Source organism: Schistocerca nitens, chromosome 6 (assembly GCF_023898315.1).
Source record: "Schistocerca nitens isolate TAMUIC-IGC-003100 chromosome 6, iqSchNite1.1, whole genome shotgun sequence".
NCBI classification, from domain to species: Eukaryota; Metazoa; Arthropoda; class Insecta; order Orthoptera; family Acrididae; genus Schistocerca; species Schistocerca nitens.
Window position 1 is genome coordinate 219,602,330 of NC_064619.1, and position 124,025 is coordinate 219,726,354.

General features: G+C 41.3%; 1 protein-coding gene across 3 annotated transcripts; it reads right to left on the minus strand.

Moving 5' to 3' along the window:
* Nucleotides 1-63,311: 63,311 nt before the first annotated feature.
* LOC126263072 (DNA-directed RNA polymerases I, II, and III subunit RPABC1) lies at nucleotides 63,312-120,901 on the minus strand. 3 transcript variants are annotated; one of them, XM_049960058.1, is made up of 8 exons: nucleotides 120,625-120,901; nucleotides 120,440-120,528; nucleotides 100,242-100,303; nucleotides 82,953-83,092; nucleotides 79,742-79,881; nucleotides 72,967-73,045; nucleotides 65,232-65,310; nucleotides 63,312-63,481 (listed from the first exon to the last, which is right to left on the minus strand). In XM_049960058.1, the coding sequence occupies exons 1-8, from the start codon at nucleotides 120,679-120,681 to the stop codon at nucleotides 63,354-63,356; spliced, it is 774 nt and encodes a 257-aa protein (XP_049816015.1). In that variant the 5' UTR covers nucleotides 120,682-120,901; the 3' UTR covers nucleotides 63,312-63,353. The 3 variants fall into 3 exon arrangements, with proteins under 3 accessions (XP_049816015.1, XP_049816017.1, XP_049816016.1); XM_049960060.1 differs by lacking the exon at nucleotides 72,967-73,045 and having other exon boundaries at nucleotides 120,625-120,829; XM_049960059.1 differs by lacking the exon at nucleotides 65,232-65,310 and having other exon boundaries at nucleotides 120,625-120,811.
* Nucleotides 120,902-124,025: the final 3,124 nt, after the last annotated feature.

A 124,025-nucleotide genomic window follows, 5' to 3' on the forward strand; every position in this document is an offset into this window, starting at 1 on the left:
CCCTGCCACCTTCAGAATTTGAAAGAGAGTATTCCAGTCAACATTGTCAAAAGCTTTCTCTAAGTCTACAAATGCTAGAAACGTAGGTTTGCCTTTTCTTAATCTTTCTTCCAAGATAAGTCGTAAGGTCAGTATTGCCTCGCGTGTTCCAACATTTCTACGGAATCCAAACTGATCATCCCCGAGGTCGGCTTCTACCAGTTTTTCCATTCGTCTGTAAAGAATTCGCGTTAGTATTTTGCAGCTGTGACTTATTAAACTGATAGTTCGGTAATTTTCACATCTGTCAACACCTGCTTTCTTTGGGATTGGAATTATTATATTCTTCTTGAAGTCTGAGGGTATTTCGCCTGTCTCATACATCTTGCTCACCAGATGGTAGAGTTTTGTCAGGACTGGCTCTCCCGAGGCCATCAGTAGTTCTAATGGAATGTTGTCTACTCCCGGGGCCTTGTTTCGACTCAGGTCTTTCAGTGCTCTGTCAAACTCTTCACGCAGTATATTATCTCCCATTTCATCTTCATCTACATCCTCTTCCATTTCCATAATATTTTCCTCAAGTACATCTCCCTTGTATAAACCCTCTATATACTCTTTCCACCTTTCTGCCTTCCCTTCTTTGCTTAGAACTGGGTTTCCATCTGAGCTCTTGATATTCATACAAGTGGTTCTCTTCTCTCCAAAGGTCTCTTTAATTTTCCTGTAGGCAGTATCTATCTTACCCCTAGTGAGACAAGCCTCTACATCCTTACATTTGTCCTCTAGCCATCCCTGCTTAGCCATTTTGCACTTCCTGTCGATTTCATTTTTGAGACGTTTGTATTCCTTTTTGCCTGCTTCATTTACTGCATTTTTATATTTTCTCCTTTCATCAATTAAATTCAATATTTCTTCTGTTACCCAAGGATTTCTATTAGCCCTCGTCTTTTTACCTACTTGATTGTCTGCTGCCTTCACCACTTCATCCCTCAGAGCTACCCATTCTTCTTCTACTGTATTTCTTTCCCCCATTCCTGTCAATTGTTCCCTTATGCTCTCCCTGAAACTCTCTACAACCTCTGGTTCTTTCAGTTTATCCAGATCCCATCTTCTTAAATTCCCACCTTTTTGCAGTTTCTTCAGTTTCAATCTGCAGTTCATAACCAATAGATTGTGGTCAGAATCCACATCTGCCCCTGGAAATGTCTTACAATTTAAAACCTGGTTCCTAAATCTCTGTCTTACCATTATATAATCTATCTGAAACCTGTCAGTATCTCCAGGCTTCTTCCATGTATACAGCCTCCTTTCATGATTCTTGAACCAAGTGTTAGCTATGATTAAGTTGTGCTCTGTGCAAAATTCTACAAGGCGGCTTCCTCTTTCATTCCTTCCCCCCAATCCATATTCACCTACTATGTTTCCATCTCTCCCTTTTCCTACTGACGAATTCCAGTCACCCATGACTATTAAATTTTCGTCTCCCTTCACTACCAGAATAATTTCTTTTATCTCGTCATACATTTCATCTATTTCTTCATCATCTGCAGAGCTAGTTGGCATATAAACTTGTACTACTGTAGTAGGCATGGGCTTTGTGTCTATCTTGGCCACAATAATGCGTTCACTATGCTGTTTGTAGTAGCTAACCCAACTATCAGTTTAATAAGTCACAGCTGCAAAATAATAACGCGAATTCTTTACAGACGAATGGAAAAACTGGTAGAAGCCGACCTCGGGGAAGATCAGTTTGGATTCCGGAGAAATGTTGGAACACGTGAGGCAATACTAACCTTACGACTTATCTTAGAAGAAAGATTAAGAAAAGGCAAACGTACGTTTCTAGCATTTGTAGACTTAGAGAAAGCTTTCAACGTTAACTGGAATACTCTCTTTCAAATTCTGAAGGTGGCAGGGGTAAAATACAGGGAGCGAAAGGCTATTTACAATTTGTACAGAAACCAGATGGCAGTTATAAGAGTCGAGGGGCATGAAAGGGAAGCAGTGATTGGGAAAGGAGTGAGACAGGGTTGTAGCCTCTCCCCGATGTTATTCAATATGTATATTGAGCAAGAAGTAAAGGAAACAAAAGAAAAATTCGGAGTAGGTATTAAAATTCATGGAGAAGAAGTAAAAACTTTGAGGTTCGCCGATGACATTGTAATTCTGTCAGAGACAGCAAAGGACTTGGAAGAGCAGTTGAACGGAATGGACAGTGTCTTGAAAGGAGGATATAAGATGAACATCAACAAAAGCAAAACGAGGATAATGGATTGTAGTCAAATTAAATCGGGTGATGCTGAGGGGATTAGATTAGGAAATGAGACACTTAAAGTAGTAAAGGAGTTTTGCTATTTAGGGAGTAAAATAACTGATGAGGGTCGAAGTAGAGAGGATATAAAATGTAGACTGGCAATGGCAAGGAAATCGTTTCTGAAGAAGAGAAATTTGTTAACATCGAGTATAGATTTAAGTGTCAGGAAGTCGTTTCTGAAAGTATTTGTATGGAGTGTAGCCATGTATGGAAGTGAAACATGGACGATAACCAGTTTGGACAAGAAGAGAATAGAAGCTTTCGAAATGTGGTGCTACAGAAGAATGCTGAAAATAAGGTGGGTAGATCACGTAACTAATGAGGAGGTATTGAATAGGATTGGGGAGAAGAGAGGTTTGTGGCACAACTTGACTAGAAGAAGGGATCGGTTGATAGGACATGTTTTGAGGCGTCAAGGGATCACAAATTTAGCATTGGAGGGCAGCGTGGAGGGTAAAAATCGTAGAGGGAGACCAAGAGATCAGTACACTAAGCAGATTCAGAAGGATGTAGGTGGCAGTAGGTACTGGGAGATGAAGAAGCTTGCACAGGATAGAGTAGCATGGAGAGCTGCATCAAACCAGTCTCAGGACTGAAGACCACAACAACAACAAAGTCCATTAATGGCTGCAACTGGCCTCCAAGTAACCGAACATAATCATTTCCAGTCAATGATCGGTTCAGTTGGACCAGAGGACCCCGTCCATCCCATGTAAACACAGCCCGCACCATTATGGAGCCACCACCAGTTTGCACAGTGCCTAGTTGACAGTGGTAGTCCATGACTTCTTGGAGGTCTGCGCAACACTCGAAAGCTGCCATCAGCTCTTACCAACTGAAATCGGGACTCATCTGCCCAGGCCACGGTTTTGCAGTCGTCTGTGGTCCCACCGCATCACGAAACCAGGAGAGGCGCTGCAGGCGATGTCGTGCTATTAGCAAAGGCACTCGAGTCGGTCTTCTGCTGCCATAGCCCATTAACGCCAAATTTCGCCGCACTGCGTTGTCCGTGGTGAGAGGTAATGCCTGAAATTTGGTATTCTCGGCACACTCTTGACACTGTGGGTCACGCAACACTGGATTCCCTAACGACTTCCGAAATGGAACGTCACATGCGTCTAGCTCCAACTACCATTTCGCGTTCGAAGTCTTAATCCCGTCATACGGCTATAATCACGTTGGAGACCTTTTCACATGAATCACCTGTGTACAAGTGACAGCTCCGCTAATGCACTGACCATTTACACCTTGTGTACGCGATACTACGCGCCACCAGTATATGTACATATCGCTATACCATGCCTTTTGTCACGTCAGTGTACATGTAATAGCTAAAAAATGTTTTCCTGGTGGTGTAAAATTGCTGGGGGTGGATTTGTTTATGTGTGGACGACATCATGTGTTATGTTACTTTTACTTGACACTAAGCATTATGTTACATGACATGGTTACTAATACTAACATGTAAAAAAGTGCGAATATGTCAAAATGTTTTGATTTAAATTTCTTTGAAGCTGACAGATAAGCTGCAAACCTAGTTCTCTTCTTTTAGTTACTCATCTCTTCCCAAGACACATTCGCTTTTTTGTGCTGTGATAGGAGCATTTTTCATTGTGGTGTAGTTCATGGGTGAAATTGGAGCCCAGTTACATAGGCACTTAATCGAAAGATTTATATTCCAAATACCGCTTTAATAATTGGCACAATATTACATACTGAAGTCAATGGCAGCTCTTAACCACATATTCGGAATCGGCTCGTCGGCGACATAGCTCTATATTTGTAGTATGACTCTTAATGAAAACGGGATGACCTACGCCTCCTCTTGGGAATGAAAATCTGCTGCTAGAAAGCTCTTTTGCATAATCTGTATGGATTCCAGCATCTGATTACGTCCAGATGCTTTTCCTCTGTTCAGTAATTTTAGCTGATTTTTTATTCCGACTTAAATTTTCTCCGTTATCTGTCACTTTGGCACTCCTGTGATGGGTGAAAGAAGGAACCGCATTACTACTCGTATCTTCCGCAGTGAAACAATTTCGATAGACAGCAAGCGGTATTTCAGCCTTCTCTCTGTCATCTTCCGTTTTAGTGATAATATGACCACTGACCGACAGGAGACACGAAGATCTTTTACCGACATAAGACCAAAATATCTTAGGATTTTTCGTCAGTTTGGTAGGCAGAATTTTACCAATTGATTTTATGCCTCCTGCATTGCTTTCCTTATGCTCTTTTTTGCTTCATTTTTCTTTTATTTATCAACAAAGTCATACTTCTATCCGATCGGTGATGAAGCTGTCTTCGCTTTCCTAGCAATTCTCTAATCTTTTTCTTTTTATTGGCGTCTATCTGTAATCGTCAAGGAGACAGCATGTTAACATGGATTTGGCAATGTTAGTGGTAGATGGTGGCCAGATACCCTCCACCCCTCTCCTAGGATGGTATTTGTATACCTCATCTGTCCGTGTCTAGTATTATCTGACGTGAAAGTGTAAGAAAATTCCAGAAATGTTTACGAATTGCGCAACTGAGGCAGGATTTGAGTACCAGCACGGTATTCGTCTAGTCGGGTGTGAGATACAGCCTAAAAACCACATCCAGACTCGCCAGCGCAGCGGCAGTCGTCGTTAATCCACCGATCGAATTCCATCCGGAGCCGACGCGTCTCCTCGAAACCTGGGGGTGGCGTGCAAACGCGCGCGGCTATCTAGGTGGGTCCATACAGTTCTCTAACATCTGTATTGAACCACAACGGGCCTTTTTGGTCCCTCATAACAATGTACAGCACAAATATTTCTGAAGCGTATTGGATAATAAATGTGAATTTTAATCATTGACATTTCACATATTTTTCGCCAGAGATGAATGTTTACAGATGACCTGAGCAGTCAGCCCAAGTCTGTTTCCTATTACACTTACCAACTAAAAATATTTCCCTATCTTTCTTAAAATCTCCGTTAACAGCTGTAGTCATCGATGCTATGACAACCATGTGGTCAGTGATTCCCTCCATTATGTTAAGAGGATCGAAAAATTCTGATCTGTCATTTAAAACATTGCTCTCAAGAGTTGAGTCTCTAAATGCTCAAGGCAGTTTTCAACCTCACGTAAATCTAAGGAGTCCACGTGGGCAAGAGTTCTCACGAGACCGACTGCCCCCCCTCCCTCCTTTTAGCATAATGAAGCTGCAGCTGGTGTTCAAATGCAGTCTGCGAGCCGTGGGAATGGCTAGTCTTTCGCTCGCTCCGGGGCACATGCCCTGCACGCGATACACAGAATTAATTAACTGCCCCCCCCCCCCCCAAAAAAAAAAAACACACACACACACACAAACAACAACGCGGAGTGAAAACGAAATGCACTTGTGTGACTAGACACTTCACAAAGTCTATGTTAAAAGGACTAATTTGTTTATCTTATAGGCTTGAATCCGGTATAAAACTGCGAAAGTACGAATTTTTCATTTGCCAACGGTTTATCAATAAACACCGAGTTTGCTTATATACTTTTTATTCAATAACACATTGGATTCCGTAAACGTCATAAAGAAGCAGAGTCTTCAAGGACCCAGAACTCGACAAAGCAAACCGTAGAACCTGCCAGGGCAGGAATTATCTTGCCACCTTCCAGTTCAGAGTAGTGTGCATTGTCACCTCGCAGCACAAGTTTGGAAAGTGATCGCAAAAAATTCATTTTTTTAAATTGAATTTATCGGCATTTAGCTTACACCAAACAACCAGCTCATACTTACATAAAATATTCAGGTATTTGTAGAAAATTAGTGTTAGAATATTGTTGTACGCACGCACTTTATAAGCAGAACATCACTGTAAAATCAAATGCTACAGAACACTTTTGTGCAGTCCATTGTCAGTTATTATGTTGGTGTTACAAGGAAACATCACCAACTAGGTCTCATATTTTACGAAGGAAAAAGAACACTTGCAAGGTTTAACTCCCAGCGATCTATCCCACGCGAAAATTCGGGCCATAATTTTGATAGTGCCCCGTTATGATCTGAATGTACAGCTCTTAAACTTTCGCGCACCCTGGTCTGTCACTCGCCTCGACTCACTGAAGCCGCTCAATGTCCGAGGGCGAAATACTGTACAGCGGAGTAACAATCAAAGCCACCCTGTTCGCTTATCGTTACGGACAGCTCGACCCGGAACGTGAATAACTAATAGCATTTCAGGGTAGCGAGAGCCAATAGGATTGCTTGATTTCGGATGAGCCTATGTGCGGTCTGGCAGACGTAACTAAAGCTGAATGTTTACACGTGAAACATTGCGGGAACAAATAGTCAGTAAATGATTCATGGAATAGTGTATTTTGTCACTGCAGTAATTTTTGTGAAAAAGGAGAGGGAAATAAAACTTGGTCCATATTTTCAGTACGTGAGTGCTAGGCTGACTTCTGCTTCTGGAACATTGACGTATTGTAAAGATTCATCGAAAACATTTTTGTAATTTTAACACAATCTGCATTGAATAGTTGTCTTGGCAAATAGTGTTGTTCGCTACAATTAAGCGTATACTCTGTCTTTAAATGATCATTTAGCGAGACACAAAAATGATGTACAACATCGAAGTGCACTGGCGATGTGCACATTTCGATGGTAGGTAAAGAAAACCTCGTAACTCCACTTTCGTAAAATTTTACGGGGGAAGCAAGAACGATTCTTAAAAAGCGTATAAAGTTATATGCATAATGTTGCTACATGTCTGACTATACAGGATGGTCCATTGATAGTGACCGGGCCAAAATATCTCACGAAATAAGCATCAAACGAAAAAACTGCAAAGAACGAAACTCGTCTAGCTTGAAGGGGGAAACCAGATGGCGCTATGTTGGCCCGCTAGATGGCGCTGCCATAGGTCAAACGGATATCAACTGCGTTTTTTTATATAGGATCATCAACACGATATCGACCTATTCCGCAAATGTTAAACGGTCCATTTTAACACGGGTTATCACGAAACAAATACCGTCCGCACTGGCGGAATGTTACGTGATACCACGTACTTACACGTTTGTGACTATTACAGCGCCATCTATCACAAAGCGAAACAAGTGGTCCAACTAAAACATTCATATTTCTTTACGTACTACACGAGTATGTAATAAAAAATGGGGGTTACTATATAAAAAAAACGCAGTTGATATCCGTTTGACCTATGGCAGCGCCATCTAGCGGGCCAATCATACCGCCATCTGGTTTCCCCCTTCAAGCTAGACAAGTTTCGTTCTTTGTAGTTTTTTCGTTTGACGTTGATTTCGTGAGATATTTGGCCCAGTCACGATCAATGGACCACACTGTATACTGGAAGCCTAGTTACTGGGAGATTAGAGAAAACCATGCTCTTTCAAATCTGTTTTTGATAATGATGTTATTGGTTACTGGAATTACGAGGTTTTTATTGCCTACCATCGATATGCAGGTGGCGGTAGTATCGCATACACAAGATATAAAGGGGCAGTACTCGTTTCTGACGTGCTTATGGCCGCACGACGGGAATTAATAGATTTCGAACGCGGAAATGTATTTGGTGCCATACGCATGTGACATTCCACTTCGGAAACCGTTAGAGAAGCCAATATCCCAAGATCCACAGTGTAAAGAGTGTCCCGAGCATGCCAGATTTCAGGCATTACCTCTCACCACGGGCAACGTATTGGCCGACGGCCTTCCCTTAAGGGGCTCCGGAGAGGCTCAAAATCATGAAAAGTTCAATTTTTACTTTTTTGCGTTTTCTGAATCTGCAGACTATTACCTTTTAATAGATATATAATTTATTCAATTCCGAAGACTACAACTATTTTTAAATTTTTTTTTGAAATGTGTTCTACATGGGCGTGACCCACTGTGGCGCTGTTAAACTGCTGTCAAATGGTGTTATTATTAACGTCCGTGTTCATCAGGTACATTTTAGTGATGTGAGATAAAGTATGTGTTGTGGCTAACCTGTGATGGTTCAATATATATCGCTGGTGTGATTGTCGATTGTTTCATGTTTATTTACTCTGTCGTTATCTCGAAAATATTCGTAATTAATTCTGTTTCTTGAGTCTCTGTTTTGTTGAAGTATAATAATGAGTAAAAGTAAAGTCATTAGAAATCTTCTGAAGGCTTTTAAGAAAAGGAGAAATGTTGGAAAGCCAAAGGTATGTGTTATTACTGTAAACAATAAAGACGATGAAAATCCCCAACATAGCTTGTGTCCCAAAGAAGAAGACAGTTGGTGTAAATATAACAAAGGATTGCTAACTGGTGAAGTGTACACTCATAAGCCTAGTCTGCCTCATGCAATAATGGAGGTGATAAAACCTATTTTCAGAGACTTAGCAGCACCTGAACTGTTGAAAAAGTGTATTCACGGAAAAACTCAAAACCCCAATGAAAGTGTAAATAGTGTTATATGGTCGAGAATCCCCAAGACTGTATTTGTTGGAATAGAAACACTTGACTTTGGTGTGTATGATGCTGTTGCGACTTTCAATGATGGCAACATTGTAAGGTGCAAGGTATTTAGAAATATGGGAATGAAGATAGGTTCTAACATGGTACGAAAGATGCTTGCTTTAGACAAGGAACGCCTTCGGGCTGCAGACAGGGCTGTAAAGAGTCTAGAAATACAAGCAAGAGTAAACAGGAGGAGGAACAAGAGGAAGCTGGAGGAGGAGTTTGCAGAGGATGAAGATAATCCATCCTATGGACCTGGAATGCACTAAAAAGTTAATCCAATCTTTGTCACTCGATTCCCAAAACTTTTATTTTCTCATACTAATTACATGTTTTCTAAGGATCTTCCAAACATATTTGTTTCAAACTTTCAGTAAATGTTACACAGTACCTTCTGCATAATTTAACACAGCCTTTTTCCAAAAAACTGTATATTTTTGAATATATAAATAAAAAATTGCAAAAAAATGTTGTGAATTTTCATTACAATTGAAAAAAAAATCTTCTTAATAACTGAACTAAAATTTTGTAAAATCCCTGTGTTAAGTTGTAGCCCATATTCCAATAAATAATCTGAAAAAAGTTCAACTTCCTACCTCAAATACTTTGTGAGGAAAGATGTAATTTATAAGCGTTATTTTAACATTGCAAGTATAGGGCGTTCCGGAGCCCCTTAATGACCGAGAGCAGCGGCGTTTGCGTATAGTTGTCAGTGCTAACAGACAAGCAACACTGCGTGAAATAACCGCAGAAATAAATGGGGCCTTCGACGAACAAATCCGTTAGGAGAGTGCGGCGAAATTTGGCGTTAATGCTCTATGGCAGCAGACGACAAATGCGAGTTTTGCTAATAGCACGATATCGCTTGCAGTGCCTCTCCTTGGCTTGTGACCATATCGGTTGGATCCTAGACGACTAGAAAACCGTGCCCTGATCAGACGAGTCCCAAATTCAGTTGGTAGGAGCTGATGGTAGGGTTCGAGTGTGGCGCAGACCCCACGAAGCCACAGACCAAAGTTGTCAACAAGGCACTGTGCAAGCTGTTGGTGGCTCCATAGTGGTGTGGGCTGTGTTTACATGGAATGGTGTGGGTCCTATGGTCCAACTGAACCGATCATTGACTGGGAATGGTTATGTTCGGCTACTTGGAGACCATTTGCAGCTATTCGTGCATTTCATGTTCCCCTAGCGACGACGCCATGTCCCTGGGCCACGACAGTTCGCAATTGGTGTGAAGAACATCCTGGACAATTCGAGCGAATGATTTGGCCACCTGGACTGTCCAACATGAATTCCATCGAATATTTATGGGACAGAATCGAGAGGTCAGTTCGCTTACAAAATCCTGCACTAGCACCGCTGTTACAAATACGGACGGCTGTGGAGGAAGCATGGCTCAGTATTTCTGCAGGGGACTTTCAACGACTTGTGGAGTCCATGTGACATGGTATTGTTGCACTAAGCTGGGCAAAAGGAGGTCCGCCACGACATTAGGGGGTATCCCATGACTTTTTTTCACATCATTGTGCGTTCTCTATTTTGCTCAAAGTTCGTTATAACTAGCTGTGTGGTGTGGTCTTTGTCCTGATCGCTGAATTTACGAATCTGTTATTGACGGTGCCATTGGCGGATCCAGGATTTTGTTCTGCGAGGGGCTTGGCCCAACTGAGCGTAGGGTTTCTCAAGGTAAACATTATATACAAAAAAACACACATAATTTTATTTTGCTCATTTAACGCACACCGAGTCTCCTCGGATAACGCTTTGCATATTCTTGAATGACTTCGATAGGTTGTAGGCTGCCAGATACATGTCGGTGAATATACATGGCAGCCACACCATTTAACCTGTCATCCGTCATTGTTGTACGAATGTACGACTTTATCAGTTTAAGCGAAGAGAAGCTACGCTCCAAACTACAAGTAGATACTGGTAATGTAGTGAGAATTTGTAAAAGAATTTTTATATTAGGGAAAAATTCATTTGTCTCTTGATGTGCGTCTGCTGCTGTTTGGGGACGATGTTCCCTGTCTCTCCAGAGCTCCTTCCAAAGAGTTATTTCTCCAGATAACGAGAGAGGATGAGGCAAGTCGCTGCTGTAAACACGTGCAGCTGCCACTAAAGAGTTCAGCTTTTATGTTTTTACGATTGCACGTGGTATAAGGGTGAACAAGTCGAGAACTGAAGAGTGCTCTGCTCTCGAAAAGCGAATCCTCAACTGTCCCAATAAAAAAGCGATGAAAAGAAGGAATGCATTCAATCTGAAACAAAACATGGCACGACATTATTCTCTAACTCGAAGGAACAGAAAAGAAAGAAATGCTGCATCAAGCAAAAAGCGTGCGTATGTATTAAAGGTTTATTTTACCTGTAGTATTCCTTAGCATCAGACGTTTCTATATTTGAGCGATGAGCAGAACGTTCGGCGATTCTGGGGTGCCTGCACTGGGATGTCCAAAAGTTCTACAATATGACACGCCTCTTGCAAAATTTCTTCATATTTCGTTTCTCTGTATCGTTACAGTGATCTTATTACACTGTCCACCATCTCATAGCAAAGGTTAAGATCTACTGCAACAGCCTGAAGTTGCCGCAAAAGCCAAACAGTAATTTCAAATACATCGGCGGTTACCGTTAAGGCAAAGTCGTGTCGTTGAATAGAAGCCAGAAGACTTACACTTTCCGATGACGGAGAAGTTCTGTCCATTTCTTCAAGGAACTGTACGATAGAGTCAAAGCGCTCTTTGAATTGAAGGAGTGCATCATGCCTTTCAAGCCAGCGTGTATCACTAAGACTTTGTAACTCTTTTCGCCTCTGGGTGTTTTACAGGGGTAGCTAATTTGATAAGTTCCAACCTTTTTGCTGACTCGCGCACAAAACTGGTAACACGACTTACAACTCCCATCATATTGCGAATACTAGGCAAGCTGCAGGCCCTCATGATAGCTAGGTTTAGTGTATGTGCTGCACGGTGCATACAAGTCGCTAGCGGTTGAAGCTGCTTTATGCGGGATTGTACGCCACTGAACTTTCCAGACATGTTGGCACCTCTATCATAACCTTGACCTCTCAAATTCTTAACTTGTAGGTCGACTTGATTTAATTCTTGAACGATTTGATCGCTTAATGCAGCACCAGTCATGTCAGTTGCAGATAGAAAGCATATGAAGTGTTCGTGCATTCTGCTTTTTTGTAAATTCATTTATCTGATACATACACGGAGTTGTTCTGTACCACTGGCATCCATTGTTTCGTCGCCAAGGACAGCATAATGTTTTGCTTCTTTGGCTTTGTCGAGTACCTTTTTCGTAATGACAGAATGGCAACAATCTATCAGCTGATTCTGTGGTGTTTTGCTCAGATATGTAGCATTTCTTGGCGCTGCCTCTAAATGTTTTTGGAGAGACGAATCACCTGAGTCGATGCGAAATTTTAAAACTATTCGAAATTTCCCTTGGCTGATTTCATCACTCAGTGTGCCATAATCTCGGTGGCCTCTTAACGGTATACCGAGCGAGGTGGCGCAGTGGTTAGCACACTGGACTCGCATTCGGGAGGACGACGGTTCAATCCCGTCTCCGGCCATCCTGATTTAGGTTTTCCGTGATTTCCCTAAATCGTTTCAGGCAAATGCCGGGATGGTTCCTTTGAAAGGGCACGGCCGATTTCATTGCCAATCCTTCCCTAACCCGAGCTTGCGCTCCGTCTCTAATGACATCGTTGTCGACGGGACGTTAATCACTAACAACCACCACCATATCTTAACGGTATGTTTTCTCTACCACATAATATGATCGTCTTTACTACAGAAATCAGTCGCTCTCTGTTTTCTTTAATCATTTTCAGTTTCTCAATTTCGATTAAATTATTTACAGCTTTTTCAGGGTTTTCACATGAACTTTTGAAATGTGTGCTTTTTAAAACTGCCATTTTGTTATAATCTGTAGCAGAATGGTTTCTGAAGATTTCTAGTGCTTTTTTGTATTTGCAAAGTGAACGAGTGACTAAAGATCTTAGCCAAGAGTATTCCTTTAGCCAATCAGAACGGAAGGGCTTAAAATAAAACTCATTAATATGAAGCTTTTCTTTTATTATGGGACAAACTTGAAATCAGCTTGTCCCTGTAAAAGCTACATAAAAACTATCCTACTCGAGCAAAATGTATGATACAGCTGATTTTTCGCGATTTTGGAGTTGGTCCCACAGTAAAAGCTGTTATTATTGATCAGTACTTTAACCCATTAAAAGATTATTTACCGATTTTAGTAAATAACACGGTTAAAAGTATGAAATTCGCGGCAACACCGGGATGTGCGCGAAGAAAGCTAGTTTAAAAAGAATTCAAAATCGAACAAACCCGATGATTGATACTAAATTAAATCATTTGTGCTAAATATTTTTCACGCTGTCCGTTGTAGGGTAGGCAGAGAGGATCGAGTGCTCAGAGTATTTTTGTTGCCAACAGTGAAATAAGGTTTCCTGCTGAAAGAAGTTATTCAAAACCACTATAAACCACTACATTTTTTATCGTGCCCTTATCAAAACCATTATATCGTTATTTTTTAAGCACTGAGTATGTTGGGTAACCAAAAGTATGAGACAATTCAATTTATCCCCTTGTTTAAAGCTAGAACAATATTATGAAATGTGACACGGCGAACTTACCTAACAGAAAATGAAGAGCTCGGGGTTATCAACGTCTTTCTCGACAGAAGGTTCAACACCAGAGGCAGAGGTAGTTCAGAGGCTTTAAATGTCGTTAACAGTTCTATCAGGTCACATGAAATCGAATGAAACCACAAACAGCTGTTAATTGATGGTCTATTAACACAGTCGGTTTCGCTGCGTTAAAGCAACATCTCCACATGTAAGTGGTGTCACATAAATTAGCACATGGACACCCCAACGTTCGTGGTCAGAGAATCCAACTCCATGAATCGGGGAAGTGCTCAATGAATAAAAATCGGCGAAAAATTCGAGCGAATAGTGCAGGGGATGCGGCAGCTCTAGTCAGTAGTCGTAAGGGTAAAACACTAGTGGATTTTCTGACTACGAACGTTGGGAGCATCTCCATGTGCTAATTTCAGTGACACCACTTACACCCGAGTACGCTGCTTTAACGCAGCGAAACCGACCGGGCCAATACACCATCGGGTAACAGCTGTCTGCCGTTTCATTTAGCTTCAGGTCGCCATGTACGAGGGCGGTTCAGAAAGTAACCTCCGATTGGTCACAGTGCGGGTTGTGGGGGGAGTAGCGACGCCATCTATGCGTTCACGCACTCAACAGGTCAGTCGGCATCAAGCTGTGGTCGAGTGAACGTTGTACCTGCGCTAGTTTAGTTTTTGTGGCAGTTTGAAATGTGTGCTGCAATAGAAAACCCCGCCAAATGTGAAGTGCGTGCTGTCATAAGGTTTTTTACAGCCAAAGGATATTCTGCAGCAGCTATTCATCGTGAGCTTTGTGCCGTGTACGGACCAAGAGTTATGAGTGAAGGAGTTGTCCGTGAATGGGTACGTTTATTTAAAAGTGGACGAGAAAACGTTCATGATGAAGAGAGGAGTGGTAGACCATCATTGGTGACTGACGAACTCGTTCAGACAGTTGATGCAAAAGTTCGTGAAAATCGACGTTTCTCAATGTCGGAGTTGTCTACTGGTTTTCCACAGATTTCTAAGACTCTCTTGTACGAGACAGTGACAGCAAGATTGGGTTACCGTAAGTTCTGTGCACGATGGGTGCCCAAAATTCTTACCGACCACCACAAAACTCAAAGAATGGCCTCTGCATTAGACTTTCTGTCATGTTATGAGGACGAAGGAGAACCATTGTTAAACAGAATCGTGACCGGTGACGAAACCTGGATTAAGTGCGTGAACCCTGAGACAAAAGAACAATCAAAGATGTGGGCACATTCAAATTCGCCTACCAAACCAAGAAAAGCCTCGCAAGATTTTTCTGCCAGAAAACTGATGGCAACAGTGTTTTGGGATGCCAAAGGGGTGTTGTTGGTTGAATTCATGGAACGTGGTACGACCATTAATCAAGACGTGTACTGTGAAACAATAAAAAAGTTACGACGGGCTATACAGAACAAACGCCGTGGTATGCTGACTTCCGGTATCGTTTTTTTGCACGATAACGCCCGTCCTCACTCTGCTCGCAGAACAACGGCCCTTCTTGAGTCCTTCAAGTGGGACGTTATCAACCATCCACCTTACAGCCCAGACCTGGCGCCAAGTGATTATCACCTCTTCATGCATTTGAAGAAATGGCTCGGGTCACAGCGGTTTGATGACGACGAAGAGCTCAAAGATGCGGTCACAGGCTGGCTCCAGGCACAAGCGGGTGATTTTTATGCAGAAGGAATTTCAAAGCTTGTGAAGAGATACGATAAGTGCCTCAATCGCTATGGAGACTATGTAGAAAAATAGTGCAAAGATGTAGTTGTAAGATGTATATATTAAAATATTTTTATTTAACTTGGTGTATTTTTTTAAATCAACTGGAGGTTACTTTCTGAACGGCCCTCGTATTTCAACGGCTGTGGCTACCCATGTTAGACAGTTGTAAGTTCCTACCTGCGTCAGCACTTCTGTTGGCAGTTCATTATTGTGGCAACATTGTTTCTCCCTTCCGATTCCTGTTCGAATTGACAAATGCGAATTCATCATTTCGGATTTCATTTTATTTCTCGCTTTAGTTCTAATAATCTTAATCTGGCTAAAAAGTTTTTCCACTTCCGCATTCAAACATGGTAACATTAGTCGCGACAGTGCAAAAGTTGTCAATTCGTGAAATGGGTTGACGTCATTTGCATCCCTGTGTTGAAGCACTTCACACCAGAAGTTAATAGCGTCTGTTTCGGACCATTTGACAATAGCTGAATTTTGTCATCGAAAATCAGTTTTTGTTATTGTGGCAGGATCAATATTACACGATTCAAGGAGATGAATCAATGACTCTTTAACGACATGAAGAGCTTTAGGCACTGAAAGAAGTGAAATTCTCCTCAAAATTTCATTATTTGGAAGTCGTTGCAACAACTGAATTATTAATTGGTACACAAACTGGATGTGTCTCAGACGTAGGACTTGTTCTCTATCTGGGTATAATTAATAATTTCTCAATTCATTAATCTTATTTTCGAACTAATATTCTAGATATGTTTTGGGATCTTTATGGTTTGCAAAGTCTAAATTTAATTTTGTTGGCATAGGATATGTAGGGACAAAAACTATTTTATTAATGATTCTGTTAGCACAACGTGGTTATTTAATGCCTTACACAGATCCTGTGTTGCGTTCAAAATGTGATTAACCAGATGCAGATTTGAAAGAAATGTCTTGGAAAATATTTAAATAGGCCTAATTGGATTCAACAGAAAATAATGAATAAAACATTTCTGCATTGTAACAGTTGTCTTTGATTCGCGTTATTTCACTGTGCTTTCTAAGCTGTAACCGCTGGCCTGTAGTTATTGTTACCGCAGGCTCTATGGACAACCATCGCGTATCACATGCGCGTGGAATTTTAAGGGGTTCTGCTCCTTTGACAGTCTGATAAATATCACTATTCAACTGTTGGCGAGTTGAAAAATGCATAAGCCAATTATATGTCTCCCTAACTAAGAAGTCCACATTTCCTGGAGCGTCTCACTTGCAGCAGAAGTGGCAAGTTGAACTGAATGGCTTACAAATTTTATAACAATCAAATCCAGAATTACATTTTTCAAAATTTGATTGATACCATTGTGAACACCTACAATTACATTCGTATTGTCTGTGCCTATACCCTGCAGCTTGTTTAGATCTAATTTCAATTTTTGAGACGCGTCTTTAATTGCTGTTACACTGGACTGTGCATTATAATGCTAGAGATCGGCTAATTTTTAAAACTTTGAAATGATCGCATTGTTTGCAGCACTGTAATATATTATAGCTATTCCTAAAAATTTGGTCACGCTAATGTCTGTTGATTCATTAATTATATGATATACATGCTGCCATCGATATCTTGCCGCAAATTTTACACAAAACACTGCCTTATTAAATGTTTTATAACTACACTACATTTTGTTCTACGCATTTTAAGTTTTCTGGCTATATTACTGTCTGAATTTACTCTTGCGCAAATTAGTTAAGTGATCTACATCTACATATATACTCCGCTAGCCACCAAGCGGTGTGTGGCGGAGGGCACAATTCGCGCCGAAGTCACATTCCACCCCCACCCCACCTCTGTTCCACTCGCGGATCGCGAAACGGAAAAACGACTGTCTGAACGCCTCAGTACGAGCTCTTATTTCCCTTATCTTTGAATGATGATCATTACGCGATTTGAAAGTTGGTGGTAATAATATATGCTCTACATCCTCGGCGAAGATTGGATTTCGGAATTTAGTGAGAAGACCCTTCTGTCTAGCCCGTCGTCTATCTGCAAGTGTGTCCCACTTCAAACTTTCTATGAGATTTGTAACGCTCTCGCGATGGCTAAGTGTACCAGTCACGAATCTTGCCGCTCTTCTTTGGACCTTCTCAATCTCTTGAATCAGACCCAACTGGTAAGGGTCCCATACAGACGAACAATACTCTAAGACTGGACGAACTAACGTATTGTAAGCTATTTCCTTTGTTGAAGGACTGCATCGCTTCAGGATTCTACCAATAAGCCGCAATCAAGAGTTCGCCAAACCCGTTACTTTTGTAATCTGATCATTCCATTTGAGATCATTTCGAATAGTCTCACCCACATACTTGACTGATGTTACCGCTTCCAAAGACTGATCATTTATTTTGTACTCATACATTAATGGGGATTTTCGCCTTGTTATACGCAGTAGGTTATACTTACTAATGGTGAGAGAGAACTGCCAGTCATTAAACCACGCATTTATTTTCTGCAAATCCTCGATGATTTGTTCACAACTTTCGTGTGATACTACTTTCATGTAGACTACAGCATCATCGGCAAACAGTCTAAGGCCGTTGTCAATACCATCAACCAGATCGTTTATGTAAATCGTAAAAAGCAGAGGACCTATTACGCTGCCCTGGGGCACACCTGAAGTTACTCTTGTTTCTGTTGAAGTTACCGCGTTCAGGACGACAAACTGCTCCCTGTCTGTTAGAAAACTTTCTATCCAACCGCGTACGTTATCGGATAGACCATAAGCGCGCACTTTTTGTAGCAAGCGACAGTGCGGAACTGAGTCGAAGGCCTTTCGAAAGTCGAGAAATATGGCATCAACCTGGGAGCCGGTATCTAGAGCCTGTTGTATATCATGCACAAAGAGGGCCAGCTGTATCTCGCATGATCGCTGTTTCCTAAAACCGTGCTGGTTTCTGCAGATGAGCTTCTCAGAGTCTAGAACGGTCATTATGTCTGAACACAAAATATGTTCCATGATTCTAGAACAAATCGATGTCAGTGAAATTGGCCGGTAATTATGTGCATCCGATTTTCTACCTTTTTTATAGATTGCTATGACCTGGGCCTTCTTCCAGTCCCGTGGAACTTTCCGCAGTTCCAATGATCTCTGATAGATGACGGATAAGAATGGTGCTATATTTGTAGCGTAGTCAACATAAAATCTTACGGGGATTCCTTCTGGGCCAGATGCCTTTCTGGCGTTCAAGAATCTTAACTGTTTTACAATCCCAGATACACTAAACACTATGTCAGCCATCTTTTCGTTTTTTCGACAGTTGAAAGGGGTGCTGCAGTCCTCTATCATAAACGAGTTTTTGAAAGCTAGGTTTAGAATTTCGGCCTTTGTTTATCATCATCAGTTACATTACCCGTACTGACAGCGAGAGAAGATATTGAATTATTTGTAGAGTTCAGAGATTTTACGTACGACCAAAATCTTTTGGGGTTATTTTTAGAATCTGCAGATAAAATATTGCTTTCAAATTCGTGAAAAGAGTCTCTCATTGTCCTTCTGACAGCTGCTTTCATTTCGCATAATTTCTGTTTGTCAGCGGGGCAGTGACTACGTTTAAAGCGACTGTGCGAAATTCTCTGCTTTCTCAGCAACTTCCCAATATGTTTGTTGTACCAAGGTGGATCCTTTCACTCCCCTATACTTTTGTTAGGCACATACTTCTCTAGCTCATGGTGGACAATACCTTTAAATTCCTAAATTCCGACCAAAGATGCTCAATATCTTTGTGTCCCCCGCGGTGAATGCTTGGAGCTGACTATGAAGATATTCGTTAATGACACTTTTATTTGCTTTCCCATACAAGAAAACTCTACGCTTTTGCAACTTCCACTAACATAGAAGCCACAACGGCATTATGGTCGCTAATGCCTTCTTCTAGATTAACTTCCCCATAAAGATCAGGTCTGTTTGTCGCCAAGATATCTAATATGTTCCCATCTCGAGTTGGTTTTCTAACCAATTGCTCAAGGTTGTATGTTGAGAGCGTTTCTACAATAACTTCACACGAATCTTTGCTTTTGCCCCCTGTGATAAATTTTGTAATTTTCCCAGTCAATGGATGGTAGATTGAAGTCTCCACCTATAACTAATGGATAATTTGGATATTTACTTCCTATGTACTCAAGACTTTTCCTGAAACGTTCTGCGACGTTTGTTGCGGATGCTGGTGGTCTATAAAAACACCCTAATACAATGGTCAATCCTTGTCTGATTGACAGCTTTATCCAGACTATTTCACGGTCCGACGCAGTATCGATCTCAACTGCATCTAAACAGCTTTTAACTGCAATGAACACAACACCTCCCATAGCATCAGTCTTATCCTTCCTAAACATTGTCCAACCCGAGTTCAAAATTTCACTGATTTTTTTGTCGGGTTTCAACCAGCTTTCGGTACCTAATACAATATTGGCATTGCTACTGTTGATTGTGTAAATCATGGAATACTTGCAGATAAGCTCAAGTACTGTGGTATCAATGGGACAGTGCTCAAATGGTTTGAATCATACCTAACTGGAAGAGTGCAGAAAGTTGAAATAAACAGTTCACATAATATGCATAAAACTGGTGATTTCTCAAACTGGGGAACAATCAAGAATGGGATGCCTCAAGGTACAGTCTTGGGTCCTCTGCTGTTCTTAATATATATTAATGACTTGCCATTCTATATTCACGAAGATGCAAAGCTGGTACTTTTTGCCGATGATACAAGTATAGCTATCACACCTAATAGACAAGAATTAACTGGTGAAATTGTAAATGATGTTTTTTCAGAAAATCATTAAGTGGTTTTCTGCAAATGGGCTCTCATTAAACTTTGACAAAACACAGTATATACAGTTCCACATAGTAAATGGAATGACACCATTAATAAAAATAGACTTCTATCATATATCGGTAGCTAAGGTAGAGTATTCAAAATTTCTAGGTGTATGCATTGATGAGGGGTTGAGCTGGAAAAAAACACACTGAGGATCTGCTGAAACGTTTGAGTTCAGCTACTTATGCTATTAGGGTCATTGCAAATTTTGGCGATATACATCTGAGTAAATTAGCTTACCACGCCTATTTTCATTCTCTGCTTTTGTATGGTATCATATTCTGTGGTATCTCATCATTGAGTAAAAGAGTATTCATTGCACAAAAGCGTGTAATCAGAATAATTGCTGGAGCTCATCCAAGATCATCCTGCAGACACTTATTTAAAGAGCTAGAGATATTCACTGTAGCCTCACAATATATATACTTATGAAATTTGTTATTAACAATCCGAACGAATTCAAAAGTAATAGCAGTGTACATGGCTACAACACTAGGAGAAAGTACGATCTTCACTACTCAAGGTTAAATCTAACTTTGGCTCAGAAGGGGGTAAATTATGCTGCCACAAAAGTCTTTGGTTACTTACCTAATAGCATCAAAAGCCTGACAGATAGCCATATAGCATTTAAAAGGAAATTAAAAGAATTTCTTGATGGCAACTCCTTCTACTCATTAGATGAATTTTTGGATATAGTAAGTGGGTAATTTCCCCAACCCCCACAAAAAGAAAAAAATATATATTGAGTGTCATGTAATATTTTGTGTAATGTAATATCTTGTATAGACACCTTTTATTAACCTGACACGTTCCACATCATTACGAAGTGTCGTATTCATGATCTATGGAACAAGTACTAATCTAATCTAAACTAATCTAATCTTCGGAGATTTAACTCGGGGATCTTGCTACAGACACCTCGAGAATTTACTAACATGAGATTAAGCTTATTTAAATCCTTTGGAATGACCTGTTTAGGCGAACTAACAACTTTTTCAGTTGGCACATCCACATCAGTGTCACGAACTGGTAATTTTTCGGGCCAATGACGTGATATGATCGGACAATGGGTGGAAACAACTAATGCAAGGGAACCCTCAGTTTGATTCACTTCTGAGTACTCTTTCACCGTTTTGAAGGGTATTTTTGTAGACAATGGTGCTGCCGTTGTGTTTCTTTTTTTTACGTCACTGTGGCTTATTATTGCGGCAGAACACGCTAACAAAATGTTACGGCAAAATTTACAATATGCTCTTGCGTCATCGCCTTGAATTCCTTCTAGCCAGTCTGCAAATTTACTGTCACGTAGCGATTCTGCACGAGATTTCTGGGTATACCATCCCTTTACTTTATATAAATGTTTAGCACTAAAACAACAGCAAGTGATTTAAGAAAGACCACATTACCACCGACACTACAAATATGCACTGTGCATGCAATTGCAGATTTATTAATACTAGAGCGCACAACAAAACGGGTGCATAACAATACCGCCTCAGAACTACACGGAAACGAAGACAAAATACCGTGTATTATAAATGTTTAGGTGATATGAATTTAAGAGCTACTAGACGCTATCAAATTAAATAGTGCTGTTTGCTGTATGTAGAATTACCATAAACCACCCAAATCTTTTTAAAATCCACCATAATTCACACTAGCCAGTAGATGCAAAATCTGCACACTAGACAGGTACTCAAAACCACCAAATTTAGTGGGAAAAATCACTAACTTCGCAATACTGATCCAGAGTCCAGTCCACAGCCACCAAATCCACACCGACCGAAAGATCAACGAACTCAACCCAATAAAAAGTCACAAATCGTGTTTGTATGAATTTCAGTTCAAATGGTTCAAATGGCTCTGGGCACTATGGGACTTAACATCTGAGGTCATCAGTCCCTAGATCTTAGAACTACTTAAACCTAACTAACCTAAGTAGATCACACACATCCATGCCCGAGGCAGGATTCGAACCTGCGACCGTAGCGGTCGCGCGGTTCCTGACTGAAGCACCTACAACCGCACGGTCACACCGGCCGGCCTAAACAATTCTAAAGCCAAGGTTAGTATGTGCACAGAGACTTGTGGTTAAGGTGTTGGAGGAAGTAGGTTCGCGTTCTGTTTTCAGTTTCGAAGATTGACTTATTTTTCAACTTTCGTCAGCAGTTGTTTATATCGCGAGTTTGAAAGTTTCACGAGTTTGTAGGTTAGGGTCACTAAGTAAAGATGGCAGAGTTGGGTGACTGGCGCAAGCGCACTGACGTGTCATCTGCTATGTTTCTTCTTTGTGTTCATACAATGCCTGCATCTGAGTACGCACTTTTACAAAATCCTTGGGTACATTTCATAACCCAGCACACACTAGGCGCAGTGTCAGTGACCTAGGCCAGTAATATTCAATGTAATGTTTAATTGTACTGTGTACATTAAACTTGTTTAAACTGTCACGTGTTGCCAAATATCGAAAGTTTACAATGTGTTGTCCTGCTTGTGATACTGTAGCTCTAAATCTGTGTCTTCAATTGAATACGTGGTGCTAGTGGACTCAAGGGTTCTTCGAACTCCCCACATGCCATTCTGACAAAATTCTTGAAACCTTGCCTATCTTCAGTATAGAGATCCTCCAACACAGAATTATAAGCTCCAGGAGTTTCTCTTTGTAACAAAACTTTCTGGACCACATGCAATATGCAAATTACTTTTTCCCGTTTTTGCATTCATTTCGGATTCTGGTTCTTTCTTATTCATGTAATAAAAGTATGTCATGTGTCTTTTTTTCCCTGTTAACGGAATGTTGGTGGCAAGGGAAGAAGAGAGGTGAGGGGCGTCACTTCTGCCTAACGTGCTTTAAAATCGGTATCGCTTGTTTGTTCATCGACATTATGAACAGAGTACTCTTTCCCACATCGCTGTACAGTGCTTCACGCTCAGGCATAAGCCGACTGCAGTTAAGACAGAGCAAGTAACAGACAACCAGCAGGTGCGAAGCTTAAAAGCTGTACATTCAGGTCGTACCTGAGTACTTTCAGAATTATGGCCCAAATCCGTGAGTGGAATAGATTGCTGGGACTGTTATGTTGCAAATGCGATTTTCTCCTAAAATATGAGGTTGAATTGCTAATGTTTCCTTGTCAGTTGCAGATACCTGTGGCAACAGTGGATCAGTATACCGCACAGAAAAGTCTATATTAGACTTGGCCACTGTTTCTATGTTTCGATACAGTGTATCGATACGTGGAACTGTTTCAGTGTTTCGGAACGGCTGTGGTTCACTGTTTCGAAACAGCGGTGTTTCATTCCGCCCTTGTCTCGATCTCGAGCCAGACAGAGAAACTGTATCGTTGTTTCAAAATAATGCTGTTTCAGTCCACCTGTGCTTGGAACGGACTGATTGTATCGAAACAGTGATGTTTCATTCCGCTCTGTGTCGGACGAGATTCGGGCTCGGCACAGGTACTGAAACACAGCATAACACTTCGTGAAACACTTTCAAGAGTGTCGAAATCTTTTTGACAAGCAATAGCATGAAGCTTAAGATGTCCCAAAATAAAGCTTCGTTTCTAGCTGACTATCCTATTCCGAAATGGCGTAACATCTGCTTTATAAACACTAACTAAACAATAAAACAACGCGTACTATTCACATTCAAAATAATGAATATGTGAAAATCATTCAGTTAAATTACAATTTTTATAACATATTCTTCTCTGTTCATGTACTGTAATCATATTAAGAAACGCAAGTAAGCCTGCAACATTTTGAACAAAGAAGGCATAGAGTGACAGTTATTAGACATATACATAAATTTGATGTAGGTATAATTGCAAGCATCTGTTTGACATATCACTGATAGTGTAATGGTGAACGGGAAGGACTAGGAAGCATGGTGAATGTATAGTAACGGTTCGAAACACCTTGAAAGACAAAATTTTTTTGTTATATTTTGTTATTTATTCGAATTATTTGGCGTTATTTGTGAGTCTATAGTGACTGTGCCTATTATCCTCAATGATTCCCTTTGTGTGCATGGAAAGAAGCAGGATGGGTATATTACCCATACTAATGGAATGTGGGAACCCCAGTAGCATATCCGTTGTTTCTGCAGTTTGCTCCCACCTCCAGTTCCGTTCGTGGTGGTTCTTCTGTCTTCAGCTATGGCTGTCCTCAGCCAATTGAAAAGTATGAAAGTCACACGACACGAAAGCAGTGCATTTGCTGCAGGAAATACGAAACTGCCAAGAGGCCTAAGTGATAGTTTCATACTTTCTGCGACATGATTAGTGCTCTCGCACCTCATTTGTGTTTATATGGACATACTTATACAGTAGACATTCAATGTGATAAAATGTGTAGGTTTATTAGATTACAAAACACAAATTGTTTCACTGTTTCGAAACAGCGTATCGAAACATTACATTGTACTGTTTCATTTGTTTCGAAACAGTTACGTGTTTAAGTTTGCCCATCTCTAGCCTATATGACCTTGTGTTTCTAAAAAGCCACAAGCCAGGCTAACAACAATGACCATAAACAAGCTTCACAAGTTCTACCCTGATGCTCGCGCGGATGACACTCGTCATCCACATGACGTTCCCGCTCAATTTTGTCTGACAAGGCTGGGTTGAGGTGGCGCCATTTTCAGTACCTTTCTGTTAACTCTCCTACTGGTAGCTCGAGTCATTGTTGGCTTTCAGTTACGGAAGATACATTGTTTATGAAACGTTATTATGGCCTGGAGGACACATTGGTCATCCGCACGAGCTCTGCCAAAATCTGAAACAAAGTAAGTCTATATTACTTTGTTGCTTTCCTAGAGTCAATCGATCTTTCATGTGCGTAAATTTAGGCGTACTGAAACTGATTGCAGCTACCTTCCGTGTTACCTAGTATTCTCGTTATTTTTAGATTGTGGAAGAAATGTCAAAGGCAAAAAACCTCGGACAGAGTTTAGTAGAGATCCTAATGTATGGCGGGAATGGTTCAATGGGCTGAGTGGTGAAGATGCTCACAATGATAGCTCTTACAAACTGAGGAATGTGTTCTTGAAAGCAATCATGATTCAGGAACAGAACAAGAAGTGTCAGAAAATGAGTCACAGGAAGAGGTAACTCAAGAGGGTGCATTTTTTTTTAGGGAAAAATGGAATAACTAAATAGAGGAAAAATAAATATCCTACCAATTTTAGAAGCAAATCTTGTAATATTATTAAGTATTTGCCTGGACCAAAAAATCAACTCGTGTAAAATATATAGAAATAGAAATTCTGAATTTGTTCTTGGGTGAAAACATAACAAGCATTGTCGCAACATGCACTAATATATACATCAATGAAGTTAGTGATAACTTCTCTAGGGAAAGGGATGCTAAAGAAACATGCAACAGAGATCAGAGCTTTCATTGGTTTGTCATATCTGTGTGGATCTTTGAGGTGTTCTAGGAAGAGTATATCGAAATTGTGGGATAACTCAAAGGGAAACGGACTTGAATCACGTTATTTATGCATGAGTGATAACCGATTCAGGTCATTGTTGAGATGTCTCAAGTCTGATAATATCTGTGATAGTGGTGTTTGCAGTGAGACTGACAAGTTGGCTGCTATCAGAGATGTTGTTGTTGTTGTTGTGGTCTTCAGTCCTGAGACTGGTTTGATGCAGCTCTCCATGCTACTCTATCCTGTGCAAGCTTCTTCATCTCCCAGTACCTACTGCAACCTACATCCTTCTGAATCTGCTTAGTGTATTGATCTCTTGGTCTCCCTCTACGATTTTTACCCTCCACGCTGCCCTCCAATGCTAAATTTGTGATCCCTTGATGCCTCAAAACATCAGAGATGTACTTTAACTATTCACGAACAATTGGCAAAAATATTTTTCACCTATTGGATATCTTACTGTTGGCGAACAGCTTTTGGCATTTAGAGGAAACTGCCCATTCAGGTAATATATTCCTAGCAAACCTGCAAAGTATGGGTTAAAAGTTGACGTAAAAACAGCTTACACTTTGAATTTAGAACCATACGTCGGTAAGCAACCAGAGAAAACGTATATAATGGCAGTAATTCAGCTGAAGATATTGTTCTTCGAATGGGCCAACCAGTACAAGGTACAAGCAGAAATATTATTGGTGACAATTTGTTCTTCCTAGTCAAGAAACTTCATGCAAAGAAACTGACATACGTCGGACCAGTACGAAAGAAACAAAAGAGAAGTGCCGACAGAATTTCTACAAATAAGAGAAGGGGATTCCAACAGGATCGTACATTGGTCTCATACTGTCCAAAGAAAAATAGAACAGTGTTGGTGTTGTCAAGCACGCATTTCGGTGACGGTATAGATGGTTCAGCAGGAGAACAAAGTAAACCTGAAATGATTACTTTCTATAACATGTCAAAAGTGGGGATAGATCTTTTAGATAAGCTTTGTCAGAAGAATAATGTGTCACATAATAAAAGAAGGTGGGCTATGGTACTCTTTTATAAATTTTGACCATTGCAACCATAAATGATTTACGCATATATAAATACCGCTGCATGGCTTCAAATCAGGTTGTAAAAAGGGTTGATTTTATAGAAAAAAAATCAGTTTGGAACTAATAATGCCTCAAATAGAGCGACGTTACCTTATTGAAAGCTTTCCACGTGAAATTCGGAGGAGGGCTAAATTAGTGTTAGGCACTCAAGAAATCGTGGACCAGACAGAGAAAAATCATCTGGATCACGTGGAAGGTGTTATATATGTGGAAAAGCACGAAATAAAACAACTCTTAGATGGTGTGCTACATGCAACAACTGGACATGCATAGATCTGAAAGACGTATGTGTAAACTGTGCTGTCAAATAATGTGTTCTTTATTTCAATTTTGTTAGCACTTTGTCACTAAATTATTTTCTGTATATGCTTATTAGTTAGGTCGTTGTTTTGAAATAAGCATCTTCATGTTCTTTTGATTAATAGTTGCATTGTTACACAAACCTCAATGCTTACATGGAAAACTGATGTAAATTTGTTATTTTGAAATGTAACATTATTAAATTATTGCAAAAACTGTTCCAAACGTTAGAATATAGTAAATGTATTATACTTAGAAAATCAGTCATAAAGACCGTTCAAAGTATGCAAATAGACCGCTTGTTTTGTGGATGACACCTGTCATTCGTGCGAGTGACCATGTCACAAATTTTCGCGCGACTAATGGAGGGTTAAAAGGATTGTAGAACTTCCATGTAGTCTGGGGCACCCAGAGAAAAGGTGATCTGCATCCTCTTCCTGTCTGTAAGGGAAGAAACGTGTGTCTGCAATGTGCAGCCTGTGACGATGTTTACAGAAACATCCATGGTCAAATTTGAATCTGATTATTAGAGAGGAGATATGCCTAGGCATTGAATTTGTATTAGATTTCGTGGAATAAGGGAGACTGTGTGTCTCGTTTCCTTCCACGCCACTGTCAAACTTTTGTCATGCACTTGTGAAGGACGTATCGGCAATCCCACATGGGATTGCAGTCCAGATGGTACGCTCTATCACAGTGGCTTCTTTGGCTAAGCAGCCGACAGCCTCATTGACAGTGAGCCCACAAAATGATTTCACACAAATGAAATTATTGGAATGACCTTCAGGGGTTGATTCCAACACTTTGATAATCCTATACACAATGGGAGTTGCAGTCAAACAGATGCTTTGTGGGCAACTGTTAACACCATTAAATTATTGATGACAAGACGAAGAAGAAAGGAGTGACAGTGTTCATGGAAAAGGTGATGCAACATGCAAGGGCACAATGTCAGAGTTTAGTGGGTGGTTGCTGTTGTGTAAATTACGACAGGAGGGGGACACGCTGCTGAGCAGAGTGGGACTCGTGTACCCATCCTAAGGAACCAGAAAAGTGCATACAATGAACATTTCTTGATGATATGAATAAATGAGTAATTATGCAGAAATTTCTGTTGCATTATGAACATACAAAGAAACACCAACCAGCTACCAGATGGACACATCAAAGAAATACACAAGTTGCTGGAACTGATAACTGAACAGAACTACTTGCATTTCAATAATGAATACTATGTACAGAAAGATGGGTTACGAATGGGATTCCCAGTATCAGGTGCCCTAGCAAACATTTTCATAAACCATGCAGAAAACTTACTTTTCAAATATGTTATCAAAAATAATTACAACATACTTTATTGGGTCAGATACATGGATTACATCGTTTGTTTAATAGATGGAGGTCAGGCAAAAATTGACCAGTTGCATACAGATAGAAACACAATACACAGAAAGATAAGATTCACAGTAGGAAAAAATAAAAACAGAATAAACAAATAAACTTTTTAGATATAACATTTAAGAAGGAAACAATTAGCATAGCTTTGAAATCTACCGTAAATCTACAACAACTGACAGAATCCTACATTGGACTTCTAATCACCTACACTCACAGAAATAATCAGCACTCAGATATATGCTTCGTAGACTCAACGCAGTACCAGTCAGCACAGAAAATTACCAGGAAGAACTAGACATCATCACACAAATAGCAACAACCAATGGGTACAATAGGGATCTAGTCACCAAATCAAACAAAAAAAATTAAAAAACAAATACAGTCTGTGAACACAGTACATAAACACCCACAAACAACTTTACAACAAAACGCAGCACAAGCAGTGACAGAACAATAACGACACAAAGAATACAGGAAAACAAGAAAGAAGATTCAAGGTGGTACACAATGACACACAAGCACAAACTCACACATAAAATAACAAACATTTTCAAAAGACAAGGGATAAACATAGCACTCAAAACAGACAGTTCAATCCAAAGGCATATTCCAAAAATAACAAAAAGCAGGGATATATCAACTACAGTGCAACACGTGATGGAAGGTATATAGGACAAACCAGCAGAACATTTGACACCCAGTACAAAGAACATATCAGAGCATGGAAATATAGAACGAGCCACTCAACTTTTGCAGAACATTTGAGAGAAAATAACCACAAACCTACCACAAGAGAAAATGATATGAAAATAATTAGAATAAATAGTGAAAGACATCTCCTAACATTACAGGAAAGTTATCATATATAGAACACAATGGCTAAAAAGGAACAACTACTAAATGACCAAGTAAATATGACTAACAACTCACTGTTTACACTGATTGATCATATAATATCTTAGCGTGTCTTTTTTTTAATTTCAAAATGGTACTTAAAAAACACACCTCGTATTTGTTTCCTTAAACAGTCCTTACCTGCTTTAGTGTCATCACAGTCACATGTAACTTGGCATCTAAGACAGTGAATTCAGCTGGGAAGTGAAGTTGAAAGGCATGACCAGAAGAGAGAACTAACTTTGAACAGCATCATTTTGCTGGAATTTGTCAGTATGAACTATGGTGATACTATGCTACTATTAAGTGATGTTGTTTCTTAATTAGTTCATATTTATTAGTGTAGCGTGAACAGCTGATTTTGGCCTCTATGTCCATTATTGCCATTATTAAGTGATCAGTACCAATAAGTAATTTATAGAGAGTCATATGAAATGCACATTACATCAGTAACTGTACATAAAAGGATTAGCTGTCTACACATAATCTGAAATTCATGTATGAGCAAAGTATATTTCTGCATTCATTAACCAACTATGTATAGGTGTTGGCCTGACAATATTCAGATTACATAGCTAGTGTCAACCAGCCTTATGTCGTAGTGGCTAATAAATATCAACTAATAATTTCATACATCGTGTACCAATCACGATGTGGCAACTTGTGGGTGAGAGGCCACAGCAGCAATAGAGATGAAATCAGTCAAGCTGCACACAATTTCGCAGGTTGTTCCTGATGCTGTATGTGACTCTCAGTTGAATGATGGCACTGGTAACAATACATAACTCATTCAAACAACACTTTCAGATAATGTTCATTTCATATGTTAGTGTGAGTGTGTCAAATGGGGGTGAAGTTGGCTGATTTTGGAATTCAAATTTAAACATTTCTGAAACCAATAAAATTAATATAGTGGGTTTTCTTTCTGAGCATGAATATAGATCTGTAGTGATAATTTTTTTTATGTTCATTACCTTTTGCTCTAACAGGTCACACAATTGAAACTTGCATCGGTCACCTTCACCTTGCCTGCGTGTGAAGCTGACCGACTGTCTGTTACACGATAATTGTTTCTAAGACTTTGTCAGTAATTGAAGAATATATCTGACGTAATAATTAAATTTTAATACTGATTTCAGAGTAATATACAAAGGAAGTGTAAGGAAAATAATGTGAGCGCTTTCAGAAGAAACACTCACTCTTCTTTTGCATTAAAAACTGGCTGACCACCTTGTTCTGTGCCATAACAACCAAAAATGTTGTTTATAATGGTTCCTTTGTGAATTTTTCCCATTTAAAATTTCTGTGAGGTACACAGTTCTGAAACATCCAGGCTATATTTCTGCACTTTACCTAACGTATGTTTGTACACATGTCTAATTTTCACACGGACAACTCTTCCAATTTCACCAATATGATGGAACAAACAGTACTGTAGCCTATGTGACAAACTGTAACAATGACTTCATCATTCACCACTAGACTGTTGTAGAAATTGTTTCTGCATCCACTGTGTCACATTGTTTCTACATTGACTCACACATTATTGCTGCCCACTAAGTCACATTCTTGCCGCATTGTGAGTATTTGTTCATCAAAGAACCACTTGAGAAAAGAAGACCAACTTCATCCTGAATCCAACAAAAATTTGCAGAGTTTTATTTACATGTCTATAAATAGGTAAGTGTAATAAACTTTCAATGTTACTCTATCTGTCGTTCTGAAGGGTCAGTGCATGACATACATAAGACCTAGACATGAGTTGTATCATGCTAGTCACTCAGGTAATTTTAAAAAAAAGTCCTTCTAAAAATGATTATTATTCAGATAGAGGTTTGGAACACTGTACATTTAGCCATTGCCATGAACTAAAAACTTTTGAGCAGCAAGTATAACAACTAAAATAGAATAATTTTCATCACCAATCTGCAGTTAATCATAAAGAAATGTTCTTTGAACTTTTCGGCGAACTTCACCCCATCTGACAGTATTTGCAAAGTTCGTGTTTTTGTGGTTTCCTAAGTCACTTAAGGCAATTTCGTTTTAAAATGTTCTGTTGATTTGTTTTCCTTATCCTGCCCTTGATAGCTGACACCTGTCACTTGCCACTACATTGTTGCCACGTGTACTGCTGGTTGCCACTCGGTTACAGGCAACACACAAACACGGTGAGTCACTAAATAATTGCTGTTAATGTATAATGTGGAGCAATGCTGGAAGCAGCTACTGCGGTTATGATGGAAATGGGAGATGCTGTATTGACAGCTCATTTTAAGTGGTGAGTGACTGAATTGCAGCAGACAAGCCATACATTTAAACTCGCATCATAAACTTATCACAACTTCCGAGTGTACAATGTACCTGAGAAAAGAGCGATCAACAATCTGTGGCAGAACTGACATCACACTCGCTTTGTTCGTGGCATTTAAGGCTAACCTCTGTGAGCAAACACAAGACACAAAAATTTCCAGCAGTGAAAGCAAACTATAATTTCTCTGTCATTGCTTAGCTGAAATTATACTTACAATGGCTACACGTGCTGCTGTGTTAGCAACTAATGAGCAGTCCTGGTTAGCATTTGGTTGCTGATTATAGGTGACACAAGCAGATTCCAAATGGAAAAAAGAATGATAGTAAGAAAAATAAGAGCAAATAAAAAAGTCAGTATGATAGTGAATGATGTGTCAAAGTATTAGAAATAAAAAAATACATTTAAATCAGTTAATTGAATACAAATAATAATGGAAGCATCAACTGCCAAGTAATTTTAGTTGGGCTATAATGGTTAACATTGCTGTCTGTAGACCACTGTCTCCTGGGTTCAGTTCCCACCCGGGTTGATTTCCTTGGCTTTAGGTTGGTGTTTGTGTTGCCCTAATCATTTCCCCTCATCTTCATTGACATGCAAGTTGCCGAGGTGGCATCAAATAGAAAGACTTGCATCAATTGGTTGAATAACAGAACACACATTGCACTTAGCTTTTTAGATGTTGCAGAGGTTGGTCTTGGGAAGAAATAACAAGCCAAGAAATGTAGTGATTACAAAACAGTTAATCTGATCTCGCATGTGGCAAAGATCATTGCAAGAATACTCAACAGACGGCAAAAACACAAAATTGAAGAAGTAATGGGAGAAGAGCACTTGGTTATAGGAGAGGAAAAGGAACAGGAACTGCAACTGCAACTGGAACCAGAATCAGACACACCATCGATATGGTGAGAATTTTGTTGGATAGAGTTTTAGCAGTTAACAAAGTAGTTTGTGCTTGTTTTGTAGACTGACAAAAGGCCTTGGACTGAGTCAACTGGACAAAAGTGATGAACATCCTCAAGGAGATAGGCATCAACTGGAGAGATCAGAGACATTCTCAACTTCCGACAAAGAATAAAGGTGTGACTGAACTATGGAGAAACAAACAGTGTCAAAACAGGAAGAGGAGTCACACAAGGATGTTGTCTATTGCCGAGTATCTTCAACTTGTATGGATAGTGGCTGGCGAGAGAAGCTTTGAAAGGATGCGGAAAGTTCAGGATAGGATGACAATTTGTCAGTTTCATTTAGAATGCAGATGACTTGGTGCTGCTCACCAAAAATAAAAGACAAGAACACGTGATGAACTGGTTGGTGGAAATTGGAAGGAAATATGGCATGGAAATCAACATCGAAAAATCAAAAGTGATGCAGATATCATAACAGGAGAAACCTTTGAGCATAACTGTTGACAATTGGGAACTGGAGAATGTGTTGCAGTTGAAGTACTTTGGAAGCTTGCTGACAAGATGCCCACTGCACAAACGAAATTAGAGCAAGAATTGCCATGACCAATGCTACATTCAACAAGAAGAGGACTCTGCTCACCAACAAGTTGAACTTGGAATTAAGAAGAAACTGGTGAAGTGCTGCACCTGGAGCATTGCTCTGAATGGAGCAGAGCTGTGGAGAGAAAAAAAATACCTGGAAAGTTTTAAAATGTGGTGCTGGAGAAGAATAGAGAAGATCAAGTAGACAGATCAGGTAACAAATGCTGGCATACTGAGAAGACTAGGAGAGAAGAAAACTATTCTGAATACAATTCTTGCAAAGAAAGTCCAACTTGATCACACACACATTTAGGTACGAGTATCTCATACATGACGTCATCAAAGGGAACATCAGAGGAACTACAGAATGAGGAGGAGGAATAATAATAATGATAATAATTCAACATCTGAATGACAGGAAAGATGGAAGCAGATATAGAAGACTGGAGGAAGGAGCTGAAGAAAGGGAACAGTGACATCAACATATTTGTAGCAAGAGACTGTCATTTATTTCAATTGAAGTACCAAATAAGTGTCAGTACTGTACATATCCACCATTCACGAGTACTTTTACTATCATGTGCCTATGCATTTACTCCCTAATAGTATTTGTAGCTAATAATAGCAGAGAATTCTGGGTGAACTGTGATATTCGTCACCACAATGCACCAAATAAAAATAATTTCCAGATATACCTTGACCTTGTGCCCCTCTTTGGGGTTCACAACAGCATTTAATATTTTGATGCAAAGATCTTTAACAGGTTGTTTGCAGACATCAGGCAGAAAACTGATAATTTCCAAATACTCAATAACAAACTAAAAGAGTTTTTATTGAAAACTCACTACATAATTTATTGTAATATGAATTTTAATGTTATAGTAGTACTGATTGTGACTTAGCTAGTATATAGGCAGCTAATAGTGTTTTACGTAAAGCTACATTAACACTTAGTTTGAAGCAGGTATTAGATAAAAATAGAAGCAGAGTATAGCAAAAGAAAGACCTTTTCCAAACTAGCTGTTTTTCTGCTGATCTATATGTATGGTGTGACACCTACATTTTCGTCCTCAATTATCTTTTGCTAGTTAAAGATATATGTATCTCATTGCACCTAGATTAATACTGGTGAGCGGATCATGAAACAAAATCTAACCATATTTGGCAGCTTCATTAAATATGAAGCTACTTGTAACGCCGGAAATGCATATCCTCCTATTTCCATCTATTGTACTATAATTTGTTTTCCTTGTTTTTGTTACGTGAATATATGACATTTCTGTGTCTTTACATATTGTAATTGTTTTACTATTTGTATATATATATTTATGCGTTTATGTCGATGTTTAATTGGTTTGTTTCGTAAATATTATTTGTATTTTTACGCTGGGTCTTGCCTAGGGAAAACTGCTATCGAACGATTACATCGATAGGTCGTGTGAAGAATCAAAGTGTGTAGGATCTTTGGTAGTGTTAACTCTGCCGCGTGGAGCGCGGGCAGAGCAGTTGGAGTCTGGCTGGAGTAGCGAGTGGAGCAGGTGTGTTGTGTGACGCTCCCGCGAGTTGCCGCGCTTTCGGGGTTTGGCAGCATGTAATTGCGCTCGACTCGCGATGATAGTTTCTGACATGGTGTCGCGGACGGGAAGCATTAGCTGGCGCACATCAAGAGCCCGTTTCGCATGGTGACCGTGTCGAGAAGAAGGCACGCCAACATCCAGCTTCTGCAACAGCGACGGCCGACAATGAGGGACTGTTGCCACCTCCTCGATCGACGGCTTCAAACCTTCAATCAACCAACAAGGAAGACTGGAAGCACGTAAAGTTTTAGAACTGTATGGCAGACCTCAGCTTTTCAAATTGTTCCATTTGCCTCGCAAAATTACAGCAACTTAGCATGAACCTTTGTTGCTCATTGTCCCAATTGCATTGCCAAGCAGGGTCCCTTCCTTTTCTGAAATGAACCCGAGTGTCGTTGAAATTCAAACGCCAGCATAATTCCATTTCACTGCTTTAATTTCAAAGTTCACTTTAAGTATTCATAGCTGGCTACAATGGCTAGATTACACAGGCAATAATTAAGAGTGCGAGTTTTGTTACCGTATTTTAGCTTACCTGTGACTGCAGCTCAGCTTGGTACGTACTAAATTTTACTATTGTTAATTGTCCAGAATCATTTAACTCAAGTTCAAAGTTAAATCTCTTCTTTCTAAATTGCGTAGATTCAAGTAGCTTTAGAAATGATTGTTGAGGTAGTCCAAGACTAACTGTATTTCGATGTGCTTCAGAAAGAAAGCTCACTATTAACTTCAGTCACCAAATTAACTTTCGATTTTCCGGTTTCATTAATTCTTTTGCTAAATTAAGTCAGAGTGCAGCGAAATTTATTACTTCTGACAAACTTTCAGTTTTCACACTACACGTGTCAACCTTCAGTTGCCACGCTTCTAGTGCTAATTATATGTGTAATAACCTTTCTTTTTCAGTTACTATAGTAATTGTCCTTAGGACTGGCGACCGTGATTTCCCCCAAATCTCAAATATCTAATTACCGCTAGTTGATTGTTAACGTAACAGCCGCACATTTACTTTCTTTATTAACTTTACCCCTATTTCAAAATTAATTTCCACCAGTTTCATTTGCATTTTTCCTTTCATTTAGATGTAGCCCTTTCCTCCCTCTTTACCGACTGGTTAACTTCGGTGACGATTGCTTTTTTCCAAATTTCCATTAGGTACACGCGGTTTAATTTTTCACTGTCATTAAGGTCGATAAGTGAGGGGGAGGTTACATACTGATGTCAACTTTGTTTTTTTAATTGGAAATATGTCCCCCGCCCCCAAAGAATAGCAGATGTGCATGAGACAGATTCAGTGAAATAATTATTTTGTAGGTCTGACCAGATATATGAGTACCTTGAATGAGGTGATTTTTAAGTTGTAAATGATTCAGTGGTGCACTGACCAGAAGTTTATTTAATTGTGCTTTCTCCGTTGAGAGTGGTGTAAACACAGAGGAGAAATGTAAGCTCTGAGCTTAAATATAACTCTGTGTAGAATGGTGTAAGTTTCCAGGTGGCGTGTCACACAAACGGCTGCAACACTATTTAAAAATTTCCATATTCGAAGATTTTTACTGCATAAATTCATGGAAACCTGCAAAAAGTGTGTTGTCATTAAATTTATCTCATACAGGTCTGCTACTTTTGTGCATTTAAATAGTATAGTTCTCTATGAGCAAATCAAAGTTAATGCCTCTATCATGGTGATCAATCAACTTACAGAAACACTTTGGCTTTATTTTATGAGATGCTGATCACTTAGCATACAGGATTTTTACATGATAGCCTGCACCTTAGTCTACTTTTCTATATAATTTCCGTCAATATTGAGGCACTTATCATAACGCACCAGTTTTTGAATAGCCTCCTCACAGAAGTCTGCCACCTGACTTGTTAACCACTGCATCACAACTGTTTTGACTTTGTCATCGTCTTGAAGATGCTGACCGCCCAGGTGTTTCTTCAATTGCAAGAACAGATTGTAGTCACTGGGCGCAAGATCAGGGCTGTACAGAGGATGATCTGGAGTTTCCCATTGTAAAGATGTGATGAGATCTCTGGTCTGATTCGCCACATGTGGACGGGCATTATCTTGCAGCAGAATAATGCCCTTGCTCAACTTCCATGGACTGTTGCGTTGATTCTGGTGTGACGTAGGCCACCCATGTTTCATCACTCATAATGATTTGGCTTAAGAAATAATCACCGTTATTGTGGTACCGCTCAAGGAGAGTCAATGCACTTTCTAAACATTTGGTTTTGTACATCCGTCAACATTTTCGATACCCAACGTGTGCACAATTTTTGGTAATTCAAGTGCTCTGTCACAATGCCACACAAAACACTACGAGAAGCATTAGGAAAGTCATCCTGCAAGGAGGAAATCGTAAAGCATCTGTTTTCTCTCATCTCATTGTCCACTTCCTGCACGAAACTTTCATTAACAACCGAAGGACACCCACTCCGTTGTTCATCATGCACGTTTGTGCGGCCATCTTTAAATGCTCTCATCCACTTTCTTACCGTCCCATCACTCATAATGTTTTCTCTGTAAACTGCACAGATCTCACAATGAATATCAATTGCTTTTAGGCCTTTAGCACTAAGAAATCTTACAACAGCCCGTACTTCACAGTCGGCGGGACGATTATCGGAGGCATCTTCAACACACAGTACACAACGTAAACAAGGAAGAATCAGACTGTAATGGTGTCAGTGCGTAGACAACAGATGTAGGTACCCAGTGTGAACGCCGACCGCAGCACTGCAGCCGTGGTGTGGCAAAGCGGTACTTACTGAAAAAACACGCTTCGTACCTCATTTGCTACAACTGCCTCATTGCCCCATGGGGTATCAGGAAGATGTACTCAGAAACAAAAAATTATTTACAGAGTTATTTATTCAACCTGACTGTATTAGGGAGAACAAGCCCTCTCTTAAAATAATCATTTATTCCACATATTTTGTATTGTGTTCATAACAGCATACATTATGAAAATACTTAACATTTAATATGAGATACAACACAGTGTAAAGCAGTAGTAGAGGCATGTTACAATCAAGTAGATATAAGCCAAGAGCACTGGCAACAACGGACATGACCAAGAGCGGGAGAGGAAGACAACGAGGAATGGGACAGAGTGCAAGTGACAGAGAGAGGAGGAAAGAAAATGGTATGATTGATCTAGAAGAAAAAATATAAGTGGGGGAAGATGGAAGCTTTTGCTTTTCTGTTTAACACAGAATATTGGCCATATTTGTAATTCTTTTATGAAAAAGTATGAGACTGACATACGGATGTGCTTCAGCTTTTTTATTTTATTTTTTTACACTGCATACAGGGCACTCAATTACGCACAGAGTGCTGGGTAACTTGTACCAGAAGCAGACAGCATCAACGGATGAGTTTGTGACCCTTTTTTTTTTTTAAGAAATGGGCATACTAGGGCACTGTGAAAACAAAAGCTTGTTTTTTGGTTACAATCAGACAACATGTATTATTAGATCTCTGATACGAGGTACTGGAGTGCAGTACACTGAAAAGCTGATGATGTCGATATAGGCATATGGTAGCTACATAACTGCCTGTTCGTAACTAACCTAACTGGGTGTATGAAGCATTGACATGGTGAGATGGATGTTGCAGATATGCACACAAGTAATATCTCACTATATTGCATTCAAGTTTAGTTCTAGCCACCTGGAGTTTTCACTACTCGTTGAAGGTTGGATTACAACACTCTGGTGGAGGTTTGGTAGGATGAATCATTGCACAAATGTATGTTTCACATCGTGTGGAAATTAATTTGGAATTTCTGGAGGCCATGGAAGTAAACAGAAGTCTTCCCACATTTTCTGTCCAGGAGCTGTGCAAATCAGAAGTTACATACAATTTATTCACAGTTTTGTGATATGTTATCGGGATGCCCTCAAGAAGAATAAAGTCACTGAAGATAGATCATTATCTACCTGAATGAAGGCAATATTGATATCTTCGGGTCTGCACTTAGATGGAGGCGTCAGCGTAGAAATTATACAGGGTGTTACAAAATGAACATACCGGTTTTAAGGCATTGTAGCATTTATTACATTCAAATTACAATTGTAAATAATACACCAAATGAAAGAGCAACTCAAACAGTTTTGTTTGTATACCTGTGCACAAAGAGTGACTGAAAAACGTGTTTAATGAGTGCAAGTCTTTCAAGCTTAGCCCCAAGAAATATCCTCGCAGAAAGTTCATGGGCCTTTCTCTTTCGGTGAATCAACTGTAACTGATGTTTCTTATCTTTATGCACTACAGCCATGGCCCATGCCTCAATGGGAAGAAGCTTAACAACACATTTTTATTTGGGAGCAAGAAGGTGCGCCACCTCACTGGCATAACTCAGTATGCGACTGGTTAAATGACATTGTATCCGACTGGTGGACTGGGTGCAAGAGACTGGTTGACAGCATTTTTTTATGCATGACCTCCACATTCACACACAATCTGACATGATCATGTGTATGTGCCTCCGATACCAGCTGAACTATCTGACTTTAGAAACAGTGTTATTGCAACAGTTACTCCTGACACATTGATCAAGGTTTCGGAACAACTCACCTATCGACTATGTGTGAATGGCGTTCACACTGAATAATTGCAAGAAAAACTGTTTGTGTTTCTCTTTCATTTGGTGTATTATTTATAATTGTAAGGTGAATGTAATATGAGCTACAAAGCCTTAAAAATTGTACATTCATTCTGAAACACCCTGTATTTACAGGAAGTCATGCCATTAACATACAAGCATAACAATAATGGGTCCAGGACTGAGCCTTGAGGTACTCTTAACATACCATGGTTGCAGTACAACTTTTCATTCCCACAGACAACTATTGCTACTGTCTGTTTCTCTAGTAGCGTATCTAAATACAGTGCTGGGTTGACAGGTCATCTACACATCTGCACTGAACTGACAAGACACAATATGGTTACTCATATCTCTTCATTTTTTGTACCTTCTTACACAGTGTATAATGTCATACCTTATATAGATAAAATATACTCACCAGCGGTGGCAAAGAACTTACCATACGGTAAGTCTCCCCTGACCCGTGGTTCTGGGTGACTTTCCCGAAATCAGTACATTTTCCTAGACCTCTCCAACCGTTTTCCTTCACCCTTCTTCCTTCCCCTTCAACTTTCTGCCTGAAGGAGGAGCCACTGGCTCCGAAAGCTTGCCAGTCACAACAGTCTTTTATGTGTGAGTTCTGCCGCCACTTAGTGAGTAGATTTTTTATCTATCCAATTAATTTTTTATCAGTAATCAATTGTTTTCATTCTTCTATACATAAAAATGGAGTGGGCCCACTAGACATATGCTCATATTGCTCCATGACTATTTTTGTTATTAATTACTGTTATACTGCTGACAGACAAATTTTAAAGTGGAAACAATAATCCTAGATTCAGGAGTTATTAATTACATCTTCAGGGAGGAAAGAGGGATACAATGTGGGAGATTAGAAGGGAGTGGCAAGTCACTAAGACCCCAGGATGGAGGACCACCTTGTACAGACAAGGGAAAGTTTCCTGCTACTCCTTTCTAACCTCAGCCGGCCGGGGTGGCCGAGCGGTTCTAGGCACTACAGTCTGGAACCGCGCGACCGCAGATTCGAATCCTGCTTCGGGCATGGATGTGTGTGATGTCCTTAGGTTAGTTAGGTTTAAGTAGTTCTAAGTTCTAGGGGACTGATGACCACAGCAGTTAAGTCCCATAGTGCTCAGAGCCATTTGAACCATTTTTCTAACCTCCTTCAATGTGTCCTCTTTTCCTCTGTGAGGAAGGAACTAACAATTCCAAAAGTTAGTCTATCGGCAGGAATTTCCACCTTACAAAGATAAGTACTTGCCAACCATTCAATCCCTTTGTATTTTTATAGTTTTCTCAAGCAAATTTACATGTTTATTACATATTTTCCTTTTTAAATTAGTTTGCAATGTTGTTATTAATTACAGTGATAGCCTTCTTTAAGTAATTTTTCTAACATACTTTTCTTTCAATTGACAGGGCTAATGTGGAAGGAAATTCAGACTTAGTGAAACAATACGATATCCAACTGGTTCCGACTGTAGTTTTGATACGAAAACGTAAAGTTGTGGCTACATTATGTGGCCTTTGTGACTATGCACTCAGTGAACTGATTGAGCGCCACATGCCAGAGGATGGTGAATTCTCTGGAAAGAGGTACGAATAAAGAACAGCATGTGACTGTCCTATAAAGACCAATAAAAGTTTTAAGTAAATATGTGGGTTATGACAGCTACAGCTTGGAAAATACTTTTTTATTTTGCACGGATATCTGGTTTGTTTGTGTGTGTGTGTGTGTGTGTGTGTGTGTGTGTGTGTGTGTGTGTGTGTGTGTGTTTGTGTGAGAGAGAGAGAGAGAGAGAGAGAGAAGAGAGAGAGAGAGAGCAGAGAAATCTTTGTATAAGGATATCAATTTTCAAAGAGATGCTTGAAATTAATGAAGCTAGCAATATAGGGACAATTTAATATCATGGCATTTTCTTTGTTTGCTGCAAATCATTCAGGGCGATCCATGAGTATTGACACTGTTCGATTCTCATACCACTGCACAGATGAATGATTTTAATATTAGCGTCAGTGGCAGCGCTCATTAATGAATGTACAGTTACATATGGTGTCAAACAAAATTTGTAATTTGACTGAGAATTTCTTGGTAGGGAGGATGAAGCATGTTATCTTGCACAGTGTTTTTTCAACAAATGTACCAGTAACTGTAGGCACAGCCCACAGAAGTGTGTCGTCGTACATTGATAACTTGGCAGACAATATTAGTAACAGTCTCCAAACATTTGCACAAATATCTGGTCAGATAAGATTTCAAAGTGATGCTAAGACTGGAAAATTACTTAAAATAAATAGAAATGTGAAACTGTGCACTTCACAAAATGCAAAACATAAGGTCCTATGACTACAAGAGCAGTGAGTCACAATCGGCACATCTGCTCATACAAATTCTCAGGTACAACAATTATAGGGGCATGAAATGGAATGATTACATAGGCCCAGTTACACGTAAAGTGGATGGCAGGCTTCATTTCTTCTTTCGGACAATGGGAATATGAAGTATTTTTACAAGGGAGATTGATTACAAAAAAATTGTGCGACCCATTAGGGAATATTGCTGAAATGTGTGGGGGACATACTCAACAGGATTAATACGGGATACTGAATGTACACTATGTGATCAAAAAGTATCTGGACAACTACAAAAAAACATGTTTTTCATATAAGGTGCATTGTGCTGTCAGGTACTCCATATCAGCGACCTCAGTAGTCATTTATCATCGTGAGAGAGCAGAATGGGGCACTCCACCGAACTACTGGACTTTGAATGTGGTCAGATGATTGGGTCTCACTTCTGTCATATGTCTGTACGCGAGATTTCCACACTCCTAAACATCCCTAGGTCCACTGATTCCGATGTGATAGTGAAGTGGAAATGTGAAGGGACACGTACAGCACAAAGGTATACAGGCCGACCTCATCTGTTTGGCCAGCAGAGATCGCCGACAGTTGAAGAGAGTCGTATTAATGCATAATAGGCAGACATCTATCCAGACCATCACACAGGAATTCCAAACTGCATCAGGATCCACTGCAAGTACTATGACAGGCAGGACGTGAGAAAACTTTGATTTCATGGTCGAACAGCTGCTCATAAGCCACACATCACACCAATAAACGCCAAGTGACACCTCGCTTGGTGTAAGGTGCATAAACATTGGACAATTGAACAGCGAAAAAATGTTGTGTGGAGTGACGAATCGCACATGTCATCTGCCAGTGTGTGTAGAGCCAACAGTAAAATTTGGAGGCAGTGGTGGTGTCGTGTTTTTCATGGATGGAGCTCGCACTCCTTGTCGTTTTGCATGGCACTTATCACAGCACAGGCTTACATTGTTGTTTGAAGCACCTTCTTGCTTCCCACTGTTGAAGAGCAACACCATATTGAATTCCAGCATTATTGATGGTGGGTGCCACAAACTTTTAAGTGATTTTCAGCCAGGTGTCTGGATGTTCCCAGAAACATTTAAGTAATCTTTTTTTCCATTTTCATTCTATACATGAAAAATATGTGGTACAATGGGAGGTGCTCTCACACATGACCAGTTCGAAGACATTTTCCATAGAAATGGCATATCATTGCCCCCCCCCCCCCCCCCCACACACACACACACTTTTCCCACGAATGACCCTCTCAACCCCTCCCCTCCTTCCTTCATACATTACCAGCCATTACTTGGCTATTGGTAAAATCTATACGAACTGTCTAAATCAAGTGATTGTGAAATGGATAATTTTCGCTATTAATTATGATACAACTTGCACATAAATTCTGCATCAGGGGCAACACTGGCACCCCAAGTGGCTACTTCTGTTGTCTGTGCCTTGCACCGGCCCTGTCCAGTGGTTTGCAGAGTATGGCTGTAGATGTAGGTAAGACCATAAAATACTGAAGTCTTATGCAGCTGTCTGGTTTTTAATTATCTCCTAATTCATTTAACAAACACAGTGATTATAAAAAATATATTTATTTAAATGAAAGCTTCTGCAGAAGAGCTTTCAAAAACAGCAGATGTGGTTTATACGTGGCTAGTGAATGTCAAGTATTGCCTACCATTCTAGTGAGAGAATGTAAAGGTAGACAGCGAGACAGGATGAGGAAGCCATGAAAGACAAGGGAGCATTGGAATAGTAGAACCACTGTATGATATGAAATTGTCAGTGACAGTGGCAGTAACCAGAACTGCATGCAGGAAGAGATTAATCCTATGTATCCTCCACACAGTGAGGTGGATGAGGGTCATATTAGGTTGGTGATTATCTCTTAACATACTGTCCTTAACATTTTATTTATTTATGCACCGTTTAAGGAACAAAGAGCTGCATGGGGCCAGATTTAACCTCTGATATACTGTGGACATGTCTCGATTTTGGACTGTTCAAGAAACGTTTGCATTTGAATGGCCATGAATTCCATGATGGACAGATATTCCACATCATTACCTTTCACCTTCTGTAAAGGATTTTAAAAGCTTATGAACATACACTTCAGTATACCAGTTTAAAATAATATCCTAACTCCACTGTTTGTTATAGTAATGAACCGAACAGCAGTAAATAAATGCACACTATTATTTTGCTCACTTATTCCTGATGTCACTGCTTTGTCTTGGTTTGAAACTGCGCCAGTCAGTTTTTGACACTTGTTATTATGATTAACAATGATTCTGGAAAAAGAAGGCATTGAAGTAAACTCACTGAAATGAATAAGGATGCAATGACATGAAATATCAGTGAAAAAGGTTAGAACTGTTGGACCTACATGTAATGAATATGTTGCGACAGTTGAAAATTTGTGGCAGACCATTACTTGAACCTAGACTTCCTTATTTTTGTGAGAACTTGCCTTAACCTTAACCATTAGGGAGTTTGACTGCACATTCACATACATCACTCAAACTTTTGCAGTCTTTGATACTTCCACCAATGATTTCCAAACACTACCACCAGAAGTTTTTGAGAGGCATATGTGGTAATAGTATCATTGTGGGAATGGATTTGGTGGACAGAATTGAGTTCTGTGAAATGGACAGAATATTAGAGTCAATGGGGCAAAATCAGTGACAATAGATCAGCAAAAACGTGTGACAACTGCTGAAAATGAAATGTAATTACAACCCCTTAGGACTTTTTTTCATGGTTGAACCAGACTCTCCAAACTCTGAACCCATATTATGTTTTGTAATTAAAGAACTTTAACAGCAGGTGGAGTCTGACAGTGACACTGAAACTATCATGCAGCTCTTAGTGTGCCAGTACAAAACATGAAAGCTAAATGCACAGACTGCACTCCTACATAGTAGTTGTTAGTTACAATTACATCTTTCTGTGACTTCTGTCTCTACTGCAGGGCTACCAATGGAAACTTCAAAGTTTCCTATTTCAGTGAGTTTAAGTCAATTCATATGGCCTTCGCGTCAGTGAATCTCATCTCCAGTTATGCTGTTTCCACATAACCACTGGGAAATGGAAATGAGCGTTTGGCGTCATTTGCTGGAAGGTCCCTTACGGGGCAGGTCCGGCAGCCTTGGTGTAGGTCTTATTACATTCAACACCACACTGTCTGACCTGCGTACTGGATGGGGATGAAATAATGAAGACAACACAACACCCAGCCCCTGAGCAGAGAAAATCCCCGACTCAGCTGGGAATCGAACCCGGGCCTGTAGGACGGCAATCCATCACACTGACCACTCAGCTATCGAGGCGGACACAACCACTGGGAAAAACTCTACTAGCGATTGTCTAAAATCATAGGTGGAAAGATCACTGACAGTGAAAGTTTGCATAAGGCATGAAGCATGTTCGGATACCCTTATGATTAATGTGACTGCTTGTAAAAAGCCAAGAATACCTTCCCATCACAGATTTATAACCTTCACAACATATTCAAAATAGGAGAATGATTAGGATTAATGACTCATTGACAATGAAATTGTTGGAGATGGAACACAAGCTCAGTTTGGAAAGGGAAGAAAGTTGCCCACATGCTTTTCAAAGGAACGTTCCTAGCATCTGCCTTAAGCAATTTAGGGAAACCTCACAATGGCTGCAGCTGGATTACGCAACAGAAATTTACACCCTGTTCCTCCCAGATCTAAGTGCAGTGATTGATTTAATTTTGGCTGGCACATCAAAATCAATCCACTGTTGACAAAACTCCAAATTCTAGTCTGAGCTGCTGGACATGGTGGTCATGTGTGAATGAGCTGTGCTTGCTTGTGTGAATGAATGTGTCTGTTTTTCCTTTCCTGACAAAAGCTGTGGCCCAAAGCTGATCTGCAAGTGTCTTTTAGTTGTGCCCGTCTGTAACTTGTCATCTTTATGGTAAGTAGCAGTCTTTCTCTTCCTAATACAGTTAATAATCCAATCTGGAGTTTCCATTGTTTGATTTAACATTTAATATTGTTACTGCTGACAGATGCATTGCAGAACTTAGTGACACTAAAAGAAGTAGAGGAGTTTTCAATCTGGGCAGCAAAATAACTGAATGTGATAGAAACAGAGAGAATATACACTGACAAGTTAGAACATAATGATCAATAACTTAATAGCATGTTGGTCTACCTCTGGAATACAGTAAAGCAACAATTCTGCACGACATGGATGCAAGTCCTTGGTAGGTTTCCAGAGGTACGTGGCACCAGATGTATATGCACAGTTCACACAATTCCCATAAATTAGAGGAATTTGGCAGCCAAGACACTAACACGAGTTCACTAACATGCTCCTCAAAACACAGCCTGGCCTAGTGACACGGACAGTTATCCGGCTTCAAGAATCAGTCACCATCAGACAAGATATCAAGCATGAAGCGAAGCAGATGCTCATAAAGTTTTAGCACATCTATTTGTGTTCACATTTATAATTGTATGTTAACAGTTTTTTGTTACACTGAAATCAAGTATGCTGGGAACGTGATCACGGGTAAAATTTTAAGCAGAAGATAAAAATTTATTGTTGTAAATGTGACAATGGTGGAATGCACTTCTATTTTGTCCCATTCCCACTGAGTGTAACAGAAGCAATCATATAATTTGAATTTGCTACAGGTCATAAGCGTGATGTTTCTTTAAGGAATTTCTGATCAGGGAGACCAGAGATTGCTTTTCTGTTGCCAGTGTTATATCAGATTTTTTCCGAGTTGAGAGTTGTTAATATCTGTATGATAGCGGGGATGTAGACAGTTACTGCCAATGCTAGAAGAGGATCTCATTTAAAGTCTGTCAGAATATATACCCAGTGCATTAATATTGAAATTAAACAGTATATTTATGTCTTGCTTAAATGCAGTGTCTTCAGTAGATTTACAGCCACAGGTGCAATATAATCCCAGGTAAGACAAAACAATTTAAGGAGGTATCTTGGTCTAAACCCTCTCAATTTTAATAGCACATTGCAATCAGATTCTAACCAAACTTCCTAAAAAGAAGGGGAAAATGTGGGAGTCACATTACTTCATTTAACAGCAGCCCTTCTATTTACATTAAAATCTTCATGGCTGGTTGGATTGAAGTGAAAGGGACTAAACTGCAAGGTCGTCAGTCCCTTCATCCATTGAGTGATTATCAAAGGAAGGAGGCAAAAGGCAAATCTTGGGGGAAAAGAGAGAGAGAGAGAGAGAGAGAGAGAGAGAGAGAGAGAGCCTAGAAAAACGACAGTACAGACATGTCATTAAAAGATCAGTCAAGACAAGACATTAAAACTGAGAAATGAAAAAGAATAAAAAGGTGGGTTGGGTAGAGGCCTGGCTGGCCACTGAGCAAGGGTCATCAAGGGATTCTCAAAGGAGATGAACGGAGGAAGGGGGGAGGTGGGAGGGGGGGCGGCAGAAGAATGTAGCCCCACTGACCCCTCAGGTGATCAACGAAGCCAAAAAGCCCTGCCTTACAGGGATGAATAGGAAACACCTCCGCGCGCAAAACGTAACACCAGGTCAGCCGCTTTGGAGTTTTCTGCTAGTACAAGAGGTAGCGTGTCAAGAAAATTAACAAGCCACCTCAAAGCAGCCATATTAGGGCAGTCTATAAGTAAGAGGGCCACTGTCAGGCAGGCTCCACATCGGCAGTGAGGGGGATACCTTACTTCGGAGAATGTTGCCATGGATCAGCCAAGTGTGACCATGTGGAGTTGACAGAGGACGGTGGATTCCCTGCGAGAAGCTTCCAGAGAAGACTGCCACATGGTCATGGTCTCCTTAATTGGCCTGTTTGTTTGGAGAGATCAGGGCTGCCAATCTGAGTTCCAGACTTCCAGCAATCGATGGTGTATAAATGACTAGAGGTCCAGTTCTGGGACCCTCATTTCCAGAATCAGCATCCTGGGGAACCAGTAAGTTCTTTCAGTTCCAATATCACCAGGGCTTCAAGCGAAAATGACTGGCCATCTATCTTGATGGAAGCCACAGAGAAGATCCTGGATAGCAGTAACCGGTGGGTGAGGAGAGTAGTACTTGTCTATAGCCTGAAGGCTGCTAAGGGAGTCACTACAAATTAGGATACTCTTGCCACTGCAAGAATGAACATGGCTAAGTGCTGGTTTAACGGCCATCAATTCAGCAGACACTGCAACCCTTTGGCAGAGAGTGGAGTTCACTGCACCGTGCTTGTATGTAAAGATAGCCTATTCGTCTGTTGACTGTTGAGCCATTGGTGAATACCAGTTCTGAACCCAGATATGTGTCAAGGATAGCCAAGAAGAGGAGGCGAAAAATTGTGGGGGTTGACAGAATCTTTAAGACCAAATCCAATGTTGGGTCACAAGCCATGGTGGCAGACGCGATGCCTCCCTGACCAGAGGTGACAGTGGAGGAAGTTGCAGTTCTGAACAGAGATACTGGAAATGTGCAGCAATTGTAAACTCAGTTCTGGGTCACTGTTGTGGGAGCTGATGCTCCATTCCTGGGAAAAGGACACAGTACTTGGGATGTTCAGGGAAGCTATGAATGCATATAGCATAATTCAGCAGCTGTTGTTGGCACCTGATAAGTAATAGAGGGACTACAGTCTCAACTAGTAGGCTGTTGACAGGGCTAGTTCAGAAGGCTCCTGTCGCAAGTCTGATCCCACACTGATGAATGGGGTCCAGTATCTGCAACGCTGAGAGTGATGCTGAACCATACCCAAGACTCCCATAATCAAGATGTGACAGAATCAGGGCCTTGTAGAGCCATAAAAAGGCTAGAGCATTCTGTACCCCAGCTAGTGTTACTGAGGCAACAAAGTGTACCAAGTTGTTGTCAGCACTTTCGCTTAAGTTGGTGAAGGTGAGGAGGCCACGTCGGCTGGGAATTGAAGACAACTTCCCAAAAGCGGTGCGCCTCAACTATGAAAAGTAATTGATTGCCTTAAGTAAAGCTTTGTGTATGGGTGGGCAGCAAGACGTCGACAGAAGTGTACGACACAAGTCTTGGCGGCTGAAAACCGAGTCATGGGTGAGAGACCATGACTGTGTCTTTCATATGGTGCCCTGCCGCCGAATCTCAGTAACACCCATACCAGAGGAGCAATAACAAAAGAAAAATTGTTGGCATATAAGGAGGGTGATACTGAAGACCCCACACCCGCCACTAGACCACTGATGGCCAACAGAAAGAGGGGGATGCTCAATACAGAGCCCTGTCCCCATTTTCTTGGGTGTGGGGGGTATTAGGACAAGCACCCACTTGAACTCTATGTACAGTGAAACAAGAAGTTCTTGAAAAAATTTGAAGTGGGCCACAGAGCCTCCACTCATGTAACATAGTATGGATGAGGTGATGCCATATCGTGTTATAAGCCTTCTGTAGGTAGGTCGGAAAAAAAAAAAAAAAAAAAAAAAAAAAAAAAAAAAAAAAAAAAAAAAAAAAAAAAAAAACACCCACACAATGAGGTGCTGATGACGTGTAAAGGCCATTAGGATAGTGGACTCCAGGTGAACCAAATCATCAGCAGTGGAGCAGCCTTTGTGAAAACAGTCCTGAAATGCACACAGAGGGCCCCAAGACTTGAGGAGCCAGCACAGCCACTTGCTCACCATGAATTTGAACAACTTACAGAGAACATTGGTTAGGCTGACTGGGTGATAACTGTCCATCTCTAGGGGGTTCATACCCAGTTTCAGTACCGGTACTACCATGCTTTCTCGCCACTGAGATGGGAACTCACCCTCATTCCAGGTCTGATTAAAGATGGCTAGGATGTGATGCTGACAATCCACTGAGAGATGTTTCAGCATTTGGTTGTGGATGCAGTCTGGCTCTGGGGCTGTATCGGGGCAATGGGCTAGGACACTGGAGAGTTTCGACTCACTGAACAGAGTATTATATGGCTCCCCCTAGTGGGTACTAAATGATAAGGGCATTCACTCTACCCCGTTTTATGAGCCAAAAGGTGGGCTGGAAGTTCTCAGATGCAGATGCGCGAGCTTAATGCTCAGAAAAATGTTTGGCAACAGCATGTAGATCAGTATAAAAGGCACCATCTAAGGAAATACTTGGTACACCTGCAAGAGACTGGAAGCTGTAGAGGCATCTGATCTTTGCCCGTATCTGTGATGGAGAGGTACGTGATCCTATAGTGGAAACATGTCATCTCCAGGATTCTGGCTGTGATCATTTTATAAGGTAGCAGACACTGGCACATAGCCATTTAAAGGCAATGAGGTGCTCCAGCAATGGGTGCCACTTATGGCATTTGAGAGCCCAACTACTATCTCTAATGACCACAGAAATCTCTGGGATCCATCAGTGTACCACCTTCTGATGGGGGATCCTGAGGAAGAGGGAATCGCTTGTTTGGCTACCAAAAGAATGGCTGCCGTTGTATGCCAATGGCTGCATCAATAATGCCTTGTGATGTGGAGCTAAGGATGACACCAGAGGTGAACCCATCCCAGTCGGCATTATAGAGAACCCATATGGGCGTGCGTGCAGGGGTGCAATGCTGAGGAGGGAAAGGAAGATCAGGAAGTGGTCACTAGCACACAGGTCATAAGGGACTCCCCAGTGTATAGATGGTAGAATATCAGGGCTGCAAAAGGAAAGATCAATGGCTGAATAAATTCCTTGTGCCACACTTAAGTGTGTTGGGGCACCAGGGTTCAAGAGAGAAAGATCAAGCTGTGCCAGTTATCAGTGTTCCACCAAACATTGGATTATGGTGCTTAAGTTGCCCAAGACTAGGAAAGTTGGGGGGAGCTGAGAGAGTAATGCAGACGGTACATCATGGAACACATCATTGGGAGGAAGATAAACATTACAGATAGTAAAACCTTGATGTGCCCTTACCCGAACAGCCACAGCCTCCAAATATTTGTCAAGAGACACAAGGTCACTAAATAGAGTCCAGCAGCAGATACATAAAAACTCCACCCAACATATCTCTCATAGTCAGCAAAATTCTTAAAATAACCTCAGTAGCCACAAAGGGCAGGGATCCGTGTTGGAAACCATGTTTCCTGGATAGCAATACAGAACACAGGGTAAATGCTTAAATCTGCTGTAGCTCAGCCAGGTAGAGGAAAAATCCGTTACAATTCCACTAGAGGATCAGACTGTCTGAGTACTGTGGGGGCATGAAGTGACCTCGTGGGTGCGGGGGGTGGGGGGGGGGGGGGCAGAAGGCAGCAGGCATGTTAGACCCAGTGTCATGAGATGTCATGGGATCCACTGACATAGGTTCTGTGGCACATTGCCTGGGGAGATCTGGTGCCTCTGGAATCTCCACTTTGGCCTCAGGAGTACATGCACAGTCTGTATGCATGGGGTCCACCAATCTCCTATGTCTTAGAGGACTTCCTTTTGTCTTTCTCCTCATTAGAAGATATGGACTGGGTAGGGTTCCCTGCATTGGTTTCAGGGATAGAGGAAGAACGAGAAGGCCAACGGCCAGCAGCCTGTGGCTGCTTCAGCCACCGGCTGGCATCTGGCTGTGACCAGCAGGAACAATGGAAGGGATCTCTTCCTAGATAGAGAAACCGGAGGAGGATGAGGCGCCTCCACAGCTGGGGGATGGAGGCAAGTGTCCCCAGCAGGTCCCTGAAGTGGGTGCGGTGGAAGCACCGGAAGGGACCCCAACATCTGGGATGGCAGGCATTAGCATGTGTTTTAATCAGAAGCACAGCAAGGAAAGCACCGTTGACAGAGAAAGCAACGACATTGCGGCTGTAGCGTAAGATTGTGTCATTTGTATGGGATTAAGATGCTCATAATTTTTCTGGCCTCTTGATATATGAGCTTTCCCAGGGTCACATTCCTGCATTTTCTTCTCCCGCTTAAAAATGGAGCAATCTGGTGAGAAAGGAGTGTGGAGCTCAGCACAACTTACTCATATTGGGGGAGGAGCACAAGGAACACTCATGTACAATGGATTTCCACAAACCCTGCAGACAGGGATAGCATCGCAATGGGAAGACATATATCCAAACTTCCCACACCTGTAGCATCCCACGGTACGAGGAACATAGGGTTTCACGTCACACGGTAATGCCATCACCATAACCTTCTCCGACAATATCATCCTCGAAAGATAAGATGAAGGCTCCAGTAGCAACTCTATTTTCCATTGGTCCCCTATGGACAAGGTGGATGAAGTGCACACCTCGTCAGTCTAAGTTGGGCTGCAGCTCATTATCAGATTGCAAAAGGTAACACTGAAAGATAATGCCCTGGACCATATCGAGATTCTTGTGGGGAGTGACAGTCATGGGAATGTCACCCAACTTTTCAAAAGAGAGCAGTGCCTGTGACTGGGCAGGACATGGCATTTTAATCAGGAGAGAACCACTCTTCATCTTAGAGATGGCTACTACAGCTTCCCCATATTTGTCTTCAATATGCTGGTCCAACATTCCTCCCACACTGTGGCCAGGGAAGGGAACACATTGGGATCATATTTCATTGCATCATAGAAGGCCTTTCCATTCGCCAACTGCTGGAGTCATGTGACCACCAGCAGGAGAAAGATTAAGCTGCTTCATGTGCAAATTATCTGCCATGGTGCCACTGATCCTCATGGACACCACCCAGCAATAGCAATGGCTGGGAGCCCGTGTCCGCCATAACGAGCACATACTGCATGAGACACATGAGAAGCATGCAGCGCAGGCACCAACAGTGCAATCCCAGTGTGGTCAGGGGGGCTACCACGATACCACGACCCCCCTCCCACCCCTGCGCAACGGAATGGCTACCGTGCTGGGTTCTGGGCGTACTGCGATAACAGGAAGCGTGTAAGGGTGAAAGAGCACAGAGGTGGAGCATACACCACAGTTGGTGACTTTCTCGGCATGATATGCACTTCTGTAAGATTTGGAAAAGATGGCAGGTCAAACCTAATAATGGGGACCATGTAACCGTTAATGGAAGTTGGAGATAGTGTCAGATGTGAAACTGGAAATTAAGATCATAATCGTGAATGAAGTCCGAGCAGGGTCTGCACCAAAAGGACCATCCAACAGAAAGTCAGAGGAGGTAACAGATAGACAACATGTAGGCTTGCCGCACAGGAAGAGGGAATAGTGCTGCAAAGGCTGGGGACCCACAGTAGTCAAGCACATACTTACTGAAGAGTTGTAAGCCCCCTGGGAGTGACAAAAATCGTCATATTGTCGACAAATTCTTAGACTATTAGGAAATTGTAGGAGAGTGAAATTTTGTATTCCGCATCCTTATGCATATTAAGTTTCTTGTTCAACACACATTTACTCTACGAGATATAAGAATCTGAAGTTTACATTTTTCCGTGCCACAATTTTCAAACCTAACTTTAGTTTCAAAACTATCTGGTAATGTTGGATAATCAAGTGCACTTGGTTTTACAGTGCAAACCACGATTTTTCTAGTGTCTACTGAGCTCAGTTTGGAAAGTTTTATAAAATAGCTTTGTTGCTAAATCAGCAAAAAACCCACATTTTCTTTTTGTAGTACCTTCACTTTGTACTTGATTTATTTCATGATAAAAAGTGGTACATAAATGAAACTTTATATTTGAGAACCTTGTATTGTTAGGTTACTACAAACCAAGTATCATAGTTGTCGTACCTGACCCTGAGATATAAAAACCTAAACTTCAAAATTTTTTCAGGTGCCCATTTTTTTCCGGGCAATTTTGCCTACATTTTTATGGCTGTATATGGATGGGTTTGCCATACTTCTGGTAGTTTTCTTTCCATTGGGACAATTCGGCCTTGGTTTTGATGTCATACCCGTATACCCATGTTTTGTCACCAGTTATAACTTTCTTTAGAAGTTCTGGATCATTATCAACTTCATTCAGCAATTCGTCGGTGATGTCAATGCAACGTTCTTTTGGTTTAAATTCAACAATTTCAGAACAAAGTTTACAGCTACATTTTTCGAGAACAAAATATAGGAAAAAATTGCTTGACATTAGCCAAAGGATATGCCAATATCATCAGCAACCATTCTGATGAAGATTTGACTATTTTCCAGAACTATTCTCTCTATTTCTTCCACAATGTTGTCAGTAATTGATGTGCTAGGCTTTCAGGATGGTCGTCATCTTCAAAGTCTTCTCGGCCCTCTTTGAAACATTAACAGTGAAACTTCTTTATAACGTTCCTCCATATAGTGTTTTCCTCTATATTATGTCTGTTTTTTTAGGTCCCGACTAAAAGCCAATATAAACAATGTTAAATTTTCCTCTTTACTGAGTTTCCTCTATATTACAATTTCCTCCATGTAACACTCATATTTTTGGAACCCTGGTCACTTATTTACCTCTTTATAATGTTTAAGTGACTGGATGTAGACAGATAGTTTTCCATTCTGTGGGTTCACAATTTACTCCGTCTCAAAAAGCCCGTGCTCAGCATGTTTCATATGTCAGTGGCAGAACCCTGTCACATGACATGTGACACACATTCTGCTTGCGATCTTTTTGGTGCCATTTCAGTCAATGCTTTGTATTCATAGCGTGTTGTGTGAGCTGAGCAGCAAACAGTTTGTGTGTCCAGTGAGAGTGTGTCTTCGATATAACTTTTTTTAAGCTTTCATCAGTGGAAATGAGTGAAAAGTGGAAGAACATTTCTCTGGAAGAGAAGTTTACTGTTATTAAAAAAGTGGAGGCGTCTCCTGGTGAGAGTCACATGGAGCTAGCGAAGCAATTTGAACTGGCCCCCTCAACACTACTATGAAAAACAGATCGTGGATAATGGAAGGGTTTGAGAATTGCGGAAATTTGAAACGTATATGTGTGAAACCATCGACTTACGATGAAATGGAGGAACTTTTATTAACTTGGTTTCAGCAAGCATGCACTGCAAACATTCCTATAAAGTGAACTGTTCTGAAGGAGAAGGTGCTTCCAATATCACTGCAGTTAGGAATGGAAAATTTTAAGGCGTCCAATGGATGGACTGATTGTTATAACCTTGAATCACTAATAATTTGCGTGGATCTGCAAAAGTAGAAACACTAGCGGGTTACATACCACTAACTCCGTGTCCGTCATTCGACTAACGTGCCGTGACATGCGGCCGGCGCCGTTCATAGCCAGGTGGCACTCCCGCGCTCGGCCGAGCTGCGGAGCGCCTCTATCGCCGTGTTCGCATACTAAAGTAGCGGCAGTTTTGAATGTCGTGGCACTGTCACAACACTTTTCCCCCCTTGAAAAAAAAAAACACTCACTTCCTTGGAGACACGGACAGTGCGGAGACATCCATGGCCTCTTGGGAGGCCCCGAGAAGATCCCGCGGAGAAACACGAGAGTATGGTGGAAAATGTCCAGGACGGAAGCTTGCGCGTGGAACGTGCCTCCTGGACGAGATGATGGGTGAAAACTCCGGAGCAGCATCCATAGGTGTCGTGGACCTGGGGGTGTGCTCCAGCGAGATGGGTCCCGGAGAAGGCGGCATCGCGACTGGGGCCGGTTCCGGCGTACTCGGAAGCGGTAGCGACGGCAGCGGCAGCAACACGCCCGGAAGATCGGCAGCAGCGACAGGACTGGCTTCTCGGGCTGGTGGACACGAAAGAAGGGGCGGTGGCACCGGCGTGGCCACCACTCGTGGGCGCATCTGGTCGTAATGGCGAACAACCATGCCGTTGTCCGTACGTATTTCACAAAGCCGGCGGCCGCGAAGAGCCTGGACCACCCCTGGAATCCATTTAGGGCGAGATCCATACCCCCGTGCCCACACGTCGGCGCCCACCGGGTATTTTCCCACACGAGGGGGCACAGTACAAGGCCTGACAGGGTGAAGCAGGTGCAGTAGAGTGCGTGGTTGGCGGCCATGCAAGAGTTCAGCAGGGCTGCGATCACCCAGAGGCGTGAAGCGATAAGAACTCAGAAATTGCAACAGAGCGTCATCTGTGGAAAAATCACTAAGGAATTTTTTCATTTGGCTTTTGAAAGTGCGGACAAGGCGCTCGACCTCCACATTCGATTGCGGATGGAAGGGCGGTGCTGTAACATGATGAATCCCTTGTCCAGTACAAAAATCATGGAAGGCCTGTGAAGAGAACTGAGGGCCATTGTCCGTGCTGTAACATGATGAATCCCTTGTCCAGTACAAAAATCATGGAAGGCCTGTGAAGAGAACTGAGGGCCATTGTCCGTGACAATCGTGGATGGAAGACCTTCTAGCGCAAAGATTTTGAACAAAGCCAGTGTCGTCGCCGCAGTGGTGGTGGCGACGGACATCGAACAACAAACGGAAACTTCGAGAAGGCGTCAATCAACAGTAGCCAATAAGTTCCGAGGAAGGGGCCGGCAAAGTCAGTGTGCACCCGTTCCCACGGCTGCGCCGGATCAGGCCACGGAGAGGGCATAGTACGAGGCGCAGCCAGTTGTTGAACACACTGATCACACGCAGCGACCATGTGGGCGATGTCCGAATCAATACCGGGCCAATAAACGTGCCTGCGGGCCAGGGACTTAGTCCGAGAAATCCCCCAATGGCCTTCATGCAATAGTTTGAGAACAGCTTTGCGAAGAGAGGCTGGCACCACGACCCGTGGAGATGTTCCATCCGTGGCCAGAAGAACAACACCCTCACGAACAGACAGACGAAGGCGCAAGGCATGATAGTTGCGAAGGGGATCCGATGCCCGGCCCTTGGTCCTGTCCGGCCAACCCTGTTGAACAAAACCGATCACCTGACGCAGGACCGGGTCCCGTGCAGTAGCCGACGCGACCTGCGAACCTGTAAGTGGAAAACCCTCGACCGCACGACGTTCTTCCTCATCAATGTGGAAACAGAGTAGTTCATCTCAATCGAAAACCGGGTCGGGGCCCATCGGCAAACGCGACAACGCGTCAGCGTTGGCGTGCTGGGCCGTGGGGCGATAGTGAATCTCATAGTGAAAACGAGACAAGTATAAGGCCCAACGTTGCAGGCGGTGAGCTGCCTTATCCGGAAGCGACGCCGAGGGGCTGAACAGAGAGACCAGCGGCTTGTGGTCGCTGATGAGGTGAAACTTAGAACCATACAAAAAAACGCTGAACTTTTTTAGAGCATAAATGATAGCGAGTGCCTCCTTTTCGATTTGAGAGTAACGCCGTTGGGCATCGTTGAGGGTCTTGGAAGCGTAGGCGATGGGTCGTTCCGACCCATCCTCATACCGATGGGCGAGAACAGCCCCTAGGCCATACTGTGACGCGTCAGTCGCCAGAACCAAGTGCTGACCCGGACGGAATGTGGCAAGACAAGGCGCCGACTGCAAATGAGCCTTCAGGCGGACAAAAGCCTGCTCACACTCGTCGGACCAACAGAAAGGAACGTTTTTGCATAACAGCTGATGCAGAGGATGAGCCACTGCCGCCGCGGATGGAATGAATTTGTGATAATAAGCAACCTTGCCGAGGAACGCCTGAAGTTCTTTGACCGTAGACGGCCGGGGTACAGCGGTAATGGCCGCAACGTGCTGTCGTAGAGGACGTATACCCTCACGGGACAGTGGAAACCAAGATACACAATGGAGGGTTGGAAAAACTGTGACTTGTCCAGATTGCACTTCAACCCAGCTGAATGCAGGACCCGAAACAGTGAACGCAAATTGCGAAGGTGCTCCTCAGTGGAGGCCCCCGTGACAACAATGTCATCCAGGTAGTTGATGCAGCCGGGAACGGAAGCCGTGAGCTGTTCCAAAAACCGCTGAAAAATGGCCGGCGCGCTAGCGACGCCAAATGGTAACCGCTGGTACTGATACAACCCACAAGGAGTGTTGATGACGAGAAATTCCTTGGAAGACGCATCCAATGGCAACTGATGGTACGCCTCCGATAAGTCGAGTTTGGAAAAGAACTGGCCCCCAGCGAGCTTGGTAAACAACTCCTCAGGACGGGGAAGAGGATAAGTGTCAATGAGGCTCTGAGCGTTGACAGTGGCTTTAAAATCACCGCACAATCGCAGACTCCCGTTTGGTTTAGAAACCACCACGATGGGCGATGCCCATTCGCTGGAGGTAACAGGAAGGAGAATCCCTGAAGCTGTTAACCTGTCGATTTCAGCCTTGACAGGTACACGCAACGCCATCGGAATAGGGCGAGCCCGGAAAAACTTAGGGCGAGCTGTAGGTTTAAGAGTAATGTGGGCTTCAAAATCCTTGGCCCGACCCAGACCAGCAGAGAACACGGACGAGAATTCAGAACACAATCCATCCAGTTGTTGATACGGAATATCCTCAGATATGAGGTGCACATCATCATCATCATCAATGGAGAACCCGAACAACTGGAAAGCATCATAACCGAACAGGTTTTCCATTCCCGCATGATCCACCACATAAAACGTGAGGGGCCTAACAACAGACTTGTAGGCAGTGGAAGCATCAAACTGGCCAATGATAGGAATTTTCTGTTTATTATAAGTTCGCAGATTTCGCGTAACGGGAGACAAGGGAGGGGAGCCCAACTCCAAATACGTGCGAGAATTAATGAGAGTTACTGCAAAGCCCGTGTCCACTTGCATGCGAATGTCTTTATCCAGAACACGAACAGTAACAAACAACTTATTTGTTTGAGAAAGAACACAGTTAACATCCATGTCCGATGCCTCGTCCTCGTCGACAGGAACTTTAGGGGACTGACACACAGAAGCAATGTGGCCCTTTCTCCTACAGGAATTACACGTGGCCCAACGTTTTGGACACGCGACCCTGTCATGCTGTACGAAACAACGTGGACAAGAAGGAAGGGCGGAACGAACCTGCTTCTGTGGTTGCTGTTTTCGCTGCGAGCGTGGTGGCCCAACGCGACGTCGTTGACGCGAGTGAACCGCCGCCACATCGTCGTTCCCCTGTGAAAGAGGCAAATTGTCCGTGTCGAAAGTGGTCTGTACAGCTCCCACATCACACCACGCGTCTATTTGCGCACCAGCAGCGTGCGACACTTCAAAAGATTGAGCGATGCTGAGAACTTCCGACAACGACGGGTTTGGCAGTTGTAAGGCACGTTGCCAAACTTCTTTATCAGGAGCAAGCCGTAGAATAGCGTCCCGAACCATTGAATCAGCATAAGACTCATGATGAGTGTCTGTGACAAACTGACATTTCCTACTCAGACCGTGTAGTTCCGCCGCCCAAGCCCGGTAAGATTGATGGGGCTGTTTACGACACCGGTAGAACGCGACGCGGGCGGCAACGACGTGGGTGTTTTTTTTGGTAATAGTTAGACAATAAGTCACACATTTCTTGGAAGGAAAGAGAGGCAGGTTCCCGCAGAGGGGCTAACTGAGATAGCAGCTGATAGATCCGTGGGGAAATCCAAGATAGAAATAATGACTTACACATAGGAGCGTCGACAACGCCGAAAGCCAAGAAGTGTTGCCGCAAACGCTTCTCATAATCCTCCCAGTCTTCAGCGGCCTCGTCGTACGGAGGGAACGGAGGCGGAGAAGAGGAAGACAGACGATGAGTAAGCGACGTCGACAACGCCTGAATAGCAGCCGTCAGCTGTGTTTGTTGCTCAATGAGCGCTTGCATAAGCTGTTCCATGTCTGCCCCGACACGAACACCCAAGTCCACAACGCAGGAAAAAAAATATCCAACCTCGTCGCCAAAATGTTATAACCTTTAATCACTAATAATTTGCGTGGATCTGCAAAAGTAGAAACACTAGCGGATTACATACTACTAACTCAGTGTCCGTCATTCGACTGCCGTGCCGTGACATGCGGCCGGCGCCGTTCATAGCCAGGTGGCGCTCCCGCGCTCGGCCGAGCTGCGGAGCGCCTCTATCGCGTGTTCGTGTACTAACGTAGCGGCACTTTTGAATGTCGTGGCACTGTCACAACACTGATAAATTCTGACAGCATCATGGTGTTGTATACAAAGCGGAATGTGGAGAAAGTAAAAGTGTGGACGAACCAACTGTAACTCAGTGGATGCAGACTCTCCCTAATCTGATACATGGCTACAAACTGCATGACATTTATAACACTGACGAAACCGGCATGTTTTTCAATTTAATGCTGGATAAGACATTTACTTTTCATGGGGAAACTGCCATGGTGGTAAGAAGAGCAAGAAACGTCTTACCGTTTTGTTGTGTACAAACACCGATGGCAGTGAAAAACCGAGACCTTTGGTTATCGGGAAGCCAAAAAATCTGAGGTGCTTCAAAAACATTTCCACGTTTCTGTGCAAATATAGAAACAATGCCAAGGCATTGTAATTTTCCTGCCGCCCAATTGCACCAGCTACCTGCAGCCTTTGGACCTGGGAATAATACATGCCCTTACGGTTAAATATAGAACAGCCCTTGCAAAAAAAGGCCTTGAATTTGATGGACCAAAGAAAAGCGGGAAGCCAGCAGAGCTCACAACTGCTGAATATTTTACAGGCAATGAATTTAATTATGTACTCGTGGAGGGAAGTCAGTACTGAAACTATTAAAAACTGCTTCACGAAAGCGGATTCTGTGAGAATGAGATGGCAGCTCCTGAGGGAGATGTTGCAAATGATTTGCAAGAGTTTCAGGAATTAATAGGCAATGATTCTGTCACTTTCGAGGACTTTGTGGCTGTGGATGACAATGTGGCAACCACGGGAGTACAAAGTATTGAGGAGCTGACTGCAGAGAGAAGCTTGGAGAATAATAGTGGTAGTGAAAGTGACAATAATAAGGAAGATGACCCTGTGCCCTCATATACTAAGGCAGCTGAAGCCTTTGAAACATTCAGGAGATATGCGATGGCCCATAGACTTGAGGACAGAACGAGCAATAAATGATTGCCATACAGTCAAGGAGAAATAGAAAACAAACATGCTTGCTTGAATATTTTAAAAATCATACGTATGTGATTTTCAGATTGCATAGGTTCCTAGAGTTTTGTTCAGATTTAAGTTCAATTTCATAATTTAATTATTAAAGTAATTATTTTGTAACAAATTCTTTTTTAATCTGTACTACTTATTGTGTTTTTATGTAATATGTGCAGTATATCATAAACAAAATTTGGCTCATATTCTATAACTGGGTCAACTGAAGAACAGGATACCACCTGTCAGCTTTGGGCAATGATGTCATATCTTAAGAATCTGATATAACTTTTTACAGTACAACCTGATCCATTTACTTTCACCCATCCACCTACCGGGCCCAATGTTTTAATTACAAAAAACTAATCATTTTATTATGAATTTGGCCAGCTATGGACTGCATACAACTTAAGACTTATGGTGTTTCTTTTTCTTCCGTTCTTCCCAGTACTACTTCATTTTCTCGCCAACTGCTCGTCTCTGCTCATCTGTCCACACTCTCTTGGGTCGAGGTTTTGGCGCATCTTCTTCATAGTTTGCGTTTTCTGTAAGTAGCCTAAAGTTATTCCTGTCACGTATTATTTCTTCTGTAACACCTATTTTGTTGGCGTCTTTCTTTACTGCTTCTATCCATCCTACAGTGTTTTTCAGCTTACTAACGTAATTAAAAATTTTCTTTGTAATACGTGTTTCCTCCATTCTTTTTAAATGTCCATAAAATTTTAGCCGTCTCTTCCTCATTGTATCTGTGATCTTTTCTGTATTTTTGTATAGGTCTTCATTTCTCCTTTTAATCCACCTATTTTCCTTGTTTTTCTCAGGACCTAGAATTTTTCTTAATATTTTTCTCTCTCTTTTTTCTAGTTCTGTTAATTCGCCTTTCTTATTCAATGTTAGGCACTCTGATCCATATGTTGCTTGTGTCCTAATAACTGAATTATAATGTTTAATCTTTGCTTGTATGGATATTGATTTCTTATTGTAGTAGTTTTGAGTTAATTTATATGCAAATTCCAACTTTTTTATTCTTTCTTTATTTGTTGTGTTATCCAGTCCATTGGCTTGGATCCACTCCCCCAGGTATTTGAATCTATCAACTCTTTTAATTTTTCCATACCTTGTTTTCATAAACTTTTCTGTATTATGTTTGTGTTCTATATACTCGGTTTTTTCGTAGGATATTTTTGTATTATGTTTGTGTTCTATATACTCGGTTTTTTCGTAGGATATTTTTAGCCCAGTCTTTTCAGCAATCTCGTGTAACATATCAAGCATAACTGTTGCGTCTGTTCGGTTTTCAGTTATCAATGCCATATCATCCGCAAAGGCTAAACATTTTACTTCAAATTTGTTCTTTCCTTGGCCCATGCTTATACCCTTTGTGCCTCTGTTTTTTAATGTGTTTTCCCATGTTTTTACTACTTTATCTAAAACCAAGTTAAAGAGAATTGGGGACAGTCCGTCACCTTGTCGAACTCCTGTTTTGGTTTTTAATGGTTCAGAAATTTCGCTTTGAAACTTAATTCTTGATGTTGTATCTGTGAGCGTTTGTTCAACAAGTCTTCTGGTGTTTTCATCTACCCCTGATTCATAAAGTATGTGGAATAGTGTTTGTCTGTCAACTGAGTCGTAGGCCTTCTTGAAGTCTACGAAAGTAACTACTGTATTTTGATTTTGTATAGCTCTCACTCTCAAAATTGTTTTTAAATTAAGAATCTATTCTGCACATGATCTACCTTTTCTAAATCCTGCTTGATAATCTCCTATATTAGGTCCTGCTTGTTCCTCTATTCTATTTAAAAGTGCTTTAGAAAGTATTTTGTATGTCACTGGTAACAAGGATATGCCCCTGTAGTTGTTGGTGTCTGTTTTAGCTCCTTTTTTATGGAGAGGGTGGATCAATGCTTGTTTCCAGTCACTGGGTATGATTCCTTTTGTCCAAATGTCTTTAATTAGGTATTGTGAAAATTTAAAATGTCATCTATGGCACCATTTGTCAAAGCTGATTAGTGGTATCCCTATCTTCAGTAATGCCCTATAATTATTATTTGGAAGCCTTCCTCTTTACAGTGTTTTCCTCTATACGGTGTTCAGAATTTGTGGTCCCTTGAAAAACATTATATAGAGGTTTCACTGTATAACACTTGTAAACTCTCATCTTACTTATAGTAGAGTCACTGAAAGCCCCAAGTCAACATTTCAGATGTGGTGCAGCACTCTACTCCGTTTTACAAGTAAAATTTAGTGCAAATCCTTTGATCCATTTTTCTCATAAGTTAAAATTTGCTGAGCACTCTAAAATATGTATAACATTTTCGACTGTCAACAAACTAAACATTCAAAACAACTAAAAATGCAAACATATGTGAGAACATGTTTATCAAAAACATAAAAAAAATTAAGGTCAGATGTATAAAGCCCGTGAAATTAAAAAAGTTCTCACTACTCTTTGATCACACCTCATACATTATGTTTTTCTGCCATGTGTCTCATACATGAAGGTGTCCTGAATATTAGCCTATGGAATTAAGACATCCAACCTGGTTAATAATCATCCAGTTTCAGCTACTGTTTCTACAAATAACAAAACATTTAATCATGCAGTACTTTGTTTTTCAGATAATTTATCTGTATCTTTTCATATGAGTATGAATAACAAAGAGCACAAATTCTGTGAAGTTTGGTCCCTAGTTGGTGCAGTCGCTAATAAATACACAGTAATGATAATCATTCATTTAAATTAATTAAATAATTAAAACATGTTAAGTGATCAGAAACAAACCCATGCATGTTAGTACTATCTTCAAATTATTAGCCATATTAAAGAGTATGGTTGCTTCCTGCTGGTACAAACTACATAATTAGATTTTAAACCTGTTGAGAAATAGAAATTCATGTCTTACTTAACGCAAAAAAGTGTGAGTTTACAGAGAGTTGTACATAATTAAAACTCTTACAGAAATGCTATATAAAATAGGCATAATTTATTTACAAAAACCTTATGTTACATTTTCAACTTAAGACAGAATGAATAACAAGAAATTAGCATTCTATCACCAGTTGCAGTTAACACACCAGCCGGTATGAAATGTACCGACCAGCTGTTTCGGAAGGCCTGATAATTTTCACCACCTGAAATAAGATAGAAAAATCAATTTTCACATCAGTTTATCTTTAAGCAAAAGAAAAATCTCAAACTACCGTATGTTGGTCCTTCAGATAGCACACACTAAGATCAACAAAATAAATACAAAAGCAAAACTGATATTTTCATCAAATGTTTATGTTCATTTTTGGGTTATGTTTTGAATAGGAAACTCACTTATTTAGAGCAGTGTATGATGGGAAAACGTGGCCCCAGCACAACAATAGATCCCACTTCCCTACACATCAACACTAATCTATATTATTTTAAAATTATGCACCAAATACTACATTTCAAAGACTTCAGAATTCAGTGTAGCACTATTTGCTATTGATTTTGTCAAAAACAACTGACCAAGGCACAAAATACATCAAAGCAAAGACTATGGAAAGCAATTATCAAGGTAAAGACACAGTAATTTTATTCAGAAGTACTTCATCCACACTCTCTAACAGCACATTACATATCCTGGCAGTCATTTACAGTGCACCCTTACTAAGATGCTTGAGTTCTACAAACAATATGAACAAACTTCAAACCAATACAAAAACTGGCTGCCAAAAGTCCACTAAACATGAACATGTACTATTTCTACATCCTGTGATTTATTATATGAACACATTGGTGACAGCTTACCATGTAACACCAAAGTTTCTCAAAGTTTCAATGAACAGAAAAAATCCACAGTGCTTTACACCATCACGTTCCATTACTACTTCAAAACAGGTTACATAAAATATTACTTGTATATGCTTCCCATTTTCTTTCTTTTCTTCTCTGCCTTTTACTGTAAATTGTCATTAGAATTTGAAGTGCAGTATGCTAAATGTTATACTGCCATTCCAAAGCTGTGGGTCCTATTACACATCCCATAAGCAACAACTTGCTTGTTCACTAATTGGCTTTATGCTGTGGCATCCATGTTATGTTGCTTAAGACGTTCCTAACCTATTTTTGACTCTCACTCCAATATAAAGTTACCCATTGAGGAACATGGGTTCCCACCACCAGTGTTGAACTATGCAATTCTAAAAAAGTAGCTAGAAGAGTGTATCAGCCCTGCTATCTTTGTCAACTGATAAGCAAATGTTCTCTCGTGTTATATTCTCTATCTATTTACAAATCTCTACCACACTAAGATGTTTGATATATTTATTTTTCATTGCTTTTTTTAATTCACACAAGAATACACACAATATTGTAATTAAGGGATACCAATGCAATGTGGAAAAGCAAACCCAATTGTCACCTGGCACACAGGAGACAAAACACTCCAAAATAATGTCATGTAAGAACAAGCACAAAAGGGAAAATCATGAAAATACATGCAGAAAGAGAGAAATCTGGAGCAAATTTGCTATGCCATAAAAATGCAACAGACAACATTTTGAATTATGTAAATACAAATATCAAATAAATGACAGCTGATGCCTTACACGTTATAATCCATGGCGTAGTCATGAAGCCTGAAATTCAACACACTTATGTGCACACACAAGCCATACTGTCATATTTGTTGACTGCATGTGATCGCATGCTCACAAGGTCATACACACTCTACCGCACTGCCTTCTGGAGTACGTTACTTTGCAATCTCTGTGTACAATTCTCAAGCATTTAGGTGTCTATTCCATGTGATTAGTATTTCACACCAAAATCACAGTCTATTATTGAGCTATTCATTAGTTTGCTCACTCAGGCTGAAACAACACTCCACACTTCGTCAGAGCTGTTTACCTGTCCCCGACGAAGACCAAAGTATCGACAAATAGGATCGCCTGTCTGAATCCGAGGAAGTTGGTTCTCCTTCAATTTGCTTAAAAATTAAGAAAAACAGAACTGTAAAAATGAAGGCGAATATTACAATTTTGCCATCATAATGGAAATGTTGTTCCCTAAACAAAAATCAGGCTCTGAACTGTCAGCCTTTCATGAAATTACAAAAAATGGTAGTATATTTGTAGAATAGATGAATGAACTGCCTTACCTAATGAATAAGATCCTAAGATTACGTTTACTTTAATTACAAGGTGCACAGAGAAGTTGTGCTAACAGTTGAAATATACTACCCACTATGCCCAAGATAAAAATGTATGAAGTATGGCAGTGAGGACAGTAAAGATTCTTTGTTTAACAGTGACATTCAGAAAACGTGTAGGAAACTGCTATATTTAATAACAACTTATGTACGTGTAATGAAAGTCAAGTGTGTTGTCTACAATCATGTCCACATTTAAGTTAAGAGAAATCTTTCTGGAAGTGCTCAAAACTCCTAATTACCTGTGATTCCAATCTAAAGAATGGTGTTGACACTGAAACAGGCTTGAAAGTAACAATTTGTTTCTATGCAATAAAGTGCCACACTGATACAAGTTCCTATTAAATTAGACACTGAGCTTATATTTAAAATCTTTCACACAATTCACTCCCATTTACAAGAAAAGCAACAAAACAAATGGGCAGAATTATAGATCAGCATAACAAAAAATTTTTCTGCTATAGAATCCTTGAACATGTTTTATTCTCTAACATAATGGCATTCCTCAGTTAAAAGAAAATATTTTCCACCAAAAACCATCACAAGTTTGGGAAGCAACACCAATATGAAATGCATGAAGATTGAAACTTTCTGGCACATTAAAACTTGTGCCGCACCAAGACTAACTCAGTCCAGCACACAGTTTTAATCTGCCAGGAAGTTTCGTATCAGCGCACACTCTGCTGCAGAGTGAAAATTTCATTCTACACAAAGATTGCTTCACACTAAATTTTGCAAAACATGGCTGAAGAGTAAATTATTGTGATGGCCAAAAGTAGGTAGTTCTTTTGTTTATATACGTCTAAATATACTTTGCAAACCACTTTGAAGTGCATGGCAGAGGGTACCCCACACTGTACCATTTCTTAAGGCTTCTTTCCATTCCATATGTGTACAGATTCGAGGAAGAATGACTGCTTCCACACCCCTGCACGGACTGTATTTGGTCAATTTCATTCTTGCAGTCCCTGCAGCAGCAGTACATTAATGCCGGGTCTTGAACCTAGGAGGTAGGATTTCAAGGACAGTTGGTGTCTCCTATTTTTAAACATCTGCCAGTTCAGGTATTTCAGCATCTCTGTAATGCTCTCCCAGGGGGCACACAAACCTCTGACCAGTATGCACTGCCATTCTTTCCACATGTTTGTGGGTCTTGCACACCTGAGTAATATTTTAGGATGGGTTATATGGGTGTATGCCATTAATATGGGAATATTTTCTGTCAGACTTTTTGTTGTTGTTAATGTCGCCTAGTGACTCTCAGGCAGAATCTCATACAGCTTCTGAGGGTCATTGTTCGTCACATCTTGAGCTCAACATTGCCTTCCCTTTGTGAAAGGTTAATAAACAATTCATTTCATTGAAACATACTATCATGTCGGTAGTAACACCTACTGATGCTGTGTAGCACTTTAGTAGTCTGGGTGGTGGTGCTACATAGAGGGTGATTTATCAACTTTCTACTATTGTCGTGATATTCCTCATGATACATACTGTGTAAATCAATCACGGTTATATGACACTGAAGTAATGAACTACCTGCTAAGAAGTATAACACTGCAATACTCTAATTGTTTAACAGACTTTAAACACTGTATATGCATGTGGTCAGGTAGGGCTTCATTTTCTTAAAACAGTCATTGTATGAAAAAGCACACACACCAAGCAGCAATGTTAAGGACACACAAGAAGCACCTGTCAGAGTTGGCTTGGAATAAGGGTTTTACAAATTACAGGCTGAAGACCTATGTGATACTGCCAGTCTTGCCGAACAGAAGAGGAATAACGAATGTTCCCTGTCAAATGTGATGTTAAATGAGTGACATCTGAAGAACAGGTGGGTGAATTCTGCATTGCTACAGCCACAAATACAATATTAACATGTCATTGCTGCAGCACTGCTCCATGTAGTTGGAAGTTACAGAAGTACCATCAAGTATCATTCTTGTGCTACTGCAAATATCAATGATACAGGTATTAGTATCAGTGGCATTGAGAAACAGGCAAAATCAAACAAGGCTCTACGACCAGAAGAAGCCTGTCAGATTTTATACAGAACTAACAAACATGGCAATGCTTCACAATTGCTAAATATGTATGGGAACTGGAAACATGTCCCAATCCCATTCACCCTATCCATCTCTTCTTCATCCCTCACTCTGACCTTGAGCCTCGTTTATTGTTATTGCAAATGAAACTGAAGTCAATTAAATTGTGTGAGTAAACTGGTTGGGATCACTGGCATGCAAGGTATGAGAGAGACCTCTCCAGCTGCCAGATATGTGAGGATAATATTTCAACAACAGTATTTCACATAGTTTTAATCTGCCAACACAAAGAGTTACAAAGTTTGGAAACTATACATTTTCACAAAACAGTGCATAATTTTCTCTCTCACAATTAGTTTTAACAGAAAACCTGCTCGTTGCCGCTTAAAGAAACACACAGCCTATGTCTCTTAAGTGTTTATTACGTGTCATGTAAAAATTTGAAGTAAATTGTTCAAGAACTTTGAGACTTTTGGAAATGTCTTGTCTTTATACAGTAGTATAGGTTTGCAGCTTGGTTAGTTCCCATTTTAACCATAACACATCACACACCCCTTGAACAAAAATCTGTGCCCAGTAGTTGAACAAAGCACAGGTCATACACATCTACAAGGAAAGCAAAAGTGGTCTACAAAACTGCTTTGACATTCATCTGTTGCAAACCCTACAACAAATGCTGAGTTCAAACATAACGACACATCACTAATAGAGTGCTCACCATGCCAACCGGCATGGCTTCTGAAAATACCGGGTGATCAAAAAGTCAGTATAAATTTGAAAACTTAATAAACCACGGAATAATGTAGATAGAAAGATATAAATTGACACACATGCTTGGAATGACATGGGGTTTTATTAGAACAAAAAACACCCCATATTGCTACACGCGTGAAAGATCTCTTGCGCGCGTCGTATGGTGGTGGTCGTGTGCTCAGCTGCCACTTTCGTCATGCTTGGCTCCCAGGTCCCCAGACCTCAGTCCGTGCGATTATTGGCTTTGGGGTTACCCGAAGTCAAAGTGTATCATGATCGACCGACATCTCTAGGGATGCTGAAAGATAACATCCGACGCCAATGCCTCACCATAACTCCAGACATGCTTTACAGTGCTGTTCACAACATTATTGCTCGACTACAGCTATTGTTGAGGAATGATGGTGGACATATTGAGCACTGCCTGTAAAGACAATCATCTTTGCTTTGTCTTACTTTGTTATGCTAATTATTGGTATTCTGATCAGATGAAGCGCCATCTGTCACATTTTTTGAACTTTTGTATTTTTTTGGTTCTAATAAAACCCCATTTCATTCCAAGCACGTGTGTCAATTTGTACCTCTGTATCTACATTATTCCGTGATTTATTCAGTTTTCAAATTTATACTGACTTTCTGATCACCCGGTACTTATCATTCGAAACCAAACTATCAATTTTTTCATATAACATCCTGAAAGCGACGGATCAAGGAAACTGGGTGGATGCAGTATTTGTTGACTTCCAAAAACATTTGAGTGGGTATCACCCCTTTGATTATTAACGAAAGTATGATTTTATGAGATATAAAATAATTTGTGATGGGACTGAGGATTTCTTGGTACGTACGATGCACCTTGGCTAGTGTGTCATCGACAGGAGTAGAAATAACTTCATGTATGCCCTCGAAAGTGTGTTGCAAATCTTGTTGTTCATACTCTGCACGAATATCCTGTCATATCTTGATAAGATTTCAAAGGGGTGCAAAGATTGTCAACTTGTTTTAAATGTTCAGAAATGTAAAACTCTGCACTTCATGAAATGCAGGAAAGAGTTCTATCCTATGGATCACAACTGGAATGTTAACTTCTACACATACCTGAGTGTAACAGTATGTGAGGACATGAAACAGAATGAGCACACAGGCTCAGTTGCAGGTAAAGCAGATTGCAGACTTTGGTTCACTGATAGGATACTAGGAAAATACAGCCTGTCTACAAATCACTTATGCACCCCATCTTAAAATATTGCTCAAATGTGTGGGGTCCATACCAAATAGGACTAACAGGGGAAACTGAGTATCTACAAAGAAGGGCTGTACAAATAGTCACAAGTTAGCTTGACTCGTGTGAAATGTTGAAGAACCTGAATTGACAGACTCTTGATTGTAGACACAAATTATCCAGTGAAAGCCTACTTACAAAGCTGAACAAAAATGTTAAGTGAAGAATCTACACAGGTTCTGCAGTCCCCAATATATTGATTGTGCACGGAGCAGGAAGAAAAGATTATACTAATTACAGCATGCACAGAGGCATTTACGCAGTTGTTCCTTCAATGCACAATACACAACTGGAGCAGGAAGAAACCCTAATGTTTGGTACCATGCTAAGTATCCTCTGCCATGCATTCACAGTAACTTGCAGAGTATGTACGTAGATGTAGTAAATAAGCCTAGATCATTCTGAAATTATGCAACTGCATCACCGATTAGAATTAAAAAGTTGTATTCGTTCAACTACTTTATTTCAAACAATAGGAGGTCTTACTGTATCTATGTATCATAGTCTTATTCCATACCTATGGTGACATGCACCAGATAAGGAATTCTAATGTGTCTATAACCTGCAGAACATCAATTGTTTCTGATTCATTGTTTAACACAGAATCTAAATTACTAATTTCCACCATTGTTTCGTTGATCAGCACCACAACGCTACACTGATCAACCAAAAGCAAGCTTGCACTTATAATAGCTTAGCAAAATTAAAGAAAAAATTTTATTAATGTGACTATAATTACCAGGGACTGGAAAATGTAGTATCTATTTTTGGCCAAATTCACATCTACATTGACTGTTTAAAAAAAGCATTGGTTGGGAACATTTTGATTAAAATGTTTGGTTCGCAAGAACTTCAACAGTCTTTTCCCACAGTGGCCTTAGTTTTCTTTGTTTGGCTGTATTTAAGCTTTCAACAAAAGATTGTTCTGTTGGAAAGAGTACATTTTCCCACCAGTGAATTGAATGTGTGTCGGAATTAAAGTGTCTCTGGACATTATTTGCCTTGTCCCACCCAATTTGATAATTAAAAAATCCACATACCTGTTTATTGGTTAGCAGTTTCATATAACAGCTGTGCTGTAGGGTCCAGAAATGAAAGTCTGCAACTTATTTAGATGTTTTAGAGATGTTCTCACTTTTAATAATGACAGATCTGGACTATATTATCAGATACGCTTTTCTGACTACAACTTGTATTTCAATAGCAGTCTGACATATTTCTGACATATAATTAAGTTTTTGTACTTGAAAATGGCCTAAGACCATAAACACCTTTGTACAAGTACAGAATAAAAGTTACTACAGTCAGATGGCAGCAGCATCACTCAAAAAAATTTATTTTCCAGTCACTATAGCACAGAGTGCGGACACTATATAGTGACTGTCATGTACGTAAACAAACTAGAATTTTGAGTGCCAGAGAGCGGAGGAGCGGTGCAGGGAAACAAGTCCCACCTCCCTCTCACAGGGCAGCAGCCCACATTCATGTTTTGCGAAAGATCTCAAAATCCATGATGGACCAGGTTTAGTCACATAACTAATTTTAAAATAAGAAAACAATGAGCAAAACACAACACAAAGCATTTGGGAACAGCTACTGTACAATTGCTTGTTGAAGATGGCAGAAGATGCCTCAAAATGCGAAATTACCTAATAGGGAATTGTTTCCAGGTAAAATATTTTATCAGAGATAGTTTGAAACAGCATTATTTTCTGCATATAAATATCGAAAATGTAACCAACTTCAGTTAATGGTATTTTACATCACCTGGCAAAGCCCAATTTAGAAAGATAATCTGTATAATAAGAAACCAACTGCAAAATAAAAAGTGTACTAACGTAATGTGTCAATGTGCTTGATGCTGTGTTGCTGTTGTAATTATTGGTGGTTGAATGGTTTGTAGCACACCACGTAATACAATGCAGTACCGTACTCTGCCGTGGGACCTAGCATTTTATGACAAAGAAACACGCACGCTTGTTTTTTAGCGTAAGTTCAAAAGTTGGTATAATGCGGACACACTAATAAGGCAAATCAGGTGGCATATTTTTTGACCTGTGATTGCTTCAAATACCATCTTGGGCCATGGGAACACTGTCGTCCTTTGTTCACTAAGATCAGAATACTGACAGTGATAAAGATTTATATATAGTTATAACTGTTATATGCTAAAAAAAAGTAATGGTTTAACAAAAGAGAAAATATACACTGCCATGACACCAGAAACAAAAGGAGTATTGACACTCCTAGGTATAGGCGCACAAAAATTTGCAACTCTTTTCTACACTACATACACCTCTCAACAATTTTAAATGTAAGTTATATATCTGGTCTACAGTTTAAGAGAATTCTCCAATACTTGCAGTGTTCAAACTAATATTTAATATTATGACTGCAATTCTGTATAACTAGTCAATGTAAGATAAATAATTTGTACATGTAATGTGAAAATTAATCAATACAGTGACTGCTACTGAATCATGTCATCAATGTAAAGCCACTACACGATGTCAATGGAAAATAAATAATCTGCATTGTGAAGAGCCATTTAGCATTATAAAAGGGGATAATTTAGTTAATTACATAGACTTTTTTCTAGCAGGCACTAAACAGTACTTGTGAAGGAAGCCAATGGACGCCTAAGGCTCCAGAAGATTCAACAGCAAAATGGAAGTTTTATCACAATCTTTCCTGTCGTTTTAAGCTCAAATCACACACAATAATCATCTCTATTTCCAAATGCATGCAGAACTTCCTGTTATACTAATCTATCTGCTTAAAAACTCCTCCAAAGCAGAGCAAATTATTAAGTGGAAAGTACAGGAACACTGAAGTAAATTGTCAAATCCATCTAAAGGTTGCCTTGGATGTCTAATCTTTGTCCAAGTAACCAGGAACATAATTTTTTGATCAAGATTAATCTCCAACACAAACGGAGGGGGAGTCTCTACTAGACATGAACATAAAATACTCTCTCTGTCTGGTTTAAGGGCACTTGTCTACTAGAACTGCAATTCAATTTGTAACATTCACAATACCAAAATGTTGACCTCACATAATGTGGCTTAGCTCTTTTACACACAATTCAGATTAAAAGTCAAATCATGAAAAGCAAAATACATCATCATTTAACAGAAAAATGTGGCACGACAAGCAGCCAATATTAAGAGATTTTTAAAGTAGTATAAATTCTGTAACAAAATACAACTGAAATTAAATGAACCAGTGCTAGTAACTTCGACAGTAAGCCATATTCTCCAGCTGTACCAATTACAAAAACACACGTTTCAAACAATTAACAACAAATATTCGATTTTAGAAATGTATCAATATTACATGATTATGCCATACCTGCCCTCTTTTCAATCCAAAGTAGCGAGCAACAGGGTCACCAGCCTGGATGCGCATCAGTTGGTTTTCTTTCAGTTTACTAAACATTCGCTAAGGTTATAAAAAGCACACTTCAAACCAGGCACTGTCAGTAGCAAACAAACAAGAAAGACGAGAGAGAGAGAGAGAGAGAGAGAGAGAGAGAGAGAATGTACATAGCTTAGAGTCACTTCACCCAACACAAAAAAATGCGTATTAGACTGAACACACAAGTCCACACACCGTTATTCTTTTGTTATTAGAAGTTGCTGCTGCTGACAACACATATTTAACATGAGACTCACTTGAACAAATTATACAATAAATCTGCAGTTCCCATCTGACACTATCTATTACGAGAGAATGGTAATCGAAACATAGTTTGAGACATAACCCTGAGGATTACAAACATGTACCAAAACAAGTGAACACAGTACTGATGCATTATCTAAATATGATTAATGTTAATGTTCCCCTCTTTGGCTGACATCTGCTGTCTAACAAATATTTCATCAAACAAAACACCAAATTCCTGACAACATTTCTGAACCACGTGTGACATAACATGTATGCTGGCAACTGGGTAAAATTACTGGAATCATGGAGTTGCAAGTATTGTCTCGGCTGAGGAGAGCTGACATGGGCTGGTCCAGCAACAAGACCAGGTCCAAGTGGCTGCCAGCTGCAGTGAGCGAGTTAGGGGGCCAGAAGCTGTGTTTCACATGGGTGCGATGGAGAGAGTTGAAGACAGCTGGCTCACGAACCAGCACATGCAGGAATGTGAAGGCACTAACAATGGCTGTCCAGCAATATGACAGATGTTTTATATAGTATGAAATAGTTTGAAATTAAGTAGTATTACATAAATTCGTCATATCGCAAAAACGACCACATCAGAGTAATCACGGCACTGTGGCCCAGGTACAGAGACCTTAATATAATGCATACTATAAAAACTAGAGAAGCTGCCTTTGAGGTTAAGCACTAAATGTTGCATAGCATGCTCTGAAACTGGTCGGATAGGTGGAGGACAGGGACTAGCAAAGGTTGTGTCAGAGGGGATTATAAGAGTAAAGGATATGTTGAAAGGAGAGTTCCCACCTGTGCAACTCAGAGAAGTTAAGTGTGGACAGCATGGACTGCGAAGCAACCTTTGAAGTTCAGCACAAAATGTTCCATGAGATGCTTGGAAACTGGATGATCCACATGTATCTTGCCCAGAGTTCAGCAATGGTCATTCATGCAGACAAACTACTTGTTAATGGTGATCTCTACTTAGAATATTGCACAATGGGTGCACCTTCAGTGGACGGAACCGAAGACGACACACCATGAGAAAATGGTGACAGCAACAATGAGTCCTCCACTACTAGTGATGATGAATAGAATTATTATGTTAGAATAATTTATTTTTGTAATAAAATACAAATGTAAGCCTTGCCTCCCCCCTCCCCCACCCCCTCCTTCCAGCCTCTTAAAAATCAGGGTGCGCAGATTATTCAATGACATGGATTATTTGCTTATGTATGGTACTTTTGAAGATTTATTACTGGCAGTGGCAGTTACATTTTACAAACTAGTTCATGACAAGATACAATGTATTGACATTCATTATATAAATAAAAATTATGAGATAGATTTGTTTTCCAGTACACACCACTGGCATATTGCCAGATTCTAGAAAGCTGAGAACAAAGCCAAAGTATATTCCGCACAGAGAAAGGAAGAAACAGTATGAAACAAATATGACCAAAGGCGATTTGTGGAGTCAGAAATAAAACCATATGTACACTGAAGGCTGTTAAGATATTTACCATGCCACAGTTGATATCACAAGCATTTAGTAAGGCTGAAGTTGACACTTCAAAATGAATTTCACAGAAAACTAGAAGAAATTTTTTTATTATATGCCCAATTGGAAAAGGAACTACTGTCTTATCTACTTCATACAGAAAAGAAATTTTATGGCTTCACCTACATCAAATGGACTACCAGTTAGCCACAAGGAATGGTCTATAAAATCTGTTTAAGAAGTGATGGGCAGGCAGAGCTTAGGTGGATCTATTTTTGCAACATCTTAAGAAATGGACAAGAATCAACTGGTTTTATGATACAATGTGTGGACAACTGTAGTACCATGACATTCTTGAGCGTAATCAGTCACCACTGACAAAAAGATTTATATATATTTGGTGTTTTCTGAAAATGTATAATTAAACTCTCATGGGTGTCCAATACTACGCCTGCACTGATCGCTAGTAATTTGTTTTTATTTTCTGCAAGGTTTGACACTACACTAAAACCACACAAACTCCTTAGCCTTGCGAGTGAGGCACTGATGCCATTTAATAACTTTTATTTACTTGTGACAGACAATGTATTGTTGTCACTACCATTTCAAAAATCCTTTTGCACTTTTCTTTACTTTTCGCTCGTACTAATATACGATCTGAAATGTAGCTACTCGCTATTTCAATAAAAGAGTTGCAATCAATTGCTTGTGCTTGACAAATAGCATCATTTCATAATGACCGTTACAAAAAGGTAAATGGTTTATTAAGAAACTAGATTTCATGCTACCACATGTTAAAAAATCGAATTTTTCAACTGCCACTTTCTTAAAAATTGACTGATCAACATTATGGAACCAAAACATCATCCAAAATGAAAACTAACATTTCCTTTTTCATAAGGAAAATAAAGCTTTTGATGAAAAAATTAATTCATACAACAATGTCGTATCATTTTATATACCTTAAAATGTTTTTACAGTGTGAAAATTGATGAAATGGATTTTCCCCCTATCCCAGAGGGGATGGTTGAGCCATTTGAGCATGGGATGCTCTAATGAGTGTGAGGAAGTCAACTGCAGTTTCTCTCTGTGAGCAAAGCTACTATACTGATATCTGCCGGACTTTCAATGGAGCTAAATGTACTGGACAATTCAAGTGAGCAGAAAAGATAGATGCAGATCTCTGGAGTACCATATACAATGACTGAACAAGGCCATTTGGGAGAGAACTTAACATGATGTAGCTGGCTGGGTTAATATTTATGGACTTCTGAAAGTGTATGGCATTTCCAAAACGGAGTTTCCTTTTTACTTAACAATGTCGACTGTGGGCCCAGTCCGAGTGGTTGCATGATCACATTTATTCCAAATTGCATGCTCTCACACAACAAAGTGGCCAATGGCCTTCACTTAACGACCGAGAGCAGTGGCGTTTGCATAGAATTGTCAGTGCTAACAGACAAGCAACACTTCATGAAGTAACCGCAGAAATCAATTTGGGATGTACGACAAACTTATCCATCAATATAACAACAAAAATAATCAATTATTGACAATATAAAGTAAATAAACAGCCAAAAAAAACTATTCATCAAGTGACAGCAGGGGAACATACACACAAAAGGATTTAACTTACAGAAGCTTTCAGAGCCTGTGGTTTCTTCTTCTGGCGGAAGAGTTGACAGGTAAGGAAGAGGGGTGAAGGAAAAGGACTGGAGAGGTAAGTCTCCCCTGACCCGGGATTCTGGGTGACTTCTAAACTGTACCCCTTTCCCTAAATCTCTCCAGTCCTTTTCCCTAAACCTCTCCAGTCCTTTTCCTTCACCCCTCTTCCTTACCCTTCAACTCTTCTGCCAGAAGGAGCCACTGGCTCTGAAAGCTTCTGAAAGTTAAATCCTTTTGTGTGTGTTCCCCTGCTGCCACTTGGTGAGTAGATTTTTTTATCTACCCATTTACAACGAACTTATCCGTTAGGAGGGTGTGGTGAAATTTTGTCATAATGGGGTTCAAATGGCTCTGAGCACTATGGTCATCAGTCGTCATAATGGGGTATTGCCACAGACGACCGATGCAAGTGTCTTTGCTAACAGCATGATATCGACTCCGGTGCCTCTCCTGGGCTCATGAGCATATCAGTTGGACCCTTGATGACTGGTAAACTGTGGCCTGGTCAGATGAGTCTTGATTCCAATTGATTAAGACCTGAGGGTGGTGTTCAAGTCTGGTGCAGACCCCACAAAGCCACGGATGCAAGGTGTCAACAAGGGACTGTGCAACCAGGTGTTGGCTGTCTTTACGTGGAACAGACTGAGTCCTCTGGTCCAACTGAACCAATCATTGCCTGGAAACGATTGTTTTTGGCAACTGGGAGACCATTTGCATCCATTCGCGGATTTCATGTTCCGAAACAACGATGGCATTTTATGGATGACAATGCATCAAGTCACTGGACCACAACTGTTTGCAACTAGTTGAAGAACATTCTGGACAATTTGAGCAAATGACTTAACCAATCAGACTGCTCAACATGAATATCAGTGGACATTCATGGGACATAATCTAAAGGTCAGTTCATGCACAAAATCCTGCACTGGCTAGACTTTCACCATTATGGATGGCCATAGAGGCAGCATAACTTAACAATTCTGCAGGGGACTTCAGACGACTTGTTGAGTCACCGTTACGTTGGGTTGCTCCACTACGCTGGGTAGAAGGGAGGTCCGACACAATATTAGGAGATAGCAAGTAATTTTTGGCACTTCAATGTACTTCATGGCCAAAGTATTTTATAATCATGTTACCAGAAAAATGAGTTGGAATTAACATTGAAACATGACGGGGCTGACAAGAAAATGTTGTAAACACTGGGAAAACCTTAACTCCAGGAACATAAAAGCGGATTTTCTGAACTCATTACATGCCATATGCAACAGAATTAAATAGCTTTCACAGCTCAGACTTGAATGGTTTTCTCTTTTTGTCCCCTTCTGGGTCCACTATGTTCTAACTCTTTCTATGAGCTACATGATAGGAACAGAAAAATGAAGTAAATATGTCACATTACTGACCAAAATTTGTAGAACATAGCTGTCATTGCCACTAATAAACCATCAAAAGTACCATACATAATTCACACCATCGAATAATCTGCACACCCTAATTTTAAGAGGGGGAAAAAGGCTTTCATTTATGGTTATTTACAAAACAAATTATACTAACTTAATGATTCTCTTCCTCATCACTAGTAGTGGAGGAATCATTGTTGCTTTGGACCTCTTCCTGTAGTCTTTGGTTCCATCCACTGGATTTGTGATACCACATTTTTTGAAGGATTTTTCCATCTGTGGTAACAGAATGAAATCAATGAACATTTCACCCACTCACAAACATAGGAGAAATCCAGCTGCCCACAAACTTGTGATTTTCATAAGCCATCAGTTTTGTGAATTACTGTTTAGGTGCAGCTTTGAATGACCAATTTATGTACATTTCTAGTGGTTGCAGGAGAGATGTTAGGGCTCCCGGGATAAAGATCAAGTCAGTTTTCCCTTTTTCTAACTTGTCTCATGTCCTCAGTTGTATGTCCAAGCAAAGTGTCCAGGACTAATATGTCACATAAATTCAGTAATGCACCAGGGCAATGATGCCTAACACGTGTCACCCAGTCACTCATAAGGTCACTCTACTTCCACTCTTTTGGGTTCACTCTCACCAGTAAGATTATCACTGATATTTTTGGAATAGTTTTCCTTTTAAATACCACATAAGGTGGTAGCTTTCATCTATTGCTAGTTACACACAAGATCCCTGTACACCTTTGTTTCTCATTGCTGCCGGTTCGTATCATGATGCTGGATTCCCCTTTCCTGTTCACAGTGTTGTCGAGCGTCATGTCACAATAGACTCGTTTTTAACAGATGTTACCAATTTGTGATAATATACAGGAATGTTTGCAGCACTAATTTATCACATAGCAATAAAAATTTGCTGCTTTTTCCTCATAATTGTCTGGAAGCCGTTGAGCTATAGTATTTTTCCTCCAGAAGCCTAATCCATTTTGATTGAAAAAGACAGCCAGCCACGGCCAGCTTTGAAACCAGACACAACAAGTTCTTTGGCTACAGCCAGTGCTCTGAGTTGGCCCATTTCAGTAGTTATCACACATCCATATTGTTGTTTCTCGTCTACATAATCACAGAGTTTTTTCGAGGTCGAGATTCTGAACTTTTTTGGGCATGAAATGCACGGTGATTGTTTTTTTTTGTTTTTTTTAAAGACAAATGTCGTTTTTTCACCAGTCATGAATACAACCCTATCAATTTTCTTACTGCTGCACGGTTTCCAATGTTCTGTGCTTTGTCAATAACTTCCAAGTTTTTCTTAAGATGTATGAAAGCAATAACAAGAACTTGTAGCCATAATTTACAAGTTAACTTGTGGTTAATACTTGATTCTATTGTGCTACTGACGAATCACAAATGAGGCTGCAACAACACTATAGTATAACGAGATCTATTGTTGGAGGCGGAGCAGTACAACCATTGTTAAAATTAACCCATGTACTCCAGTTTTTCATCCTTAAATTTGGGAAAATAACTTGTGTGGATTATTCATGTATATATGGTAACTATGATGAAAAAGCACACTGCATGCCAGACATTAGATGAAAATGTAAACTGCAGGCTGGAAATTGTTTTTGTGTTGATTACAAATAAAAGTGACAATCACACAAATTAAAAACTCAAGCATGGTACAATAATGCATGTCCTCCCAACTTTCTGCTAAATAGAAGGAATAATCTTACAGTTCGGTAAAATAAATACAATTTTTTTTTTCACAATAACACAGAGCAGTTACACATGTAATGGCATCTCACTTCCATAAATGAAATATGGGAAGTTTTAATCTTACACCACCATCACAAACTTTTTACAACAGGTAATAGTAATATTTTATAAAGGATACTATCTTGCGAGCAACTCTTGCTTTTCTTCTGGTGTCATTACGACATGCTCAGGTACCAGTTCATGCTCTGTGATGTTGATCAGCAGTTCAGACTCCAAGAAATGCTCCAAAATGTATTTTGGTGCCATGTCGACCAGTGACTGCAAACAAAGTTCACGAATTATAATTCTGAATTATCTTGCACCAAATTAACATCACTCTTCTATAACAAAAACACTAAGTACTACATGTAACAAAACTGAAGAATCAAAACAAAGGGTTCACCACCAGTAACAAATCAAAATTTCATTATTTTGAACATATAATTACAATTTGTAACAACCATTATTTGGTTTTAAGATTAAGAAGCTAAAAGCAAATTTTTTTTTACTTTATACCCAAATGAAGAATTTTCTGTTACTACAGGGGAGAAATTTGAAACCCATTTTGTATTTCATGCACTGCTCCAAAGGAATTTTTTTGAAACAAATACTATTAAAGGAATACCATGTAGACCTAATCTGATTCCAAAATGCTCGATAAGCTATGCTACATGTATTTATCTGTAGAACATAAAAGGTAAGAAAATCTTAAGTGTAGAGCAGTTTGATTTTGGCATGAGCATTCTGTCACAGAACTGATCTCTCTTCATCCTCCTCCTTTTCCTCCATTGTTATTTTGGTCTGAGAGACCATTTGTCTTCTCTTGCTCCTCCATCACTTATTAGAACAACATCTACATTTTCAATACAACAAATTGTGTTGTTACACAGTCTTATTTCAGCTGGGTTTAATTTTTGGTGTTTCCTTCCTGGCAGATTAAAACTGTGTGCCAAGCCAAGACTTGAACTCAGAACCTTTGCCTTTCGTGGGCACGCACTACCAGTAGAGCAGTTGCCCATGAAAGGCAAAGGACCCGAATTCTAGTCTAAGTCTGGCGCACAGTTTTAATCTGCCAGGAAGTTTCATATCTGTGCACATTCCAGAGTAGAGTGAAAATTTCATCCTGAAAACATCCCCCAGGCTGTGGTTAAGCTGAGTTTCCACAATATACTTTCTCCCACAAGTAATAATCTTACAAGTTTTGCAGGAAAACTTCTGTGAAATCTGTAATGTAGGAGACGAGGTACTGGCGGAAGCAAAGCTATGAGGACAAGTCGGGAATCGTGCTTGGGCAGCTCAATCAGTAGAGCAATTGTCCACAAAAGGCAGGAGTCCCGAGTCCAAATCTTGGTCCGGCACACAGTTTTAACCATCCAGGAGTTTCAAAATGCATCTCCTTGTCTAGCACAAAATCTGACTTCAAAATGCTCTTCCCATTTTTCCTCAGAACTGACTACCAAGAGAATTTTATCTACATATAATTTCACAGATACTTTTGCAATGCAATAATTTGGATATGTGCAGCATGGAGATGCGCATTTTCCTTCCACCTATGAACTGATTTTGTCAAATAGTCTAACAAGCCCTCTAAACCAAAGTGCAGCTTGGTTCTACCACTGAGACTCTGACATCATGCTAGGGACCCATCTTATATTTATTAAACTTTATTTTAAATTTGTGGATGTAAGAAGGGCAACAGTAATCGACAAAAGCTTTGATTTATGGAAAGAAAACAGTGTTCAGGCAACACCTGGTACTCAATTTCAGAATGCAGGTTTCTTTGATTTGCATGCCACTTTCCCTTCGATATCACTGAGCACATTGCCATAGCATGGAACAAAGCTAGGGTGGAAAAAAAGACTACTCTTCTGTGCCATACTGACATCTTTAATTGCCTCCTTTGACACCTTTGTCAAGCTAGCTATAAGGCATGCCCCTCACTGCTGTTCATGCATTTTGGTACTCAAATAACATGCTATATAACAAATCAAACCTTTTATTGAAATTGTTGTTCCATCACCCACATACTGACCTAAAAAATACAAGCAAATGAATCTAGTACTTTTTGCAACTAACTCAAGGTACTTCCAGCATCTCTCTTACTTTTGTACAGGCTGGACCAGCCTAGTTACAGTGGTAATGCTGACCACCGTTTCCAAGAAATTGCGTGCACCGTAACTTCCTGCATCCAAACTACTTATTTCTTTCACTGCCTTCCCACTGTTTCCACCCCATTATAACCACAAACCTTCCTTCTCATTATGAATGTACATCATCGCCATCCATGTTCACAACCTTGCTGTGCCCTCGACACCAAATTGATCCTACTTTTCCAATATTTCTGTCCACCCTTATTCTGACCCAAACATTTTCCTCTTTAGATAGCAAATCTACCAATATATCTGCAGAACAGCTATAGATACACAAATAGCACCTTCCTACATCAAACAGTTAATATGCCATCTAGAGGGGTCCTTCCTTCATCTTCAATCCTTGCCTGGTTCAAATTTTGTGCAATTTCCTGAGATATGATAAGTTCGTATGCGCTATCCATAACACATCTACAGAGGTATAAGTTGCCTTCACGAATTATTGTTTGATGTATCCACCATGGAAATTAACAATATTATGAGAAGGAAAGTTGCTACTCACTCACCATATAGCGGGGATGCTGAATCGCAGATAGGCACAACATAAATATTTTCACACTCAAAGCTTTCGGTCAATGTGTGTGTGTGTGTGGGGGGGGGGGGCACACCTATGTGTGTCTATTGTTGACAAAGGCCATTTGCCGAAAGCTTTAAGCGTGAAAATCTTTTTGTTGTGCCGATCTGCGACTCAGTATCTCTGCTATACGGTGAGTAGCAACTTTCCTTCTCATAATATTGTTATATTCCATTCTGGATTTTCCATCATTTGATTCACAATGGAATTTACATTGTCATAATATTACTTTCATCATAGCTCATAGCCCAAGTTCCTTGAGAGTGTATTTTCTTTTCAGTTTTCTGCCTCATTATGCCAACAATTGACTGCTTATTCTCTTTTTTAAGTGTGACTAAGACTATGTGGGTGTCAATTTACTTATCCAAAGGTCACTGATACAATACTCACTTTATTCAACAATTTTCTTTCTGTGATGTAGCATCCCTTTCACCTGTAGCAATGATTTCTTACTGTGAAAAATGCCACATGACAGTCCAGTGTCCAATGTCAAACTGTAGATTGTCGCAAGTTGAAGAAAGGTATACATTTCATTCTTTTTTAATGTCATCCACTGATGAGTCAAGTCCTCTCACACTAACAACTATTCTAAAATAACAACTGCAAAATGCACTGAAATAAATTACCTGTTTTGCAGAAGGTGTCATTCCTTGCTGCACTACAATAATTGCACGGTGAATATTTTCTTCTTGCATTCTCTGACAATAAGTTTTAATTGTCTTAATTCCAATCTTGGGTTCATCAGGGAAAAAGACAAACATCTGATCTGAAAACAAACAGGCATCTATTAGTTCGGACAATTAAATTCTAAAATGATCTGACACAAAGTTTTAATCTGCTAGGACATTTCAATAACTACATAGGTTATTCTCATCTTGAATGAGTCTTTATTATTTCTTGTGCACTAAAATGTAACCAAGAAGGATTATCTCTGTTCAAATCATCTTAGGAAATATTATGTCTTCTTTATTTATGGTGAAATATATTTCCCATATACAGTAATTTTAATTAAACTGAAGTTCTCAATTTATTAATGTGAATCCATTGGTAGTGACATTGTTGCTTGGTAGACTTCCCTTGTGTCTATTTTTCCACCTGTCCACCCCATGTTGCTTGAGATCCTGTTTGTGAGATACTGCATCAGATTATATAGACAGTAAGAGACGAACTCCTTTTGTCTCTATCTGCACAACAATGATCTATTTCTAATACTGTCTTAACTTAAAATTAACAAGTATTCCACCTGTTTTTCCTTCTTGAACCACAGGACTGCCCAATGCTCACATCTTCAGTCATTTCTTTCTATGACCAGTCATGCCTCTGCAGTTTTCTACTTCAATGTACATGAATGTTGCTCTAGTTGATGACATCCACAAACTTTATTACTAGGCCTACAGCACGTGTAAAAAGGATTCAATCATTGTATGTTTTGAGACTGGAATAACTATTTTGACACCCAGGTTCTTTACATTTAATTATTTCTCCGGGCAAATACTAATGCTAACATCAAATATACAAGGAAATTTATAAACAGTATTCTGGCACAAAGGCAGTAGATTAAAAATTAAAAGCAATGAAACATTTATTTACAAAAATAGACACAGCAACTAAAACCAAGGCACACACTACCTCAGATGAATTGCAGCTGCAGGCGTGTTTTAGGTGTGGAACAGCAGTCATGTCAATAAATGACATTAAACCTTTATTCAAATCCACAATTGTTGTATCACTTGTCAATGTTTTCCATCTTGACTGCTTTTTAATTGTTTTTAAAACTATGAACTTTACACATTTTGGCTTAAGCCATCATCAGAAACTTCAGACAACAAGGAAACAAATGAATAATTTTGTGTGTGTGTGTCTCCCAATTCTTAAACTCACTATTTGTTTATCTTACACACTAATCTAACTTTCCTTCTCACTTCATAGTTATTGTCTCTGGACTGACGCTGGCAGAGTGCGTACCAACATACCATCTCTGACTTACTCTCTCCAATGTCCCCTTTTCTATGTGCACTCTTGTCCTCACTATCATGATCTTATCATCATGATGTCTCAATTACATGCACTGCATAACCTTCCCTTAACACCCCCCACCCGCCCCCCCCCCCCCCCCCCTCATCCCTGAGGAAGAAACTGTTAGCTCTAAAAGCTAGCTTTTGTGTCCCTTTACTTTTGTGTGTGTATTTTGGCAGTACTGCATATTATGCCTCCAGTAGGTATGTACTGGATAACAAATCTGTCTCATAATATCAATACACTGTACCCTGTCTTCTTGTCATGAACCAGTATTAACTGTTTAGTGTGGTAACCGGCCCTAAGTGCAAACTGTGGTCATTAAGTGGCACTGATGCAAAATGTTCTTTACATTAAGTTCAAACATAATACCTGATTTTTTTTTTAATATGCCACACAGTCATTCTATATAAACACATCTATAAAAAAATATTTACTGCGATCTTTTATAAGAATGGAACCACTTTCAGATACTACATAAAATGATCAGGACAGAACACGAATCTTCGTCTTCCACTGTTAAAATGTGAAAATCTCTGTCACAACATTTTAAGCATTAACTAGCAACTAGTATTTAGGCACACAACAAATGTGTTGACAAGTTGCTAGACAGAGCAGTGTGAGCTATGTATACGAAGGTACACACATTAAACTACAAAGTCAGTCTTAGAATTTGAAGACAAATGTTAAACAATTATTATTTGCCTTCATAATAAATTAAGATACAGTACAGAAACATCCAAGAGCTAACAAGAAATGGAGAGCCACAGCCTTTCCAGCATGAAAGGCTAGAGCTTACTCATCAATTCATTAAACAGTTCACTGAAATCACTGCTTCAAAAAAGCAGCTGTTGACATACTCAAAGGAGCTATAGAAGTACAGCAATAAAAGTGTGCAATAAAATGACTATAATTAATTAGCGTGTACCGTAGCTAGGAAGAAAGCTCAGATTAAAGATTCCTCATAGCAAGAGTGAAAATTCACTGTTTAACTTCAAAATCACAATTAGTACTTATGAAATAGCGTTTTCTCAGTAATTAAAATAAATGTAACATCTTGTAATCCAATGGGAGGCACACAGCAAGGCACAAGAAGCACTCAGATCTGCAACTCAAATGGTTAAAATGGCTCTGAGCATTATGGGTCTTAACATCTGAGGTCATCAGTTCCCTAGAACGTAGAACTACTTAAACCTAACTAACCCAAGGACATAACACACATCCATGCCCGAGGCAGGATTCGAACCTGCAACCGTAGCGGTTGCGCAGTTCCAGACTGAAGCGCCTAGAACTGCTCGGCCACACCGGCCAGCATCTGCATCGCCAAGGCAAGGTTTTAATTACTACCTCACGAAAATAATTGCTACCTCAAGAAAGTAAATTAATGTCATGACAAAGTTATGTAACAATTGGATGTACGATAGAATGCTACTGCACACATTAAGAAGGTGTGAAACAGCAGACAGGCACATTAAAAGTAGGCTGTTGAATGTTTTTTAGCTATTGAACAAAATTCAATTCATCAGATGAAAACACACACACACACACACACACACACACACACACACACACACACACACACACCACTGCGAGCACTGTGTCCCCACTGGGATGACTAATGATCTGTGCTAAGGTAGATAGTTGTGGAGCAGAAGACATGTAAGTGGGGAGGGATGCACAAAAGGAGTGGGCTAAGCTGCTGTAGTGCTGTCTGTGAGAGTGTGCAGGGACAGGATGATGGGTGGCTATACACAGCATTGGATGGGCGGGAAAGGAAGAGGAAAGAAGTAGAGAAGGGAAAGGACTACGCAGGTGAGTTGGCGGAGGGTGGGATGAGGGAGTAGAGGGTGTATGTGAGGCTGGATTGGTGGTAGCACAGAAGGAAGATGGAAGATAGGTACTAGCAAAGATTGTGTCGGGTGGGGGGTTACAGGAACAAATGATATGTTGAAAGAGTTTCCACCTGTACAACTCAGAAAAGTTTGTGTTGGTGACACAGACTAATATGGCATGGGCCGTGAAGCAGTCTTTGAAGTTATGCACAAAATATTGCATGGAATGTTCAGAAACTGGATGGTCCAAATCCCCAGTTTCCTGCACAGTGGCTGATGAAATGTTGGTAGACTACATGGCTGCTTTCACTGTTGGCCCTTCCTTTAATGGTATAGGAAATGCCTGTGAAAACTTTGGAAGTGAGATGATGCATGGGAGAGGTCTTGCAGCTAGGTCTTTAACAGCAATATGAACCATGGTGCAAGGTGTTGGAAGCAGGGGTGGAATGTGGACTATTTACGGGTGTTGCATAGATTGGGTGGCAATGAAATACCACAGAGGGAGTGATGGGGAAAATGTTTCTCATTTCGTGACACAATGCCAAGAATTTGAAACCCTGGTGGAAAAAGTGATTCACTTGTTCCAACCGTATGCAATACGAAGTAACGAGGGCAGGAACAAGTATTTGTGGGATAATATAGGTAACTCGAGAGACAAAGTGTAAAGTGGACAAGGTATGGAGGGTAATTCTGAGCAGGATATCCAGGTCATGAAGGTGTCATCACTGAATCTGAACAACATGAGAGGTTTGGGATTCAGAGTGGATAGGAAGGTTCCCTCTCATGAATAAACTGGTATAGGATGACAAAATTCACACGACAATGGCTGCACCATGGATCAGTTTGCAAGTGAGAAGGAGTAATTATAGCTAAGTACATAAGTGGTCATGGTGACCAGGAAGGAGGTTGCACGTGTGATAACAGCAATGTCATGGCCACTGGACATTGGGTAGAGGGAGGTGGCATCACAGTGCCAAGTAGTGTGCCAGGTGGTAATATAGGGCAGGAAAAATGGTGGGTCATTAGAGAAAATGGTTACTGGTTTTTGTACAGGACCGAAGGTGTTGACCAACACTGGCCAATATTCTCTCCGTAAGGGCACAGTATCCAGCCATAATGGGGTGTCCCGAGTGTTTGGGTTTATAGAAGGTAAGAGTGCAAGTAGTTTAAGGCAAGGAGGGTGACAGACTCAAAGCACAGACATACAGTAATGGAATCAGTATAAAGGCATGATATTTGTAGGAAAATTAACATTGTGAGTTGGAATAGTTGTGCACATAGTATATGCAATAGTATGAGATCCAGTATACTGACAAGGACAATCAAATGGTATCACATCTGATGTCAGTAGTAAAGTATATAACACGGAATCAACGATTAAGGTGGTAGAGTGTGGAACTCAGTATAATGACAGTCGGTTCTGTGTGGTGTTAAGAGTGTGCAAAAGTGCCTTTGCTACTGAAAGGAAACAGACACCATTAGTGACAATTTGTACTGAGTACATACACCATGACTGTGACAATGCCACACGGAAACAGTTATCATGTGATGAAAAAGTAAAAATTGGTGCGTACAAGGAAATTGACACTAACCATCAAATCACAAAGAAACTGAACTGTTTAAGTACAATGTTTTATAATCTTGTTAGATTGGGAATATTATATGGACAAATTGGAAAATATGAGCAAAGTTGAATATTATCTGAGGCACTGAAACAGTTAATTTTGGCTAAAGCAAAGGCCACACACTGTTATTCTTCTGAACTTGGTGTCAATTAGCTGTTGCCAGTAACTGCCAGGCAGGAATAATAAATTGTGTCAAACAACAAATGTCTTGCATTCAAGAAACGACTGCAGAAACCTGCTCTAACACCTAAACATAAACAGGCTAGACAGTTTGCTGAAAAAAATATGTCATGGACTTGAGAACAGGACAAAGTGATCTTCAGTGATGAGAAGTAGTTTAATCTAGATGATGTGGATGGATGTGAATAAGATTAGCATCATCTGAATACAGGTAAGAAAGAGCAGAAATTCTGGTGGTGGAAATGTTATGATTTGGGCAGCCTTCTGCACTAAAGGTTAATCATGCATGGCTTCGGTGAACACTAAAATGAACTCTAATAGATACAGTGATATGTTAGAGACTGAATGGATTAGAATGTATAAGGACCTAGGGAATGAAAGTTCAAGTTTTCAACAAGATAATGCACCTGCGCATGTATCTGCTACAACAAAAGTGGTTTGAAGATAAAGATATTGACGTTTTCCCTGTTCTGCATGTAGCCTGAACTTGACACCTGTGGAAAACCTTTCAGGAATACTTTAAAGGTGCATTTACCGCATGGAAGGCAATTTTAGGCCATATATGAGATGCAGAGAGTGACACGAGAAGAGGGGCAAGAACTACAGACCCTAACGAAATCAATGCCAAAGAGAATTTTTGAGGTAATTATGAAGAAAAGAGGTTGGACAAAGTACTAACATGCAATAAACACAGCAGGACTGCGAGTGCCTTTATATTAATTTCTATACGGGAAATGAAGAAGCCTTAATTTTATTATGTATGGGATGAAGGAGACTATGTAATTCCATCATGATTATTTATGTCTTATATGTATCTACTACTTGGTTGGTTGGTTTGTGGGTGTTGAAGGGACCAGACTACAAAGGCCATCGGTCCCATTTTCCATGATCATGAAACACCCACAAGGAACAAAAGCAAGCAACGGAGATGACAAGGGATGATACAGAACAAGAAAGAAAGAAAGACCAGAAAAGGTAAATTAAAAACACACAGAGTGTTACAGTGGTTGGCAGACCATGGAAACAAAAAAAGTAAAAGCCAACCACCAAGAGAGAGACTAAAAAGCCCAATCTAAAACTGTAGGCCAAAGGCCAGACTCAACACAAAAGTAAGAGAGAAACATTCAGACTAAGTGATAAAAGCCCCCTGCACGAATAAAACTCAAAACTAAGCCTGCCATGGTAGTGTCATTGGATCAAAGTGCAGGGAGCATATCAGGCAGCGCAAATGTCTGCCTGAGTACAGTTAAAAAGTGGACTGTCCAACAAAATGTGGACCACAGTCAATGCTGAACCACAGCGACAGAGAGGTGGGTCATTGCAGTGCAATAAATAACTGTGTGTCATCCAGGTGTGGCTAATGCGCAGCCAGCAGAGTACAACAGAGTCCTTGCGAGAGGCTCGCAAGGAGGAGCGCCACACACTGGTAGTCTCCGTGACAATGCGAAGTTTGTTGGGTGAAGGCAGGGTGCGCCATTCATCACCCCAGGTACCAAGGACCTTCTGCCGCAAAACTGAATGGAGATCACACTCCTAAAGGCAAATCTCCAAAGCCGGTGCACCGACAGCCTGTTTGGCCAGCATGTCGACACGTTTATTACCCGGGATGCCAACATGACCCGGGGTCCACATAAAAACCATGGAGCGGCCGCAACGGGCAAGAGTATGGATGGACTTGTGTACAGCCATCACCAGATGAGAGCGAGGAAAACACTGGTTGATAGCTCATAAACTGCTCAGGGAGTCACTACAGGTAACGAAGGGTTCACCTGAGCAGAAGTGGATACACTCTAGGGTGCGAGAGATCGCAACCAGCTCGGCAGTGAAAACACTGCACCCAGCCGGCAATGAGCATTGTTCAGAGTGATCCCCAAGAGTAAGAGCATAACCAACTCAACCAGGAACCATCGAACCATCGGTATGGACCACGTCAGAGCTGTGAAACGCGACAAGGATGGAAAGAAAGCAGTGGCGGAGGGCCTCAGGAGGGACTGAGTCCTTTGGGCCCTGTATCAAATCCAGCCGAAAGCATGGGTGGGGCACACACCACGGGGGTATATGTATATGGGCCCAGAAAAGAAGTGGGAGAGGGAAAAACTCAAGCCCAGAGAGAAAAGCACGGACGCAATTGTACACCCTCACTGGGGCCACCGCTCTGGAAGATGGACGACCGAGTTGGGAAACAGGAGACAGTAATTTGGATGCCCGGGCAAGCTACAAACATGTGCAGCATAAGTGGCCAGTAGTCGTTGGCGCCGGATCCTCAATGGAGGGACACAAGCCTCCACAAGTAGGCTGTTTACAGGGCTTGTGCAGAAAGCTCCAGTTGCGAGTCGGATCCCACAGTGAAGTATGGGGTCAAGCAACTGCAACGCAGAAGGCGATGCCGAACTGTAATAGGCTCCTGTAATAGAGACGGTACTGAATCAATGCTTGATACAGTCATAGAAGGGTAGACCGATCGACACCCCAGCTGGTACGACTCAAGCAATGAAGAGCATTAAGATGCCACCAGCACATTTGTTTAAGCTGCCGAATATGAGACAGCTAAGTCAACAGGGCATCAAAAAGCATGCCCAAAAACCGATGCATTTCCACCACGGCTAGAGGTTCACTGTCAAGATAAAGCCATGGCTCATGGTGAACAATGCGACACTGGCAGAAATGCAAGATGCAGGTCTTGGCAGCCGAGAGCTGGAAGCTGTGCATGACGGCCCAAGACTGCGCCCTGTGGATAGCACCCTGTAGCCACCATTCAGCAACCACAATGCCAGTGGAGCTGTACTACAGGCAATAGTCATCAGCATACAAAGAAGCCGATATACTTGTTCCCACAGCTGCACCTATGCCATTGATAGCAACTAAAAAGAGGCAGACACTCAAGCAGAGCCTTGCGGGACCCCATTCTCCTGGACTCGGGAGAAACTATGGGAGGAACCAACTTGCACATGGGAGGAACGAAGCGACAGAAAATTCTGAATAAAAAGTGGGAGCGGGTCCCAAAGACCCCACCCCTGAAGTGTGGTGAGGATGTGATGTCGCCGTATCGTACGCCTTCTGCATGTCAAAAAGACGGCAACTAGATTCTGATGGCAGGCAAATGCTGTTCAGATGGCAGACTCCAGGCAGACCGGATTATCGGTGGCAGAGCGGCCCTTGCGGAACTCACCCTGGGACGGAGCCAGAAGGCCCCGAGACTCAAGTAGCCAACTCAATCTCCAGCTGACCATGTGTTCGAGCAACTTGCACATAATGTTGGTGAGGCTAATGGGGCGGTAGCTGTCCACCTCCAAGGGGTTCTTGCCAGGCTTCAACACTGGGATGATAATGCTTTCCTGCCATTGAGAGGGGACCTCACCCTCAACCCAGATACGGTTGAAAAGGTCGAGGAGGTGTCGCTGGCTGTCCATCGAGAGATGTTTGAGCATCTGATAATCTAGACGTGTTTGAGCATCTGATAGTGGATGCGATCTGGCCTGGGAGCCATATCAGGGCAAGTGTCTAGGGCACTGTGGAATTCCCACTCACTGAATGGAGCATTGTACGATTCGGAGTGGTGCGTATGGAATGAAAGGCTCCGACTAACCAACCTCTCTGTCAAGGAGCAGAAGGCCAATGGGTAATTCGTAGAAGCGGAACTCTGAGCATAATGCTCTGCTAAGAGTCTGCAAACCTGTCTGATTCAGTACAGACTGCTCCAATCAGGGAAAGCCCAGGTATGCTGACGGGTATCTGATACCCACATAGTCGCCTAATCTTGCACCAAACCTATGAGGGAGAGGTACGAGTGCCAATGGTGGAGATATACTGTTCCCAGCACTCCTCCTTCTGTCGGCGAATAAGTCGTCGGGATCGGACACGCAGCTGTTTAAAGGTAATGAGGTGTTCCAATGATGGGTGCCGCTTATGACGCTGGAGGGCCCACATGCGATCTCTAATCACATCAGTGATTTCTGGTGACCACCAAGGCACAGTCTTCTGCCGAGGGGACCCGGAAAAACAGGGAATTGCAGATTCCGCGGCATAAATGATGCCGGTGATGATCGTGTGAACCACCACATCAATGTCGCCATGAGAAAGAGGCTCAAGAGTGGCAATGGAGGTGAACAAGTCCCATTCAGCCTTATTCAAAGCACATCTGGGGAGGCACCCAGGTGAGTGACGCTGGGGCAGTGACAGAAACATTGGAAAATGGTCACTACCGCACAAGTCGTCATGCACACTCCATTGGACAAACGGTAGAAGGCCAGAGCTGCAGAGCAAAAGGTCGATGGCTGAGTACATGCCATGCGCCACACTGAAATGTGTTGGAGGCACCATTATTTAAAAGAAAAAGGTCGAGCTGCGCCAACACTTGCTCAACGACAGTGCCTCGGCCTGTTGTCACAAATCCACCCCACAAAAGGTTATGGGCATTAAAGTTGCCCAGTAACAGATAAGGTGGCGGCAATTGGGCTATCAACGCAGCCAATGCATGCTGTGGGACATCACCATCCCGTGGAAGATAAGAGACGCAGACATTAACAGCCTGAGGCATCCACACCCAAACAGCGACAGCCTATAAAGGTGTTTGAAGAGGAACGCACTCGCTGTAAAGAGAGTTAAGGATGTAGACACGGACTCCACCAGACACCCTCTCATAAGCTGCCTGATTCTTATAATAACCCCAATAACCACGGAGGGCAGAGATTCGCATCACCGGAAACAAAGTTTCCTGGAGAGCAATGCAGAAGAAAGGGTGAAGACTGAGAAGTTGTCGGAGCTCAGCAAGGTGGTGGAACAAACCGCTGCAATTCCACTAGCGTGAAGCGACTGAGGAGGCAGATATCGTCTTAGGATCACCTGCTGCTACCGATTGAGTACCTGTGCAATCAACTTCCATGGTGTCTGAGGGTCCGGCGAAATCTAGGACCTCAGCGGTCGCCAGAATCTCCACCCCATCCTCAGACGCAGAGATTGTAGGTTGTGGTGGGGTGAGCGCCACCACAAGTTTCTTGGTCTTAGAGGTGTTCTTCTTGGACTTTTCTTGCTGCTCCTTGGGTTTTACTGGCTGGGAGGGTTTCACTGATTCAGTCTCTGGGACTAAGGAGGATCGTGAAGCCCTACGACCAGCTGCTTCACCACTGGCAGGCGTCATCCTTCCCACTGGTGGAAACCGGGGAAGGAAGGGACCCAATGGACCCCTTCGAAGCGAGAGGAGCTGCAGAAGTTGGACGCTTCTCTGGCTTAGAAGTGGGTATGGATGTCCCTGATGGGTGGGGTGTTGCTCCCGAAGTAGGTGGCACAGGAGCAACAGGGAGGGTAATATCCCACACAGTCAAGATAGCAGGTGTCGTCTTATGGCTCGGGGAGCCGACTGGAATTCGCTGAACTGATGGGGCTATCATTGTTGGCGTAGTGGTGGCATAAGAGGAAGTCATTCGCACAGGATGGAGTCGTTCATATTTCCTCTTAAGCCTCAGTGTAGGTCAGTCGGTTGGTTGGTTTTATTTCTAAAGGGACCAAACTGTGTGGTCATCGATCCCTTTTTCCATTGAACCAAGTCCATGGGAGAAAACTTAAGACAAACAATACACACCACAGGAATTCTAGATGGATGAAAGAAACACGAAGCTGAACACACTGGGGGCAACAGAAGACAAGAGAAGCACAGACACGCAAAAAACAGAGAAGAGCTTAGTCTCCTAAAATCGAAGGAAGTGTGTCAGAAAGAACAAACTTCCGTCTTACAATGGTCAGATGTGGACAGTCCAACAAAATGTGGACTACTGTTAAACAGGAACTGCAGCGACAACATGATGGAGCCTCACGCCGGAGAAGATACCCACGTGTCAGCCAAGTGCGGCTGATGCGCAGGTGGCAGAGGACCACAGAGTCCCTGCGAGAAGCCTGCAGAGAAGACTTCCACTCATATGTGCTCTCGATGGTGTGGAGTTTATTGAGCATAACTAAGTTGTGCCATTCAGCATCCCAAATCCCAAAAACTTTGTGGCGTAACACCAATCAGAGGTCAGGTTTGGGTAGACCAATCTCCAGAAGCAGCTTAAGAGAGGCCTGTTTGGCCAGCCGGTCAACGAGCTTATTTCCCGGAATTCCGACATGGCCCGGGGTCCATACAGAGACCACTGAATGACCAGACCGTTCAAGTGCATAAACAGACTCCTGGATAGTTGCTACTAGAGGATGGCGTGGGTAGCACTGATCAATGGCCTGTAAACCACTCAACGAATCACTGCAGACCAGGTAGGACACACCAGGGCAGGAACGAATGTGCTGAACGGCACGAGAGATGGTCACCAACTTGGCAGTGAAGACATTGGAGCCATCCGGCAAGGAGCAATGTTTGATATGCGCCGAGTGAGCATAGGCAAAGCCTACGCCACCATCAACCAGCGAGCTGTCGGTGTAGATGACTTCAGAACCCTGGGACGCGTCAAGGATCGATAGGAAGTGATGGAGGAGTGCCTCAGGAGGAACGGAGTCCTTATGGAAATGTGATAGATCCAGCTGTAATTTTGGCCGAGGCATACACCATGGAGGCGAATGTTTATGGACCCGCACGGGACACTGTAAAGGAAAGGACTCTAGTTCTGGCAATAGGGAACGGACACGTACAGCGATCGTTATCCCTGACAGAGGTCGCCGTTCCAGGAGATGAACCACTGTTTGAGAATAAAAGATGGTAATTCAGATCCTGAGGTGAATTATGGGCGTGCGCTGCATAGTTGGCGAGCAGTTGGCAGTGCCTGATGTGCAATGGAGGGACTCCAGCCTCCACTAATACACTGGCCTGATTCGTAAAGCACCTGTTGCTAGATGAATCCTGCAGTGGTGCACAGAATCAAGCAACTTCAATGCGGAGGGCGCTGACGAGCCGTACGTTACACTGTCATAGTCGAGTCGTGACTAAACTAGGACTTTATAGAGCCGCAGCAATGTAGAGCGGTCTGTCCCCAAAGTGGTGTTGCTCAGGCAGAAGAGGGCGTTGAGATGCTGCCAGAACTTCCACTTAAGCTGACGAATGTGGGGGGGAGCCATGTTAGCCAGGCGTTGACCGACAGAAGTGAAACACGCAGGTATTGTCAGCAGAGAAGTGAAACCCATGGGTGAGAGCCCATGACTGTGCAATCCAAATGGTTCCCTGGAGTCGGCGTTCAGCAACACCAATGGTGGAGGAACTGAAGTGAATGCAGAAATTGTCAGCATATAACGAGGGCGACACTGATGGCTTTACAGCTGTTGCTAAGCCATTTATAGAGACTAAAAACAATGGAACACTCAATACAGAGCCCTGGTGGACCCAATTCTCTTCGATAAAGGAGCCCCCGACTTGAACACGGAAGATACGGATAAAAATCGGGAGCGAGCCACAGAGGCCCACACATGTAGCGTGGTAAGGATGTGGTGGCGCCAGGTCGTGTCTTAGGCCCTCCGTAAGTCAAAAAAGACGACAACCGGATGTTGGTGCCTGGAGAAAGCTGTTCGGACGGCAGACCAAATTATCTGTCGTTCAGCAGCCTCGGCAGAAACCACCCGGGGATGGAGCCAGAAGGCCTCGAGACTCCAGGAGCCAACACAACCTCTGACTCACCATTCGTTCGAGTAATTTGCAGAGAATGTCGGTGAGGCCAATGATGCGGTAGCTGTCCAACACTGCACGGTTCTTCCCAGGTTTCAGCACTGGGATGATGATGCTGTCCTGCCACTGGGATGGGAGCACTCCCTCACCCCAGATGCGATTCAAGATAGATAGAATCTGATGCAGTGATGCTGTGGCATGTTTGAGAAATTGGGAGTGAATTCAGTCAGGGCCAGAAGCTGCGTCATGGCAATGGGCAAGGGCACTGAGGAATTCCCACTCAATAAAAGGAGCATTGTATGGCTCAAAGCGGCGCGATGTAAAAGACAAATGCTGTCATTCTGCCTGCTCTTTCAAGGAATGAAAAGCCAGTTGATAGTTTGCAGATGCAGAACTTCGAGCAAAATGCTCGGTGATCTCACCTGAGGCGGTGCACACTGCCCCATTTACTGAAATCCCAGGCACCCCCAGCAGGGTTAGGTAACCATAAAGGCAGGGAATCCGAGTCCACACCTGGGAGGCAGGCGTACGAGAACCAGTGGAGGTCTGGCGGCCACCAAGGTACAGTTTTATGCTGAGGGCACCCAGAAGAAAGAGGAATTGCATGTCCTGCAGCCAATACAACCGATGCAGTGACCTGCTCGACCACTACATTAATAGCGCCATGAGCACGAGTGTCAACGGTGAGAGCAGATGTGAAAGCGAGCCAATCGGCCCTATTAAGGACCCATCGTGGCAGACGTCCAGAAGTGTGACACTTGGGTAGTGACAGGAAGATCGGAAAGTGGCCACTGCCACACAAGTCGTCATGAACCCTCCAGTGGACAGATGGTGAAAGTGCTGGGCTGCAAAGCAATAGGTCAATGGCCGAATAAGTGCCATGTACCACACTAAAGAGTGTGGGGTCTCCTGTATTTAAGAGGCAGAGGTCGAGCTGAGAGGGAAGATTCTCGACATCCCTATCACGGCCAGTAATCACTGACTGTGCCACTCCACAAGGGGTTATGGGTGTTGAAGTCCCCCAAAGGCAGGAATGGTGGTGGAGGGAGGGGGTTGGGAGATCAGAGCAGCCGATTCGTTAAAAGATACTTCACCATCCAGAGAAAGGTAGGTATTGCAGACAGTAATATCCTTATCCTCACAGCAACAGCCTCTAAAGTTGTATGAAGAGGCACTGATTCAGGATATACAGATGTAAGAACATACAGACATATGCCACCTCATGCCTTGCTACAGTATGTCCGGTTTTTATAAAAACCCCCGATAGCCACGAAGGGCAGGGGTCCGCATTGCTGGGAACCATGTTTCTTGGAGGGCAATACAGAGAGCAGGTGTTGAGCTTAAAATCTGTCTTAGTTCAGCCAAGTGGTGGAAAAAACCAGTTCAGCCAAGTGGTGGAAAAAACCAATGCAATTCCACTGGAGGATAATGCTTTCTGTGTTCTGGGAAGGCATGAAGGGACATAGAATGCAGGTTACTCCCTAGGGTCAGCTGCTGCCACCGGTGGAGGGCTAACGGCTAGGAGCATGGCTTCGGAGGCATCAGCGAGAGTGGGGACCTCGGGGGACGCTAGAAGCTCCACCTCGTCCTCAAAGGCAGAACTGGTGGTGGTGGTGTGGTGGTTGTGGTGGTGGTGTGGGAAGCACCGGAACCTCTTTCGGTGGAACAGGTTGTTTCTTTTTCTTGGACCTTTGTTTGTCCTCCCGCTGCTCTTTCGGAGCTTGCTGGGAGGGCTTCCCTAAAGCAGCATCAGGTAAGGACAAAGAGCAGGAAGCCCTTCAAACCGCAGCCTGTGGCTCCTTGAGCCACTGGCTAACTTGCACTTGTTCACTGTGTGGGGCTTTGGAGGGTAGAGCCCCAAGGGCCCCATACATGGGAGAGGGGCCGAAGAAGGGGAAACTCCTTCAGCTCAGATGTGGGGACCGGTGGCTCCGATGGTTGAGAGGGCGTTGCTCCCGAAGATGGAGTCGCGGAAGCAACAGTGATAGGTGGAGCCTCCACCCTTAATAGGGCAGATGTGATCTTGTGGCCCAAAGGGCCAGCCACAAGCAGCATCACTGAGGAATGTGAAATGTGTGCAGTTGCTACAGTTTATGAAGTTTCCATGCGGACTGGGTTTAACCGCTCTAACTTTTTCTTAGCCTCTGTGTAGGTCATTCAGTCCAGGATCTTGTATTCCATTATTTTTCTTTCCTTCTGCAAAACTGGGCACTCCAGTGAGCTGAGGCTTCATGGTGGTGAAAGATTCCCCATCAGATCGCGTGCAAACTCAAAATTGAGGCGAATATGGCTCATGCCTTTCTTTAGCCTAACGTTCCTCCCACGGTGTGGCCAGGGAGGGGAACGAGTTCAGATCATACTCCCTGGTATTAAACTGATGCTTTCCACGCTTTGAGACTTCTGGCTGAGGACCAGCAACAGATGACAGACACTGCTTCATTGTGGGTCATCCGCCCTGATGCCACCCACTCTGACCAGGGGCTCTCCCCACGGGCGCCATCCAGCCACAGCAAAGACCACCAGGCAGGATGGCGTTTGCTGGGAGTCCTGATGCCCCAGGTAGACGGGCATCTACCCCTCAGCACACGCGTGGAGTTAGCAGCTCAGGCATCAGCAGTGCGAGCCCTGTGTAGTCAGGGGGCTACCACCAAGAGGATACATGACGACCCCACCACAACGGGCTGGTCACTGTGCTGGATTTTGAGTGTCTAATATCCATTTGTATCGTGAGTACGAAGATGGAAGCACACAATGGAGGGAAAGTATGCTACCCGGAACACACTGCAGCCGAAGTGGCTGGAAGCTCAGTGCAAGTCCGACTCCATGACGATAGCGAGTTTGCCAGATCTTAGGGTATGATGGATTTACAATGCACCACACAAGGTGTCCTTCCCCAAATAGTATGCACTTAACTCTTTAGGGGAACATCACATTAAGGCCGAAATGTGCGAGATTCCTTTTAGTCACCTCTTACGACAGGCAGGAATACTACAGGCCTATTCTAACTGCCAGACACACAGGAGGGTTATCTACTACTTTTGTAATAAACTTAATACCTGTATGCTTCAGACATTATATAATACTTTTGTAGGAACCCTGCCTTTATACTGATTTCCACCAGGCAGGACTGGAGAACATGGACACCTGGAAAGGGATCACTGTGACAAGGTTTGTAGGCAGACATGTCTGACAGGTGGTGGAAGCGCTCAGTCAGGTACTCCCTATGGTTCGTAACAACAGTGTTGCCCAGTGTCAGCAGGTAGGATTATAAAGTCCGGATGGTTTTTTTAAGTTGTAAATCACATTCTTTCTGGAGATTCGAGATTGGTTCCTATGTTGATGGATCAGTGGGAATGATGGAGAGAGAAGGTTTATGATTAGGAAATTCTGAAGGAGGTTGCAGGAGGAATATACGGGGAGGGAGGGGGAGGGGGGGTGGACAGGGTTGCTGGAGGAATATCCGGGGAGGGAGGGGGGGGGGGAGACAGGAGATTGAGGATGAATCACAGTTAGGTAGATGAATACACTGAGTGAGGTAGGGTTCAGTAATGGTTTTGGGTCAAATCTGGCTGGTAGGATTGATGTCGACTGGGAGGAGGTAAATTCCTGGACAAGCCCAGCTAAATTGAATTTTGGAATGAGGACAAAGGTGAGGTCTTTGAAATGGACTTCTATGCAACTGAGGCTTTTCGAGGATCCGTTCGTAACTTTGTAGTCTGCCTGTTTCAGCTTTTGGATCTGTAATGTGATGGGACAGAGTGTCAGAGTGTGTGGCAGATGTAGTACATCTGCGAGGCATCGTTTGGCAGCTGTTATGGGATTTGGGGAAAGTTTGATGGAGGCCCCAGCAGTTGTTGCAGATGGGAGTGTGAAGTGAATAGACTGGGCAGTTGTTTTAGGTCGCATGAGTGCTTGCTGCTCTAGTTTCTGGATGGTAAGGGTTTCAGTCTCTATATGGGATGTACGAATTCAGGATTGCAGAGCAGGAGTAGACTTGGCCTGAGTTATATTATTTTTCAGCACTGCATTGGTGAGTACTATGGACTGTCAGAACTTGAGAAGGTAAGAGGTCATTGTGGAACAATAGGCTGCAATTGTTCATGGGTCATGCCTTTTTTGGAGGGGAGGGGGGGGGATGAGCTAAGCAAGTGCGCTTAGATTCTGAATATGGATGGGGAGGCTCTTCTGTACTGCTCTATGTAGTGAGTAGCAATATGTCCTAACTCATTATCCCAGCCAGATTTATCTATTATAATTAATTTTTTGTTGTTTGCAGGTACATCACAGCAGTCTTGGTAAACATTGAATTATCCAAATCGCAGTACCCTCACAGGCCACTGCGGTAGTCAGAACAAAATGGAACAGCCAATCATCACTTTAACAGTAAGCTCCAAGCTCTGCCATTTTGTTTTGGCTCCTTTAGTAGCCTGCTATGATACTGTGAAGTGGGGATTTCTTTGCATACCAGTAATGCTGTCATTTACCTACAAACAAACAAAAAATTAAGTGTGTGTCTTTAGTTTTTCACGATGATAATTAAAAAATGTTTATAACTACCCCTGGTATGTTGCTGGATAACTATATATAGAGCTATAATTTTGTGACACTTCTATTGAGCTCACTAAAAGAAATGAATTTTGTATCATCATAATAGTTTCAGTTAATGTTATGTCTTCAGCTTACCTGTTGGATCATCATTATGAGCAACAAGAACAATCAGGTCACTTCTAGCAGGCCTTTTTTCACTGAAACCAGAAAGAACAACACTTTTACTGATATACTCAGTCACATCTTTACCTCATTTTTATTCTCCTTCATGTGTGAGGCTGCAAACCTCAGGCGAAACACAGGGAAACAGCAAAGAGCAGAGGCATTCAGAAAATAGTATTTTGTTTACATTTTATTACAATAATCATATACAAGTAAACAATTAATTTTCACTTTTACACATATTAGATACAGGGAAAATTGGCAATGGTCACTGCACTATTTTCTTATACTATCTTTGGGATTGTTCCTAACAGAATTAAGCAGAGACTAGAGATAAATTAATCAAGATGTATGTACAGTTTTCTAAGTAACAATTGTATCTTTCTCCTCGTCTTTTCTCTTGGGTTATTGCTTGCTCCATAAGGTTGGCATTCAGGTTTTATGCTAGCATTACACCTAATGCAATCTGTAAGCTTTATGCACATTCATTTTCCCCTACATCAGTGTCAGTCACCTTCACTTTCTTCCCATATTTTTACAGTTGAAAGTTCCAATTAGGTAAGGGTCCAGAACTGTTATGAGTTTTGCAGGAAAATACTGGGAGTTGCCATGGTGAGACATGACAAGAATGCAAGTCAGTGTTTCACCAACTGTGCATACAATGAGGGAGCAGCAACCAGGTAAAGTGTTTTGTAGTAATGAGTTGACAGGCACATGCTTCTATATGTTGCTCTAGACAAAACTTTTTTGTATCTAAGTTTTCTACACAGTGAAAACTTTTGACATAAATGGCAACTCCTCCTCTCACCTTATTCTCTCTACTCATTTAAGCATTAAGCAAAGAAGTTCATGAAAAATTCACCAAAACGAGACAATTATATGGCACATGGTATACAGCCAAAATAAATGCTTTAACTGTTCATTAGCTGTGGGCAAGCTTTTTCTTGTCACCAAACACAACCAAACTATCCTCTTTCAGCCTAACCCAGACCTTTGTCTGCGCCAAATTAGTCTGGCACCACTGGATGACTGTCATCACATTTACTGGATCTGCAGACTCAGCCTGTTGATCTCCAACCTAAGCTCGACCTTGGGTGAGCTATGCTTCACACCCACCTGCCACCACAATCATGAGTTCTCCAGCGGTATAAAAATATAAAGACTGTGGTGGTAGCAATTTAAGGCCATCATCCATGACTTAAAATAATAAAAATCTGCAATGAATTTAAAATGGTTTCAATTTTGGTGCTGAAAACATATTTTCTCTCTTCTTGGTTACCTGAAAGTATTATTCCTTTACCAATGCAAAACAATGTGTTGCCAACCTACACAACACATACAAAAAGTGCTGCAATTGACAGTACCCTGTTTCAGACTGTAGCTGGTGCCTTACAAGTAAGAAAAGTGGCATCAGACAAGTACATTACACGAGTGGTTTATTCAATTCCGGAATGCTGTTTTCATTGAACGTGAGAGTTGCAATCTGGGCGCAGCACCCACAGATGGTGGTCGTGTGTGCTTTGCAGTCTGTCTGCTTTTTGTGTGTTCTTTTCTGAAGAAGGCTTTGTCCAAAAGCTCAAATGGTTGAAGTCTTTATGTTGTAACTGGCTGCAACTAAATGTGTCATCTTTATGGTGATTAACATTCTACCCTTTCTATAATACTGATGACAGTATCTACATGATACAAAGGTTGTTCATAGTATCTCTTGCTTTGTTTACTTGTTTATTAAAATTTTGCTCTCCTGACCTTATAGGCTACAAGGTATATGCAATTGGCTGGCACATCTGACTGCTAAGTGACTTATCACTCCACTAGATAGGCTGCCCCCTGCAGTGGCCCAAGGATATTAGGGCAGCGCAGCCCACATTTTGAAAAGATGTGACCACGTAACTGCAAGTCACGCTACATTTACTTGTAATTGTAATGCTTATAGTACCATGTTTTGGAACATTTTGTATAACTTGTAAGCTATAGTGTGTGTTTCTGACACAATTAAATAAATAAAAACTGAAGTCCTTTATTTATAGGCTTGACCGGTTTCACAGCATTTTAGCTGCATCATCAGGTGCAATAAAATGAGGCCATGTCCAAATCGAAAAAAGAGATCGGGATCACCCAGTGTTCATAGTTGGCAATTTTTCGCTAAGCAGCAGATGTTAAATATAAAATAACATTGAACACACACATGATACCAGATACTGTTACTCATGGTATCACGGTAGCATTCTATATTATTTTATGTTTGGCATCTGCTATGTAGCTAAAACTTGTTGAATATCACAGCTGGGTCATCCCATTCTCTTTTCTTGATCATACATGATTTTATTTTATTGCATCTTAAGATGCAGCTAAAATGCCACAAAACTGGTCATGCATATAAATAAAACACTTACAGCTAAATCTGGCTTATCTACCCAAAACGATATACCCAGACAGTGGTTGCCTCGACTACAAAGTCTGCTGCTTACTTTCCTACAGTTCATGGCTGAATGATGTGTGCTCCATTCTCAGATGTTGCAGTCAGAACCGATTCATGAACTATAGTTGTGATTGAGGCTCTCATGCTTCAAACAATGTTACCTACCAGTGAACAAGACATTCTATCTGGAGAAACAGAAATAACACAGAAGTTAGAGTGTCAGCAGCTTTACACTGCTGCTGAATTATATGATCAAAAAACGACAGCAGGTCATTAGACAGTACTGGTGCAGATCATCAAAGAAATTACTTTGCCAGACAGCATAATTTTGTTCATGATAATAAACATTTTCACCAGCAAAGGAAAACAAATGAAGGAATGACCCACAACATGTTTGTAGCTCTCAGAGAACCAGCTAGCTCTATAAAGTGCATAAAAAAATTGTCATATTTTTAATTCTTATCAGTTTGCAGGGGAATGAAAGCAGTTCCGGCAAAACACTGCAACCATTCACTTAGTGACTTAACTGGAATACAGTTTCCCAACTCACCAATACTGTCAACTAGCATAATGAAGCCAAAATCTTAACCCATTAAAATACATACAATAACAGTGACTGTTCTAATAATAGTCTTGGCATTTAAAATATAAAGTTGGGAGAATAGTGCCAGTACTGCTGTCTGTAGCACACACAGCAGCCAACAAGATGTCAAATCACTATACATGCCAAGCCTGAGTGTGAATGCTAAAAGGTTTGCACACAGTCATATGGTATCCTCCTGGAGTCCGACAATGTAGACTTAATTGACTACAAAATCCTCAAGTATTTATAGCAATGGGTGTCTGCAAATCTACTAAATCATTTATATATTATCACCAAGTACTGCAGGAAGTACTGTATTGAATTAACTGAATGTACTGATACTTCAGCAATCAGTGTCTAACATGGATTTGTTTGGTTGTTCATAGGAATTTATTCATATTACCTTAGCATGCTGTCAGTATCAGTGCTGTCCTGTAGTCAAAATGGATGTAAACCTTTACAGGACATTTCTAAAATAGTCTCCAGTTTTTCCTATGCTGGTTGTTCATATGGCCCTCATTGAGCTGCAGGAAAGGACTGGTCTAACATTGTACATGCAGATTCTGGCACCAATTTCCAGTACTTCCTAAACATGGCTGCAGTATCCCAGGCCAACAATGTCATCATTCCCAACATGTAGGCCCCTCTCCCTACAGTAGAACTTAACTAAAACACTGGTTTACAGTTTGTGGACAAAACTTGTGATGGCTTCCTGAGCCTACATTTAGTCTTACACAGCAGTGCTACAACAGTATATTCTGAAGAAACCACTTACAATACAGGATGTACATGAAATCTGGGAACACTTTCCATTATTTATTGCACAAGAACTAAACATTGTAAAGATGTCATACATATTGCATTTTGAAGAGAAACTCAAAGTTTTTTTACAAATATTTGATATGCGAACCATGAGTGATCTGGCAGATGTCAATATGGTAATCGAATTCTTGTCATATCCATACCAGTGTGGCATTGTTTCCTGTATTCTCTCCCGGAGCTCTGCTAAATCACGTGGTAGAGGCGGTACATACACTAGATCTTTAATGTGTCCCCTCAGAAAAAAGTCACACGGAATGAGATCTGATGATCGGAGAGGCCATTCCCTGAAACAGCTGTCCCCTTCTGTAGCATGGCCGATCCATCGATGTGGCAGCTCCGTGTGCATTTCAGGCATCAGCCATTGTTGCAACATGTCCAAGTAGGAATATCCAGTGACAATGCTCTCATACACACTCGACATTTACTTCCTCACACTGGGACGTCCGCTTCTCTTTGCGGGGAACAAGCAAACAAATTTGTTGTCCCAGTGGTAAATGGCCTTCCTTGTTGGTGGCTCCTTACCATACTTGGTTCTAAACATCTGTTTAACAGCTGTAGCACACTGAAAACTCGCTCCACACCTGAACTCGCTATGTTTATGACTAGTGCCGACTATTGGCAACTTACCAAACTACACTGTGGTGGTATACATGAAAAAAAGCATGACATCTGTAGAATGTTTGGTTCTTGTGCAATAAATAATTGAAAGTGTTCCCGGACTTTATGTACACCCTGTACATGCTTTCATCTACACATCCATATATGCATCCATCGAGAATAGAGGGAAAAAATGTGAAATTTCAAGACAAGACAAAACACATGTGCTGTCCAGGAAGTGGGACCTTTTCAGAATTTATGGCTGCTATGAAGAACAACAGGCAGTAGTAGAGCTGCAAATCCTGCAGTCCAGTTGGCATGGTTGCACTATAATGTGTCAAAATGGAGAGAGAAGGATTTTATTATTTCTTGGCTGTTAAAGTTGATTCTACTGCACAATTTGACAGTGATTTTGGAACATTTTCCACATTCATCTAGTCAGGTGGTGCTCCTGCAAATAATGTTACTTTCAAAACTGATCTTGTTCAAATTAAATTACGCCAGTCACAATTAAATAACAGTAAGTACAAAAATAATGCAATACATCCATTAACTTAAACAGATGTAAAGTTCTGTAAGAAAATAAAATGCCATAGATGGCATCATAAAAGAAAAATATGCTCTGAGGGGTATATATTTGTGGGATATTTTTGAGCTGGCAAAATTTTTTTGCTATCAACAATCACTATAACCATTCAGATTTTTTTCCTATTTCTGATTTTTAGTTTTCTTTCTCGCCCTAATGTTATTGGTATAAGAATAAAAATATGTTTTAGTAGCTTACTGAATATCCTCAATTTTATCAGAAAAACAATGTAGTTTCAGATTGCTGGATCAAAAAGGTGGCACTCCAATTCCTATTAATGAAATAGAAAGATTTTCTTTAGGTCTACTAATGAAATGTGCTTATAAATCGGGTATTATAGTAATCTGCCTCAAAGGCACTTTGTGGATACCTACAAATTGTTCAACAAATAATAACTTTTATGTACTTTCTGTTAAGAAAAGTTCTAGTGCCATGATACATTCTCACATCTGTAACAACCAAAAAGAAAATTTGAGGATCTTGCCCCCTCTTGGATAAATTTCTGCAGACACCCATGTACACAGTTCAACTGAATGAAGAAATAATAGTAAACATCAATTTAAATTATTTTCAATTTTGTATGCACAACCTGCTACAGCTCAGACAGAACATTTGGCATTACTGGCCAGCACATTAGGGAGAAAATATAAATAAGGTTTGCTGCCAACAGAACATAGCATGCAATATGCAAAAAGACATGCTTTCAATACTTCCTTCAACTATGAGTGATATATCTCAACAGCATTAACACAAAGCGTATTTCCAGAAAATTACCACTGACAAAAAGCCTCCATTTCAAGGCACAGAAAATTTGATAATATGCAATTATGTAAAGCTAATGTCACACAAATTAAAATATCAAGAGATGCACATAAATCAGTGACCGACACAGAAAATTAAAAAATACCTTTCAGATGCTGAGGTGTTCCAGTATACAAAGTCACACTGATAAAAGCCAAGGTGTTTCAGACCTTCGGTTTCCACTTCCTTTTTCACTGGCAATCATTCGTACTAAATGAAAATGCCAATCTGCACTATCATGGTAAAAGAATATAACAAAAATGAGCAAAGGAAAACAGCATTATGGAATGAGACGTAACAATACTTCACAAAGCAACAGACAAGATGTGAAAATGAGAAAGCTCATCAGCTGCATTCTGCTAATTATCAGAAAATTTTACTTTGATTCTCAAATCAGTATAACAATTCATAGAGAAAAAAAAAAAACTTCATACTATTTCATCCTGTTTCTCCATATTATGGAATCTCAATCTGAATGATTGAAACTAACTGATTTAGAGCATTTCAATGCTGAAGTTGTTTATGGTATGTAGGGCAACAATTACTATGAGCCAGCCCCACACTGCACTTGCATGTGGTGTAGAGCAGATTTTGGTGGCAGCTCCACGTGTCACATCTACAGCATCCCATGATCGTATGTATGTATGTATGTATGTACACTACCCTCCAATAGTTTCAAAACACCAACTGATTATGGAAATGGAAAGGAATATAAAATTGCATTTCATTGTTTTCTAAATGTTTATTAAGCTCAAATAATACATATGTAAATACAACTATTAACCAAGGAAGTGGTTTTCTGCCAGGTGCCATCTCTTTGTTGATTCACTCACTGGTATATCCCAAGTTGTGTTTAGCTCAGCAGTCAATTCGTGGACAGTTTCGAGTCTATTACATTTACTGGTCACTATAAAATGGACTGCTCAAATGAAGCCCCGGTACCTGTGGTACCCACACACAACTTGAAAAACCAAAACCCTTTTGGTTCACTTGACTAATTAAAATACACACAACATAAAATACATAATGCATTAAGAACCAAATAAACCATGAAACGAAAATACTTACCAACCAAAGCCACACACAAAACTAGCCTCCCCCCACTCCACAACTCATCAACCTTAGAAAAAGAACAAGTCATCAGGAAATGAAACTAAACAACTCATCAACCTATCCCACCCATCCCCACAACCTGATTAATTCCCCCAAAAGCCATTATTTGATTATTCAGGACACACTTCCGCCAGCAAGACTCAGCAGTAACTGCAAGGTGAAACAGCATCTCTTCCCCCTTCCTACAGCAGATCAAGACACACCTCAGCAGATTAATCTTTAAACTGAACACTATGGTTGAAAATGAAATCCTCTTACCCCCTATTCTCTGAAACACTACATGATGAAAAAGCACCTGAAACTACAGCAGTCCCCTCCTCGATGGATAATATGAATAAAAATGAGAACAAGCGCCGAAGATTCTCAGAGAAAAATACCATTCTCTGAGTAAGTCATCCTCAGCTTCATATGAATAAAAAGTTTGACGTATATTATCTGACAAGTGAGTGCTTTCGCATTACCACTCCTCCTCCTCAACCAAGTTTTCAGCAAGGAGGTTAACTTAACCTCTTTCATTTTAGTGTTGCTTACATTTTTATGCTGAACAGCCGAAGTGTGTCGCGGTTACGGCTGTGACATGGAAGGGTGTGTTATGCTCACGAGATGGAAGACAGCATTTGCATTTATTAGTATGATAAAGACTATCCACCTGTTATTAGAAAATCTGAAAAGCCCATCACCAGAAAAGAAAAAGGCGATAGCTTAAGACAAATTCAGCATTGATACATGTTTAGTTTTGGAAAAGAGATTAGAGATACTCAAATATTTTAAAGAGTGCATAGCATGAAGGCACGATTAAAGTATAAAATGGATTTAAAGAAGTCAGGGACCTTGATGACAATATTAAAAAAGTGGGAAGAATTTTTTAAGTTGTTAGACGGGAACGACTGCAACCCTATCATACATATGACTCTCGGTATGCCCCCCCCCTCCCCATTTTTCATTGAGCACTCAACACTTTTCAGTTAAGGAGAAAAAGGAGTCTTGACACGTACTAGTACTCTCATTTTTTCTATTTGTTTTAGCAGCAATAGAGGCTTCTGCTTCAACAAGGATGCCTTCTTCAGAGGGTAATTTCAAAGTTGTGGGAGCCCACAATTCCAACATCAACTATTTAAATCTTGAATAATTTTTGCAAGTGTCATTAATTGCAATTGCAGACCAACCACATAACGTGTTCTGAAGTGATGACAGCTGCATCGTCTCCTCTTTCAGCTACAAAATGATGGCGATTAACCATGGAGACGGAGGAAATAATAAATTTATTGAACGCAGAGCTGAAGAGGCTGGTTTTGATCTAGCAGTTGGATGTTCTACAGGAAAAAAAGGCAAAAATTGATACAAGAGGAGGAGAAACGGTGCTTTTCATTTCTTTATGTAACAAAGAACCATTATATTTTGTTCGCATTCACCATTTGCAATGCAACATTTGTAAAATTAAAAATGATTTTTTAAATTAAATATTTGTTTACATTTAACATCATCAAAACTCTATATCCTCTTAAATAAATGAGTCAGAACAAATGTCTTTTCACTGAAATAATAAGAGTAACGTGTTCCATTTTGAATGGAACAATTAGTGCACTTATTACTGCAGCATGTGACAAATAATGTTGCATTTTGAAATGCTACAGGTTAAACAATATGGGCACTTATTTACTAGAACATATGGTAAATAACTCCACCACACCTTTGAAACAATTTTTGATGAAATGGAACATAACAAGTAACTTTTCCCAGTTTTAAACAATATGTGCACTTACTTTCTGTATTATCTGACAAAATGCTCTTCTTCAAAAGGTTATAGGTTAAACAATTTTTTATAAAAGTGAAACTGATGAGAGGAGGGAGAAAAACATTACACTGCATTTTGTTATGTGACAAAAGAGCAATGCTTATTTTCATCAAAATGTTATTTTGTTATATCTCAAGATGTAAATATAATTTTAATAACAAAAGAAACACATTAGGTTCATTTATAAAATGCTTGGAACAAACTCCCACACACTACAATTGATGAATTACACTAACAATTTCATGTCATCTGTTTGTACAACATACACGTACGTTTGCTGCTTCCTCTTCTCCCAATGTTGGAAGCTTGTTGCCATCGTCACTATGTGCCTCAAAATCCTCATCCCCTATTTGTTTTCCTATGTTGTGCAAAACAAAACAGCCTATTACCACAATGGGGTTTTTCATTTGGATTATCACCCTTTCCTTAGAGTGAAGTCTGTTGTATGACCTCTCATCAGGTGTTCCAGGATTTTGGAACAGGTCATTAATTGCAGTGGAATGCCATACCCTTCATCTCCGAAAATTAAAGCACTGCACTTGTTCTTTTGGCTGGTTGGATGGCTAGTTTAAAGGGGGCAGAAAGGGACCAAACTGCGAGGTCATCAGTCCCTTATTCACAGCAGAACAATTACCCAAGGGAAAGAAGAAAACAAAGAAGACGTATGGCACATTAACAGGAGAAAGGAAGAACCAGAAGAATGACAGGACAACAAACACTACAATGGACAAAACAGGACAAGAAAACCACAGAGACACACAAGAAACAGGGAGAGGAAATTAAAAACAAGAAAGCAGATTACCACAGCTGGCTGACCATGAGAATAAGAAAAGATAAGTCAGCCACTCTGCAACACATTAAAAACTTCACCCTAAAAGCCCTATGGTGGAGAACACAAGAGGACATAGGACATGCACTAAAACTCAGATCAAATGATAAAACCCACACTACACGAATAAAACTTAAAATTAGAGCTGCTGTTGAGGAATTTTCGCCCAACATCGAAGGTAGGGTGCTGGGAAAGTTAAAAGTCCTTCGCAGAGTGGCTAAAAGTGGGCAGTCCAGCAAGAGGTGGACAACTGTCATTTGGGAGCCACAGCGACACTAAGGTGGGTGTCTCCATGTAGCCTGTCAGCAAGTTAATTGCCTGGGATTCCAATGTGTCCTAGGGTCTACTCAAACACTACTGTACAACTGGACTGTTCCAGAGCAGAGATGGATTCCTGGATGTTCACCACCAAAGGATGGCAGGGTAGCACTGGTCGATAGTTTGTAAGCTGCTCAGGAAGTCAGAACAGAGAAGAAACAACTCGCCAGAACAGGAACGGATGTACTGAAGTGCACGAGATATGGCGACAAGCTCTTCAGTGAATACACTGCAGCCAGTGGGCAAGGAATGCTGTTCAAAATGGCCTCCGTAGACATAGGCGAAGCCAACATTACCATCAGCTATCTAGCCATCGGTGTAAACAACTTCAACTTCAGAGCCCCGGACCAAGACAAGAATTGAGAGGAAGTGACAGTGGAGAACGGCAGCGTTAATGGAGTCCTGAGGGCCACACAAAAGGTCCAGACAAAGCTTTGGCTGAGGTGTACACTTCGGAGGTGTACATGAATGGACCTCAAGTAGCGGCGGTAAAGGGAAGGACTCCAGTTCAGAGAGAAGGGATCGAATGCGAACCGCAATCATGAGCCCTGACCTGGGCAGCCGATGCAGGAGATGAACTGTCGTGGGTGGGAAAAGGAGATGGTAATTTGGATGTTCAGAAGAACTACGAATGTGTGCAACATAACTGGCGAGCAGTTGTGCATGTCGGAACCGCAATGGGGGGACTCTGGCCTCCACCAGGACACTGGTCACTGGACTTGTTCTAAAAGTTCCTGCCACTAGGCAAACGCCACAGTGCTCCACTGGGTCGAGGAAATTCAACGCTGAGGGCACCGCCGAACCGTAAACCAGACTCCCATGGTCAAGGCAGGATTGAACAAGGGCTCTGTAGAGCTGCAGCAGCGCAGAGTGATCTGCATCCCAGTTGGTGTTGCTCAGACAGTGGAGAGCACTCTCGCTTAAGCTGACTGAGGTGAGGTAGCCAAGTCAATCGGGTGTCGAAAACCAGTCCTAAGAATCGGTACACCTGCACTACAGTGAGTGGATCATCATTAAGATAAAGTTCAGGTTCCGGATGAATGGTACAATGCAGAAAGAAGTGCACGACACATGACTTCGCGGCTGAAAACTGGAAGCCGTGGGCTAGAGCCCTTGACTGGGCCTTGAGAATGGCTCCCTGTAGCCGCAGCTCAGCAACAGTACTGGAGGAGCAATACAATATGCAGAGTTATCCGCATACAGAGAAGGGGAGACCGACGACCCTTCAGCTGCTGCTTATGGCCACTAAAACTTAAGATACACTCAATACAGAACCCTGCGGAATGCCATCCTCCTGAACACAGGGGGGGACTATAGGAGGACCAACTTGGAAATGGAAAGGATGGGGCAAAAGGAAATTTTGGATAAAAATAGGGGGCGGGTCTCAAAGACCCCACTCGTACATTGTGGCAATGATATGATGTCACCAGGTCGTGTCATACGCTTTTTGTAAATCAAAAATGATGGCAACAAGGTGTTGGCATCTGGAAAAGGCTGTTCGGATGGCAAACTTGAGGCACACAAGATTATCAGTGGTGGAGCGACCCTGGCTGAAGCCACCCTAACATGGAGCCAGTAGGCCACATGACTCCAGGACCAAAGCCAACCCCTGACACACCAGATGTTCCAGCAGCTTACAGAGAATGTTGGCTAGGCTGATGGCCGATAGCTATCCACATCAAGCAAATGTTTACCGAATTTTAGCACCGGGATGATAGTGCTCTCCCACCATCGCGATGGAAAGATGCCATCGCACCAGATCCAGTTGAAGATGACGAGGAGTTATTGTTTGCAGTCAGACAAGAGATGTTTACCTATCTGATTTTGGATCTGATCTGGCCCAGGAGCTGTGTCTGGGCAATGTGCAAGGGTGCTGAGGAGCTCCCACTCTGTAAATGTGGCGTTATAGGGTTCAATGTGACGTCTAGTGAATGAGAGGACTTTCCTTTCCATCCACCGTTTGTGGGTGCGAAAGGCTGGGTAACCCCCCCCCCCCCCCCGACACAGAGGCTCGAGCATAGTGCTCAGCAATCATGTTTGCGTCGGTAGAGAGCATGCCATTGATCTTAACGCCAGGGACACCTGTTGGGATCTGGTACCCAAAAAGATGTCTGCCCTTCGCCCAGACTTGGGAAGGAGACATATGGCACCCAATGTCAACACGTACCTCTACCAACACTCCTGTTTCCGTCGTTTTATAAGCAGGCGAACATGGGCACGGAGCCGCTTAAAGGCTATTAGGTGCTCCCAGAAAGGGTGCCACTGATGTCGCTGTAGAGCTCACCAACGCTCTTTAATCTCCTCAGCAACTTCTGGCAACCACCAAGGGACTGTCTTTCACCGGGGGCACCATAAAGAACGAGGGATCGCGTTTTCCGCTGCAGAAATTATCGTTGTAGTGACCTGCTCAATCACAACATTCATGGCACCACATGGGGGAGATTCAACAGTGACAGCAGAGGTGAAAGCTACCCAGTCTGCCTTGTTTAATGCCCATCTGGGTAGGCGTCTGTGTGCATGATGCCGGAGGAGTGACAGGAAGATGGGCTAGTGGTCACTACCACACAGGCCGTTATGTGCTCTCCAGTGGATAGTGGGAGGAGTCCTGGGCTGCAAATTGATAAATCAATGGCCGAGTAACCACCATCAGCCACACTGAAATGTGTGGGGGCCCCCATATTTAAGAGGCAGAGGTCGAGTTGGGACAGTAAATTTTTGACATCTTTGCCACGGCCAGTAAGCATGGTGCTACCTCACAAGGGGTTTTGGGCGTTAAAACCTCCCAAAATTAGGAAAGGCTTAGGGAGTTGATCAATCAGTGCAGCCAATACATTCAGTGATACCGCACCATCTGGAGGGAGATACACGTTGCACAGTTATTTCCTGCATCATCCGTATCCTGACAACCACAGCTTCAGTAGTAGTTTGAAGGGGCACAGGTTCACTACATACCAAGTTCAGGACATAGATGCAACATCCACCTCACACTATTATATTCGCTATGGTTCTTGTAATATCCCCTGTAGCCGCAAGGGCAGGGGTCAGCGTTGCCGGGAACCAGGTTTCCTGGAGGGCAACGCAGAAAGCAGGTGTACAGCTTAACAGTTGCCATAGCTAAGCCAGGTGGTGGAAAGAACCGCCACAATTCCACTGGAGGATGATGTGATCGTGAGACTGGGAAGGCACGAAATAATCAGGTAGTCTACGCCTCAGGGTCACCTGCTGCCACCGACTTATTTCCTGAACAGGCTATATCCACTGTCTGAGGGTCTGGCGAAATCTAGATCCTCAGCAGACACCAGAATCTTCACATCATCCTCAGACGCAGAGCTTGTAAGCAGCAGTGGTGTGGGTGCCACAGCAATTCCCTTGATCTTGGGTGTCTTCTTACTGGACTTCTCTCACTGATCCTTGGGTTTCTCTGGCTGGGAGGCCTTCGTTGATTCAGTCTCCAGGACAGCGGGTGTTATCATTCCCATGAGCAAAAACCTGTGAAGGAAGTGACCCAAGGGACCCATTACCCATTCCTAGGGAGAGCAGTCAGTGGGGGCTGGGGGGTGGGAGGGGGGGGACACAGTGCTCCCGAGGTAGGTGGTGCGGGAGCAACAGAAGAGGGAAGTGCCCCCCCCACCGGGACAGGTGTAGTCTTCTGACTCAGAGCCGACTGGAACTGATGGGGCTACAACTGTTCTCGTAGCGGCAACATAAGAGAAGGTCATAGCCACAGGATGTAGGCACTCAAATTTCCTCTTGGCCTTAGTGTAGGTCAGTCGGTCCAGAGTCTGGTATTCCATGATTTTCCTTTCTCGCTGTAAAATCCTGCAGTCTGGTTAGCAAGGGGAATGATGCTCTCCGCAGTTTACGCAGAAGTGACATGGGGCACATGGAGTATTGGGATGGGATGGTCATCCGCATTCTCGACATTTGATGCTGAAAGTACAGCGGGAAGACATATGGCCGAACTTCCAGCACTTAAAGCACCGCATTGGGGGAGGGGTATTTGTCTTGGCATCACAGCGGTGGACCGTCACCTTGACCTTCTCAGGTAATGTATCACCCTCAAAGGCAAAGATGAAGGCACCGGTGGCAACCTGATTATCCCTCGGACCCCAATGGACGTGCCAAACGAAATGAACTCCTCGTCATTCCAAGTTGGCGCACAGATCTTCGTCACACTGTAAAAGAAGGTCCCTGTGGAATATAATACCCTGCACCATATTTAAGCTCTTATAAGGCATGATGGTAAAGGAAAAATCCCCTGGCTTGTCACAAGTGAGTAATGCCCATGGCTCGACACAGGAAAAGCCCTCCACCTCCCCAAACTTGTCCTCTAAATGCTCTATAAAAAACAGGCTGTATCAAGACAAAGGAGTCCCCATCAGCTCTTGTACATACGAGGTACTGGGGTGAATAATAAGGTTCACTGCCATCCTTAGCCTGGCGTTGCTCCCATGGTGTGGCTAGGGAGGGGAACGATGTAGGATCATACTTCCTTGCACTGTACTGAGACTTGGAACGCTTAGAGACTGCTGGCATTTGTGTGTCATCCGCCCTGATGCCACCCACTCCAACCAGGGGTCCTCCCCACGGGCCCCACCCAGCTGCAGCAAAGGCCACCTGGTAGGATGGACATCTACTCCTTGGCATATGTGGGGAGTTGAAGGCGCAGGCATCAGCAGAGCGATCCGTTTGTAGTCAGGGGGCTGCAACAAACAGGGTACATGGCGGCTGCACCACAATGGACTGGCTACCGTGCTGGATATGAGGTGCAAAGAATTCCATGATCATTGTCAGCACAGAAAACGAAACTGCATAGTGGGCGGAGGAAAACACACCCAGGAAGGTGTCCTCGCTCAAGAGATGAAGGATGAGCGGGAATGCAATGCCATGATGAGTAAGTGGGCTAAAGATCTAAATACACGATGGACATGATACACCATGTAAGACACCCTTCCCCAATTGGCTTGCTATTCAGGAAAATTTTGAAAAATGGGGGGTCACAAGCTACAGGGGACCATCACATAAAGACCCAAATGTGTGAGACTCCTTTTAGTTGCCTCTTACAACAGGCAAAAATACCTCGGGCCTATTCTAACCCCTGGTCCCACACGGGAGGGGGTTCTCCTGTAATATACGGTATACATCGAAGTTTCTCCATACCTTAGATCATGTACAGACCCAGGTCACAAAGCATCAACACTAGTGAACATTTCACTGTTATCAAATGTAGCCTGCACATTTACAGAAGGAAAGCCATTCTGACTAACCTATTTGTCTCCATGTGCAGAAGGTTTGATTATTGCGAGGGCCTCCACTGCTCCTGAAAACTGATATCTAAACTGAAACTTAACTTTTGTTGCTTTTAGTTCATTTATGTCTCTGAAATTTGATCAACAGTGCTTTTCTGTTAACCTGCTTTAAGACATATGAGAATGTCAGTGATTTAGTACTCCCAAGTTTTCTCCTACACCAGCCTGAAATCCCACATCTCCTAAATAGCACAATTTCTATCATTTTACAGTTGTTGGAAAGAGCGCCTCCTCTTCTTTCATGAGTTTCTGGAAGAAAGTGATTCCCGGTGAAGTGATGTTTCCACTGTCAAATCTATGTAAACTTTTACTGTTCTTTTCTTCCTTCGTGCTACATGTATCTTTTTTTGCCTTTCAAGAACAATAAATTCTGCCATTTTCACTAAAATCATTCAATAACTCAACCACAACACAACTTACTCAACTCAAAGTATGCCATAAATCTCACTTCAAAAAACAGAGAATGTTCTTCGCTTGTGAGAAACATCTCTGGTTTTATTCATATGAAATTGGAGAAAGTTCTACATTTTGAGCAACTTCTCTCACCCTTTTACTCGCACCGAACTTTCTCAGGTGAAGTATATTCAACGACTCATTTTATTCGTCTGAACCTGAGAATATTCTCTGAAACTCTAAGTGTAATGTACAATCCACATTTTATTTATACGACCCGGTATGTCCTCGATCAAACCATTAACACTCAGTTCTGTTCTGCAGCACCCGAAAAATGTCTGAAAATCACCCTCCCAACAGAACAGCCTCCAAGACCCAGAAATCAATGCAAGAATGTAGGAAAAAACAATTGCCACTTACCGCAAAGGTGACACGTCAAGTTGCAGACAGGCACAATTAAAAGACACTCACATGTAGCTTTCGACCCAAGATGCTAGAGTTGGCAGTCGTGTATTTATGACCTGTGCAAGCGGGTGAACGGAAGCATCCAACTCGACCCGTCTGCTTTGACCCGCGACATAAGGTGTGTGTGACATCACAATGGCGCGGAGTCTAGTTAGTGAGATTGGCGTGTTTGTAGGTGTCATTTTGATGTGATCAGTGGTGCTCTCTGGTGGTGTGTTTATGTGCTGTGAGTTAGGTGATGTTTCTGGTTTAGTCTGCGTGTGTGGCGTGTTTATAGATGGCATATTGTTGCGGTCGGTGGTTCTCTCTGGTGGTGTGTTTATGGGTAGCGTGTTATGTGGGGTATGGGGATCATTTGCATTGTAGCATTGCACGTGTGTGGTATCGGTGGTGACTGTGCTTTCAGCTGAATATTTGTCAGTGATATAACGATTTTGGTTTTGTTATTTCAACATTATTGTAGCTTTTTCTGTTCGTCATGTGTGAATTTTGGTAAATTGCTTTGTTTATGTCTTTGGTAGGTATGGATATGACTGACATGGTCAACAGTTTTGTTTTCGGCTGTCTGTGATGATGGGGGACACTGTGTTGTCTCTAATAAAATTTCTTCAGCTATTCGACCTGTTGGCTGAAGTCGTGGAGTGTTCAGTGTGTCGTGAAGAAACGAGGCTTACTAAAGTTCCGGCGTCTCGGACCAGGGATGTGGAGATGTCTTAAGGATAACAGGTCAAGGGAAGTGTTCGATTCCAATTTTGATTTTAAAGGTGTTCTTTTTGTGGTAGGATAAGGTGTGGTGGTGAAATTTATGAGATCTGTAGTGTGGTATCGGTTGTTTTTGTTGACCTAATTAGGTCAAGGGAAGTGATAGATTCCAGTCGATTTTGTGTGTAGTTGAATTTGTAAAGGTTGTGGGGTCTTGTTATTTTAGTGTTTTTTTGTCGTTTGGTGTAGTGGCATGTGTTATATTTAGTTTGTCCCCACCCAAAAACCCCAAATTTCCTCCACTTGTCCCTTTAGTTTCATTATATTTTTGGAGGAATATCTGTTTGGTGGTTTTTCGAACTACTTTCATGTTTGTTATGTTTCTGTGATGACGTCATAGGAGCGGTATGGGAGTTGTGAATGGTCATTTCCGCCATATTGGTGACATCATTGGTCAAAGCAGAGGGGTGGAATCTGATGCTCAAATTATCCCGTGCAAGCTCGCGTGTGCATGTGAATGTTGTGTGCACGTCTCTTTACTAAGGCTGTAAAAGCAATCCATATGTGAGTCTTTGCCTACATTGTAGATATTCTTACCTGGAGTTTCCCAAACCAACACAAGAGCCATCCATCCCATACTTCCTTCTACCAAACCATTATATGTCAACTTACACTACAACCCTAGGCTCCCCAACTCCTCCCTACACTTCACAAAATTCTCTACAAAATGAATACCAATCCAAAACATTTCAAGCACTCATTCCAGTCTCATGTACACAGAAATGAAATGAACAACGATAACAAAAACAGTGTCATTAACACAATCTCTCTGACGTCCAACCTAGATTTCTTGAACCAAGTCCCTTTACACAGGGATCACCACACAGATCACATCAACTCCACCGCATATAAAAGTTCTTGGTCCAAGAGCAGGTACTCTGGTCAACTTCATGTGTTCATGACAAACATGGCAACTGATAAACTCGGCAGGGTCAACAGAAACATCCGATCTCACGCGTCGGCTTTGACCCGTGACGTAAGGGTGTTGTGGTGTGTGACGTCATTACGGCGCGGAGTTTGGTTTGTGAGTGTGGCGTGTTTGTAGATGTTGCCTCGTTGACGTTACCTTAGTAGGAGTTTTAGGGCCTGCAATATATAGTTTACCTTTTTACTGTACTTTTTGTTTTAACGTCGTCTATGAGGCTTTTATCAGTTTGCCATTAGATTGTTCAATCTTTATGGTCTATATGTTTTGTCGCTACTCGTTATGTCTAATGAATCAATATTGTTTTTTTCTTTTTTTTTGTTTCTTTTTTTTATCTTTTGATTGACCTACACATTGATCTGTAGCGTAGCCCTGAATACGAGGTTAGGTTGGGAGGTTTTTTTTGGCGGGGGGGGGGGGGGGGGGGGGGTCAGGGGGGGGGTCAGGGGGGGGGGGCGCAGCCCCCCCCTGCCTAGCCTTGAGTACCACTTGTTTATTATTATCTTTGTTTGCTATCAATGTTAGCAGATTGTTCTTGTGAAACCTTTGTGTGTGTTGTTTTTCTATGTGTTTTCGTCTTTGTGATACGTATGCAACGTTTCTATATCCGCCATATTGGAATTGTCGTTTCCGCTATATTTGTGATGTCATGGGTCAAAGCCGACGGGTTAGATCGGACGCTTCCGTATTTCCACTCGGCAATCAAGGCGAAACCCTGCAAAAACTTTATAGTACTCATGCCTTCCCCCAATGCAACCAGCAACAAATGACTTGTAAACTTTTCCATCACACTCAGTACTACCAAAAAACATAAAAACACTATCAAATTTCAGCCTACAAGAAAAAAAAAAAAAAAAAAGAGACTAATAATACCTAATACAGGTATAAACCTCTAACCCCGAACATACGAAATCAAAGTAACTCACTAGAAAAGCACCACACTATTGCAACCACAACTTAACACAATGACCAAACAAAGTCATTACCATACCTAACACAAAACTTCAAAACATGAACATCCAACACAAGGGTACACCACCAAACTTTACAGCATGACATATGCAAACACGAACCCTCGAAAACACAGTGCCATTATGACATCACACCATACAACACACTTACATCATAGCCTAGGTTAAATCAGATGGGTGGAATCAGACCCCTCATCTGGTCCTAATTTAATCCAATTTCTTCCATACTTCGCATCAACAACACACAAACTGTCCCTTTTTACCAGCCCAGAAAAGTTGTCAATGTGATGGAATAGATTAGCAAGACATATTAAAGTTACACATGAATAGAAAAATCTAGTGCTTATTCCAACTAGGTCTTAGGTACTTCAAAACGGTACAACAGAAAAAAAAATCTCAAAGAAAGATAAAATTAGGGACCAATTCTCTGAAATTTCCGTGTCACTACTGGCAATAAACATCCTTCGACAAAGAGAAACTGCAGGATGATGTGAACTACAACCCAGTGTTTGTCATCAACCTGCAAAATATACATATTTATAAAAAGAATTTTGGGGCTGGTAATACTCTGTGAATGAATCTTAAGTACACATATCATCTGTACATGCTTGGAGTTCATATGTTGGTGGCCAAACTAAAAACTTCCCAACTTGCTGTTTTTCTTTCAGGGGCAAATAGGCATTTCATTTTGCTAGAAAAACAGTAAGTATTTGGAAGCAAGTTACTCACAAACAAACCACACGAGAAATTAAACAGTGTGACAAGAGCTAGGACAACAGGTTAGTAAATACCTACTAAAGAGGGTGGCAAACACCAAACAGCTTCCCCAACTGGCATAACTTTACACAATAGCAAGAAAAATAATATTAAGAAGTGTTAAAAAGAGACTAGCAAACAATCTGTAACACCAGTACAGACTTGAAGCACAATCCATAATGTGAAGAAGTGCTAGTTTTCGAAAATTGACACGTACAGCCCAGAAAAGCCTGATTACAAACTGGTAAAATCTTTTACAGGCACTGAAGTATTCGATGAACTTTTCACATACATTCTCTTAGTAGTTTTCTTAATGCAACACCTGTGGGATGAAAAACGATATCATCGAAATCTCTAAGTTTCATTTTCCTCCTTACAACTAACTACTATACAAAGGTTAGTGAACCATTAACTACCATACCGACAGAGGTCAAATAAAAGCAGAGCTTTTGCTTTTGAAACTGTTCCGTAACTACTATTTTAAATGCTTTTCACTGAGCCTTTCTTTGTTCAGTTCGCTGGTTATACTACAATGACCATTACCAACAACTTAAGGACCTACTTATTTTATAGGCAAACCCAATAACATATCACTTGTTGCCAAAGCACGATATTTTGAGGGCAATATACTGAAAAATTGGAATTACTTTTCAACAAGCAAATATGACACAAAATAAACCTGCTACCTAATTTAAGCTATCGGCAAGTTATAATTGTTTCTTACCTCGGTTTGTCCCCAAACTGTTCTTTGAATTGTTCCAGAGTTTGGTCCAATTCATCTTGAGTAACTAGATATCCACGATCGTGGCACAGCTACAGCAAAAAGAATTAAAAGTGAAGCGGCAGTTCAACAACACGACGTACTTCCAGTAAAACAGGTATGTTTATTCCATCAATATGAAACTTTACCTGCATAACGGTCTTTCTAACCCTCCACAATTTATAGGTTTCTGCTTCGTCATCCATTATAAATCCCTACAAAAGTAATGGCAAAAATAATGCAATACCCGCTGTCCAGCTCCTTTGGTCTTTCCACCAAAATCCCAATTCACAACACGCTTCACTGTTGACATCAGTGCTGGCAACATGAACATACCACCTAAATGAGATGCGCTAAAAATATCGCATACGCCCTACATTTTTGTAGGTGGCGTCACCAAATATAAAATTGCACTGGCGCAGTCTATGTCGCCAGAAACTATTCCTAAATAATAAGCTAGCATTGCCAATCTTTCAGCATTACTGTATCGCACAACTGCATCGAAATAATTGTACATTTCGTTAGGAGGTCGTACATACACCACATAAAAACATGCGTGTTCAGATTATTTCACGTTAAATTACTCGCATTTTAATGCTATTGATTCTTAATTTTTTTATTAGGAAATCATGTACACACATTAAATAGGGTCCATACAATTATACAACAATAACTTCATTATTTGCTTGCCTTGGGAAAAGACTTAAAAATTGATTGACTGATTTTTATTGTTGTAGAGACCTCAGAGATCATCTGAGGCATTACAAAGTCAATATTACATAGTATAAATGTTACACAAATAATTACAAAAACAAGAAAAATGTTACACAATATAAATATGGAATGCATGATCATCATCATCTTCCTCCTCTCGAGGATTAGAAACAGGGGAACTGGAAATACATGGCTGCGATTGGAACTGCGTTTCCTTAATGCTATTGCGCATGTTTGCAGTAAGAACAAATGTTTTGCATGAGCTGCTCCTTCTCACACACTGGGTGACAGGCAAACATCCATTCACTGTGGAAGCAATGAATCTACTCCTATTTTTCACTTACATAAGATTAATCTTACTAAAACCCCTTTTGCTTGCAGCAGTTGAGAGTGGAAGAAGTAAACATGAGAGCACAAACTTTGCTATGACCAGGAATTCTCTCACGCCAAATAAAGTTTTTACGTTTGGTATGTTTACCCAAAACATATCCACTTCTGAACAGTTCTTAATATTTTCCTGTATTTTTACAATAGGAAGTTTCCTCTAGACATCATCGATTTGTTGTAGCTGATTATCATCATCGAAAGGGATTATTCTTGGAAATTTTGTCGCAAGAAGTATGAGAGGAAGTTTTTTTAATGTTCTTTGTTTGAAAGAGCCCTTTTAGACTGCAAAGATGCAAGCAATGACACTAAATCCATCAGAGTTATATATCTTTTACACATCTGTACATGTGCACGAAATCCCTATATTTGTGTTGAAAGTCTCTCACAGTGTCGTGATCATTATACATTTCCAGTTTCTCAACTTGAACATCTAAATACATATGGCTGTCAAGAAGAAACTTTCATCTGTGGTTGGTGTCCATGTCAATTTATTTATTGTTTGCGACATACTGTTAGTCCCTGTAGCAAAGCAACATTTCCTTGTGCTCTTCAACAACCTTTTCATGTAAGTCAAGACAGCAGCTTTACCACTCTGGAAATACCTGTTTAAATATGTGAATTTCGATAAAATATAGGTCAAAAATAAAGAAAATAATTTTCAAAAAATTGACACTGAATGATTGGTGAAGTTCTTCTAATGCAGCCAGCCACTCCATTACACAAATAGAATCAAAATAGAGATGCAGAGCATTCAGCTGCTCTAAAATTGTCATTACAATGTTCCACAAGGATGGACATCTTGTTAGTGGTAAAAGTAAGGCTTTATGATTTTTGATGTCTAATAAAGTTTGAAAATCACGCAGCTATGCCTGTCGCTTTGAAACCTTATGCCTGTCGCTTTGAAACCATTATGAATGTTCCTAGCTAGGTCTCCACAGCGCCTGGGAAGATATTTACAACCTTCACCAGCACATTTGTGACTTGAGTGATATATACATTTCAATATAATTAATACAGGACAATTTTTAGTTAACCGAGTAGCAACAGAGTTTCTACACCCCATTATAGAATTACAACCAGCAGAAGCAAATCCCATAATATACTTTTCACAAACAATATACTCGTAAAATGAAAGCATTTGATTAGAATAAACGTTTTGATTGTTGCACCTTTGCTTTCAATTTTGTTTGTGTTTTTATTGAAATATCTAACCAGAACACAGGAAGTTTTGAACAGATCTGCCATCAAGTTCTTTGTGATCTGAACATATTTAGCTCGAAGCAGATGTGTAGCATTGACCATTTTAGGATCAGCAAAGCAGCTCTTAACTATGTCCTTCTGGTGATCTACAAAATGAAAAGCAAAAATTGTGTTCTTAAATGGGTCCTGCCAATTTAATTTCTGCAGTGTGAGCCTGTTTATTTAAATATGTATCAGTGATAGCTGCTGCCACAAATATACTCAAAATTATCTGGCTTTTACATGGCACCTCGTCATTTTTTGGCATGATTTTCACGTTACATCTAGCCCTTTCGGAGTTTGATTCATTAGAGCACAACCAATCTTCAAATTCAGAATTAGTTTCCCAGAATTTTCTCAATTTTTGTTTTCGCCTCTTATATTTAAACACACCTGCTGTAGATTTCTGGGGATTACTAGGACAACTATCACAGTTTTCTATTTCCATTGACACTGTTTTTCATTGCTTAAGACCTTACTAATCACTCACTAGCACTCGCTTTCCTTATCTGAGACAAGTTAACTGTAATCCTTTCCACTCATGTATGAGCACCGTGCACAGTGCAACATAGTCATTATAGTGAGTATCCTAAGAGATTCATCTCAGGGAGTAAGCTAAGCTGAGTTGTCTAACCGCAATGTAATGAGATTGGGAAATCTCACAGCTTGATAGACTGGCATGTTGGCAGCTCAAAATCGTATTTGTGAAACAAATTGTCAAAAATAAAACAAAGCCTAAAAACTAAAATAACAAAAAGGGTGAAATCTTAATAATAAGGAAGTGTTTCATAAGATTGTACAATAGATGTACGATCTGAAGGGTGGATTTTATGTTTTTACACCATCTTAAATTATCGTACACATATGATTCAAATTGCGTGGTTGGTGACACCGGCTGGCAACATATCACCCAAACATGTCATGCTCAAAATATCGCATATGTCCTATTCAAGTCATATGATCTCAACATGCATAGCTGTATCAACTCAGTCTTAACAAATAACAAACAATGAATGACAAAGAACAAATAATAAAGACACAGAATAACAACTAATATCACCAACTAAACTCAAGATTTGACAGAATGGCAACAAGACAAAGTATTGAGAATGAGTGGATGGCTGTATTTCAAGAAGAAATGAACTTCGGCGTCACATGATCAGCAATGGGCGCAGATCCTGAGAAACTTTGACAGCATTGTGAAGTGATG

What these genes read in the sequence shown, in the direction of transcription:
- LOC126263072 (XM_049960058.1), bottom strand. Translation starts at nt 120,681, where the DNA reads ATGGATGACGAAGCAGAAACCTATAAATTGTGGAGGGTTAGAAAGACC. An exon ending in TGACACCTTCTGCAAAACAG is followed by an intron (nt 79,882 to 82,952) that starts GTAATTTATTTC and finishes CTTTGTTTGCAG; the next exon opens with TCACTGGTCGACATGGCACC. An exon ending in CAAGAGTTGCTCGCAAGATA is followed by an intron (nt 73,046 to 79,741) that starts GTATCCTTTATA and finishes GCGAATGTTTAG; the next exon opens with TAAACTGAAAGAAAACCAAC.